We start from the raw sequence: 142,269 nt of genomic DNA, 5'->3' as shown, positions 1-142,269 counted from the left end.
GGGGCCAAACAAAAATCTCTATGGGCTGTGTGTGTCTGCAGGTTTCTGGTTTGCAACTTCTGATGTATATATTTATATATAAATAGTACGTAGACAGACTTGAGTTTCTACTGGCTGTGTGATCTTGGATAATCAAGTTATTTCCCCCTCTAACACGTAAAAGGGAGACAATAATCCATACCTTCAGAGTTGGGTCCATGAATTAATGCAAAGTGTTCAAGAGCTTTCAGTTAAAGATGGTGGATTGAATGCATACATAAAATTTTACTCCTTCCTGAAAGCTCATTAAAACCACAGTAAAATGATTTAAAGAAGCAGGGATTCACCAGGATAGGGGAGAAAGGAGAGGAGACAGGAGCAATAAAATTTTGGAGTCTGGAAAGCAGATGGACAAGTAACTGACTTGGCAGATCTAAGAAACTAAATCTTACACATGAAGAGGGAGAAGCAGAGATCCAACCTGATCTATACTATGGAATCATCGAAAACGCTCAGGAACTGAGGACAAAGGAGATGGAAATGAAATTTAGGAAAATTTAGTGAACACTGTTTAAGAAACAGATTCTTACAGTCCTCCACATTTTGTTCCCTTGGGTGACTACCCTTTCTCTATTCCACCAGAAGACTGAAGGATTATTCCCAAGAAAGAATAAACAAGAGAGGGGTTCCTGGGTGGCTCAGTTGATTAGGTGTCTGACTCTTGATATTAGCTCAGGTCTGGATCTCAGAGTTGTGAGTTTAAGCCCTGCATTGGACTCTACACAGTGGAGGCTACTTTTTTAAAAAATTAAAAATTAAAAAATTAGAAAAAGAGAGACTCCCTTTATTAAGGGATGCGTGGCCCAAGTGTGGGCTAATAAATATATGTCTACTGAAGGCTGAACACTGGGACCTCCCAGCCCTCTTCTCCTTCCTGGATTCTAGAACACAAGCAGCCAGGCATCTATACTCCAGACATGATTAAAACAATTTCTGGAGGATCTAATTAACCAAACAGGAAATACATAGAATGTACTGACATCAGGGGGTTATTTAACAAATGGCCAGAGATCATTCCACAGTGGAATTCCAAACCAACAAACTCCGCCCATGTGCTCAATGCGCCTAATCAATGTTTAGTGTCCCTTTTCAACAAGAGCAAAGATTAACAGGCATCTCCGTAAAACTTGTAACCAGAAAGAAAAGACCAAACAAACAAGCAGATAAAAGTAATTTGGAGGAAAGAAAGATAATGCACGAAAAGGAAAATTTTTAAATCACTATCATTAATATACTCAAAAAGAAAAGAGAAGATCTTTCCTTGCTATTTTTTAAATAAAGGAACATGCAGAGTCAAAACAGAGCCTATAGAATATGAAAACCATAATAGAGAAATGAAAAATTCAGTAAGAAGATTGGAAGTTAAAGTTGACGAAATCTCCCAGAAACTAAGGGGAAAACCCAAAGAGATGCAAGGTGGGTCGTGTTTCTGCTTTCTTCTGTCTTCTTAAACATATGAAATATATTTATATTTTATTTTATATTATATTTTAATGTATTTTATATTTATAGTCTCTGTTTTATTTTTCTTATCTTCTAATTCTAGTGTCAGTGGTATTAGGAGTCTGTTTCTATGGACTGATTTTTCTTCCCATTATGGATCTTCCTGCTTCTTTGCATGTCTGATAAGTTTGATTTGATGCCAGACATTGTGAACTTTACATGGTTGAGCGGTGGACTTTTTTATTTCTTAATTATTCTAAACTTTGTTCTAGGATTCAGTCAACTTACTTGGAAAGAATTTGATCCTTTTGAGGTTGCTTTGAGAGCAGAGTCTAGTTGAGTGGTACTTTGGTTCCATTACGAGGCCATATCCTTTTGGATATGGTACCCGCCCCATGCCCAACAAACACATTATGAGGTTCCTTCACTCTAGTTGTTAGGAATAGAAACTATTTCCAACCTTGTGTGAGCTCCAAGAATTGTTCCACCTGCTTCTTTCAAGTGCTCTTGCCCCAACCTTAAGCAGTTTCTTCAAATGCATACAATTATCAGGACTCGGTTGAAGACTCCAAGAGAACTTTCTGTGGATCTCCAGAGTTCTCTCTGTGCAACTCTGTCCTGTCTGGTACTATGCCCTGTGAATTCTAGCCATCTTGATCTCCCTGAACAACAGTTTCCTCTGTCTGTTCAACACAGAGAATCTGCCAGTTCTGCCGAGGTTGCCCCTTTACGCACTGCAGCCTGGAAACTCTCTCCAGGCAGTAATGTGGTAAGAACTTGGACCCATCTTATTTTTTCTCCCACTTTTCTGGGATCTGTGCCCTGCACTGCCTCTTGCCCAAGGTCTGCAAACAATTATTTCATATATTTTGTGTGGTTTTATAAATTGCTTTAGACAGAAGGTTAAATCTCGTGTCTGCTACTCCATCTTGGCTGGAAGTAGAAGTCCCCTCTTCCAATCACTCCCACAGTTTCCCCAGGTATTCTCTCTCATTGTTCAAATTTAGAACACACGTTGGATTGGTCCGGGAATATTTAGATGAAAACTAGAAAAAGGAGTATTAAAAACTTCCGTAATTCCCTAGGGTAGTAACTCTGGTTAGTGTTTTATGTGCTTCATTTCTCCTTCCAGTCTTCTATCTTCCGGTTCTGCGAGCGTTTTATATCCGTCTTTAACTTACTTCACTTTTTCTAGCCTTTGACACTAATAACCACTCCCTTATTTAAAAAATTTTGTTTGCTGTTAGTTTCTAGGAAATGTCTCTTTCCTGATGTCATTTCTTTTTTTTTAAATTAAGCTTTTAATTTTAAGTCCCTTATAGTTAACATACTGTGTTCTAGTCGTTTTAGGTGTACAGTATAATGATTCAACACCTCCGCACAACCCCCAGTGCTCATCACAGGAAGTGTCCTCCTTAATCCCCATCACCTGTGTCACCCATCCCCTTGCCCATCTTCCTCTGTCAACCGTCAGTTTGTTCTCTATAGTTAAGGACTTGTTTCTTGGTTTGTCTGTCTCTCTTTTCTTCCCTTTGTTCATTTGTTTCTTAACTTCTATGAATGAATAAGATCATAAGGTATTAGTCTTTCTCTGAATTATTTTGCTTAGCATTATACTCTCTAGCTCCATCCGTGTTGTTGCAAATGGCAAGATTTCATTCTTTTTTATGGCTGAATAATATTCCATTATATATATAATGGAATTTTTTTTTAAGATTTTATTTATTTATTTGACAGACAGAGATCACAAGTAGGCAGAGAGGCAGGCAGAGAGAGAGGAGGAAGCAGGCTCCCCGCTGAGCAGAGAGCCCAATGCGGGGCTCGATCCCAGGACTCTGGGATCATGACCTGAGCGGAAGGCAGAGGCTTTAACCCACTGAGCCACCCAGGCGCCCCTAAAATGGACTATTATTATAATATATATAACATAATGGAATATTACATCTATTCCAGGATGGCATATGTATATGTATATTTCCAGCCTTCCAAAGCCTATAAATCCTCCCCATGTCTCCTTCACTAATTCCTCTCCCTTCCTGCACCCTTAAATGTTCACTGCTTTCTTGCTTCTATTTTCACTCTATATCTACATTCTCCCCGTAGGATCTCATTTATTCCCCATGGCTTGAGCTGTCATTCACCTGCTTACAACTCACAAACTTCTATTTCCAAATCTGTCTCCCCAGTACTCCGGACCTAAAGAGTCAATTGCCTGATGCACGTCTCCAGTTGGATGTCTCACACTGTGTCCCAAACAGAACTCATTATCTTCCCCAACAGCCTGATCTCTATGTTTGTTCCACCACAGTGAAGGGCGCTGACATCTACCTTTCTTCTCAAGCTAGAAATACAGAAGCCATGCTCAACTATTCCTTTTTTCCCCTTCTTACCCCCATACGTGTAGTGCAGCTAATTCTTGACTAGTTCCTCTCCTAAATACCTCTTTTCTTCAAACCCATGCCCTAGTTTTCCCACATTCCTGTTGTTCACACCTTAGTTATCTCTCACCCAAACAATTGCAGCAGCCTCTTTATCTGGTCTCTGGGTAAGAGTTGGGTGCACTGTGGTCTTTACGAAACACCAAGGAGGTCATGTCACTCTCTTGCTTAAAAAGTTCTAATTGTTCTCTGTCGCTTACAGGCTAAAATCCAAAACCTTTAGCCTGACATGTACAAGGCTCTCAGAGTCTGCCCGCAGATGCCCTCTTCAGCCCTACCCCCTGCTTCTACCAGCTGTATTCCCCCCAAATGCTGCTTTCCCCTGACTTCTTATGACCTCTTATTTCTACCTACAAGGTCCTGCCTCATTTTCTCTCTTTGACAAGTGGCTTCTCATATTTCAAGTTATGCCTTTAACTGTCTCCTTCTTCGGGACCCTTTCCATGGAAGCTCTCAAGAATGGGGTCCCCTCATTCCGCCCAGGCCCTACCAGTTCCTTCACTCGGTCAGGACTGCACCTGTCACGGTGGCCTGTGGTTATGCATTTACCTTCATTTCTCCTACTAGACTGCCCACTCTTCACAAACAGTGGCCGCCTTATTCCTTATGTATTTATCTCTCTAACAAAGGCTCATGACGCTAGAACTCGGTAAGTGCTCAGTAAGTGTTTGTATAAGATTTGATTTCCTGGGGCACCTGGGTGGCTCAGTGAGTTAAAGCCTCTGCCTTCTGCTCAGGTCATGATACCAGGGTCCTAGGATCGAGCCCCACGTCGGGCTCTCTGCTCTGCAGGGAGCCTGCTTCCTCCTCTCTTCTCTCTGCCTGCCTCTCTGCCTACTTGTGATCTCTGTCAAATAAATAAATAAAATCTTTAAAAAAAAAAAAAAAGATTTGATTTCCTAACTGAGGTCTCTAGTAAGCTTTACAGGGCCCCTGGACTTCTGTGCTGTTGTATGGAAAGTTGTGTGTTTTGAGGGTATTTTCTTGGAAAAAAGATTCATTCTTGTCACCAGATTTTCAGAGAGGGCCTGGATTCACAAAAGTTAAGTACTGCTATTTAGGGAGAAGGTAGGACTAGAAAGTTGTTTTAGGAACTGACTGAAACTCAGTCAGAGCCTTCACTTTGCCCTGGGACTGGGGTGCCTGCTGCTGCTGCTGCTGCTGCTGTTACTTTGTCCTGGGATGAAGACAGAGATGGAGGGAGGGTGTGCAGCAGCTCCGGACCGCAGCGGGGAACAGTCAGAATTCTCAGAGCCTAGGACCTTCCTCTCCCCGCCGCCCTGTCTTTCTCACTCTCCTTTTAAAGATTTATTTATTTTAGAGAAAGCACAAGAGCAGGAGAGGCAGAGAGAGAAACTCAAGCAGGCTCCACGCTGAGTGCAGAGCATGATGTGGGGCTCGATCTTATGACCCTGAGATCACAACCTGAGCCGAAACCAAGAGTTGGATGCTCAACTGACTGCGCCACCCAGGTGTACCGCGTCTTTCTCCTTCATGCTCATGATTTTGCTACCAGGATGAAGGCAAACTTAAAATTCAAACACACACACACATACACACACACACACACACACACACACCCCTCTGCATGCACAGAAATATGTACACACACACCCCCAACACACAACCAGGTATACACAAACACACATGTTCACACGCACACAGATAAAGCTGCACGCACAAACCAGCCACATACAAATGTGTACGCCGGGGTCACATGCAGCCTCCCCCATGCAAGCTAGCCACACACACAGAGACAGCCCCACATGTGAGAATCACCCGACCTTGGCTCCCGCCCTCCCTCCTGCAGAGAGCGAACGCTGCCCCTGGCGTCTGGCCCAGGGAGACAGCCGAGTGGAGCCATCTGTCAGGCTGAGGTCCCTGCGCCGCCCATCCTGCCTGAGCTCAGCCAGTCGGCACGCGGGGCACGCAGCCTCGCTATTCTCTCTGGCTGAATCATGCTGAGTGAGCTGGCCCGGCCAGAGTTTATCAAATCGGAACAGAATTTTGGCAAAACAGATGACTTGTGAGCTTGGCATTTGTGGGCCTGGGAGGTGGAGACCTGTAGGGGGAGGAGGGAGGAGTGGAAGGAGGTAAGGAGAGAGGGAAATCGCTTCCGGATACACTGAGAGACAATGGATAATGCTAGCGAGGCTGTGTGGCAATGGGACTTGGGTGCTGGAGGCGAAGTCAAGAAAAGTGATTCATGCTTCAGCTTTGACGTTAATAGCCATGGAGTTTTGAATATGTTCATTTACCTCTTTGAGCCTTTGTTTCTCCTATAAAGTTGACCTAATGAAATCATCAAGCGCACAGGGTTGATAACAGAATCTTACAAGACATCAGTGAAGTGAGCACAGTGCCCTGGCACGTACTGGAACTCAACAAAGAGGGGCTGTTACAGTCAGAGAACATGCGAGTTTAAAGAGAGCATGTAGGGGCGCCTGGATGGTTCAGTGGGTTAAAGCCTCTGCCTTCGGTTGAGCCCCATGTTGGGCTCTCTGCTCCGCAGGGAGCCTGCTTCCTCCCCTTTCTCTCTGCCTGCCTCTCTGCCTACTTGTGATTTCTCTCTCTCTCTGTCAAATAAATAAAATCTTAAAAATAATAATAATAATAAAGAGAGCATGTAGACCAGCAAGCCCAGGCTGATCAGTCCTTGTAACTACCTCCGCCCCTTCCCCACTGGGCGGCCAGAGTGACTACCTGACATGGTCTCCCTTATCTGCAAACCAAATGCCTTGATCCACCTTGCCTTCCAGAAGTCTCTTGTGAGGCTTCCTACTATTCCTCACACCCCCTGCTTGAATCGGTGAATCAACATTGCCCTGGTGAAGATACCAGTCTTCACCCCTGCACATCTCCAGCTGTTCAGCCCATGCAGCTCCCGCCACCCCCATTATCTGATTTGGGTAACAATCATAAAAAGGAATAGCGGTCCTGGGGCACCTGGGTGGTGCTGTCGGTCGAGCGTGCGACTCTTGGTTTTCGCTCAGGTCAAGAGCTAATGGACGTGAGATGGAGCCCAGAGTCTGCATCAGATTCTCTCTTTCCTTTTGCCCCTCCCACTCATGCTTTCTCTCTCTGAGATAAATAAGTAAATCTTTAAAAAACAAACAAACAAACAAACAATAACAGTCCACAGAACCTTTTTAGGTCTAACTGAGCTAAAAATTTGCAAAGCAAATCTCATCTGACCCTCACAACAACCTTGTAAAGTGAATACTATTATTATCCCCATTTTACAGCCAAAGAAACAGAGGTGCCAAAAGATTAGGTAATCTGCCCCATGTAAGACATGGACTATATGTCACACTGTTATCTCACATACTGCTAAGAGACACTGGCAATTAAACCATGTGACGATGCTGAGATGCTCTGATGCAGAGACGCTTAAAATATGGGAGTGAGGTGTAAGGAAAGTACATTACAGAATCAGTGAACTATAGCAGTCATAGCTTAGCTGAGATGTGACCTCTGAAAGCCTGACTGCCCCCAGGGCCTGTCCTGTCCTCAAGTCCGCATTCATGGAGCAGACATTGTTCTAAGCGCTTTTTTTTTTTTTAAGATGTTATTTATTTATTTGACAGACAGAAATCACAAGTAGGCAGAGAGGCAGGCAGAGAGAAGAGAGGAGGAAGCAGGTTCCCTGCAGAGCAGAGAGCTCGATGATGCGGGGCTTGATCTCAGGACCCTGAGGTCATGACCTGAGCCAAAGGCAGAGGCTTAACCCACTGAGCCACCCAGGCACCCCTGTGCAAAACTCTTTTTAAAAAACTTATTACTGGGTGGCTCAGTTAAACATTTGTCTTTGGCTCAGGTCATGATTCCAGGGTCCTGGGATGGAGTCCTGCATCCGGCTCCTTGCTCAGCAGGGAGCCTGCTTCACCCTCTCCCTGCTGCTCCCCCTGTTTGTGCTCTTTCTCTTTCTGACAAATAAATAAATAAAATCTTCTAAAAAAATCCCTTATTATTGAAGTCTAGCTGACATGCAATGTTATAGAGTTTTAGGCCTATAACACAGTGAACTGACACTGTTCCTTAGTGCTCACCATGATACGTGTAGTCACTGTCTGTCACCACAACATTTCTACAATATTATTGACCATAATCTCTTTGCTGTACATTTGCTCTTCATGTCAGGCAGTATATTATCTCATTCAGACCTCACCTCATTAACTATCCTATGAGGGAAGCACTGTTCTCCACTTTGTTTCTAGATCAGGAAACTAACATTCTGACAAGTTATGTAATTTTTTCAAGGTATCATCGTAACTCATGAACCTGAGATTCAAAACCGGGCTGTCTGACTCCCGAGATCTTGCTCTTAACCATCGTGTGCAAATCAGAGAACTCTCAGCCTCCACGGCTCATCCCAGAGTTTCCTCCCAAGGTCTCCTCAGGTTGGCTCTGGGGCTGAACCACAGCTCTTGTTCTGGTGATTCCCATGCCTAGAATTGGTCTTGCTGGGATGGGTGGCAAGTGGGTAGGTGAGAGCAGTGTCCTGGACTCTAGAGGGCTTCCTGGGCCATCTTTCTCTGGGTGGGAAAGGGGAGCACTTCTTAGATTGGGCCTCAGTTACGCCATTGGTAACATGGAGAAAATAATCCTACCCCTGGTATTGCTGAAGTTAGTACATGCTTCTTTGAGATAATAAATGGAAGAAATATGAAGAGTCAGTGTAGTAGTTGACTGTCTATGGGATCTAACTCCCAACCAAAGTTCTAGCCTCAGTTCCCAAACATTTCCACCAAACTAGGAAAATCTCCAAAGGATCTTCACCTCCCTGTCTTGGTTCACACCTTTCCATGTATCTGAAAGGTCTTCTCATCTTCACCTATCTCAGTCCTATCTATCCATCACGGCCCAGTTCATAGGCTTTTCTAGGAAATGTTCCTGGACAGCTGTACTTGAAGTGACCCATTTCTCCTACCTGACCTCTGACTATAACTTAAGACAGGCCCCATTCATAGCCTTGCCACGTAATTATTAATGTATCGGAAATCTCCTCTATAGAGGACTTGTGTTGGTTTTTGTCTGCCCAACATCCTATCCTTCTTTTGATAAAAGAAACTTGATGTTCCTCTGGTGAACCACCTTCCCTCCCTCATAGTCCGGTGATTTGGTGGTATTGACCCCACTTCCCAAATCCAGAGATAGGAATGTGCCTTAGTTCTCTTCAATCAGAGTCACCGGGCATTGATTCAGAGGGGGACAGGTGATTCAATAAAACCATTGAGAATTATCCCCAGAGCCTTCCTGGAACCCTTGGAGTAAGAAACTCTATTTTTGCTAGGAAAGGATGTAAATTTGGAGTTGTGAGCACTTTTCACATGGAAGAATTCCTGAGTATGAAGTCCCCCAAGAGCAGATTATGGCGGGAGATCTAATCTTTGTTAGGAGAACTTTCGTCTAGATTCAGTTATTCCTAAAGCAAGAAGTAATCTGACGAAGACAAATAAATTCTACCCCAGGCACACTTTTTTTTTTTTTTTCTCTTAAGCTAGTTTGAGTCAGGTTTCTGTAATGTAGAATCAAAACACACTAACACATCCCTGACTTGTTTATGGACTTCAAGAGGACAAGGCCCAATCTTTTTAGCTTGATATCTCTTTGGGGCCCAGCCTACTCCCTACAAGAAAGGGTGTTGATGATTGATGGATGGATCTTCAATTCATTCAATCTTCTTGAGTATCTACAATGAGCTAAGCACCAAGATCACAAGGATTCATTAGACATCATCCTCTTCAAGAAGTTTGGAGCTTAGTGAGAGAAGAGCTATGAAATCAAACACATTATACTGTAACTTAAGCTATAATAAAAATATGAACAAGCTTTTGTGGGATCCCAGAAGGTGGGAGGTTTGGAGAGATAGGATCTGGGATGGCTTCTCAGAGTCAAAGTCTTAGAGACCAAACAGGAGTTCCTAAACAGAGACATGGGAGTGGGAAGAAGGTGTTCTGGGCATAGGGTATTTCAGACAGAGAAAAAGATCATATGTATTTACAAAATTCATAAGTGTGACCCCATCTCCTCCTCCTCTGGCTTCTCCTCCACACTCTTCTCTCTATTTCTCTGCCTCCCATATTGGTAGAAAAATCATAGAGATTAAGAGCATAGTCTATGAGCTCTGAAAGATTTTGGTTCTCTCACTTATTACTCATTTAACCTTGGGCAAAGTCATTCACATCCATCTTATAAATAAGGACAGTAATTTTGTTTGGCTCATAAGACTGTTAAGAACTTTAAGTGAAATTACAGATTTAAGGAGTGGGCCTGGCACAAGGTCATGCTCAAGAAATGCTAGCTGCTGGTATTTTTATTGTCCCAGTCAAGAACCTTAAAGCCCCAAGAAACAGAAAACCTATCTCACACTGGCACAAACAGTGAGGAGATTCATCTCCTATAATGGGAGTCTTAAAGTGGAGTGGGCTCCAAGCATGGAATAATCAGGGCTCTGACTCCCTTTCTCTGCAGTTCTCCAAGCTCTGCCCTCTTCTTTGTATTGGCTGTGTCTGCAGGCTGGCTTTCCTCATTGTCTAGAGCTGGCTGAGCCCCACGTCCCCAGCAACTGTGACAACATGCCTCCTTGTTCCCATCCATCATGACAGAAAACAAACCAACCAATCCTCGCCTGGACAGAAATATAAATCCCTTCTTTAAATCTGTTTAGGCCAGCTTAGGTTACATGCCTGCTCCTGGACTAGCGACAGGGACTGGGGAATTCACCGCATTAGGTGGTTTAAGCCTGGATTTCTGAACCAGTCCCTCACTGGAAAGTGAGATTGGCTTGCAAGGAGTGCTTCGACAAATCAGGATCTATCTCTGAAGTCAGAGGTGGAGTCCAACTTTCTCTTGGTCACATGGCTGTTTCATAGCCAGAGCAGAACGGTCCTGTTAGGGACAGGGAGAGGACTATGTGGATGTTGGCTGGACAACCAGTAGCATCCCCCATGATTAATTTTTTTTAGGCTGGTTCACATGGCTCTCTTCAGGTCTTGGCTCAAGTGGCCCCTTACTACGGAGGTTGTCCTTGACCATGAGACCAGTTTCAAAAAATAACGCACACACCCCCTCCCTCTCCTGCACTCCTCTCCTCTGCATTCCCTGCCTCCCTCACTCTGCATTAGTTCGACCTAAAGCACTTATCCCCACCTGGTACATCATGTGCTTTTTGGTTTGATGCGTTTATTGTGTGTGTGTCTCTCTCTAGAAGACAAATTCTAGGAGGGTTTGGTTTGTCCAGTGCTGTACTTCTACTACCTAGAGGGGTCCTGGCTCAGAGTAGACACACAGTAACCGTTTGTTGAATGAATAAATGAATGATCTGGCCAGACCAGACTCCTCTTTATCTTCCTCAGAAGTTGTCTCCTATTATGGGGCCTGGGAATGGTCACAGCTTCTGAAGATCCCCTTTTTGTCTCCCCCGATCTTTCTCCATCTATACCCAACCCCCTTCTCTCTCCCTATCTCCCTGTCCCCCTAACATCCAATGGCAAAGCAGGCTGGTATTTGTCGTTTTGCTTTCTTTCTACATAGCATTGATTCCACAGCTTTTCCTTTTCCTTCTTCATGTTAAAGATTCCCTCTTCTTCCTTACAGACATGATATTGAAAATATTGTGTCCAAATAAAATTAGAAGACGTGAGTGGCTCTTCCATTTTGCAAAAATTAAAGACATGGTATCTCATTTTTTTTTTTGAGACCTACATTTATGCTTTTAGACGTTTGTGAGAAATGCATACGGAGTTCCTATAGGTTCTTCGAAGTCTACCATTCTATGGCTTCCTAAATTTTTACCCTCCTTGAAGTCTCCTTTGGTGTGAATATTTTCAAATAGTAGAGGGAGAAGAAATCTTTGTTTTCTCCCATACCTTCCCCACCCTAACACCTGTCTGCCTCTAATGAGGGACACGTAATAGGACATTCTTTTCCTGGGGGATATTTTCTGATTCCAGGGCTGGACAAAAGAATAATGATAAAAGTAACAGCAAATAACTATGTGTTTGCTCAGAAATACACAATGAACCATGCCAATTGTTCTTGATTATGAAATTCATGTATGCTCATAAAATATTACTTGTTTAAAATAAAAAGTGAAAATCTCTCCCTCTTTTCTAATCTAATCTAACTCCCTAAAGTAACTACTGGTGATGAATTAGGATATATTCTCCAGAATTTCTTCTTCACATGCATGGCTTGTCCCCCAGAGTTTCAGTTCCCCCTCTGATACAAGCTGCTGTCGGGAAGCTGTCCGGGAAGACATTCCATTTTCTAGCCATCCTTATATCTAGGTGTGGCCCTAGGTAGAGTTTTTGCCAGTGGAATACGAGCAGAAATGCACTATCATTTCTGGGCTGTAGCTCTCCGGAAGTGAGTGTGAGTTTTCCACACCCTGTTCTCTGCCTGTTGAAGCCTGAGGAGAACTGGCAGAACCACCAAGTGAAAGGACTCCAGGTCTTTGAATCACTGAGGGGAAAAGGGCCACCTGTCCAACAACCTTGAACTTCTGGGAGTGGGAACTCAATCAGCTTCTGTTTGAGTCTTTGCACCTGAGGGGGTTTATTTGTTGCAGCAGCTGCCAGTCTGAACACAGGCTATTTAGTGTTACATTATATTCACCTGCACAAGTTGAAAGAAAGAAAGAAAGAAAGAAAGAAAGAAAGAAAGAAAGAAAGAAAGAAAGAAAGAAAGAAAGAAAACCTGAAACAACAGTGGGATCCCATGGTGCACCATGATGCTCTTTGACTTTCACAGCTGAAAGAGGTCATCTAAGAGATATGGCTAGGAGGTAGAAAAACCAAAACTAGAATCTGAGTGTCGTGGCCCCAAGTCTGAATTCTTTTCAGTACCCTCATGCCAGCTGTAAACTGGTCTGAGCCTCCCTCTTTGACGACACTAACATGGAAGACGGTGTTATTTGTGAAGCTTTTTTGATGACTCAGAACAGCTGCATTCCCCTCCGAGGTGGCCGGTGGGTAACCCAGGTAAGCTCTGCCCACCCGGGAGCTTGTGGCTTCCTGCCTGCCTCAGTTCAAGGGTTTCTCAGAGAAAGAGCCTTCAGAATGATCCTAGTTCTCAGAAGACGTAGTTTGATGCGACAAGCCCAGGCTACAAAGACTGCCCAGGGGACTGGGGTCTGAGGGTGTGGTGAACTGCCATGGAGGTTAGAAGAACTAGAGCTGAAAGCCTTCTGCTCTGGTCCAGCAGGAACAACGCCCCCAACCTCCCCCCCAACCCCCGCCAGGCACTCAGAGCTTACAAGTAGCTAGCTTATGTCCTCAGAGGTGGCTCCTTCCTCCAGGTCACAAACACCCCCAGAAAGTGACTGCAGAAAGCCAGATGGCCTCAGCTCGCATAGGCTTCCAGGAAATTCAACAGTTCTAAGAAGCCCCTATTTCCTGCTTCACATCCACAGCCTGGGTGAAGAAAGTCAGGGAGGCTCTCGCTTTCTGCAACCCCCAACCCCTGCACCTTACCCTGGGGAAGACCTCTGTGCACAGCTGCTTACGGAAGCAACAGGAGCGGTGGGGAGGGAGGCCCCTTTGCCTCTCCCACTCTGGGATCCCCCACTCCTCTGGGGCACCATCCACTCCCATTGCTCCTGGCTTAGCAGACATCTGTTACTTCCTGAGCTAAAGATGGGTCCAGAGGTGCACCAACACAACTGATAACTCAAAGATATTTTCATGGTCACTGTGAACTTTAATAACTCAGTGTGTCCTGATGTGGGAGCCACATAGACTTGGTGGTACACAAAATGGGTTTAAGCTCTCCATATAAATACAGGCACTAAATAATATTTAATTATTCCCCTTTTTACTCCTTTTGATTACATCAAAAATGTCTTTGTGAGGTGCGATCAATCCTCAACACTTCTCTAATACCAGTGAAACTTAGCAGGAAAAAAGAGAGAGAGAGAGACAGAGAGAGGGAGAAAGCACAAATAATGTTAGAAATAAAAACAGGGTCATGACAAAGGGTACAACAGATATAAAAAACACCAGCAATTAATTAATGTTTTCTAACATAATGTAACTGTTTTCAAAAAGATATCCTTTACAAAAGTAACACCATTTTATGCATCTAAAACAGATCTATCAAAAAGTATGTGCCTGGTCTTTATCAAGAAAATTGAGGGGCACCTGGGTGGCTCAGTGGGTTAAGCCTCTGCCTTGGGCTCAGGTCATGATCTCAGGGTCCTGGAATCAAGCCCTGCATTGGGCTCTGTGCTCAGCAGGGAGCCTGCTTCCCCCTCTCTCTCTGCCTGCCTCTCCGCCTATTTGTGATCTCTCTCTGTCAAATAAATAAATAAAATCTTTAAAAAGAAAAAAAGAGAAAAAATTGTAGAACTTTGGGCGCCTGGGTGGGTCAGCCGGTTGAGCGTCTGCCATCGAGTCGGGTCATGATCCCAGAGTCCTGGGATGCTGTCCTACACTGGGCTCCCTGCTCACCTCTCCCTTTGCCCCTCGCCACACCCATGCTCTCTCTCTCTCACTCTCTCTCGCAAAAATGGATAAATAAAATCTTAAAAAAATATAAATACCATATATGCTAAAAGTTTTCACATTAAAAATTGTAAAACTTTAATAAAAGTATAAAATAAAACCTCAAGAGATGAAGAGATAAAGCATAGACAGGAAGAAGTCTCCATATTATAAAGGTGTCAGTTCTTCCAAATTATCCTAGAAATTTATGTAATCCCAATCAATATGCTGACAGCGTGCGTGTGTGAAATTTTTCTAGCTAATTCTTCAGTGTTGTTGGAAGAGCAAAAGGGACTGCCTTATACATAAGGTGCTCAAGAAAGGTCTTTTTCTTTTTTTTTTTTAAAGATTTTATTTATTTATTTGACACTCAGAGAGAGACAGCGAGAGAGGAAACACAAGAAGTTTCTGAGAGACCATTGTGAGGAGTGAAAGGTTGTGGGCAGGCGGAGCCAAGGCTCTGAGGCAACAGGTGGCTTGGAATATTTGAAGAATATGAGGGGGTCAGTGTGTCCTAGCTGACTGTGACTGTGGCTTGAGCGGACTAGCTGAGTGGCAGGAATGAGGCCAGAGAGGTATCCAGGGGCTAGGTTGTGTGGGCCTTGCAGGCTGAGGTTAAGAGTTTTGGAATTAACTGTGAGATGGGAAGCTGGGAGTTTTGGGGGGCAAGGGATGATCCAATCTGATTAAACATTTTTAAAAATTTGAAAGGGTTGGGACGCCTGGGTGGCTCAGTTGGTTAAGCAGCTGCCTTCGGCTCAGGTCATGATCTCAGGGTCCTGGGATCAAGTCCCACATCGGGCTCCTTGCTCAGCAGGGAGCCTGCTTCTCCCTCTGCCTCTGCCTGCCACTCTATCTGCCTGTACTCACTCTCTCTGTCAAATAAATAAGTAAAATCTTTAAAAAAATTTTTGAAAGGGTTGGAAATATGAAGCAGACATGTTTTCAGATGGTGTGGAAGTACAGCAAACACCGTGAAGGGGGCACAGGAATGGGATTTTCGAAATTCTGTTTTAGTTATTCCTTAGGTCACATATTGGTCTTTCTAATTTCAATCTAAACGGAATAGGGAAAAAAAAAATCTAAGTTCTTAGAGCCAACGCTGACAAACAGGCTGTAGGGCTGGGCCAGGCCCAAGTCTTGTTCTTGCTCCTTGGGCTGGGGGCTGATGCCTCCTCAGTGGCTGTCCCCTGTGGCTGGGCCTCCAACAACAGCCTCCCAGGGACCAAGTCCAAAAAGCAGTAATTCTGTCCTCTTGAAAAACATCACTGACGTCCATGCTAATGAGGCTTAAAGAAGGCTAAAGGTGACAGGGACTCCAGAGAGAGAAATAAAAATAATAAATTACAATACAAGTATCATGTCCCTAAGGGAACTCATTATCTTCTTAAAAAAAAAAAAAAAAGTGTCCTTCTCTGGCCTTCCCTAGTCCAGTAAATGGCAGCACCATTATTTATTCAGTCAGTCAACAAATATTAATTCAGCACATGTGGTCAGTGCTGGTTCACTGTGATAAGCAAAACGGCATAGTCTCTGCCCTCATGGAGTTTAGAGTCTAATAAAAAGTTATTACAAAATGTTCAGGTTTATGAAGGAAACAAACAGGATAACGTGGGAGAGGAAAGGTCCTAGAGGCAGCAGGTGGGCCAAGTGTGGCCCACTGCCTTTTCTTTGCAGATAAAGTTTTGTTGCATCACTGCCAAGGTCATTTGATTACAAGTTGGCCATGCTTGCTTTCACGCTATGATGGTGGGCTTGAGGAGCTACAAGGAAGACCACGTGGCTTTCAAACCCTAAACTGTTTACTACCTGGCCCTTTACAGAAAAATTTCCCCCACGTCTGTGATAGAGGATAATGGAGGAGCCTCTCTCCTACTAATATCAGGTAGAACCTTCTCCAGTGATAGAAATGGTGCGTGTCTGTGCTGTCCAATATGGTAGCCACTACCCACTGAGCACTTGAAATGTGGCTAGTAACTGAACAACTTACATTTTACCTCGCTCCATCTATCTGTTAAGGAGGCTCTACGCTCGACTTGGGGCTTGACCTTACAACCCTGAGATGAAGAGTCACATGCTCTACCCGCCGAGCCAGCCGGGTGACCCCCCTTTTCTCTTCAACTTTTATTCTTGAAAATCTATTTATTTATTTATTTTTTAAGTTTGAGGAACATATCCTTTTTTTCCCCCCGGAAGATTTTATTTATTTATTTGACAGAGGGAGAGACATCACAAGTAGGCAGAGAGAGAGCGGGGGTGGGGGGGGGGGGAAGCAGGCTCCCTGCTGAGCAGAGAGCCCAATGCAGGGCTCAATCCCAGGACCCTGGGATCATGACCTGAGCCGAAGGCAGAGGCTTTAACCCACTGAGGCACCCAGGCGCCCATATTATTGGAAATTTAAACAACCACAGGTGGGTAGCAGCTACGATGTTGGACAGCACAGTTCTATACAGTGACTAGAGTCAGAAATGTAAAGTTCTTCCTTGCCCCCTTATCTCTTCCTCACACTTATCCTAACTATCTCTTCAAGCCCCAATAAAGCAACAAAACCCCAAATCAAAAGGTACGTTCACCGTAATTGCAGTAATATACACATGCGTACGAGGATACACAGAAGTCTATTTTTAATACTTGAAAGCTACTCCTGTTGTTGTTACTTGATGAAACGGGGAAGCATGGTGGGTGGTTTTATTTTGCTCTTTCAACATTGTCACTCATACTGTTGAATCATTACATTTCTTAAAACTCAGAGATGAGTCTGTGCTTGGCTTCTTGGGTTGTCAGGAACGAAGAATCATTCAATGTATTTCAAGTAATGTGTCCAATGTGTGTGCGTGAGAGAGAAATGAAAAGGGAGACAAGCTTCTCACTGAATCTAAGGAGAGGACCCCTAAGGTAGTGTGGCTGGGCCCTAAAGTCTGGAAGGTTGCTCTAGATGGAGACAGGTACAAGGGACCTTAACTACAGGGTCTCCTTAGACCTTCACGGCCTGGGCTATGATGCGACTGTTCCTCAGCTCGTCTGCACATCTGCTCCATCTTCTCGGTACTGTCTCCACTCATGGTTTCTGGTTCCTCATAATTCCTGTTTCCTTATGACTTTTGTCTGATCTTCACGCTTGCCCTCGAACATCTGTCCCTGCTCCTAAATGTCTCGTTCCTCTCAGCATGGTTCAGTTTACATTTCCAGATGAAGAAATACATGTTATCCCGCTCCGTCTTTTTTGTGCCATTCAGGGCTGTAGGTCGCTGGCCAGCCTGTGGATTTGTTTCCCCTCTGTTCAAGCTTTCTGCTTCCACCTGTCCAGTCAGCCGTACCCAAGGGGGGAACCCAAGGGAGGTAGGATCACATGGTCAAACAGGGCTACCCTGGGCTGCGAGGACTATGGGTATAACAGCTGAGTTAACATGACAAGCAGCACCTCTGAGGCCTGCACTAGCTGGGACCATCTCTATGGCCTGAATCTGGGACACTGTGATTCTTCCAGGAGGCTTTAACTCCCAAGGGGCTGTGTCTGTAACCTGAACTGGCTCTCTTTACACCCAGAAGTTCCCAGGTGGTTGCTTGGTTGGCACAGAGCCACAACACCCCCCCCATCCCCCCCACCCCCCCCAACTCAGACTTCTCCTCTATCCCTTCCCCCCAGTTAGAAATGCTTCAGCAAGGGAGGGAAGGCCAGTGCTTCCCACTTGTGGGTCTTAGAGCCGCAGAGCAACACTGCTATCCCCTGGGAGGAACCCCGCTGCAGAGGCTGCTGGAGACTTTTGGATTTTCTGCTTTTGGCCTTAGTAATTCAGGGATGATGCGTTCAGAGCCTGGAGGGATAAGTTAGCAATTTCACCCCTAGCAGCCTTGGCTTGGGCTCGGAAGCTTAGGCCACCTCTGACTCAGAGCTGAGTTGAGGAATAAATCTGCTGCCTCTCCAGTTTGGCAAGGACGGCGATGGGCGGAGGCGGCGCACGCCCTGGGAATCTCCTAGGCAGACAGAGTGGGCTTCATCTGGTCTTACGGGGGCGGGGGTGGGGGGTTGGGGGTCCGGAAAGTTTTCCATTCCCAGCGCGCCTTCCCCAGCTGCTCTGAGCGCCTAAAATAAGCCAGCGGACACTTCCCTTTACCTTTGTAAGCTTTGGTCCCAATTAAGATGCAACTCTCTCCACCGCTCAAGGCTGCCCTCAAACTTAACCTCGGTCCCACCGGCTTTATCAAAGACTTGAGTTTCACTTCCTGTCCTCTTATCTGGTTTGGAGAGGGAGACGGCAGGAGCCTGAGGGTGTCTGTGTGTCTGTGTGTGCTGGAAGTAGCTGTGGGAGGTGGGGCTGTTAGAAGAATCAGGTTCACCCCACAGACGCAGATGGTGACAGAGCTGGAGCTCCAGTAGGGACCGGAGTCGAATCTGCGTGTACCACAAACTCTCTTTTAAAACACGTTGTTTAATCTCTCTGGGCCTCAGTTTCCTCATCTGTAAAACGAAGAGATTGGGTGAAGAAGTCTCTCAGGGCCTTTCTCGTTGGGAATTGCTGGACCTCGAACAAATGCCTTCTGGAGGAGAGCCAGTGAGAGAGGAAAGAGCCAGTGAGAGGAGGAAATTTCCACTGCACTCTCTCCTGTTGGGGCTTGAAATCTTAAGAGCAGCAGCCATGGCTCATGCTCAGAAAGTTGGAGAGCGGAGAAGGTCACACAGTGGCTCCAGCTTCCAACCCCGAGTTCCAGCTCTGGGCACTCTCACCTCCAGTCCCGTTGGAAAAATGTGTCCCTTCAAGACACTTCACTGCTGTCTTCCAGAAAATTGTCAAGAACTGTACAAATGTACGGTGTCTGCTCTGTGAAGGGCACTTCGGGGGGTGTGCAAAGCACACGCTGCCCATTTCTTGAGCAGTTCTTCCCATGCCTCCACATGCTCTGTGAGGGGTAGAGCGGAGGCTCGGGAGGCACAGGGTTCCCTAACGATAGCTCCGTAGAGCAGAGGTGTGCAAACCGCGGTGCCCCGTCCTGGTCGGGGGGATGACTCTGACTCAGTGGGTCTGCCTCTGGGGTATACCCTGACACATTTAGAACAAGCCCCCAGGTGATGCTGATGCCGCTTAGCTGGGGGACACACATGGGGAACCCCTGCGACAGAGTATTAGAGAAGAAAGGAGTCTCAGAGAGAACCCTGCTCCTGTGCCCCCAATTCCCTTTCTTACAGATTAGGAGACTGAAGGAAAGTTGGCTCGTCAATATGGCAGAGGGTGATTGTCCTCTTTCTGCTCCATCACCTCGCAGTTCCCTGGCTAGGGATGCTGACGGAAAACCCAGCACCCTCCTCGGCCTTCCTGGAGGTCTTTGAGGAGAGGGGAGGAGCAAGCACGTTCCCAAGACCAGAGAGGTTCCCTCATGCCTATCAGCTAATCAGGTGATTGATCAATATCTGTTCAACAAGTGCATTGGGATGGGGGTGGGTAGGCACTGATCCCACTGGCTGGAAGACCGGCTTTATCAGCAGCTCCTTATCAGTGTAGACCATTCATCCAACTCGGCCTTGCAGGGACTGGCTCTCACTACCTGCCCATCTCATCTCACACCACTTTCCCCAAAACTCTTTACTTTGGAGTTTTGTATTTATTTGTGTGACTATCTGAAGAGCACTGTCTCTTCCATCAGACTGGAAGGCCTATGAAGGCAGGAACAGCATCTGTTTTGTTCACCAATGTACCCTAGCAGTCAGCAATGTGCCTACTACATCGCATATGCTCAGTAAATATTGTGAAAAGAAGGGGGGGAAAGGATCGCCTACTCCGTGGCAGCCCTCGCTAAGCCCTCATAAATCCTTATCAGGTGAACCTTAGTGTCAAGGCTAAGGTCCTATCACAAAGGTCCCAAATAGACAATGATCAAAAGAAAATAGAAGTTCACCTCTCAGGGCTCCTGGGTGGCTCAGTCGGTTAAGTGTCAGACTCTTGGTTTCAGCTCAGGTAGTAATCTCAGAGTCGTGAGATCGAGTCCTGCCTTGGGCTCTGTGCTGAACACGGCCCCTGCTTAGGATTCTCTCTCTCCCTCTGCCCACCGCCCCCCGCCAACCGCCACTCGTGTGCTCTCTCTCTCTCTCAATAAATAAAATCTTAGTAAAAAGCGATAGGGGTGCTGGAGAGGGCAGCTGAGCGTCCGACTCCTGATTTGAGCTGGGGTCATAGGCTGGGGTCGTGGGATCAAGCCCTGTGTCGGGCTCCCTGCTTGTCTTGGAGTCTGCTTAATATTCTCTTGCTTGTGGGCGCCCTAAATAAATGAATAAACTCTTTAAAAAAAAAAAAAAAGAAAGGGGAAGAGGACAGAAAAGCAGAGCACAGAAGAGAGGAGGGCAGAGCAGAGGAAGGGGAAAAAGGCAGAAAGAAAGGGAAAAAGCAGGAAAAGAGGGGAAGGAAGAAGAGAGGTTGAATTCTTCCTGGGCTCTGGCCTTTTCTCCACGTAGCCGCACTGAGGCCTCTGCTGCCTGGTCCCTGAGGGGCTGCCCACCACCCCTGCAATCCCGGGTCCCCGCGGTCCTCTGTTGGCAACTACTGTTGACGGGTGTTTCGGTTTTCATACAAGGCACCTCTCTCCTCTTGGCTTTTCTGGCCCACGTGAGAGACGAGACCATCCCTTCCGTGCCTCAGATGCCAGCAGAGAGCAGCCCGTGAGGTTTATCTTTCTTTAAAAGACTTTTATTTATTTATTTGACAGAGAGAGACACAGCGAGAGAGGGAACATAAGTAGGGGGAGTGGGAGAGGGAGAAGCCAAGCTCCCTGCTGAGCAGGGAGCATGATGCAGGGCTCCATCCCAGGACCCTGGGATCATGACCTGACTGGAAAGCAGATGCTTCATGACTGAGCCACGGAGGCACCCCTGGCCTGTGGGGTTTAAAGAGAAGCAACTGATGATACCAGCAGAGTGAAAGGGAAGGCTACAACAAAGACGGTAACTTCCTATGATGGCACAGATTCAGACCCTTCCTCAGGATCCCCTGTGGTCCATCCTCATGCCACCGTGTTGCAGGTGTGGCCTCACTGTAAGGAGTCACTGTTCATCATCACCCAGAGCTCTCCAGGAATGTCCCTGTTTCAGAGACCAAGCCAAACTGGCCCAGGGCCCCAGAGAGAGAAGGAAGTTTTTCCCTTACCCCAGTCTGTGGATTGGCTCACCAGAAATTATTTCCAGCCAAAGGACTAAACTCTTGTCAGGATGATTAACAATGGTAATATCCATCCCCTTCTGGAAGTACCCCTGCAGACCCCCAAGGGGGTATTTGGGCTTTATGGTCCTCAAAAGACGATCACATTGAATGCATTTCCAGGGTCTCGTCAGTGGGCTTTAGAAATCAGATTCGTGTATGTAAGCTGCCGACCCAGGGGAAATGGGCCAAAGCTAAGTCCAGTTTCCACCGGTCTCTCTTCAAGGGCTCCGAAATCCTGGGGTCCAGCCTTTCCCAGAATCAGTTTATTACCTAAAGAACAGCGACAACCAGCACCAGATCTTAGATACAATATGAGAAATAGGAAAAACATAATGGCACTGAGGGCCTGGGATGAGACAGTTACAGCTGCTGCCCACTAGGATAGCTCTGAGCCTCACTGATGTGAGAAAGAATGATGATGGATTGGGTAATTGTCCTTGTTTGGCGATGGGACACTTGTCCGCAGATTCAATCTCGTAATTCTAGGAAAAGGCCGCCGCAGACTCTTCTAGAAAGGATAGGAAGCGAGAACATAACCAGTGTCTTCCATGGCATTGTAGCAAACGCGTCAAGGGAAACACAGGCTGTGCTCCAGGGCTTGATTCCAGAACTCACTGGGGAGGTGGGTCACGAGAAGGGGAGAAAACTCTTTGTGGGGAGGAGTCCACATCGGAAGCGGGTAGTGAGCGCAGCCTGACGTCAGAGACCGCTCTCTGGCACAGGCTAGCATATTGGAATTACAGTGTGCTATGCAGAGAGTCCTGGGCTGTGTGAACCCGCAGGGACACTTTGTTGCCTCCAGCTTCCGTTTTAAGAGCACTATGATTTTGTTCTCCTTCATGCAACCACATACATCAGAGAGAGTGGCCCGTGCTCCTGGCTTCAAGGGATAGGCCTGACTGGCTGCTCCAAAGGCGGTCTTTTCCCCTGGCCCATGTTCAGTCTAGGAGTATACACACATATGACCCAATTCTGGCCAGTGAGAGCTGAGAAGGGGGCTGGAAGCTTTTGGGACAAGTCTCTTTGTTTCAAAGAAAGAATCACAGAGAGATGTTCTCTCTTCTTCCTCTAGATTTTGTGTGATGCCTGGAACTCCTAATTCACCTTGCAGCCAGAGGGAGGAGGTAACATCAAAGACAACATACACAGGGACCTGGAAAAAAAAACAGGATTCTTACGACATTGTCGAGTTGCTGAATGAGAACATATCCTACCTCTCAACGTATTTCACTTTAGGTTTTTAAAAAGATTTATTTATTTATTTTAGGGGGGAGCACACGGAGGGAGGAGCAGAGGGAGATGAAGAGAAAAAATCTCAAGCGGACTCCCCACCAAGCAGAGCCCAACATGGGGCTCAATCCCATGACCCTGAGATCATGAAGGAGTCAGATGAAGCTGAAAGAGTGAGATGCTCCAACGACTGAGTCACCCAGGAGCTCCTCTAAACTTATGTTTTTAAGATTTATTTATTTATTTGTGAGAGAGAGACCATGCAGAGGAGAGGGAGAGAGGGTCTTAAGTAGACTCCATGCTGAACCTGGTGCCTTGTGCAGGGCTTGATCTCACAACCCTGAAATCAGGACTTGAGCTGAAACCAACAGTCAGCAGCTCAACGCCTCCCTCTAAACTTATTTTAGGCAAATGTCAGTTGGGAGTGCAGTCACTAACAACCAAAAGCATATACTCCACAAGTATATTTTGGAATCCAAGGATATATTAGGTGCGGGGCAAACAGTTTTAAATGATAACACATTTATCTCATCTCTGCTTCCGCAGGGCTTATCTTAGAGCAGAGGAGGGCTAGACAGCAGGCAACTGATTTCACAATGATTTAATCATAACTGTATAAATTGCTACAAAGGAGAATGTGCAAAGAGAAGATCTGGTCCTGTCCACACACTCATGTCTCAGTCTCTCTCTTAAGTGGGCCTTTTTTTTTTTTTTTTTTTAACTTCACTGTGCTTCCTGTAAGAAGGTAGTCTGCACTCAGTTCTCAGTTTTGCTTCTTTGTAAGGGTTTGTAGCACTCATTTGATGGCCTAAGGGATTTCCATCAACTTTCCGTGTAAGACCAATGCTGACATGCTCCTGTGAAACTTGTGGAGGCTAAATTAGCATTCCCTCTTGGATGCAAGGAGTCCAACCTGTGGTTTGCCTAGGATGAGCAAGTCCCGCTTCACTAACCCGCCATCCTGGAAGACTGCCAAAGAAATCCTGGAAAATGAGATAACCAGGAGGGCTTGGGACTGGGCTTGGGGACCACGCACAGTGGTGCAAGTATTGAGTAAATTACAAGTAAGTGTTACTTTAGTCATCAACTAACGGACTTTTGGTTATAAGATAGCAACATCAAGGTCTTTCTCTTCTTTACTCAGAGATCAGCCCACATGAACAATGAGACCAGGGCACCTGGGTGGCTCAGTGGGTTAAGCCGCTGCCTTCGGCTCAGGTCATGATCTCAGGGTCCTGGGATCGAGTCCCACATCGGGCTCTCTGCTCAGCGGGGAGCCTGCTTCCTCCTCTCTCTCTCTGCCTGCCTCTCTGCCTACTTGTGATCTCTCTCTGTCAAATAAATAAATAAATTCTTTAAAAAAAACAAAACAAAAAACAATGAGACCAATAAAAACAGAAAGTCCAAAAAAAAAAAAAGCCCCAAAACAAAACAAACAACCAAACAACCAAACAAACAAAAAAGGAGCCTCTGGGTGGCTCAGGAGGCTAAACATCCAACTCTTGGTTTTGGCTCAGGTCATGATCCACACTGGGCTTGGAGCCTGCTTAAGACTCTGTCTCCCTCTCTCTGTATTCCTACCACCCCCACTTCCCTCTCTAAAACAGACAAACAAAAAAGAAAGCCCATCTTTGTTGACACAATGCGAGCTAGAGAGAAAGCAGCCAAGGAAATGGTCTTAAGGAAGTGGAGGAAGGTAAAGCGGCTACGGTAGGTCCCCCCCCCCGGGCTGCCTCGCTCACATTTCCTCAGCCCACCTCTGACCACAGCCACAGCTCAGCCTCGCCTAGGCTGAGAGCATCACCCGTTAGCATGTGACTTGCATCTTTTCTCTTTTTGCTCTGGAGCCTCTCTGATATGGTGATGGCTGCCTGGGTCCTGTACCCATGGAGGAGTATTGCGGGGTGCGGGCAGTACGCCACCGAAAGGGACGCAGAGTAGAAAAGAGCTGCCCAGGCAGTGTCCAGACAGACGATTCCAGGAGGCAGGCTGGACCCTTCTCCGGCCTGCATGGTCCACAGTGACACTCTCCATCATGCACCCTTCTAGGGCTTTTCCTTCTTCTCTTGACTTGTTTTTCTTGGCGGAGGGAGCCTCTGCCTGGAATTGTCTCCTAGATGAACTGCCTGCACCCTCGTTCTTGCCTCAGGCTCTACTTTTGGGAGAAACTAAACTAAGGCAAAAGGTATTTGTTGAGGAGGACACTGACGAGAAGCAAATCAGTTTTCCTTGCAGTACCTGAGAAAGGCCCTCAGGAATGCTCTGGAAGGCAGGGAGGAGATGCGCCAAGGAACTCCGCTTAAAGGAGAAGCTACAGGGAAGCCTTCTATCAACAGTGCCTACCTGCAGACAGATTCTAATCAGCATTTAAAGGCCCCACCCTCCTCTGCTGCCAGAAGAATATAATTTTTTTAAAATATCGATTGATTGATTTTAGAGAGAGGGAGAGAGACAGAGAGAGAGCACACATGCGTGAGTGCATGTGTGCGTGTGCAGGGGAAGGTGCAGAGGGAGAGGGAGAAGGAAAGAATTAAGCAGCCCCCTTGGAGCACAGAGCCCAATGAGGGGCTTGATCCCATAAACCTGAAATCATGACCTGAGCCAAAACCAAGAGTCAGATGGCAACCAACTGAGTTACCCAGGTACCCCAGAATATTAAGTTGTTGGGTTTTTTTTTTTTTTAAAGATTTTATTTATTTATTTGACACAGAGCAAGCATAAGCAGGGGGAACAGCAGGCAGGGGAGAAGCTGGGCTTGATCCCAGGGCCACGGGATCATGACCTGAGCTGAAGGCAGATGCTTAACCAAGTGAACCATCCAAGCACCCCCAAGAATATTACATTTTAAAACAATCTCAAGGGGTGCCTGGGTGGCTCAGTGGGTTAAAGCCTCTGCCTTCGGCTCAGGTCATGATCTCAGGGTCCTGGGATCAAGCCCCACATCGGGCTCTCTGCTTGGCAGGGAGCCTGCTTCCCCTTCTCTTTCTGCCTGCCTCTCTGTCTACTTGTGATCTCTCTCTTTGTCAAATAAATAAATAAAATCTTAAAAAAAAAAAACAAAACTCAAACCTACAGAAATGTTGCAAGTCTAATACCTACAGAGGTATTTTGAACCCTGGTGAGTTTTAACAGATGTGGAATCACCTCTAAGCCCTGAATGACTTGAGAGTCAGGTACTGTACAGGATGGTCCATCACTACCAAGCCCTTTAGTGTGTATTTCCGAAAAACAAAGATATTCTCCTACTTAACCACAGGATGGCCATCAAAATCAGGAATTCAGCACTGACACATGACAATCACGCAATCTTCAGACCCTTTCTAAGTTTCAGGAATTATGCCAGTGAGATCTTGAACAGAAAAGCAGCTCAGTTCAGAATCACCGCTTGCATTTGGTTGTCGGGTCTCTTCATGCTCCTTTCATCCGACCCAGTTCTTCAGTCTTTCCTGGACATTCATGACCTTGACACATCTGAAGATTATCATCTGGTTATTTTGCCATTGGTCCTTCGGTTTAGGTTTGCCCGAGATGCAGGTTATGCCTCTTTGGAAGATACATGGCAGGACTGAGGCTGTGTTCTCGCTGCTTTCCATCAGGTCCGTGGTTTTGATGTGTCCTGCCACAAATGATGTTCACTGTGATCCCTTGCATAAGGTGCTATCTTCTAGGCTTCCCCACTGAAAAATCGCTCTTTCCTTTTGTAACTAGTAAGTATTTTTTTTCCTGTGGTAAAAAAAAAAAAAAAAAAAAAAAAAAAAAAAAAAAAAAAAAGGCGTCTAACATAAAATTTAATATCTTAACCATTTTTAAAAAGATTTTATTTATTTGAGATAGAGAGCACATGAGAGCAAGAGCACAAGCGGGGGTGGGAGGTAGGCATGGGGAGAGGAGGGTGAGGGAGAAGCCATCCAACCCAGGACTCCATCCTGGGACGCAGGGATCACACCTGAGCTGAAGGCAGACAATTAACCAACTGAGCCACCCAGGTGCCCTTGTCTTAACCACTTTTAAGGGTACAATCCAGTAATGTTAACTTGTTGCAAACTGTTGTGCAGTAGATTTCTAGAACTCTTTCATCTTGCAAAACTGAAACTTTATTCATTGAGCAACAACTCCCCTTTTGGTAGCGAATGGGTATTTTGTGGAGATGGGTTTTGAAACCACACAAATATACTGTTCTTCATCAAGCTTTCTATTTATTCATTTGTTTATGTCACTGTGCACTCATTGTTTCCTGCTTAACATAGTGGATTGTCCTCCATCATTATCGTCTATTTTGACGTGCAGGGTATTCTAGATGTGGCCAGTGGGGGTCCTCTCAAGCTTGTTTCTATGTCCTTTTGAAGTGTCCCCATTGTTTTTTGGCCACTTTTTTACTTTCTGATACAAAAAGATATTTCAGATTCATCTTTGTACTTTCCCTGACTGAGCCCTGAAATCAACCATTTCTGCAAGAAGCTCTGGTTCCTTTGGTGGAAACTGGTTTTTAGAAACCCAGCACTGAGTGCTAGGTATGCTCATTGTGTTTGGTATATCACTGCTTCCAGACCCTAAGAATGGACAGCTGGGGAATATATCTGTGTATACCCATGTGTGAGTGTATGTGCTGTGTGCTGTGTGTGTGTGTGTGTGTGTGTATGTGTGTGTGTGTGATGCTCACATACAGACATTTGTATATTTCTCCTTCTATGTATATATATAGAAATTTATCAGTTTCTATCAATACCTCAAGTTCTAATTGAACACTACATTCTGTTTCTCTCCCTTTCGTTATATTTAACTCTACATTCTGACAGTGAGAAACCTTATGAATGTGTAGGCAATATAGTCAACCAAAATAAGAAAAAATTGAAGTTACAAAATCATATGGACATTATGATATCCCCTTTTTTAAAGTTAATAAAGTTAATCTGCATTGCAAAAAAGTCTGGGAGAATATGGATCAAACTGTTAGCACTGTTTTTTGTTTTTTTTTGTTTGTTTGTTTGTTTGGTTTTTTAGAGAAGTGGGCTTATAGCAGCTTTACACTTCCTTTCTTTTTCTTTTTCTTTTTTTAAAGATTTTATTTATTTATTTGACAGAGAGAGACACAGCGAGAGAGGGAACACAAGCAGAGGGGGGAGAGGGAGAAGCAGGTGTCCTGTGGAGCAGGGAGCCCAATGCAGGGCTCAATGTGGGGCTCCATCCCAGGACCCTGGGATCATGACCTGAGCCGAAGGCAGACACCTAACGACTGAGCCTCCCAGGCACCCCAGGAGCTTTATACTTTCTGCAGTACATCTTTATTTATGATGTGAAAAATTAGTTTTGCCCAGAGCAAGAATTTTTTTTTAGCAAGATATCGGCAGCTCTTTTCCTACTCCCCTCCAGTCACACTAAAGCTCATGGACAAAGAAAACAAGGCAAAAGTACCTACCTCACCTTCTAAAGAGAATAGTCTGCATTTGAGGGTGTTCCCTGCCCCCCACCCCGTTCCCTTCAATCTTCTCCTGGGCTTACTAATAAGTACAGAATCTGTTCTGTGGCTATCACCTACCACCCCTCCACTGCTATGCCTGCCTCTCCAAAATATATCAAAATACAGGATAGGGAAGAAAGAGGAGATTTCTGTAGGGTGGCTGGCCCTGGAGACCACAGAATTTAGTCCTGAGCCCTGGGTTTTTTCTTCTATCTGAAGGCTCGTTGTGGGGCATCTATGGGGAAGTCCCAAAGAATCATTTGTAGAACTTAGAGATGCAAGAAGAAGAGACCAGAATTCTACTCCTCAGTTGGACTTCTGCTTGGGCAGCAGGTTAATGAACTACCTCCAGTGTCTAACTGAGGGGAGAGAAGAAAACTGGAGGAGGGTGTAGGGCATGGGGTGGGGTGGGGGGGATGGTGGGACTGTACGTCCACTGCTCAGAGCTGAGTTTCTGTGAGTTCCCTGAAGGTCAAGTAAACATCACAGACAGTAGGGTGGTTTGAGGTCTTCCTGTTGTTATAGTCTCTAAGAGGGCTACCTGCCAGGCAGATGAAACCACCCTGAAGAAGCTATGAAGTATGCTCAGGGTTCATATTCCAAGGAAATATTTAGCAGCTGAATGGCATGGATGCTGTTTCATGAGAATGCGCACCAGACATAAACACCTGCTGCTGGACATGGCACTGATGAGGTTCACTGACAGACTGTGGAAGGGCAGAGCTCCCTCACCCAGGTCAGGTGTGCTGGGTTTTACCCACCTGCCCCTCCAGCCACATTCTCCATCCTTCCCACCCTGTTCTGTGCCACAGGTTTTCTTGGTGGACCTCATCATCACGTTCCCTTGCCCTCTGGCTTCCAAGTGGGTTCTGGGTGATAGGAGACACATGCAAGAGATCAGAGGCTGCAAGGAAAGAAAGATATGTGTTACCGTCCATGCTGGGCCATGGTTTCACAATAGCCTCGTGTATCTTCCTATGGCTGTAACCTTAGGTGACCCCTCTCTCAGGGTGAACATTTCCTTCCTCATCCCCCTTCCGGTCTGGTAGAGGGAAAGGCTTCCCATGAACTATCCCTGGGTACTTCAGCAGTCCTGGTTGGTTCCCTCAACCTGTCCGCTCTTCTGCCAACAGTCCCTGCAATAGAGTGTCCCCAGTGACTCTTTTCAATGTGACATCTGTTTCCTGCCTGGATTCTGACAGATCTGTCACACTGTTCTGTAGTGGGGAGGCTTCTGTAATTCCTTTCCAGAGAATTCCCACATGTCCTCCACAAGAGAGCCTAGTTTTAAAAATCTACCTCACATAGGTCATCAGGGGCCAGTCACCATCAGCCAGAGAAGCAATAGCAATCGACAGAGGGAGGACTATTACCAGAGACAGCCAAATTAAGCTACTTGTCCCTTTTCTTCTTGCCCAACCCCAAATACTAGATGATTAGCGAAGGAAAGGGATTATTAGAATCTTTGATATGCCCCGATCAGAGTACCCCTCTCACTGCCTGGATTCTAAACAAATTGAGAAATCAGACATAGAATAAGGCAGATAGATGATAGCCAAAATATCAGCCCTTTGATGATTAAGGCTAAGTTGGAGCCTACAGCTTACAGTAAGGACCAAACAAGTCAGCTATCTCAACTCCAAAATTATGCAGACTCAACACCCTGAGGAGGTTGTGCTGGACCCCAGCAACCCTGCAGACATAGGATCCTGCCCAGGTAAGACTTCCAACAAGGAGGAAAAGTGAGAACTCTTGCTCCCTGCTGCCTTGCTTCCACCCAAGAAAAATAAGGGGAGAAAAACAAATCCCTGAATCAAACATATACAGCCTATTTCTAAATGGATGAGTCAGGTAAGTTTCTCTACTTTCTGCAGACAGAGTAAAAAAAGAGAAAATGTCATATGAGTTGGGCCCTCTCATTTTAAGAGAAGACATCTTTAGGGGAGAAGCCTATTTAGGGAGAAGCCCCTTGCTTCCACTCTCAACAACCAAGGTCCTAACCTAAGCCTGGCATAGAGAGGTAGAAGAGATGACATTTTAAAAAAGACTTATTTATTTATTTGACAGATGAAGATCACAAGTAGGCAGAGAAGCAGGCAGAGAGAGAGGAGGAAGCAGACTCCCTGCTGAGCGGAGAGCCCGACTCGGGGCTTGAACCCAGGACCCTGGGATCAAGACCTGAGCCGAAGGCAGAGGCTTTAACTCACTGAGCCACCCACGCGCTCCGAGGAGATGACATTTATACTTAATTTAAGATTAAATCTTTTCAATCCAAATGGATGATAGACCCAAATATAGGAGCTAACACTACAAAACTCCTAGGAATAAATTATGATCTTGGGTAAGGTAAAGCCTTCTCAGATACAACACCAAAACACAAGAAAACAAAGAAAAATATATAGGACTTCATCAAAATTTAAAACTTCTGTGCTTCAAAAGACACCATCAAGAGAGTGAAAAGGCACCCCAGAGAATGCGAGAGAATATATACAAATCATAAGAACTCTTAGAGTTCAACAATTGAAAGACAATCCAATTAAAAAATGGGCAATGAACTTGAACAAGCATTTCACCAAAGAAGATATACAAATGGTCCTTTAGCACGTGAAAAAACATGTTTCATACCACTAATCATTAGAGAAATATGGTTGACCTTTGAACAACATAGTTTTGAACTGTGCAGATCCAGTTAGATAAGGATTTGGGGGGGATAAATACAGTATGGTACTATAAATGTATTTTCTATTCCTTATGATTTTCTTAATAGCGTCTTCTTTTCTCTAGCTTACTTTATGGTAAGAATACAGTATATAATCACATAACACACAAATTATGTGTTAATTGACATATTATCAGTAAGGCTTTCAGCTGATAGTAGGCTATAAGTAGCTAAATTTTTGGAGAGTCAGAAGTCATATACAGGGACGCCTGGGTGGCTCAGTTGGTTAAGCATCTGTCTTCGGCTCAGGTCATGATCTCAGTGTCCTGGGATTGAGCCCTACATTGGGCTCCTTGCTCAGCAGGGAGGCTACTCACGTGCACATGCTCTCTCTCTCTCTCTCAAATGAATAAATAAAATCTTAAACAAAAAAGTCATATACAGATTTTTGACTGGATGGGAGGTTGGCGCCCCAGCCTGAGTTGTTCAAGGGCTAACTATACAAATCAAAACTACAATAAGATACCACTTCATATCCACTAGGATGGCTATAATGAAAAAGATAATAACAAATGTTATTGAGAATACGGAGAACCTAGAACCCTTCTACACCGCTGGTAGGGATATAACATGGTATCACTACTTTGGAAAGCAGTCTAGCAGTTCCTACACAGAGTTACCAGATGACCCAGCAGTTCCAAGAGAAATGAAAATGTATATCCACACAAAAACTTGTACATGGCTGTTCACAGCAGCATTATTCACAATAGCCAAAAAGTGGAAACAAAACTGAATGTCTATCAATTGAAAAGTGGATAAATAAAATGTGGTATATTATTTGGCAATAAAAAGGAATGAGGTACTGATACATCCAATAGCATGGATATATCTCAAATTAGGATCTCTCTCTCTCTCTCTATTTATCTAACAAAAGAAGTGAATGTAACAGATGAACAAGAAAATATTTGCAATACAGAATGCAAAGTTCTATCTCAGATATAAGCTCTGAATATTCCAGAACAGACTGAAGCTTCAGAGAATTAGTGAAGGTTTCATGAGTTTGATGAGGTTTTGGGTGGGCTTGGAAGGATTAGTAAGCATTAGCTAATCAATGAAGTTGGAGAAAGAGCCTTCCTGGTAAAGCAAACAGCATGTGGTGACTGCAAACATAAACAATGAATTCAAGGGGCACCTGGGTGGCTCAGTCAGTTACGCATCTGACTCTTGATTTTGGCTCACGTCATGTTCTCAGGGTTGTGAAATTGAGCCCCACATTGGGCTCTCCATTGGGCTCCACACTCAGCATGGTCTCTGCCTCTCCCTCTATCCTTTCTCCCACTCTTAAAAAAAAGAACTCAAGAAATATTTACTAAGTGCTAATTATTATGTGCTAGACAGAGTGGTGGATACTGGGATTCTGCTGTGAAAAAGATTATGGGTAAAGCTCTTGGGCCCGATGTCCACTGTGGACTAATTAGCCGATGACAGGGACGAGAAATCAGGTGAGGCAGCAGTAACATGGTTTTTGGGAGTCACCTTCTGGGATGAGGCAAATAGTTTCCCTAGAGAAGTCAATACCCACTGTGGCTGTAAAGGTAACAGTTTTGTCCTGGGCTCTGATAGGATCTGTGTAGCGTTGACAGTTTCTTCTGGGTCTCCTCCAGGTTACACACCCCTCACCCTTCCAACCTTTGTCCCATTCTCTTTGTTGCTAGTTCAAGTTGTGCCACTAAGGGATGGACAGTGAGTGACTGGCCAGGACAAACACACTGTCTGAAGGAAGTAGGGAGGCCGAGGGTGCAGCCCTCTGGGAGTCTGACTGAGGACAGTTGGGCTGGCCCCAAAAGAAGCAGAGAGGATATGGCAGACAGATGCCTAGTGTAAAAGGCTCCCTGCTAGGCAGCTCAACTCTGCCTTTGAGTTATTTCCATGAAATTACCACCCTGAGGCACTAATAAGGTGATCTGAGAGGCAGCTAGTATTTTGCATAATTCCCAGGAGGCCAGGACTAAGGGAGCACCCCTGTATCTTCCAAGAACAATAGGGGCATGTGGATGAGCGTCACTGAAGGAGCAGACACGGAGGGACACCTGGCAGCCTCCTGTTGCGGAGACAACCCGAGGGACCTCTGGAATGGCCCTGGGGGAGGAGAGAACTGTAGCTGTTGGAGTTTTGCTGCAAAATTGTCCTCTCTTTGGGTCAGGCAGGATAAGCGTAGCATCTCCTTGACTCTAGGCTCCTCCTTTCAGCCTTTAAACATGCTCAAGTCTCATTCCACATTCACAAAAGCCTCCCTTTCCCACCTCAGTCGGCACATTATCTCCAAAGTTACACTTCTGGCAAGAGTTCCTGTCGGCGGCAATCGCATCTCACCTCAATTGTTCTCATCAAAGTTGTTCAAGTGGAAACCAATCCCTTATATTCCTCGCTCCTCTGGAGGATTTAATACTCTTGGGATCCTCTTCCTTTGGCTTCTGCAGCACCACCCTCTCTGGTTCTCTTTGTACCTCTCTGTTTTTTCAGAATCCATCTTGGTCACTGAGTTCTCCTCTCTGGCCCATTTCTTAAATGCTGCTCACCCAAGGTTTACCCTTGAGAGTTCTTCCTTTTTGCTCTGGGGGATGTCACCCATGTGTCTCGTTCACCCAGCCCTCATATGCTGACAACTCCCAGCTCCCTATGTCTTTTCTGAGCTTCCAGCTCTTCATTGTCTGGCTCCCCCAACTCAACAGTGACACGATTGAGCTAACCATCGGTTCCCTCAGATTTGCTCCTGTGATGTTCCTGAGCTCAGTCAGTGGCAAGACTCTCACTCAGATACAAAAACAAGAAATCTAAGGAGTATTCTATCCAACCTGTCCTCATGTCTAATGTCATTGACAATTTAACATCTCCAATGCCTTCCATCTACCTTCCCAACTCCCACCCCGAGTTCTAACCTCACTTAGTTTAGACTTCAGCATCTCTTACATGGACTTCGCAACAGTTTGCTAACAGGTTTCTTGGCTTCTCATCTTTCTCTCCCTATATTCCATCCTCCCTCTTACTCTCCAAGTGATCTATTGAGACAGAAATCGATGCCTCCATCAACTGGTTGAAAATCCTTGAATGGGTCCCCATTTCCCTCAGGATAAAATCCAAATCCTTGATCCTGAATCCATGATAAAGGGGGACCTGATAGGAAGTCTGCAGAGGGAGAGGGTTGGGAGAGGTTCTCCCCACAACTAAAAGGGAGGCACAGGAACAAATACTCCTCTTCTGTTTTGGAGATGAAATGTCTGCTGTGACATCTGGAAGTTCTTTGCTCATCTCTTAACCACAGGGACAGACATCACAGACACGTTAAGGAAAGACTGGAAGAAAGACAGAAAGCACTTGGATCCTGCTGAGCTCCCTGAAATACTGAATTAACCAGCCATCCAATGGCATACTTCTAGATTTCCTGGAGCATGGGATAACAAATGTCCCAGTTATATAAGCTACTTGAGGTAGGTTTCTAGCAACTTGTAGTTGAAAGCATCCTATCACATTTATAATATGTTTCCCTTTTTTAAGATAGAGAAAATACCAAAGACTGTGTTAAAATGAAGTCTTCTAAGAAGGAGGAGGAGAAGAAGGAGGACTTGGTGGTGGTGATCAAGGTCTTCTGTGACCCTCTTAGGAAGCATTAGGTTTGGTCTATGGCCGTACCACCCTGAACACGCCCGCTCTTGTCTGATCTTGGAAGCTAAGCAGGGTCAGGCCTGGTTAGTACTTGGATGGGAGGAAGTTTTAGGTCTGCGTCTTTGTTTTGTTCACATAGTAATAGGTACCTTCCTCTGTTGTGGCATTTAGAACAGGAATTTTCAGATTTCTTTAAACATATTACAGCCAAAGCAGTTACTGCTGCCGTGGACAGCCAAATGCATTTCCAAATTCAGTCTCTTACTTATGCAAACAAAAACTTCCCCACCCCTCAGAGCCATATCTTGCCTGCTTTAGCCCTTAGGTCAGTGTAAGGAATGTAATAAGAGCTAGTCAGCTACATTCTGCGGAGAGCTGGGTGTCACAGCTCATCTCTGCTGAAACGTCTAGTTATGCTGGGCTGGTCGTCATGGAAACACAGCTGATGATGTGAGCATATGGCCTAGAGCCTCTGTCTCTTACTCTCCCAGTGAGGGAGGGGAGCTGGTACTTGAGAACAACGCAACAATGTCCTATATTATCTGCTGTGCTTGTCGAAAGAAGGGGAAGAATAGGTTGCTGTGGAGAGAGCTGAATTGCGGGTGCTATGAGGAACTCGAACCTAGGAAGCTCTGGTCCCTCTGAGTACAGACACTGAGTAAAGACTGTGTACATAAAATGTGTGCAGATGGACCTGTGCAGGGTGGAGGCGTGGAGGGGAGGGTGAGGGCAACAAACGTAACGAATACTTACTGTGTGCCAGACTCTGAATTACAAATAATAACAGTAATAGGCATTTTCAGAACACATAGTAAGGGCAAGGGGCTTTATGTCATTATTTCGTGTAATCCATACAACAACCCCCCCGAAGTGGATTCTATTACTTGCCCACTTTTTCAGAGAAGGAAACTCAGTGAATAATTGCCCGAAGTCAACACCACTAGGAAGAGATTGAGCCTAGGCTTGAACCCAGGGCTGTCTAGTTCCAAAATATCTGCACAAACCTATGCTACTCTGTCTCTCTACTGTGATTAGTACTCTGGATATCTTATTTTGTTCAAAAAAAGATGTAATGGTATTAGACATCACGCCAATCTTAAAAGATCGAGTACAAGGTGCTTGTCTGAAATGTCACATAAGTGAGAATCTTTTGGACTCTTAACTGTATTGTAGCATAACTCTCACGATGATTCGGTGAGGTTGCTAAAATCATTTCCATTTTACAAATGATGGGTCTTATGCTCAGCTAGACCAAGGTCACATGGCTGGTGGTTCAGAGGGAAGAGAAACCAACGGGTGTCATTCAAAGCCTGTGCTCCGTCCATTCCCTCCTCTGCTTTAGGGACAGGCAGGCTCCCTCTCCCTGTGCACCGTGGCCACTGTTGCCATACTAGGTTCACTCCAAAGCCCACTCCTCTCTAACCAAGAGGCTCAGGCATTTAACTGCTTTTGCAATTTCATCGTCAAACTTAGGCTGCCCCGACCAAAGCAATCAAGACAACCACCATCATGACTAGAAAGCCCAACATGGATGACGTTTACCTAAAGATCTTCTGTAAAACCCGCTCCTCCTCTCATACTCCAGTCTTAGCAGGTGGCACCATCGATTACTCGTTTGTTCATTCCTGTGACGTAAGGGTTATCCTTGACATTGCCCTCTCTTTCCCCCTTTTCATACTGAATCCATCACTGAGTCCTGATGGCTTTACTGACTCAGCCTAGTCTCCCCACTCTGCTAACCCACACCATATCCATCTTTTATCTGATGACAGCAAGAGCCTCTTAGAAGGCCTCCCTGCCTCTAGTTTTGCATCTTTCCAGTCCTGTCTCCACTGCAGTAACCTCTTCCCATTATTCTCGGGATTAGATGATTCCCATGACTCTTTGAAGAATCTTTCATATGACTTTTGTCGTGTTATCCTGTTTTCCATCCTCATAGTATCCTCTACTTTTCCTTCACAGCCCCTGTCACATTTATGATTGATCATTGCGGTAATGATTTGTTGATGTGTCTCTGCATTCGGGTCCAGGCCTTGCATTCTTGTCCTTACTCTGCCACTCACCGCCTGTGCTGCCTCGACAAAGAAACAAGGCTTTTGCTTTTGCACTAGTCTCTATGGTATATCTTTGTGTGTCTGTGACCTCCATGGAATTCTGCGTTCCTTTAGGAGAAATTTGACTAGAAACCAAGTCAGCCTGACCTCAGACCCCCAATTTTTTTTTTTATTTAATTTAATTTTTCAGTGTTCCATGATTCATTGTTTAGGTACCACACCCAGTGCTCCATGCAATACGTGCCCTCCTTAATGCCCACCACCAGGCTCACCTAACCCCTCACCCCAGTTTTTTTCTCCCTTCCAAAACCCTCAGTTTGTTTCTCAGAGTCCACAATCTCTCATGATTCGTCTCCCCCTCCAATTTCCCCCAACTCCTTTCTCCTCTCCTTCTCCCCATGTCCTCTGTGTTATTCCTTATGCTCCACAAATAAGCGAAGCCATATGATAATTGACTCTCTCTGCTTGACTCATTTCACTCATCATAATCTCCTCCAGTCCTGTCCATGTTGATACAAAAGTTGGGTATTCATCCTTTCTGATGGAGTCATAATACTCCATTGTATATACGGACCATATCTTCTTTATCCATTTGTCCGTTGAAGGGCATCTCAGTTCTTCCCACAGTTTGGCGACTGTGGCCACTGCTGCTATGAACATTGGGGTACAGATGGCCCTTCTTTTCACTACATCTGTATCTTTGGGGTAAATACCCAGTAGAGCAACTGCAAGGTCATAGGGTAGCTCTATTTTTAATTTCTTAAGGAATCTCCACACTGTTTTCCAAAGTGGCTGCACCAACTTGCATTCCCACCAACAGTGTAAGAGGAGAACCCAAATTTCTAACTCTTATAGCAGAACAAGAATTAGGAAAATGAGTGAGCAGATGAGGAAACAGAAGCCCAGAATGGTAAAGTGATTTACCCCGTGTCACACGGAGCCAGAGTGGGACCTCAAGACTCCTGGCTCCCATCTAGGGCTTGTTCCCACAGCAATACCTGACAGAGGCTCAGGAGAGCCAAAAGGCATTTCCCATGTCTGTTCTGAGTGTTGGGCATTACGACTACTAGACTTTGTAGGGTCTCTGTACCCCTCTTCTCTTCCCAGTTCTGCATCAGAGCTTAGCTTCGGATGAGCTCTGCGGTTGTTCTCACTGGTCCAAGGCAGCACTGCTCATCTGTTTTGCAGGGGCCCTGGGAGGTCTCTGGGTGAAGGGGTCATTGCCCTTTCTGGCCCAAGAGGAGCTGCCTGGGTTTCAGGTTACCTTCCTTCCATCGTTGATACAAGTTTCCTTGGGACCGACCTGGGGCTGTGCTAGCTCATGAGCCCCTTCGGGGGCATAACAAGCAGCCATCATCTCTGGTGGACCCACTGGGGAAGGGAGCTGCTCTGGGAGCCCACGTGAACAGCTTCCCTTCCTCAGGCTGGCTCATTGTCCCTCGGGGACCCTGGGCAGGGTACCTTTCTTCAGGGCACAAAGGGCCCCCCAGGAGCTGCAGCCTGTCAGGAGTTCAGAGCCCTGGAAATCTTTTCTCTCCTCTGGCCATTTCCCATGATCCTTAGCAATCTGCTTCACCACCTACTGGTTAAGATAAGGTCTCGAGAACTCCACATCCGCACCTACTGCTCTCCACCAACCTCCTAAATCATGGCTCTTCCTCTCCTGGAGTTCATAATCTTGGAAAAGAATCCAAGGTTGTCCTGAAGAGTCACCCAAATTGCATCCATTCATCCTCCCCCCAGAATCGGACGTGGGCGCATTCGTGGGACCTTGTGAGGAGGTGCTGATTGAGGGGTCAACCAGGATGGTGGGGGAAGGGACAAGGGGTGAGGCAGTGGGTAATTGGGAGCAAAGGGCACTGGGCTGGAGGTGGGGAAGCCTCAGCCCATCTGTTTCTTGATGTGTGATCTTGGAAAAGTGATCCCTTTGCTGGGCCTCATCTCCTCAGTGTGGTCCAAGGAGCTGGCCCTCCTGATGACTAGGATCTGTCAGTGGGGAGATGCCATGATGGGCTCTGTAAGGGGGTCATCAAACCCCAGAGCAGGGGCTCCCCTAGTGAGTGAGGTACACATAGCTCTCACACATTATGTTCACACGCATATGCATCATATAGGATGATCTCAGGTGGTTAGAGGATGAGCATTTTCTATTTTCATCGTTGTGTATTTTTTTTAATTTTTTTTTATAAACATATATTTTTATCCCCAGGGGTACAGGTCTGTGAATCGCCAGGTTTACACACTTCACAGCGTTGTGTATTTTTTAATTAAGTACTATATTAGGGAAAATATACATCAAGCACTTAAAGAAGGGGTATATTTTTTTCTTGGGAAATGATTTTTGTTAGATTCTTAAAGTATTAACTAAAAGCAGGTGTGCCATACAGGTACAGCAAAACAAGTGAAGGTGCTATATAGAGGACCAATACCTAAGCAATGTGGATTTAGAGAACATTCCATTTTTCGTAGAAGACATGTAATCTTTGCCTCTGTACTAATCTTCATCTCCAATAATGAGAACAATGTAACTGATTTTTTTTTTTTTTTAAACATACCTTCTCCATTGTGAAACTCAGGACTGAATTGAAACCCCAATCTCAGAAACTTGATCGATCTTTCCATTGGTAACTATGCGTTTGCTCTGGATTTGCTTTCCTTCCCCTCTCCACATTATCATTTTTCTGTGACGGCTCCCACTGTAAAGTGTGGAAAGTGGTAGGTGCATTTAGACAAGTAACATTTCAAAGGAAGGAACTAAACAGCGTCCATCTGATGAGCAGGGACTGACATTAGCTTAGCCTTACCTAATCTACGGGGCAGTTTTCACCTGTCCTTCCCTGTATCATTTTTGCCTTCGTTAGAAAGACTCCTGGCTCCCTGTTGGGGTAAATATTAGCCTTAGCCGCATGTCACAGATGGAGAGCGGGGCCTTAAGGCAGCAAGAGGACCTGCTCCTGGTCATGAGTTGGGAACCAAATCTATGTCCTCCCACTCCCATATTTCTTCTGTCTCCATGCAGTCTTTGTCTGTTTAAAACAAGCCGGACAGGCCCCCGGCGGCGGGCGGACAGGCGGGGCGGACGCGAGCGGGGGAAGCTGGCCCGGCGGCCGCGGGGCGGGAGGCACGTGACCCCCGCGCGCCGGCCCCGGGGGTGACCCTCCCTGGCCTGGCCTCCCACGACCTCAAGCCCCGGCGCCCTCTCCGGCTCCCGAGCAGCGGCGCGCGGTCTCGGAGCACAGCGCGGGCTTCCGCGGCCCCGGTGAGGCCGGAGTCTCCCTCACGGCCGCTTCCGCCTAGTCCACTTGGCTTTTCAGGAGCGTGAAGCCCCGTCTGTCTGACAGCACAGCCTGTTGGAACCGCGGTGGCCGCGCCGGCCCCCCAGCGCACTAGAGTCACGCCTCCAAGCGCATCGCCGGCGGCCTGCGCGGAGGAGGGGGCCGAGAGGTCCGCCGCTCGGGGCTGGCTCCTGTCGCGTCCTCCCACCGGCGTGCGCGGCTTCACGGCTGCGCAGCCCCTGTGCCCGCGCTGCGGTCCGCTCTCCTGACTAGTACTGCACGCTTTGCGCTGAGAGCAAGTCTGATGTTGGTGCTCCGGCTTTCCCGGAGCTGGGGGCCTGTGGGATGTGGTGGGAATTGTGGCAGTGGTGGGAATTGTGGCAGTGATGAGGGAGCAGGAGGCTGGCTGAGGACAAAGCAAAAGCTGGCGCCTTGCACCCCCTCTTCACCCTTTCCCCTTCATAAGTGTAGCACCCCTCAGGCAGCCCTGACTGCCATGAATAAGCAAATAGTTAACTTGCAGAGCTCACAATCCTGCTAGACAGGAGTCTCCCTTGGCTTACAAATATCCTAAATCTCACTAACAAAGACGATTGATAGCAGGATTGTGACACCCCACCAAAAAGTCTCCCAACTATCTTAATGTTAATGGCTGGTCTAAAGACAACATTGATCCAGCAGCAAGGGCAAGGCCTCCGGCAGGCCTGGAACATCCTGGCGGCTTGTAGGCCCTCTTTAGCATATGAAAACTCCACTGAAACCTCCCTTCCCCTCACCTTCCCCCAACAGCAGGGTATATAACATGCCTACCCTCACAACCCGGGGCGGCCGCATCTCTGCCTGCCCACGGGCCCTGTCCCCGTGCTTTAATAAATCACCTTTTTGCACCAGAGACGTCTTAAGAATTCTTTCTTTAGCCGTCGGCTCCGAACCTCACCCCACCGAACCTGACTTAGGTTCTGGGACTTCATCAGCAGGGGTTCCCTAGGCACACAGGCAGTCAGCAGGTTTTTCTTTAAAAACGGGGTAGGGAGGACCACCTCCCATCCTCCCTTCCATAATTACATAAATAAGATCCTCAAGGTGGAAAAACACGGAAAAAAGCAGAATATCAAACATTTCTTCTAATCATCCCTTCGTCCCAACCTAAGGACAACCACGCTTACTTGTTAAGTGTCTGTCCTTCCGTGTTACTATTTTCTGTGCCTGTAAAAACATACATTGTTTTCTCTCCCACCCCGCCAAAATAAAGGCACCCAAACGGTCAGTCTTTTGAAGGGCTTTTTATTGGTTTGTTCCTTTGCTTTTTCTTCCTAGCAGCAATTCACGAACTTTTCTGTACCGACCTATGTACTTCTACAATGTGATTTTTAATGCTTGTCCAGGATCCCATTATGTGGATATATCATAATTTATTTAATCAATACTCTGGGGCACCTGGGTGGCTCAGTGGGTTAAGCCTCGGCATGGGTCATGATCTTGAGGGTCCTGGGATCCAGGCCTGCTTTGGGCTTTCTGCTCAGCAGGGAGCCTTTTTCTCTCTGTCTCTGCCTGCCTATCTGCCTTCTTGTGATCTCTCTGTCAAATAAATAAACAAAATCTTAAAAAGAAAAAAAAAAACAATACTCTGCTGTTTGGCATTTAAGTGGTTTCCATTTTTTCCCACTACAACAATGCTGTGATGAATACTCAAGTATGTACATTTTCATGCATTACTTTTGATTATATTCGTACGTTCTTGGAAGTAGTGTTCAGGGTCAAACAGTATGCAAGGATTTAAGGCTTTACTCCGTCAGTACTACAGTGGTTTTAAAACATTATTTAATGTAAAAACAACATTAGAGCAACAATAATGAATTCCTCAAAAGAAATATCCACAAACTTCTTTCTCTGACAAATAAATAGCTTTTATTTGTTTATGTTCCTGGCCATATGCAGAGAGTATTTTTATAGGATTCTATTTCTACCTGTGCCAGGCTATTATATCTCCAGGAATGAATAACTCACACAGGTTACAGGATCTAGCTGAAACCATTTAGCTGAAAGGGAGGAGAAACAGTCCCACTGAAATTCAGCAAAAGGCGCTGGGGTCCAGCTAGGCCTGTTGGACTGGAGCTGGAAAGGTGTTCAGGATCTAAAGCAGCTTTCCAGAACTCAGAAGGACTTCTTGATCTTTGCTCTAGCTCTGTTATTTACCAAAGTTAGCTACTTCTTGTGGTTTCCCTTCTTTCTGTCTACCTCTTTCTTTCCATTCATCTGGCCAACTTCCTTAAACTTTGTATCTTTTCTCAGCTTACTATTTTCTAGTTCTTAAAATCTTTTTTTTTTTTTTAAGATTTTATTTATTTATTTGACAGAGGGAGATCACAAGTAGGCAGAGAGGCAGGCAGAGAGAGAGAGAGGAGGAAGCAGGCTCCCTGCTGAGCAGAGAGCCCGATGCGGGACTCGATCCCAGGACCCTGAGATCATGACCTGAGCCGAAGGCAATGGCCCAACCCACTGAGCCACCCAGGCGCCCCTATTTTCTAGTTCTTTATAACACATATATTCACAGTCTCTCTTTGCCATACTTGACCTCATGATCTATATATCCTTTTTTTTTTCTTTTAAGATTTTATGTATTTGCCAGAGAGAGTGAGAACCAGCACAAGCAGGTGGAGCAGCAGGTAGAGGGAGAAGCAGGCTCCCCACCAAGCAAGGATTTGTGGACTCATGCGGGGACCCTGGGATCATGACCTGAGCTGAAGGCCGACACTTAACCTACTGAGCCACCCAGGAGTCCCTGGTCTTTAAGCTTCAGCTACTGATGTGATTTACCCGATTCGGTATTCCCCAAGTAGGACTCCAAAGGATGAGAAAGTTCACCAGTTCACCCCTGTTTGAGTGGAGTTTTACAACAAAGCATTTCAGAGGATGCTGGCTTCTTGGATCTGTTGTCCATTCCTGACCGAGTCAGCCGTGTGGAGAAGAGGGGACATAGAGCCACATGGCAAGGACATGGTTATTTAGGGCTACTCGCCAAGCAGGTACTTATAGGTGATGCAGTTCCTTAAAAGGAGATAGTGGCTACTGTAGGTAACTGGGCTTTTTTTTCTCTCTCTTTTTTTTTTTTTTAGATTTTATTTATTTATTTGACAGAGAGAGAGAGATCACAAGTAGGCAGAGAGGCAGTCAGAGAGAGAGGGAAGAGCAGGCTCCCTGCTGAGCAGAGAGCCCGACGAGGGGCTCGATCCTAGGACCCTGAGATCATGACCCAAGCTGAAGGCAGAGGCTCAACCCACTGAGCCACCCAGGTGCCCCAGTAGCTGGGTTTTTATGTATAGTGCAGTAATATGGATAAAAGTATGTAGTGTGTTTTAATTATTGTTTTATCATAAACATATAATGACTTCATACGTTTCCAGTTTAAATGGGCATAATAGTTCAGTCAGTGGATTGACTGTAATTTAAGCAATCTCCTACAATTAGAAATTTAAATTCAGTTCTTTTTTTTTTTTTTAAAGCATGTTAACCAATTTGGAAAATTCTATAATGAACAACTTATCAGTATATATTTTTACTTGCTCTTGGATTTTTATCTTATGGGTATATCAATTAGCAATGTGTTTCTTTTTTTAAAGATTTACTTATTCATTTTGAGAGAGAGAGTGAGAGCTGGGGCGGGGGGGATTGTGCAGGGAGGAGCAGAGGGATCAGGAGAGAGAATCTTGAGCAGACTCTGCACTGAGCCTGAGACAGGGCTTGATCCCACAATCCCAAGATCCTGAGATCATGACCTGAGCCAAAACCAAGAGTCGGATGTTTAACCAACCATGCCACCCAGGCGCAAAGAACAGAAAGCTTCTCTAAAGTACTTTAAATGAAGAGATTTTTTTTTTTCATGTAACAAGTCACTCAAGGGTAGATTTGGTTCTTCGGGCCTTTTTCTTATGTTCATATTCTCAAACTGAGTGCTGAAGCTCTCGTTATAGTATCCGTATTCAAGGGAGGAAAGAGGAAGAAAAAAATGCCACTCAGGTCTTCCTTTGCACTGTTGTCATCCGCAGTCACCCCCAGTAGACGTAGACTTCTGTCTCTTTGGCCAGAACTGCGTTACAGGGCACCCCTACCAGTATGGGAGGCTACAAAAGCCAGCATCTTCCCAACCTCCTTATTTGGTAGCAGCAGAGAAGAGAGGAGTTGGGAATGTGCACTAAACCAGGCTTTCTGGTGCTGTCACAGGGGCTTCTCAGAAGTGTTGAAGCTGTGAAAACCTTCCTTCAAATAAAATCTTGCCTGGACGCGTATTTGGAAAAGCTGATAAAAGTGCAGTTGCTTTGGCTGAAGTGACAATGAGGGCTTAGAGCTTTGTGTGGTCAGCAACCCCGCTCCCCGGTACAAGGTGTTTCCTGCTTTCTAGTTGTTCGCACCCCTATCACCTTGCAATTAGTACTTAGTGTTCCATCTGGGAGAAACCCTCCATGGGCTTATGCTCAGGAGATAGTTCCCATCTCCCCTGAGGAAGCTGAGGACCCGAGCTCTGCACCCTTCCCTCCTGCGTCCTTGGCAAACCTGAAGCATGGGATTTAGGTTCAGTCAATCAGACATTCTTTCCTGTCTTTGAATGACCAGCATGTGACAGTGTTGGGGGGTGATTGGAGGTCATCTTCCTCTCAGCAGCAATGCCGCATGCACTTGACTGTTCTTGCTCTGTGACCTGTGGTTCCAGCTGCCTAGTCCTCTGGAATTCTTCGTTCCTGCCTGTTTTCAAAATCTGGTTGTAGAGTTTCTCAGAGATTCTGTGAGCCTCTGAGTTTGTTTCAGTGCATTGACTTTTGGATTAAGATAGGCAGGGTTAACTTCTTTTGCTTATAGCCCCGGGACATGGCCAATATATACCCTCCCTAGCAGTGGCACGGACAGCTCTGTAGAATGTCTGAGGTTGCAAGGGGCATAGTTTAAAATGTGCTGCCTTAGGATAAATCCCTTGGACTGGAATTAAGGGACAAAGGTACAAATGGTTTAAAGTTTCTTGATAATTATTGCCAAAGAGTGTTCCAAAAGTATTGTGAAAATTTACTTAACCACAAACATTGGGTATTATCGCTGTAACTTTTGCTAGTATAATGGCAGGGAAATGGTTCCTATTAGTGTTTTAATTTGCATTTATTTCAGAATATGAAGCTCAACACTTTTCCTTATGTTGACTTATGGTTATATTTCTATTTATGGAAGATGTCTGTTTATTCAGGCTTTATTTTTTCTGTTTACGACATGAACTTCATATAATTCAGATATTCATTCTTTGAACGCTTACTGCAAACATTTTTCTTGGTCTATTTTTATCTGCCTCTTGTTACTTTTCTTCGTACAGAAGCTTTGCATTTTTATGTAGTAAAATCTGTTCATCTTTTCCTTTGTCATTTCTTCTTTTGCTTCAGTGCTTTAAAAGTTACTATTCCTCCAAAGATCTGATAAGTAGTGAATTCAATTTCCTGCCAGTTTTTCCTGTGATTTGGCTTTTATATATTTTATTCTTTAATCTGAGATTTTTTTTTTTTTTAGTATTGTATGAATCTAAATAATTACATTGGGTTTTAGATTGATAGGCTTTTGTGAACAAACCAAGCCTCTGGGTTTTTGTTTTGCTTTGTTTGGGGTTTTAGTAAATGCAAACAGAATTGTCCAGGGAGCAGGGGCTTGTTATGGAGAGAAGTGTGAGCGAAATGGAGAGAGAACTTTAGACAACTGAGCTAGAAACAAAGAGACAGGGAAGCGCTGCATCAGAGATAGAAAAGCTGAAACAGAGAGTGAAACAGAAACAATGAGAAGTGAGGAATCAAAGGTCAAGAAACCAAGAGAGGGAAACCAAGATCTAGTGTAGGAGAGGGCTTTGGACGTCTCTGGGCCTGGAGCTTGGATGGGTGACCACGGAGTGACCGGCAGAGGCTGGGATGACACCACGGGCAGCAATGGAAGGTCTCCCTCTGCCACACTACCCCATCCAGCCTGGGCCTGGGGGGGCCTCACATTCCATCTGGGGCTCCCAATTTCCTCTTCATTCTCCAGTCGGCTCCAGGTCTGGGGATCTCAGCACGTAGAGGAAAATATCTTTCCTCTTCTCCTGCCTGTGGTCTTCCTTCTCTCTGGTCTCCTTTCTGGTCTGCCTTCAGGCAAGCATTCAAGGAAGATCTTGAAGACCAATCATCTACAATGGCCACCCGTGGGGGCTATATAATCCAGATATCTCAGCCTGGCTCGGAAGCCCAGTTATTATCCTGTCTGAGGGGGTAAGTAACTGTGTCCAACAATAAAGGGTAGATCTGGATTCAGACCCTGGTCCCTTCTAATTCCAAAGCTTGCAGTTCTTTACCGTGCATCAAGATATTGGGCTTATCTTACATCTCCACTAGAAATTATCTTCCCCAACATGCTTTCCTCTTCATCTCTGTTTATCCAGATGTCATTTTCCCATCACTGCCATCTTCCATGTCCTTTAGCTCAAGCTTCATTGAGCTGTAGGCTGAGGCCTTTCTTATAGTCCCATCTTCTACTCTTCCCTAAATAGTATGGTATTTTTGTCTTGTTTCCCCATTATAACCTGGGATGGTGTGTTTTACTTCTTTGGACGTCCTGCCTTACTCGATACTATGCTGCCCAGTTGTTGGGCCATTTACTCGATTGCTCCAAGGAAGAGAAGGCAACCATTAAAGAGATGTGTCATGAAGCCAGCTAAGCTACTCCATGGTGACTGGAGCTTGTTCCCACTGAGAAATTATGAGACGTGATCTGGATCTTCCTAAACAAAGGTGAGGGAACTGCATCCCCCCAGATTGGCTGACGGCTGCTCTGGGAGCAGGGGGTGTGAGATGGGAGTCGTTGAGGGGAGGTGGGTGCTAATTCTCTGAGCTGGCCTGCTGGTAGCAAGAATGGACTTGCACCGTTCAGAAAAATCCAGCAGGCAAAGAGATGAAATTCTTGAGGCACTGGGTCCCTGAGTACATTGCAAAGTCCCAGGATATGGGCTGGACTCAATTAACAATGAATGAAAATATCTGCTTCCCCTGACTTTCACACCAGAGTCTTATAAATATTTGACCTTTGTAGTTGTATAAGTGAAAAATAATACTGATGAAGCAAAAATAGTAACTCTGTCATTTTAATTTTTGTGTATAATTCACATTGACTTTTAAAATAATTTCAAACTCAACATCAATACTTCTTTTTTTTTTTTAACATCAATACTTCTTTAATTATAAAGGACACTGACACGTTCCAGTAAATGATCACACCCTCATCTCACCCTATAAGTAGGTGTTACTGTTATTTTCGTTTTAAAGCTCCAGAGAAAGAGCAAAGACATTTAGTGACCTGCCCTAAACCATTCAGGCTTTCCTGGTGGGGATAGGATTTGACATTAGATTTTCTTACTTCAAACCCGAGCTCTTCTAATTGTACCCAGGTGTCCTTTGGACAAACTTTTGTCTTTCGAACGGGAGAAAACCAATGAGCCCCCTTACCTCTCAGTTTTTCGATCTATAAAACAAAGAGTAGTGAACATTTGTTGTTTGTGTCTCTCCAGCATCCTCTCTCCATTCTTCTGAGAGCATCGCAATGATCAGCTGGGAATTTGTTAGAATTGCCAATTCTTGGGCTTTCCCCCATGGTCTACTGAATCAGAAACTCCTGGGCTGGGCCCCCAGCATCTGTGTTTTAACAAGTCCTCCAGGTGATTCTGATTCATGCTGAAGTTTGAGAAACACTGGCTTAGGGGAAAGAACTTAAATGGTGCCATCTTGCCAACCCCAGGGGAAACCCTGCTTAAGACAAGAGCCATGTAGAGGAAGCACAGCTGAGAGATACAGAGAGTGAAAGGGTCCTAAAGTTACCATTGGAGTCTCCGAGTCTGGTCCAGCTTGAGGTTAGTGTGACAGCTGTATCATGTAGTTATGTGAACCGATAAGTTCTTTTTATTTCTGTCTGAGTTGGGTTTCTCTCACTGGCAACCAAACAGTGAGAGAAACATCCTGATTGTTGAAGGGAACATTTATTCCTCCTTAAGTCCAAATGGAGAGATTTTTGTTAAGCCTTGGTTCTCAAAGTATGGTACCAGGAGAGGCAGCATCACCATCACCAGGGAACATTTTAAAAACACAGTTTAGGGACACCTGGGTGACTCAGTCTGTTAGGCGTCTGCCTTCAGCTCAGGTCATTGTCCTAGGGTCCTGGGATCGAGTCCTGCATCGGGCTCCTTGCTCGGCAACGAGCCTGCTTCTCCCTCTGCCTACTGCTAGCCCTGCTTGTGCACATGCTCTCTCATTCTTGCAAATAAGTAAAATAAAATATTTTAAAAAACCAAACAAACAGTTTATCATGCCCTATCCCATACCCACCAAATCAGGGTCCTGGGGATGGAGCCTGGCAATCTGTGTGGGAGTAAGTCTTCTTGGTGATTCTGATGCCCATTAAAATTTGTAAATCACTAGAGTGAGACTCCCAGACTCACTCCCCACCCTCTTATTCATCCTTTTCCATGAAGAAGGTATGCATTATCTAATTAATGGGTTCAGCAGCATGATCTGGGCATGCTCAGTTTAACTCTTCCCTTTGTTTTCCTTGACAGCTTGTCGGACTAAAGGGGAAGGTTCTTCTCTGTTCCCCTAGGTGCCACAAGCTGTACAGAGGCAGCTCCTGTAGAGGAGGCCTGCGATTTTTCCAGCCATGACTGTAACTCAGTGGTAAGTTTATTCTGGGAACCATGTAGACACACTCATGTGGCCTCACATCTAAGCCATGTCCTCCAAGGTAGCTCTTATCAGTAATAAAGCTGACATTTTTATTTTTAATCTGTTGGTTTTCTGTGTCCTGTTTCTCACTTGGTTCAGAACTTGGGTGAGGAAGAGGGCTGTTATTTATTGGGTTCCCCTAATGCCCAACACTGACTAAAATGGCAAGGGATGGAGTAGAGGATCTCTCAGGTATATTCCCTTCTTACACTTAGGGCATTGTGTCTCACGCTCTCTCTCCAACACTCCTGAGCGCCCCATGAAGAAAACCTTATTTGTTCTCACTAGACCACTGGTATCGCACCTGTGGGAGAAAGAAGTATCCTGTGGCTCATGGGGCACAGGAGGGAAGATTGCAATCACAAAGCATTTCCTTTCAGTTCTCTCCTGGAACAGTGTAGTTCTCTGGGGCAGGAATGGGGCCTTGAAACCAATGCATTTTAAAAAGCCTCCTAGGAGCTGCTGTCTGCCTTGGCCTTATTGTCAGGTTCTACCAGCCATCCAACCTAAATCCATGTGGCTGCACTTGAAGTTGTGTCCTATTCTGGAAGCTAGAGATGTTTTAGCTTATCATTTCAAAGCAAAGACTTCCCATTTTTTCTATTCTACGCTCTCGGTCTTTCACAAGTTCTTCGCAAATCTTTAAGACAGTCATAGTCACGGTCCTGGTAAGGGATGTGGATTAAAGAGGGCTCTGTCTGGGGTTCCATAAACCAGACCTGGGTGCTACAAGAAACTTGATTTTCAGGGTTCAGTCCCCTTACAGCAGCAGGCATGACTCTTTTTGGAAATCTGGGGCAGGAAAGGAAGTGACAAAGCAGCCATCACAGTCCACCTGAGTGATAACAGGACGACAGAGGGATTTTCTATATATTGACCCTAATTCTTGTTCTTTCTGGAAGAGTTAATTCCCAGATTATCTAACGAACACTACATTTTACACAGTTAGATTATATATGTACAACCTTGACTCCTGCTTTGCCTATATCATTAAAATTTGTTCATAAAGAGGGGTGTCTGGATGGCTCAGTTGGTTGAGCCCCGACTCTTGGTTTCAGCTCCGGTCATGATCTTGGAGTCATGGGATCAAGTTCCACTTTGGGCTCTGTGTTAGGTGCAGAGTCTGCTTGGGATTCTGTCTCTTTCTCTCCCTCTGTTCCTCCCCATTCTCTCTCTCTCTCTCTCTCTCTCTCAAATAAATAAATAAATAAGAAAGAAAGAAAAGAAGGAAGGAAGGAAGGAAGAAGAGAGAAAGAATGAAATATGGGAAAACTCAAAGTAGGAAATAAAACTCTCTTGTGATCTCACTACCTAGGATAACTGAATATCCTATTGGCCTTTCTTTCTTTTCATCTGTTCATAATGATTAAGTAGAAAAGCTTTGAGCCACTCATAGGTTCAAATACACACTCTGCCTTGTACTAGCTATATGACATCTCTGTGCTTCAACTTTTTTTTTTTTTTTTAAATACAAACAGTAATAGAACCCACCTCATATGGTTGCTTTGTGGATTAAACTGGTTAATAGGTTTTAAGTAATCCGCACAATGCCAGGCTCCTGGTAAGTGCTCAGTAAATGGTTGTTATGAAGTATGTGTTTCATATTTTTGTATATACGGATCTGTATCCTATTCTCATTTTCCCATACAGATAAACATTATTTTTAATGCCAGGTAGTATTCATAATCATATTGTAGCATCATGTATCTAACCGAGTCTCTGTAGTTGAATATTTAAGTAGTTTTGATTTTTCATTATTTAAAAAAGATGCAGCGGTGGACACTCTTGCTTGATTGTTCCCGGCAGCCACTGCCTGAAAGGGGCAGTGTGACTTTGACCCTGCTCTGTCTCCTAGGCTCTGGGGATCCCAAGGCAATGCACTACGTTGAGTCAGGCCCCAAGCTGGGAGACAGAATCCGAGTTCCAGTTGTCCTTCTGCTCTATCTCTGGGGACCACGCTTTTCTATCTGGGCCTCTGCTTCCCCATCTTTAAATGAGAACTTTAGTGGGAATGATCTCAGAGTACTTTTTCTGCTCTATCCAGGACTCTATGATTCTATAACCATCCTCCGCTAAGCTATGGATTCCTCTGGCTCTGTTGTGGCCTTCCTCAGGGCTGTGTGTGCCCACGCTACAGCGTGTGTTTCAGTTTCTATTCTTAGCAGTGTGATCTTTAAACAAGGAATAGATTTGTGCATCTGTCTCATCTCAGATGCACACGGCTCCTGCTGGGCTGTTTCATTCTCCACCAGCCATTCATTCACATTAGGAGCAGAGGCCCATTAAGGAAGTTAGTGGATGGTGTGTTTCCATCCACCATGGTAAGAGCAGAACGCTTCCTGATCTGGGGTTTGGCCCTTTTTGGTTATCAGGCCTGGGCTCTGCCTGACTCAGCTATAGATGAGGTCAGGGGGATCTTCATTTCAGCAGTACCTCCTTCCTCACTCCACCCTTAGATCCTTTCTCTGGGATGGGCCAGGGATGGTATTCGGGCAATGGTGGTTTTTAGAGATGGTGAGTCACCAACATTCCAGATGAGAAGGTCATTGTTTGTTCTGAAATAGAGTGGACACGGATGCGTCTACTCTCCTCCAAGAGTTCTCAGCTATGGAGGTGTCTCAGGGTTGCTTTGGGTATTTAAATACACAACTTCTGAGTCTTGGTTATCAAGATGGCAGGTAGGGGAGCCCAGGTTCTTCATTATAAGATGATCACAGGTGATTCAGATGTGCGTCCCGGCTGAAGAGCACTGGCGGATCATTGTAAGATTGGCAAACACTTAAAGCCCACAAAGACCAGGCAGGTAGCATCCACTGCGATGGGATGTAATAAGACTGCTCGTGACTTTAAAGGACAGAGGCATCCTAGACCTTTTCTCAAGGGCAGCCTGTACTTACCTGGACCCAGTTGTCATATGATAATGTTGACCTGATGTTGCTAGATATTCCATTTAATTTTATTGGAAAGAGTTAGAAATCCAGATTTGTTTGTGAAATGTCCTATGTTAAAATATTGATAACTCAGTTACATGTTGGAAATCCGATTTTAAAAATTGAATTATGCACCAAAACACATCTGCTGGCCAAATCAGGTCTTGAATCTGCCTGTTGAAGTTTCTTGACAGTCCTTTAGCCAGACAGTCCCTCAGCTTAAGCCAAAATGATGCATTCAACAGGTCTCCTGATCGGTAGCATTACACCATCTCTGCGCTGTGAGGCTCTGTGGGATTCTGGATAACACCCGGCTTGGCATGAGGTAAAGTGCTCTAAGCAGGGGAGTCAGAAGACCTGTGTCCTGCTAACAACTTGCTAGGTGACATTGGGAAAGATTCTTTCAGGATTTCTTTCGGTAGGGGAAGGGGAATGATCTCTACCATTCTTTCCAAGTTTGTAGGTCATTCTTTTTGTAAAGATTTACATACTTCCCTATTTTATTCCAGCTACTTGAGAAGGAAACTTTCCAGATTAAGATGAAAATTCATCTTTATTTGGCTCGAATGACAATTAGTTCTTTCTTTCCCATATTCTCCTATGTCATCAGTGATTTCTTTTTGTAGAGGTTTCTTTTTGTGTAGGCTTTTGGGGTATTTTCTAAGGGCAAGAAAACATTTTGGAATGGAAGTCTCAGTGGAGTTGAGCCTGTAAGCTTCTTGCTTGCTGCTCACTCAACTTTGAATCAAATAATAGTAATAATAAAAAAGGGAATAGAGATGACACAGGGGACACCTTGGCGTAAAAAAAAAAAAAAATTTCCTTGATAGGTCAGATAAAATCCTGGAACTGAATCTTTTCTTTCCATGGTTTTATTAAAGTTAAATTCATATACCATAACATTCACTTTAAAAAGTGTATAATTCAATGGTTTTTAGTATATTTACAGAGTTGTGCCACCATCATCACTATCTAATCTCAGAATATGTTCCTATCTCCAGAAAGAAACCCCATACCCATTATCAGTCACTCAGCATTTTCCCCTCAGTCTTGGAGATTGTTAATCTACTTTCTGCCTTTATGGATTTTCTTCCTTGGAAACCTTCCATATAAATGGAATTACATAATATGTGCCCTTTTGTAACTGGCTTCTTCCAGTTAGCATGATGGTTTTAATGTTCATCCATCTTGTAGCGGGTATCAGTATCTCATCCTTTTTTATTGCCAAATAAAATTCTGTTGTATGAATATAGCACATTTTATTTAACCACTCATCAGTTGATGCACAGTCAGGTTCTTTCTACTTTTTGGCTAGTATGAATATGCTGCTATGAACTTGCATATACAAGTTTTTTTTTTTAATTTTATTTATTTATTTGAGAGAGAGACAGTGAGAGAGAACATGAGCGAGGAGAAGGTCAGAGAGAGAAGCACACTCCCGGTGGAGTTGGGAGCCCGATGCGGGACTTGATCCTGGGACTCCGGGATCATGACCTGAGCTAAAGGCAGTCGTCCAACCAACTGAGCCACCCAGGCGTCCCACATATACAAGTTTTTGTATGGGCATATGATTTAATTTATCTTGGATCTGTACTGAGGGATTATATAGTTAAGGCCATGTTTAGCCTTTTGAGGAAATGTCAGACTGTTTTCCCAAAGCTGCAGCACCCTGTTATATTCTTACTGGCAGTGTGTGAGGGTTCTAGTTTCACCACTTTCTTGTCAACAATTGTTATTATCTGGCTTTTTTATCATGGTGATCCTAGGGAGTGTGAAGTAGTATCTCATTGTAGTTTTGATGCCACAGTTGAATCAGTTCCGGATTGTCCTGACCTAGGCTATCCACCCACCCTCCAGCTAATTACTGTGGCTAGTGGAGGTTGATAATCTTAAGAGAATTAGAGTGTACCCTTGCAGCTGGGCGTGGGTGCCATTCATAAACCAGAGGGGAAATTTGGAGATATTATTTGGCAGGAGGGAGAAATGGATGGCTGGGAGGCAACCGGCACATATTTCCTATAGGATGGGTTTGCTTGCTTGGTTTCAGGAAATTGTCCTATACACAGGGATCGTAGTGGTGCAGAGTAGGAAGGAAAGAGAATCTTGGTCAGGACTCAGGCATAGAGGTAGCTCACAAAGAGGTGGACTGAAATAGATTCTACCTAAAATAGGCTGGAACTTCAGAAGGCAAGAAGCATAAGCAGGATACTTTGGTCATCTTCTTGGTCCTGAAGGATTATGGGAAATTTTAGGGCTAGGCAGAAATTGAGAGACATTTGTGGGAAGATTAACTGGCACTTTCTCAGCACTTCTTTGAGTCTCCTCTTTCTTTTCTCTCTCCTTTTCCTTCTTCTTTTCACATTGATGATAATATCTGTCATTGAGGTCTTTCTGGCTATGACTGCTGTGTAACAAATATTTTGCTTCCCCTCCTGCAAAAAAATAGGTGTTTAAAACAACCATTTTATACCTGTTTGACCCTGGGCTGGACCCATGCTGGGGGGAGCGGGGAGGGAAATTCTCTAAAGCACATTACTGAGTCAACTGGCAAAATTGGAATATCAATTTAGATTAGATGAAAATATTCATATCGGTATTAAATTTACTAAAGTTGATAACTGTACTGTAGTTATATGAGATCCTATCCCTATTCCTAGGAAATATACACTGAGGTACTTAGGGACAAAGGGCCATAATGCCAGTAACTTACCCTTAAATGGTTCAAAAAATTCATTTCTATATATGGATTGTATATAATCAGACATATAACCATAAATTTATATATATATATGAAAGAGAGAAATAGGGGGTATACTTTATACTTTACACATGGAAGTAATTTCCAATTGAAAAAGTGAGAGAAGGACAACCAGTTTACTACTTTATTTTGCTCATGATTTTGTGCATCAGGAAGGGCTGGTCTGGGGTCTCTCCTGCAGGTGTCTCAGAGGTCAGGAGTGACTGCCTGCAGGGGAAGGTTCAGCAATGTTGGGTATCCAAGATATCTCCCGAGGCTGGAAGTTGATGCTGGAGGTCTACTGGAGCTCAGTTGGACCTTTGACTTGCATGCTTACATGTGGCCTTGCTAGCATGGGCGTCTTAGGGTAGCCAAACTTCTTACTTTGTTTCTCCCAGAGTGAGAATCCCAAGAGAACAGGTGGAAGCTGAATGGCCTCTTCTGACCTAGCCTTTGAAGTTATATAGCATCTTTTCTGCTGTATTCTACCAGTTCCAAGGAAGTCACTAGGTAGTGTCCAAGAACTTGCCCTCATGTTCCAAAATTGCGATAGAAGCTTACTGCATGCTAGGCACTGTTTTATGTGCCTTATAGGTATTAACTCATTTGATTCTTGCTGAAAAACAACAACAGCAGCAACAAAACAACCCTTATGGTAAGTAGCCTTACTGTCCTTAGGAAAGACAAAACTTGGGATACAGAGTTTCAGTTCCCAACATTAGTGGAAGAGCTAGGATTTGAATCCAGACGGTTTGGCCCCAGACCCTATGGCCTTATCTACTACCTGATACTACCTCTACATAGAGCTGTGATTCCTGCTACATTTGGTTAAACTGCCATACACATAGATAACCACTTAAAAAAAAGATTTCTTTATTTGAGAGAAAGAGAGAGAGAGAGAGAACTAGTGGGAGGGTTAGAGCAAAGAGAAGAGAAAATGACAAGCTGACTCCCCACTAAGCAGGGAGCCCAAGGTGGGGCTTGATCCCATGACCCTGAGATGAGGGCCTGAGCAGAAACCAAGAGTTGGAGGCTTAACCAATGACACCACCCAAATGCCCCTATAATCCCTTTCGGCTCAGGATCACTGGCACGCAAACTTCCCCAATACATTCCAAATCACATGACATAATTCTTATCTTCTGAGCTCTGACTTTTGCACATGCACTCTCCTTTCTCTGGAATACCTTTCTTCTTCTTCTTTTTTTTTTTTTAAAGATTTTATTTATTTATTTGACAGAGAGAGGTCACAGTAGACAGAGAGGCAGGCAGAGAGAGAGAGAGGGAAGCAGGCTCCCTGCTGAGCAGAGATCCTGATGTGGGACTCGATCCCAGGACCCTGAGATCATGACCTGAGCCGAAGGCAGCGGCTTAACCCACTGAGCCACCCAGGCGCCCCTGGAATACCTTTCTTCTAATTATTCACCTGTCTCTATTACTTATTCTTCAGATCTTTTAGGAAGCCTTCCTTGACCACTCAACTCTCGGCGGAATGCTTCTGTTATGGGCACACATGCTGCATGGTTCTTAATAGTTACAGTGCTTATCATTATGCCTGATAATTTTGTGGTTGTCCTGGCTGTCTCCCCCACTGGACTATAAGTTCTCTGAGGGCAGGGACGCGGCTTTGTTCAGGAGAGGATCTCTAGGACTGGGTAAGTGCCTGGTATGTACTGTGTCCATAATTACAAACTAACCTCTCACTTACACTCCTCTAGACAATGACCACATATTTCTCACACATAAATGCAGCCACTAGGATGCTCTCCTGACACATACGAAACCTGTCCCATTTACTCTCGTCCATGCACCCTCAATCACTGTGACATCCCCCATGCTCACTCAGTCACTGTCACGTTCCTCCCCTACGCTCTGGCTGCAACCCATCACACACACAACTACTGTGACACAGTTCTGATCCTCAATCACTGTCACACACTATTTTTCACACAATCACGGTCACCATCTGTATTCTTAAAACAGGATATTTACTCTCCTACAAAAACTGAGTTAAGATGACAACAGCTCTATTTTTCACAACGCCTTCACATACTGTATTTTTTCATCCATGGAATCCCTGACAATCCCTGACATTGCACAGTTATGGTCACACTCCGTCTACTGTCTTCCTCTCGCTCCCCCTTGACACCCACTCCTCCTACACGCGCACGCGCGCGTGTACACGCGCGCACAGACACACAGACACACACAGACACATACAGACACACATACACACACTCACTGTCAAGGGATCGGAGGGGTCCGGTCGCGGGGGTCTGAGTCGCCCTCTGTCAGCGCTTGAATCTCACTCCCACACCTTCCACCCTCACAGTCACTCCCGCGCTCCCTCAACTCACTCTCACTGTCGAGGGACGCCAGGGGCGGGTCCGCGGGGGTCTGAGCCGCCAGGGGTCAGCGCCGGAGTCTCAGCCCAGGCCAGCGCGGCCCCGCCCCGCCCCGCCCCCTCATGCATATGCAGCACCTCAGCCTCGCAGCCCGGCCCCCAGACGGCCATTTGTAGCGGCGCTGGAGGCAGTGTTCGGCAGGCGCTGCGGAGACGTGTGGAGGAGCGCGCGCCCCCCGGCCGCTGCCGCCCCTGGCCCCTGCGGTCCTCCGGCTCCTCCGCGCCTCGGGCGGGACCCGGCCAGCCCGGGCGCCGCGTTGCCGCCCGGAGCGGCCCTCCCGGCAGCTCCCGGCGCCCGGGACCCCCGCCCGCCGCTCGCCCGCAGCCCGCCGGCCGCACACGTCTCCGGAGCCGGGCCTAGGGCGGGCGGCGGCTCGGCGTGGCCGGGCGGGCTCGGCGGCGTCCCCATGGCCGCGGCCGGCTGGCGGGACGGCTCCGGCCAGGAGAAGTACCGGCTCGTGGTGGTCGGCGGAGGCGGCGTGGGCAAGTCGGCGCTCACCATCCAGTTCATCCAGGTGCCTGGAGCGGGCCTGCCGGGGGCGCCGGGGCGGCGGCGGGCGGGGGCTCGCGCTACCTGTGGCGGGGCGGCTGCCGCGACCCCGCCCCAGAGGCGCGGCGCGGGCCGGGGGCGAGTTGGGGGGGGCGGTGGTGCGGGCCGGGCTCTGCCCTCCTGCCCTGCGGCCGTGGCGCCGCGCTCCTGCCTGCCCGGCGCCCTGTTCGGCGTCCGGGGAGTCGGGCTTCTCAGGAATGTGTCCGGGAGGGCGGAGCTGGCAGGGTGGGAAGCGCCGATCCACCTTATCGCTCCGGTGGGGGCCGAGCCTCCCGGGAGGCTGCGCCGCCGTGCCGTGCTTCCTGCCCCGCGGCTGGGTCTCGGGGCGTCGGGTGCGGGGCTGCAGCCCCTCGCGCTGGGCTTTCAGCCGCTGCGGCCGCCTCCTGCACCGTCGGTGCGATCGCGGTAGCAACTTGGCCGCGGCTCCGCGTGGTCTGCGGGTTTCTCCGCGCACGCTGAGCCCGAGCTGCCGGCTTCGAGCTGTATGTTTCTCTTTGTGTGTGTTTGTGCTTTTCTTTTAAGTAATCTCTTAGGTACTATGTCCGGGTGGGAGTGTGTGATCATGCCCGAGGGAAATGGTGGCTTCGAGGAAGTTAAGAATGTTCTCCGATAGGGGTGAGACCATTTCCTAGGAATTCCTGGTGCCTTCCTGCTTCTCGCTTTGCCAAGGTGAAGTTTGGGATGGGCCAGGCTAGGAGATGACCGACCCGGGCGTGCCTTCCCTATCTGTTCCAACTACCCACTCCTCCACTCCCAGCTCTCTCTGGTTGGTAGAGGCGAAAGTCAGAGCTTGTGGTAAAGAAGAGGGCGGTGGAATTCTTCATTCTTAGGATTTGCTCTTGTTAAGAGGTTTGAGTGATCTTTTCGGGGGATTTTGAAAATGAGAAACCCAGATGTCTCTCTGCTTTTGTCAACCTAAAAGGTGTGGCATATGCTGGGAGAGAACGAAGGTACCCCTTTATAACAGTAACAAAGATATTCTTACTATATTAAGAATACTGTTAAGATGCCTCGGTGAAGAATTGATTTCTGGTTTCCGTTTCATCCATCTGTTATCAGCTGGGATACATGAATGGCTTGTTTCAATTTCACTTAACGTTTAGAGTGACATTAAAATACAGAGTACTGTTAACATAAATGTGATTGTTACCTTTCACGTTGACTAAATGAGCAATAATTGCTGTTAAAATATTTCAAGGGGTTAAAAACTACTGCTACAACCTTTTTGTCCAGGAAGAGATGTTTACGTAATGAGCATTTACAGTATGCTCATTAAGTGGGTTTAAAAAAAAAATCACACCGAGTAAGAGGTGAGATTGGTTTAAGTTTAGCAGGCTGCAGAATCAGGGATATTGTCTTGTTGCTATTTCGCTAGGGCCAAGAGAGATTTTAACTGATGGCAAAGCAAAACAGTTTATACCTTAACCTTTCTTTGGAGACTGTACTTGGGGGGCTGGCAGTGGTGGTGAGGAGTGAGAAAAGAATCCTGGGTTCCAGTATTAGTAAAGTGTCACCTGAAAGGTTAAACTACACATACGTAGGTCCTTTGTGGAGGAGGGACTGTCTGAATATACTTAAATATGTAAGTTATTTAATTAAGGTATTGGAACCTTTTATTTTTGGGAAATAGTTTCAGAAACTGCTAAGATAACAGTAATTGCTGTTTTAAAAAATGATTCTCTAGAATTCTTTTGTTAAAGAAACATCTCCTTTATGAGTAGTACTGTCCTAGATGGTATGAAAGAAGTAAGTGAGCCGTGTATGGATGAGAAACACACACATATGTATATATGGAGAAAAAGTGAGCTTTGAGTCAACGTAAGTGTTTATCTTGCTCTGTCATTTATTGGTTGTGAGAACACTGCCAGAATATTCAGCTTCCCTGAGTCTCCACTTAATCATCAGCAAAAGGGATAGGATCACACATTGTTTATTATCTTTTGAATTATGGGAGTGTCCTTAGCACTGTTGTGGGTCACATAGTGTGTGCTCAGTTAATGATGGCTATTAGTGTAAGTGTCTATGTATATAATTTTGTATCACATTTAAATGCAAAGGGAATTCAGAATTGGGGAAAAGTCAGTTTGGGAAGAATTGATAACAGTACTGTATAGGCTTGGTGTTAGGGAGAGAGTATGTATGGGGGAGGTTATATGCTAGTTGGGAGAGAGAGAAGGCAGGCAAGGAGGGGAGTGTGAGAGGCACGTGATCTGGAGCCAGTGAAAGGGAGCAGTAGGCTCCGACTCTGAGGGGACTTTTGCAGAGGTAGAAGCCAGTCCACCTGGGTGGAGTCTCAACTCTACCACTTGCTGCAGTATAATCTTAGATAAATTTCTTAATCTCTCAGTATCTCAATTTTCCCCATCTGTAATCTGGGGAAATACACAGTACCACATACTCTTGTGGTGAAAATTAAATGAGTTGATCTATGTCAAGGACTTAAAACAATGCCTATTGTATAAAAAGTCTACAGACATTATTGTTGTTATATTAATCTTATACTATGGAGCTAAAGTGACTATTTATCATCTACACTTAATAGAACCACTATTTATTGTCTGACTCTTGGGAAATTAAAATTCATTCTGCTGTGATTGTCTAGCAGTGGTAATTGGAGAGGAGATGGCAGGAGGATAATAATCTTAACAAGTGGAAGTCAGTTCTTGTTGTAGGAGATCAGGATGACACAAATTGGTTTTATTTACTTTTAAGTCTTCTGAAATGACACTTTTTAGGGTTCAGTATATATTTTTCTCTTATATAATCTTGAGCAGAAAAAATACAGTAAATTGGGGAATGGAGAATTTAAAAATGACTTTGTCTTTAGTCTTGACTTTCTTTAACCTTAGATGTACTGGGACCTATGCATATGAAGAGCTGCAAAATAGGAAATTAAGGCAATAATTGCTTAATTGAGGTGCCTTTTCCTCTTTAAAAATGAATTCAGCAAATCATAAAGTGTATAAAAATGTAAATTATGTGGAGTTAATGTTTCTGTTCATAGTTTTTTGAAAAATGTTTTAAGTCTTGTTGGTAAATAGAATACCTAAATGATGAGTAAATTGTAGTTAGGAAATGATCTTAACATTGTACCAAGTGAAATGGAGAGAGTTTGGCGTATCTGGATTCTAGGTCTCTCTACTCACGTGATGCCGGGGAATCTCTTAATCTCTCAGTCTTTTCAAGGCTTTAGTTTTATTTTTCTCCATAAAATGTTGAGTTTGGGTGAACAAATCTCTGTGCTTTTGAAATTCTGGGTTCTTATTTAGTTAACTAGCTATGTGTCTTTAGTCAAATATCTTGGGTTCTCTGAGTCTCCTCTGTAAAGGGAGACTAATAATAGTATCTTTAGGGTTTTTGGAATAAATACAATAGCATGGCAAATCATTCAGCACAGTGCCATCTATAGAGTAAGTTAATAATAATTGTTACCTGGTATTATTTGCTGCTATTATTATCTTGTTCTTCCAAAACAAAGTTTGTGATTTCTTCATTTTTGCTTGACACATAATCTGGTCTCTTAAGGCTTCAGCACTCCCTACCTCCCACCCCAACCTCAGATTCCCCTCTTCACATTGTGTGGTCTTTAGGTGATAAATGTTGATCCTGTTTTGAGTTGGGGAAACTTCTTTTTATCAGTTGCAAGTTGATTTTTGGGAAATTTGGAGTATTATTGGGGTTTTGGGTTAATGCTTTACCTGCTAACTCTCAGAAGAGAACACATGTGTTTTACAGAATTAGAGGAATTTCCCAGCTTCTAGGCTTTGTTTAGCATCCTGACTTTATTGAGCAGTGTGTCAGATTTTGAGGTGTGTGGGGGATAGTTGATTGCTCACGTGTTGAGTTTTAGTCAGTTTTACAATCTGTTAGTCTGGACCTCACTCAGACCTTGCTTTTTACTCAGAGTTTGTCTTTCTCTGAATGCTTTTTCATGGACTTTTCCTGGGGCAGAGATCCTAGAAGAGATTTCAGGACTCATTATGTTATAGTTAACTGGTCCACGTGTGAAGGGCGTAAGTTTAGGTTCCAGAATTGGTGCTCTACTGCAACATCTTGAAGACACTCTGCAGTTGTAAGTCATATAAAATAACTCATGTCTGTGAATCTGAAACTATAGGTTTATCTTTTTGTGTGCATCTATTGCTTTACATTTTCAGAGTGATTTACAAATGAATTCTTGGTATTGAAAAATAAGGCACCTCTCCTGATGGTGGTATTTATTGGAGATTATTTTGGTAACACCAGAAGTGGATCTGCTGATAGCTCCTGCATAGAAGTGGTAGGCATGCAAGGAAGAGGATGGCCACTTTTGTTAGAGCAGAAGCAGAGAAAGTCTAACCTGAGGTCCCTTAAAACTCATTCTTACTCATTCTAACATGTGTGCGTCTCTGATGGGATGGGGAAAGTTGCAGCAGTGTAGTGGGGACATTTCTGTTGAATGGGTCAAGAATCCTGTTTTTCCCCTTGATATAATACCATTAGAAGGCAAAGTGATGATGATAGGCAGCTGCCTACTGGGATGAGATTTTTAATTCACTTGTGAGGCTGAAATGTGGGTCTTTGCAAACTTTGAAGTGAAAGTAGTTGTTAATTTGGTTGGGAATTAAACTGGTAACTTTAAAACGGGGGACTGGGTGGGAAGAGAGACTTTTTTTCAAAGATTTTATTTATTTGATAGAGAGCACAAGCAGGGGCAGTGGCAGAGGGAGAGGGAGAAGCAGGCTCCCCACTGAGCAAGGGAGCCCCGAGTCGGGCTCCCTCCCAGGACCTCGGGATCATGACCTGAGGTGAAGGCAGAACTCAATCAACTGAGCCACACTGGTGCCCTGAAAGGAGATTTTTTAAAAAGCAGTATTGCTTTTTTAATTTTAAAAGTTCCTTTTAATTTTTCCTTTTTTTTTTTTGGCATGGGGAGGGATAGAGGGAGAGAGAGAGAATCTGAAGCAGACTCCCTCCTGAGCCTAGAGCCCATCCCAGGGCTTGATCTCACAACCTTGAGATCATGACCTAAGTCAAAATTAGAAATTGGACTCTTAACCAACTGAGCCACCTAGGAGCCTCTGAAAATTCCATTTTCAAAGTAATAGATCATAAAATTGAAACAGATTTTCTGATGCTGTACAAAGATTTCTTCTTCCTTTCTTTCCCTCCCTTCTGTTTCCCTCCCTTCCTTCCTTCCTTCCTTCCTTCCATCCTGCCATCCTTCCTTCCTTCGGAGGAAAAATAGAAGTGTCTTTAGAGTATTAGTTCTGTATGCCCTCCTTACTGAAAAGTGATAGTGAATAAAACACTTTCACACTGTCAGTAGACATTGTGGAGTTAATAGTGAATCTTCTGGCAAGGCCTTGATCTTGAATTACTTTGGGCAGAGTTGCTGAGTCTGTGTTTGGGATTGAAACTTAGTTTAAAGTAATGTCCTTGGTAGACCTTTGATTTATTTTTACTTTGTAAAGAGAAACAGCTCTCAGGCTTTTATGAAAAAGACAAAGATTTTATGTGTGGCTCTAAGAAACAAAGAAATTTAAGTTGTCTAAAATTAGGCTATTGGAGACATAGAATGAGTTCCTTGTCACCTTATAAATTATATTTTGTTTTTAGTGTTTTATAAAAGCAGTGTGATTGTTTATTGGCTACATAGCATTAAATTGTAGTTTAATTAAATATATTACAGTCACAGAAATTGTTGTTTGTATATATTAGTAGTTTAATATTGCCCGCCAACTTATCTTGTCACCTCATTTGGTGATTATTTTCTTCTAGGAGAAAGAGCTTTGTATACAAGTAAGTACATGTTTAGTAGTTGAAGTATGGATATAAAAGTCAAAGTAACATCTAATGTTGCTTTAAAAAAAAAAACTTTACTCAGATTTTCCAGATGCTAACATATTTTATAAAATAACATGTTTTACCATATTTGTTTTTTATCTTCCCAATCTATGCTGTTTTATTTAAAATCATTTGAGTGTAAATTGAAGACAGTGACCCCTTATTTTTAAGTCTCTCCATGTATATTTCCTAAATACAAGGTCATTTGCTTACATAAACATAGTGTACAACCAAAATCAGATATTAACATTGATATATTATTAAGCTAACATGCAGAGCTTTTTCAGATTTTGTCTGTTGTCCCAATAATGCCCTTTATAGCATAAGAAAATCTCTGATTATGCACCGCATTCCGTTTCCATGTCTTTAATTTGGAGCAGTTTTTTAGTCTTTGTGTTTTAGGACATTGACATTTTTGAAGAGTGTAAGTTATTTGTAGAGTTCCCTCAATATGAGTTTGTTTCCTCATGGGTAAATTTGGCTTATGCATTTTTGGGGGTCAGGAATGACACAGAAATAATGAGTTGTTCTTAGTGCACTGTATCAGGAGACATATAACAGATGTAGATTTGACTGTATATGTTTACCTTTTGACTTAGTAATCCCAGATCTAGGAATTTACCCTGAAAATACACTTCCACGAGTATGAAAATACACATGTATAAGCTTACAGCATTGTTTGAAATTTAAAAAATTAACAATTTACAGAATAGGAGAGGAATTGAATAAAATGTACATTTACCCAGTGGAGCATTATGTACCTATTAAAAAAATAAGAAAGTTCTCTATGAACTGATAGGAAGTGCTTTCCAGGATAAATTGTTCAGTGAAAAAAAGTGCAAAAGTATCTACAGTATAATGTGCAGTGTAAGAAAGAAGGGGAAATAAGAAGGTAGGTATTTTCAGCACTGAGTGGGTAAAGAAGAGATTAATGAGATTGGTTAGCCATAGGGAGTGGGTAGGAATGAGGGGGAAAGGGTAGAGAGAATGGAGTTGGTGACCTTTCCAAGGATACTTTGTGACTTTTGGAACCATGTTTAATGTTTCACATACTCAGGCCATAAACAGCAGACACCAGTACAATCAAGTGATGAAGAAAAAGGCCACCCTAAGGTGGAATACAAACAAATAAATGAACTGAACCTAATTTCAGATGAGTAACATAACCACACCAAAGGGAGGAAAAACCCTAACTTTTGAACTTGGTGTTTGGACTATGTCCTCAGGATAAAGACAGACAGTACTTGAAACAAACATTGAACTCTAGTTAATAGGCTGTGTGTGTGTGTGTGTGGCAGAGGTATGGGTTTTCAATTCTGAAATGATTTTTTTTTAAAGATTTTATTTATTTATTTGACAGAGAGAAAGATCACAAGTAAGCAGAGAGGCAGGCGGAGAGAGATGGGGGAGCAGGCTCCCTGCTGATACGAGGCTCGATCCCAGAACCCTGAGATCATGACCTGAGCCAAAGGCAGAGGCTTAACCCACTGAGCCACCCAGGTGCTGCGAAATGATTTTCTTTTCTTTTCTCTTCTTCTTCTTCTTCTTCTTTTTTTTTTTTTTTTAAAGATTTTATTTATTTATTTGACAGAGAGAGATCACAAGTAGGCAGAGAGGCAGGGAGAGAGAGAGAGAGAGAGGAGGAAGCAGACTCCCCACTGAGCAGAGAGCCTGATGCGGGACTCCATCCCAGGACCCTGAGATCATGACCTGAGCCGAAGGCAGTGGCTTAACCCACTGAGCCACCCAGGCACCGGCGAAATGATTTTCTATACTAAGATTAAGCAAATAAGTAAATACATTTTGGAAAATGGGAGCTAACTTTCTCACTGTTTGTTCTCACTGTGGAAAGGGGGAAGGTTAGCATCAACTCTGATTCTTGTTTAGAATTGAAGATATTGGCATAAATTCATGGTTTAAAAATTATAGATGCAGAACTAGATGCATATGAATACATATACATTCATCTGTGCATCTTTTTTCCAGTGCTCTCTGCTAAGAGTGCCTAGAAACAGTGACTGGGGCACCTGGGTGGCTCAGTGGGTTAAGCCTCTGCCTTTGGCTCAGGTCATGATCTCCATCCAGCGCCACACTGGGTTCCCTGCTCGGTGGGGAGTCTGCTTCTCCTCTCTCTGCCTGCCTCTCTGCTTACTTGTGATCTCTCTGTCAAATAAATAAATAAAATCTAAAACTAAAATCTAAAAAAAAGAAACAGTGACTCCCCATTAGCAGTGAAAATACCTAGTACCACATCTTGGTTTCTCAATACCATTCTTTACTAACAGGAACCTTAAGAGTTAGGGTTAGGCCAGGGAAAAATAGAAGATGAACTTGAAGTATCATGTAGAGTCAGAAAGTAGGGAAGTGCTAAAAAAACAAAATGATGGTGACATGTTAAAGAGACAGCCAACCCAGAAGGACTCCCGTTGGCTAATTTGGGGACAATATAACAATTATAGTAATTGGTTACTATCCATAAAGTAGGAGTCTGTGAATCCTTAGGGATAAATAAAAAAATGAAGGAGGAAAGGAAGTTCTTCCTTAAGAAATCTGATAAGCTCAGAGGCAATAGTGAATTAGGAAATCACTATTTGGCCATCATAACAATTGATTTGAGTCAGAATCATAAATAGATGTTAGAGCTAGTGGATTTTAGGGTAGCTGGATATTAATATAGTTTTAAAGTACCTGTCCATGAGATATTATTATCAAGAGAAAATAGTAACCACAGTGGGGAAGCCTGGCTTACATCACCTTGACCAAGTGACTGAAACCAACGCTTCTGATGTTGCTTTAGGTAATGATATTAAGCAGTTTGTTTACTCAGTTATTTAACAAAATCTGGTTTTCATTATCAGTGTAGCTAGGTGCTGAATGAAATTAAACTCAAAGAAACCAAGTTGAGACAAAAAGGGGACCAACTTTCTGTTTAAGGAGATAATTTCTGCCTAATTTTCTAGCCAGGTATCTTTTGAGAGAAAGGTTGAAAAATTTATGTTGGATGACTACTGATTTTGGCCATGATCTTTAGCATAATGACCTCCCTTTGCACTAATCTTGTATTCATAAAATTTTTCCCCCTGTGCTCTGTGGTAGATTTGAATGGTAGATTCTCTTGCTTGCTTGCTCTCTTTTTTATGACTCAGATTTACCTTAAAGTCATTCATAATCTTGGGACACCTGGGTGGCTCAGTTGGTTAAGTGTCTGCCTTCGGTTCAGGTCATGATCTCAGGGTCCTGGGATCAAGTTCTGCATTGGGCTCCTTGCTCAGCAGGAAACCTGCTTTTCCCTTTACCTGCTGATCCCCTTCCTTGTGTGCTCTCTCTGACAAATAAATAAAAATCTTTAAAAAATTATTCATAATCTTAAACATATTTAATTAGAAAAAAACAGAATAGTAGTGTTTTATTCCCAGTTATGGGAAATGAGGAATTTAGCACTGTTTGCACCTATTCCTGTCCCAAATTTCGTGTCCTTATTATTTAAAGATGCCAATAGTGTGTGTTGCAGTGTTTTTAAAAGATTGGGTTTTTTTGTTTTGTTTTTTTGCATTCTAATTTGCTATTATAATAGTAAATAATAATGGTATTAATCCCTTTCTTATGAAGGTTTATTGCTTTTATTTGCCATTTGTATCATTCTAACTGGTTTCAGTGCTTATAATAGACTTTATCAACAGTTAGGTTTTTTTTGCCTTTTTTTTTTTTTAAGACTTTATATATTTTTTTGACAGAGAGAGATCACAAGTAGGCAGAGAGGCAGGCAGAGAGAGGGGGAAGCAGGCTTCTACTGAGCAGAGAGCCCGATGGGGGGCTCGATCCCAGAACCCTGAGTTCATGACCTGAGCCGAAGGCAGAGGCTTTAATCCACTGAGCCACCCAGGCGCCCTGTCAACAGTTTTTATTTTGAATTGGGATTTAGAGAATACTTTCGAGTGCTTTTTACTGAAACGATACCCAAGATATTTACTTTTGTATGATAAGTGATGATTTGGCCGGATGTAAAAGTATTGGGCCCCAGCATTTTGTATTAAAATAATAGAGGCATATCTTTGTTTTCCATTTCTTTACCTTTATTTGGCTGACTGACCTCCAGTTTCCATTCTGCAGGAATAACTTATTTTTTACTTGCATACTTGTAACCTTCTTTCATCATTCAGAATGATTATGATTATTATGAGAAGAACTTTCTCTCTGTTCACTAGTTTTCCCTGGAAAATGATGAAACACTCTCAGGTCTGGGAAGGTTTTCTTTTCCATTTTTATTCATTTTCTCAGTTATCTTATGAAATACTTACTATTTATGCATTGATTCTCTGAAATCATACCATATTGTGTTAAGTTAATCAGCAAAAAGAATAAGATAGTCTCCATGTAGGAGAATTTGTTAAATTTGCGTTCTGTATCACTGATGAAATTTTCTGGATGTGAAATGTAATTACTGTCTCAAACCAATTTAATGCCCTTGATATCTCAGTCTGATACTAACCAGTGGTAATATCTCTTGTTTTTTGTTTTTTTTTTCTTAAGGGCACAAAACTATTTTCTAAAGTTTGTTACTGTGTAAGGAAATAACTTTTTCCAGGGGAGGAATTTGTCCTTGTGTGGTAGAATATGTTTTTAAAAATGTATTAAAAATGTAACTGTTCTGGTGTTGGTGGTGAAAAACTGACTATTTTTCAGAATTGCCTTGGGAGACTTTGATTCCCAATCTTTTTTGATGCGAAAGGCAGGGAGGTTGATATGAGGGAGTGATAATTTTTTGGAGTATCAGCAGGATTTCAACAGATGTGAAATTCTGTTAAGCCCACTATGACATGCAGTTAATTTTGGGGTTTTCCTGAGAGGTATAATTTTGGAGAATTAGAGATGGTTAAAAGGGATAGTTTTCAAATTTATTTACCCTTCAAGGCTAAGCTTTCTGCTTTGAGCCACTGAAGAGGCTGGGGAGATTCTGAGTGTATGTGTGCGTGCTGTAAAATGAAGATCAAGGCAGAGGTTTTTCTTGCTGTAGGTATAGAAATTGCAATGGCTTAGAAGAAAAAGAATCCTTTCTTTAACGTTAGCGTGTGCTTGTGTGTGTGTGTCTAGTCTGAAGTATGCTTATTTTGTATTGTGTTGTGTATAGATGTCTTTTTATGATTTCATACCTAAACTTTTTGTTTTTGTTTTTTAAATTAAAAAAATTTTTTCTCTTATTTTTTAAATTTAAATTCAATTAATATATAATGTATTATTAGTTTTAGAGGTAGAGGTCAGTGATTTCTCAGTCTTATGTAATACCCAGTGCTCATTATATCATGTGCCCTCCTTAATGTCCAGCACCCAGCTACCCCATCCCCCCCCCAAGCAACCCTCAGTATTGTGCTTTTTTAAAAAAATGAGATTGATTGCCATCTGTTTTTCACAATAGTACTTTAGATAATTTATATGTTACAATGTGTATTTTTAATGGTATTGTAAAGAATTTTAGTGAGAGATTTTCCAAAATATTTGCAGTATCCTTAATGATTTGTGGAAAGGCATTACAGGACTGATTTTGCATGGTGTCCTTTGATATGAAATTTTATACTTTTCATTTTTAGATAATTTTAATTTCAGTTTGGATATCTCCTTAATTTTTAAAGTAAATATTTGACGAAGGATTGAGTAGATCCTTTTGTGGATTTCTAGCTTTTTGGGGCTGTGGTCAAAGTACATGACCTGTAAATTCTGTTTTGGAATATTAAGGATTTTTAATGGCCAAACATACCATTAATTTTTGTAAATATTCCAAGAACATGAGAGAACAGTATTCATTTGTAGCTCGTAAGGTGCAAAGTTTTATTCAAATCTATTAAAATGGAATTTATTACATTATTCAAATCTTCTGTATCTTCCCTTTTTTCTTATCTAACCTGTGAAACTCTGAAATACATTTATTATAACATAATATCCCATAAAAACTGCATTTTATTTTTTCTCATATTTCTTACCTTGCTTTATTTTGATACTATGTCATTTGTATATAAAATGTTATTATTGAATCTTTCTTTTAAAATTAAATATTAAGGGGCGCCTGGGTGACTCAGTGGGTTAAAGCCTCTGCCTTGGGCTCAGGTCATGATCCCAGGGTCCTGGGATCGAGCCCCGCATCGGGCTCCCCCTTCCCAGGAGGGAGCCTGCTTCCCTCTCTCTCTCTCTCTCTGCCTGCCTCTCTGCCTACTTGTGATCTCTGTCTGTCAAATAAATAAATAAAATCTTTAAATATTAAAAATATTGAATTTAATATTTTTAAATATTAAAATTCAGTAGCATCTTGTGTGGAGTTTAACCTTGATTTTGATTCTGTGAAATTATGTTGCCATTTCGCTTTTCTGGTTGTATACATTTACTTCATTTATATTTTACATTTCTTTTTTGATCGTTTTCTGGTAAGCTTTTGAGAACAGTACTTAATATGATCTTTAAAGGTCAGATTTGAGAGTCTTTGTCTTTTAGTAGGGAATTCAGCCCATTTACATTTATTGTATAATTTGATTATGTATTTATGAAATAATCTAGACAAATTTGTTTTTATCCTTTTCATATTTTCTTTCTTAAAATTTTTTATGTAGGCGTAATTAAATTTGTTTTTATTCTTTTATTTCCCCTGCATTGAGAATATAAATGTAGAGATTATTTTAAAACTAGAGGTTGTTTCTGTGAAACTTACTCCTTGTGATTGTTTTTGTCATAGTTGTATTCAGTCTATGAAATGAAACACCACAGCTGCCATGTTTTTGTTTTTTAAAAGGATTTCCTAGACCTGGAAAAATTCATGCTGCTTATTTGAGAAAAGACAGCTTGAGGTAGTGCAGAGAATCCTTTCTGTGAGTCAGGATTTATTTAGATCTTGGTTTAGCCACTATATGACTATGGTTTTGGACATGTTAACCATTCTGTGTCTGATTCACTTATGCATCATTGTTTTCAACTCTGTAAAAACTAGAATGTTTAAAATAAGTATTTTAGTAGAGGATTTTATTTATTTATCTATTTTTAATTTAAAAATTTTATTTTTTTGAGAGAGAGACTAAGCGAGCGAGCGAGAAAGAGAGGGAGAGAGAGAAAGAGCGTGAGATCACACACAAGCTTGGAGAGAAGCAGAGTCCCTGCTGAGCAGGGAGCCTGATTCAGGGCTCAATCCCAGGGCCCAGAGATCATGACCTGATCCGAAAGCAGATGCATAATGACTGAGCCACACACCCCAGTAGAGTATTTTAAAGATTTGGAATATTTTGCCTGAACGTTTGCCGCTTAGTTGTATTTGTTTGTACATTTTATATTTTATATTTTGAAAGTCATAGACCAGGAATACTTTTGTTACATAGAAGTAATCATATAGCAAAATATTAGTTAGTATTTATTGTTAGTATTAGGTCTTAAACAAGGTATAATAAATAGTTGGGGGAAAAAAGGGGTCTTAAGAAAGATGAGTTGTATCTATTATGGTTACATAGTCGCTAATTACTGAAGAGGACAAAATACCGAACTATTTTTCATTTTGGATTTCAGAGTGTCTCTGTAATTAAAAGATTATATATAGCCTATGTACATTTTAATTGAATCTTGAGTTTTAGAAATTTTAGTAGTTGATCCATAGCATTCAGTTTTATTGAAAATAGTCTTTGGAGAAGATAGTCCTATTTTAATTTCTTTGCAGAAATTCTGACTCAGGAAATGTAAAACAGCCTGAGAGTAAGGTCTTATGATTTATTACTTTTGTCTTATTTCCTGGTGGGTTTTCTTTTAATGCCTTGTTTTTGGTTAAATGATGACATGTGGTTGAGATTACAACAGTCAGCAATTTGTTAGCTAAAAGGAAAAGAACAGTAAGCAAGTAGTTGAGTCAAACTGCAAAAGAAGTTTTGTGATAGATACAACATTTTAGAAATCTTGTAGAAACGATACATGACCAGGAAATTTGTAATTTTTGTCCCTTTTGTCTCTGAAATTAAGGTGTGTCAGTAACGTAGGGAAATTCTCCTTATGTGTGTGTATGCATGTGTGCAAGCATACACAGGCGTGTATCTTACTCACTAAGAAAAGAGTGAGTTTAAGTTTAGAGAAGGGTTCATGGGTTTTTGGAATGAAAAAATGGAGATGAAATATAGAACAATGGACTAGGTCTGTGATAATATAATGACTTACAGATGCTTAAATGAATGGTTATAGTAGCTTAATTGAGTACTATGTGAATTTATTGCTTTCATATACTGGCATAGAATTTCCCTGCCAAACTTGTTTTGAATTAGCTGCTTTTAACTATCAAATAACTTAATCTTAACAATTTCTATAATTGCTGCAGTGTTATATGGTCAGACACATCATTTGGTTGAAACTTAAGAATAGAGTAGAAATTGGTGAGATTATATATCAGTAATACAAATTTCATCAAACGTTGGGTTTTGGGATTATTTTCTTACCATTATAAAGTCTGATAGGTTCTGCGATCATAATTTTAGCGGGTGTTAAAATAGTATGGAAAATTTTGTTATAATGTTAAATTGTGAGTCTCAGTTAATTTTACATTTAAAGACACTGATGTTTTGTATATTTTTTCTCCTTCCTTAGTTGCAAATTATGTATTTACTTAGATTTCTGTGTAGCAGTTTCAGGAAGGAGCCATTGGCTGAGCTGATTAGTCAAATGAAGTTGTCTGACATGGGTTACTTTAGTTTGTGGTTTAAGATGAACAGTACATGGTGCACAGCTGTCGCTCCAACAGCTTTGTTCCAGCTGTCTTACTGGCCTGTCACAAAATACCCCACATTCCTTTTTTTTTTTTTTAAATGGGACCCCTTGTAATATTCTATACTTTATTGCTTAAAATGGGTCCTACTAATTACTTTAAGGACTTACTCATTTTTATGCCTATCCATACTGTTTATTTAGAATGGTGCTAAAATGGATTATGAATAATAGATTTAAGCCTTGTCATATTTATGATTTTTGGTTAAAGTTGCAGTTGTGAAATATTTGTACAAGTAGTTAACATTGAAAAAAGCACCAAACGTAAATAATGTCCTCAAATACATAGTTGAGTATTTAAATAATGAAACTGCTCTCATTTCTTATTTTAACGTTGACTTTATATTAATAAGTTTCAGCAGAATTGTAAGGTGAAAAACCATAATATGGTTTATAAAACTTGTATAGTACTTACATAGGTGGAGTTTAGTTTGTGGGTTTTTTTTTTTTTAACTATTTTATTTTTACCTAATCTCTACATCAACATGGGGTTCAAACTTAAAACCCTGAGAACAGCAGTTGCACGCTCTTCCGACTGAGCCAGCCAGGTGCCCCTAGTTTGTGTTTTTGAGAAAGTGGGTTGGTCTTGATTCAATTCATTTTACTATCTTATACTGTAACCAAATTATAATATGGTTTCAAGTTTTGTTTTATTTTGTTTTGTTTTTAATAAGGAACAGGGACCTATGCAGAATATTTTATATCGATAATGTCTGATGTATACTGAATATATTCTGTGTGTTAGATGTCATGCTGTAAACTTTACCAACATTGCCTCATATAGTCTTTATAGCTTATTGTTTCTTTTTTTTATAGCTTTGGAAACTGAGGCTCAGAAGTTAAATATGTTGCTCAGGATCCCACAATATGGCAGAGATGTGACTTGAAGCTATATTTTCTGAGTGCGAAGCACCTATGGTTCATAAGGGCTACATTATACTACCTTGTCCAAATAAAATACTTTTATTTGATTAGTTACCTTAATAAGTCTTTGAGGTCCCCCCTCCATTTTTAAAAAAAGGTTAGGTTTCTGAAGCACTCTCCATTTAATTGAAATTAGAAGAGCTGGGATTGAATAGGGAATAAAATTTGGTTTAACGTATTGCCTTGCTGCCCTTTCTGCTCCCCTGCCTCTTTGTGATCCATGTCCCATTACTCCTGTGCATGCTGCCTTGACTGCTGCTCTCTCCAGACCTGGCAACCCCCAGGCACCTGTGCATACTTATTTGAAACTCCTGCTCTTAGACCGCATATTATGTCTGGAGAAACACAGTCTCATCACACTTAGTCACAATCTGTGTGAAGTGCACAGCCACAACTCTTCGGAACCTCTGTCCTTTACCAAGTATGCCCTTTTATCTGACTCATTCTTAGTCATCATTCTAGATGTGACTCAGGGTTCATCTCCAGCAAGCCTTTCCCCAGGGAATATCCAGAGTGGAATAGGTGCCCTTCCCGTAGTATCCTGTACATTTTACTTCTGAGAGTAAGTTGTGGAAGTAATGTCCCTTTAGTGTTTTTCCTGAAAAACAAAAAAAAAGAGTCTTTAATACAGCCTTAGTACAGTTACCAAAATCAGGAACTTATAATACCATTATCTAACATCTATTATTTAAGCTTAGTTCTTCCAGTAATATCCTTCCAACAAAAGAAAAATTTTTGGGGTCTAGGATCCAATCCAGGATTGCACATTGCACTTATTTTTCATGGTTTTTTAGTCTTAAAGTTATTTGTAAAATATTCGACAATTTGGGTTGTCTGATATTTTCTTATCATTAGAATCAAATTGTGTAGCTTTGACAGAGATATAAAGGAAAAGTTTTCCTCTGGTACCTCATATTGGGGGGCATATGTTGTCTGTTTTGCCAATACTAGTGTGGAATCTGATTGCTTAGTTAATCACTGAAAAGTGATGGCTGTTCCCTTTGTGATTAATAAATATCTTGTTGGTAGAGATACCAAGGCCAGGTTAATAATTAGGTATTTTTGAGCCTTTGAGGTTGTGTCTCTTTCTCATTGTTCACCTCTTGCCCTTTCTTCCTTCATCATTTCCTAACTTTCTTCTTCATCTTTCTTCTTATACTTGCTGTCTCCATTTTACATTTTGTGACAAGGATTTTTTTTAATCCCCTTAAAGAGTGCTTGATTTATAGTCATGTTTGCTTTAGGGGCACAAGCCCCCAGTTAAACTACATTTTCTTTATTCATTGAAAGGATCTATATTCTATTTTGTTGGCTTTAGTTTCTTCATCTGTGAAATGGAGGTTCTGAAATAGGTTAGATTCTATCTAGGGTCCTTTGAGATTCTACAGGCCTTTGACACATGACTTTATAAGTTTTTAAAAAAATTAATTAGGTGGGGGGCGCCTGGGTGGCTCAGTGGGTTAAAGCCTCTGCCTTCGGCTCAGGTCATGGTCCCGGGGTCCTGGGATCCAGCCCCACATCGGGTTCTCTGCTCAGCAGGGAACCTGCTTCCTCCCCTCTCTCTCTCTCTCTCTCTCTGCCTACCTGTGATCTCTATCTGTCAAACAAATAAATAAAAAAATCTTTAAAAAATTAATTAGGTGGTTTTTTCTTGTTTCCCTAAGAATTTTAAGAAGTTGTCTTCATACTTTTTTTTTTTTTAAGATTGTATTTATTTATTTGTCAGCGGGGGAGACAGAGCAAGCGAGTGCACAAGCAGGGGGAGTGGCAGGCAGAAGGAGAAGTGGGTTCCCTACTGAGCAAGGGGCCTGATGGGGACTTGATCCCAGGACTCTGGGATCATGACCTGAGTGGAAAACAGACACTTAACCGATTGAGCCACCCAGGTGTCCCCATACATCTTTCTATACAATATATAAATGTCTCATTGCTTTGGTTATAATAGAACTGCCCTTACTTTGATGGGGGTCATGATATTCTTCATACCTGCACTGATAATGTCTCTTTCCAAGCTGGAAGACAAGAGTGTGATATTCTTTTTTCATGGGGTAGGGAACTCATTCCCACAATAGATAATAAATAAATCCTGTCATTCCATGGAGTTTTCTAAATTGCTTAAAAAATAAGAAAAAACCCGTTTGGTCCAATACTGTTCATTACATTTAAAAACCTGATTTATGTGTAATTTTTTGGGGAGGGTTTTATAGAGTTTCTAATTATTATATCATAATTTCTAAGGAAGTGAGAATCTTGATTCATTGTGGAATTTAGAACAAATTACTTAGTTGTAGAGGTTCATTTCATTATAAATAGACTGAAGGAGTCGTGTTATTTCAGCATTGTTAATACTTAAGTTCTGTAGTAAAAGCATTTAATGAATTATAAAAAGTTACTTGGCCACATTTTTAACCTTTTAAAATTATTCTGAAGAATTTTTATATTACCTAGTAATACTTACATTTTATGATGTTTTGCATTTGTGTAATACTTCCGTTTTCAGAGACTTTTTGTGTACATGGTTTTCTTTTAATACCAGCAATGACCCTTTATGATGGCAAGGTGGTGATCATGGTCATTGTTATTTCCATCCTATAGAAGAGGAGATGGAGGTTTGGAAGGGAGCAATTTACCCAAGGTTCTCTAACCAAGTAAGCAGTGAAGCTGAGATTGTTTTTCCCAACTCCTAAGACACACCAGTCTTCTTACTATAGACTACGAATTGGAGCAAGAATCCCAACACCTACTAGAGGGGAACTGAAAGGAGTGATACATTCTCATTTAGTGGATGAAATTCTATTGCCTGACAGTATGAATGGGGAGGGGCACTGAATTTGGGGAGAGGGAGAGGGAAAGAGTAAATGAGGTTTCATCAGACGCACACTTGATGACTTGATGGGTTTCTACTAAAACTGTTGATGAAGACGCTGTTGAAAGCTGGTGTGGGGATGGAGATTTGTAGTGCATCCTCTCTGTAAACACAGCTTCGGAAGGTCGAGGTGTTTATTCCCTTTATGGATATATCACTGTTGAAATGTATGAGCATGACAAACCACAGATTTAGGTTCTGTATTGATTACCTCTTGGGGTAGGGACGGGGAGGAGGGGGAAATATGATTGTCAAGGGACAGATAAAGTTCTAGACTTGTTGCTAATATTTAATTTCCTAACTTGGGAGGTAGGTATTCATATTCTTAATATTTTTTCTTCGTAAAACTTTCTGAGTTATTTTATAGTTAATGAAGGACAATAATGTACTCTGAATTGACTTAAATATGTAGTCAAATGGAAACTTAGCTTTTCATTTGATGTTCAAGGTCTCATGACTTGGTTGACAAGACAGTGTGTTCTTTAGGGGTTTTCCTTCAGGGTGGGAAACAATTTTTTCCCCCTGGCCATTCAAACAGCAAATAAAAGTTGAGTACAATTCTTATTACAATAAAATGTTCATATTTGATTTTGTGAACAAAACTGTTTTGTGTGGATATGTTTGTATAAAAGTGTTGTGATTTGCTTCTAAAAGTATTCTACACCATTTTTGAACATTTTCCAAAGCACTGCCTCTCATTGCATATTGGTTACAGGAACTGGTGATTAATTTTGCCTTACATTTCTTGTATGAAGAAGTGATACTTTAACTTTTCCCGTCAGAAATTCTTAATACTATTTGTAGATACACAGAATGATTGCTCACATAATGTGGTTTTAGGTAGGTGTGACTAAGGATTAAAAGACGATCTAGAGTTTATATATACTAGACCTGTTCTCTGTGATATACTGATGACGTTTTTGGCTCATTTATAAAATGGGTGACTTTTGGTCTGAGAACATGTTTCTTCAGGAGTTGATAATTTTAGGTGGGGTAGGATTATTTATTTTAAAAAATGTTTAACCCTTTTGGTGGCCTTGTGAAAGAAAGGAATTTTATTTCTAAGTTTGGATGATCATGGGATTAGAAAAAATGCTCTTGGTGGTTATTCATCTAAAAAGCTTTGCCTTTATTTGGGTACTTGGGCTTTTTGGAGAGGTAAAATGGGAGTGAGAAAAGACACTGTGTTTTCCAATGTGAAAGTATGTATTCTGAGATGTTGCTAATTCTCTTAAAGAAATTGATTGAAAACATGTCGTTTAAGGGCACCTTTAGATTTATAGATTATAATGTGTGCTTAAGAGGAAGTGGGTGGGATGGGGTGGGTAAGAGGTGGAAGGCTGGGGAAGGTGGAATTAATGTTCTTGTTTCTGAGTTTAGAGGTTTGAATTATCTTTTTCTTTTTTGGAGAGTACCTACAAATGAATTCATGGTGTATGTTGGGGGTTTCATGGTGTGGTTTTTTTGTAGATTCTGAGTGTCATCTAAGGGCTAGACTCTTAAGTGGTATTGATTTTTGAGAACTTGAGAAAGTGTTTTTTCTTTTTTAAGATTTTATGTATTTATATATTTGAGAGAGGGAGCGCAAACAGGGGGAGCAGCAGAGGCAGGCTCTCCACCAAGCAGAGAGCCCAATGTGGGGCTCAATCCCAGAACCCTGGGATCATGACCAGAGACAAAGGCAGACGCTTAATGACTAAGCCACCCAGGCACCCCTGAGAAAGTGTTTTTCTTTTGGCATAGTTTAATTTTATAGGTTTTCTTTCTCTGGTGTCTCCTCAAAAATAGAGCCATTCTTCCATTCCAGTGGCCAGTGGAAGTTGTGGTCCATTAGGACTTTCGAAGTAAAATTTGGAAAATTTTCTACATGCAGGGTTTCCTTAAACTTTTTTTGTACAAAGGACTCTTTTTGGCAGTCTGGTAAAACATATGGACTCCTCAGAATACAGTTTTTTAAATATATAAAGTATGTAGGTTTATAAAGGAAAGCGATTACATTTAAATCCAGTTATTGAAATACTAAAAACGAAAGTCTTCCTTTTTAACTCATGTTGAGTGTAAATGCCATTCTGATTTGTCTGTTGTATGAGATATCTCTGATTTCTGTTGGTGACCACCACAGGTACTGCTATGGTGGTTGATTGAAGGAAATGCTGTATTTCAGTTAGAGGTTAGTGCAAAAAAATTTTTTTTCCTCCATTCATGCTTTTGAATGAAGATTTAAACCCTGGAACCCTTTTTTAATGTAGTGAAAAAGTGTCAGGACTTAGAGCCAGCTAACTATGAAATTGAGTCTCATATTCACTACTTAGCTACTGTGTATTACTTTCCCAGTCCTGAGCTTTAATTTCCTCATCAGTGTAATGGAAATGATAATAGTACTTGTGGGATTTTAAGCCTGCTGTACTTAGAACACCCACAAAAATACTAAAATCCCACAAGTACTATTACTATCTCCATCTGCTATCATAGTGAACTGCTGTTGTCATTTTACCAGTTTGAGCTAAGTATTAAAACCTTTCTTTCCTTTATGTGTCTTTACTCTCCCTAGCTTATAATTATTTTTTGGTGCTTTATCTACATACATATAGAACCACATTGAACAGTATTATAATTTTGCTTCAACCGTCGAGCATACTTTAGAAAATTAAAGAGAAGGAAAGTCTGTCATACTTGTCCATATTTTTGCTGTGTCCATTCTTCCTTCCTTCTTTCCTGAGGTTCCTTCTTTTTTTGTTTCCTTCCTGTTCAGAGAACCTCTTTGGCCATTCTTTTAGAGTAAGTCTTCTGGTGATAGAGTCTCTGTATTTGATTTATCTTTATTCCTGAAGGCTATTTTTTTTTTTTTTCCTGGATATAGGATTCTGGGTTGATAATTCTTTTTGTTTAGCACCCAAAAATTGCATCATATCTGGTTTCTATGGTTTCTGATGAGAAATCTGTAGTCATTCTAATTGTTTTTATCCTTTTAGGTAATATATTTTTATGTCATTGTCTTTTTTCCCCCCTGTCATTGTCTTTTTAAGACTTTCTTTTTAGTTTTTAGAAGTTTAATTATGTTGTATCTAGGTGTGGATTTCTTTGGGTTTTTTCCTTTTTAGGATTTGCTTAGCTGCTTGACTGCAGGTTTTTGTGTTGCCAAATTTGGGAAGTTTTCAGCTACTATTTCTTCAAGTATTTTCTCAGTTGCTCTCCTCTCCTGGTATTCTGATAATGTGAATTTTAGATCTTTTGTTATAGTTCCTCTGGGCCTTAAGGTCCTATTCATTTTCTTGTATTCCAGTTTATTTCACTCAGTTTTTCAGATTGGGTAGTTTCTATTGTTTTATCTTTCACTGCATTGAATATTTCTTCTTTCCTTCCATTTTGCTATTAGGCCATCCTTTGGACTTTTTATTTTGGTTATTCTATTTTCCAGCTTAAGTTCGCATTTTGTTCTTTAAAATATATTTGTTTGCTGAGACTTTGATTTCTTTTCTGAGACTTTTTTTTCATTTATTTCAAACATGTTTGAATATTCTATTAAGATAACTTTAATGTCTTTGTCGGATGATTCTAACATCTCTCATTGTGTTGTTGGTGTCTTTTGATTATTTTTGTCTTTCTGTTTGAGATCTTCCTGGTTTTGGATTTTCTAATTGAAACCTTGCACATTTGCATACTTTGTTCTGAGGCTTTGTGTCGTACTCAAACCATTTATTCTAGTTGACTTTTTTAATACTGCTCTGCCAGGAGAAGGAAGGTGGAGGTGCTGCCTCATTACTGCCAGGTAGAGATAGATGTCTACATTCTCCACTGAACCTCCACTGAAACCTGATGTTGGAGGACACTGTTTATTACTCCTGGCTGGGGTGGAAGGGCGGGCTTCCCTACATAATCTTCCTTTGATACTATTAGGGAAGAGTTCATTACATTGTTAGGCAAGAGTTCATTACTGGCTGCATGGGTGAAACCCCTGGCCCCCTGCTTGGCCTTCTCTGACATCATCCCATTGGGATGTTTATAGCCTTGAGAGTATAGTTCTGGATTCCCCACAGGGACTTTGCAGGTGGGGGTGTGAGTGGGACTCCAGTGGCTTTTTTTTGTTTGTTTGTTTAAGAGAAAGAGAGCATGCATATGCAAAGGGCAGGGACGGGGAGAGGAGAGATAAGCAGGCTCCATCTATGGAGCCTGACATGGGATTCAATGTGGGGTTTCGTCTAGGGTGGTGAGCCAAAATCACCTGAACCAAAATCAAGAGTCTGACGATTAATGGACTGAGCCACCCAGGTGCCCCACACAGTGGTTGGGTTTTTTGGTTGTGTGTGTGTGTGTGTGTGTGTGTGTGTGTGTGTGGTGTTTGACTGGTTATTGTCTAAAAGTTTTCCATCTTTTGGGTTGCCCTTTTCATAGTCCCTTGGTCAGGAAAAGCATGCTTTTGTTGGGATTCTTTTTGTTTGCTCCTGTTGGAGCAAAAAAGCATGCTTTTGTTGGGATTCTTTTTGTTTGCTTCCAGGTTGGAGGCTTTTTCAAGTCAATTTCTGGCATTTTCAAGGTTAAAGAAAATAAAAAACCCCACAAGGGACTCACCACAGTTTTGTTCCTTGATTTGCAAAGGATTAGCACTGCCTCCTCTTTAACTTTTGAGTCTTCTTAATGTTTGTTTTTTGTGTATAGTGTCAAGTTTTACTTTTGCTTATCAGGAGGAATGGAGAAAGTTTGTATACTCCATCTTCCCAGAAGGAAAAGTCCTTTTAAGTTTTTTTTTGTTATGTTAAATAATGCTGTAACTAATATTTTCCTCCTGTGTTTTTATTCTGTTTTTAAAATTTCTCTTGACTTTCAGCTTAACAATGGATTAATATTACATTTATATCTCTTGATTCACATTGCAAGTCATTATGCCATTCAGCTTGATTTTGTAATTAGTTCAGCTCTGTACCTATCATGTTTGAGATGCTTCAGGGGAGGCTGTGTGAAGGCATGTATTATCCATATTTATGACTGGAGGAGTAGTTTAGTAAAGAGATCTAGGTAGAGAGAGATGTGGGAATATAAAGTAATAGACGATTGTTGTGGGTAACTTCTGTAGATGAGGCTTACCCATGTGGAGGAGAGGTTATCATAGCTCAAGATGGAACTCTGGAAAAGAGGACAGGAGGTGGAAGAGGAACAGAATGACGGGAGAATGCACTGGAGAACTAGAGACAAAAGCCATGTTAAGTATTGCAGAAAGAGAGCTTCAAGAAATGGTTTTTTTTTTTTTTTTTTTAAATATTTTTTTATTTATTTACTTGACAGAGAGAGATCACAAGTAGGCAGAGAGAGAGAGGAGGAAGCAGGCTCCCTGCAGAGCAGAGAGCCCGATGCGGGACTCGATCCCAGGACCCTGAGATCATGACCTGAGCCGAAGGCAGCGGCTTAACCCACTGAGCCACCCAGGCGCCCCTCAAGAAATGTTTTGAGTGCTGAGTAGGTCCCATCTTAGATTGGTTAAGTAATCTAAGCATGAAAATTCTAAGATTGGCAATGAATAAGTCACAGAGGGCAGTATTAGTGGAATGATGGAAATAGAAGCCAGACTACAGTGAATGGGAGGTTAAGAAAAATGTTGATGGAGGAGAAAGAAGGAAGGTAAAAGGGGCACCTGGGTGGCTCAGACGTTAAGTGTCTGCCTTCGGCTCAGGTCATGATCCCAGGGTCCTGGGATCAAGCATTCCATCAGGCTCCCTGCTCAGCAGGAAGCCTGCTTCTCACTCTCCCTCTCCTACTCTTCCTGCTTGTTTGTGTTCCCTCTCTCGCTGTCTCTCTCTGTCACATAAATAAATCATTTTTTAAAGAAGGAAGGTAAAAACCTGGGGTGCATGTGTTTTAAAATTAAAAATAAAAAAATTCTTATTTACATGCCAAAGAGGAAGATAGGAAAATACACCAGAGAAAGGGCTGTTGATGGCAAGGACCTTTGAGAAAGTGGAAGATTGACTCTAGAGCACATACTGAAGCATCAGAAGTTGAGGAGGATAGTGATACTTTTTTTCTCCTAGAAAGGTGGAAAAGAGATATACTTATATGATATACTTATATATGTAGTGTGATTTTGGATGAAGGAGACATTTTAGAAACAAGGGAAAGCTTGATGGGAGTCTCCACTAGAAATAGGCAAAATAATCTAGATAATAATCTAGATACATAAATGCTTTGCAGAAAATTTTTACCCAAATTGGTAATTTCATAGGTTACATTACAGGCATATCAGAATTGAATGTATTTTTTAAAAAATTGCTGATACAGCAGTTCTGATATCTTAAAAATATCAATAGGTTGAGCAGTTCAAAAACAAGATACTGTGAATTTTTTTTTAAAGATTTTATTTATTTATTTGACAGAGATCACAAGTAGGCAGAGAGGCAGGCAGAGACAGAGAGAGATGTGGAAGCAGGCTTCCCACCGAGCAGAGAGCCTGATGTGGGACCTGACCCCAGGACCCTGAGATCATGACCTGAGCTAAAGACAGAGGCTTAACCCACTCAGCCACCCAGGCACCCTACTGTGAATGTTTTAAATTACCTCTCACTGAGTAGCAAAAAGGTCTAAATAAAATAAGGCATTTTTATTTTTTTTATTTTTTATTTTTTATTTTTTTAAAGATTTTATTTATTTATTTGACAGAGAGAGATCACAAGTAGGTAGAGAGGCAGGTAGAGAGAGAGGAGGGGGGGAAGCAGGCTCCCTGCTGAGCAGAGAGCCCGACGCGGGGCTCGATCCCAGGACCCTGAGATCATGACCTGAGCCGAAGGCAGAGGCCTTAACCCACTGAGCCACCCAGGCACCCCAGTAAGGCATTTTTAAATGATCAAGTGATAAAGGTCAATAAAAGGTTACCTATTACAGGTAAAGGTATGGGGATGCAGATACTCTCTTACACTGTTACTGAAGTTACAAATCCAAAAGCTGAATTAAGCATTCAATATCATAAACTTTGACCTAGTAGTTATTTTTCAAGGAATTTTTCCTGATATAATAATTCCTGATATAAAGCCACTATATGGTCCAAAGATTTAAATACAAAACTTATGACAATGTAACTTAATGCTAAAGTCTTAGAAATGGTTTATGTGATCAGTAGTCAAGATGGATTAAATTACGGCCCATGTTATTAAAATGAATTTTGAGACACTTTGGTAAGGAAGAAATGCTCATTAAATAGGGGAGGAGAGTAGATTATAAAAGCATATACAGTACAACACACAAGTTTAATTATGTATGCATATGGAAAAAAGGACTCAAGAGTAAACATTCCTGGATGATTTTAATTATTTTTGGTGTTTTTCTTTTCTGTGTCTGGGTTTTCTTCACTGCACTTAAAATATATCCTATAATGGGGAAAAACAACTTTAAAACTTCAGTGCTGCTGAATGCACTCTTAAGGGAGTACAGTTGGTCTAGCCGTCTGGAGTAGAGTTTGTACTTTATCAATAGCCTAGCCTTCTTCTTTGACTTGATAAGTATACCTCCAGGGATTTTTACTAAGGAAATGCGTAAGAACCATAAAGATCATTTTACAAAGATTTATTATGACATGATTTATAATAGTGACATACTATAATTGTCCTAAATAGGCCAATGGTTAAAAGATAGTTCGTTCTTCTAGTAGATGTAAAGCAGATCAATGCAGCCTATGAAAAATGATTTTAAAAATCTATATGATGAAACAGGAAGTTGCTTATATTATAATTTACACAAAGAAAAAATATAAATTGGTATGTTTTGTCCTGATTTTTCATCCTTAAAATAATAGAACAAACAATGGGAAGAAAGAGACCCAAATAATGAGTTATTTTCTTCTTTATATGGTTATAAGTTTTCTGCAGTGGTCATTTTATAATTAGAAAGTTGTAAATAAATTTGCTAATTGGTAGAAAAAACCTCTGTATGTCTTTTACTTTAGTTAGTTTCTCTGTTATATGGTAAACACAGAATAGACTAAAATCAGGATTTTTTTTTTATCACTTAAAAGCTTAGAAAAACATCTCTCAATGTGGCACACTTCTTTTTCTATGATCAGATTTTCTTGTATTGTTACATCTTTTATAGGGTATCTATGTCTTGGTTTCTGTTTTACTCCAGTGATAATGTATGTGTGATTTTTTTTTTAAATTAAAAAACTTAGTGAAATATTAGTGATAATTTCATTAAAAATATATTTTTTTACCTTATTGTATGCAAAGATGTAAGTAATAAAAGGTATGTAAAACAAAAAGTAAAAGCTTCCTGCTAGACCCATTCATTCCACTCCTGCTTGCCTTCTCATTCTCTGCTTGTAACCATGTATGATAAAATGCAACCGTATTCAGTGTATTAAGTGGGTTTTGATAAATCTGTATGTCAAAACTATGTAACCATTATCACAAGCAAGATATAGACTATTTTGTCACCCCAAGAAAGTCCCTTGTGTCCTTTCCCAATTAATAATCTCCAGAAGTAACCTCCTTATTGACTTGAGTCACTATAGTTTAATTTCGCCTGTTTTGGACTTTATATTATAGAATTATACAGCATGCACTCCTTTGTACCTTGGGATTTTTTGGGATTCATCCATGATATTGCTTGTTTTGGTAGTTTGTTCCTATTTGTTGCTTGGTAGTGTTCTATATTATGATATACTGCATTTTATGTGCCTGTTTCCTTGTTGATGGAACATTTGGGTTGTTACCAGTTTTTAGGAACTATGAATAAAGCTGCACTGAACATTCATATATATATTGGTGTATGGATTCATATTTTCATTTCTCTTGGATTATAAACCATGTTGTGGATTATTAGGTCATGTGTTTAACTTTGGCAGTTTCTTGTGAAATGGTTGGACCATTTTTTATTCCCACCAAAGATGTATGGAAGTCCTAGTTATTTTGAGTCCTTGGTATTTTAGCCAGCACTTGGTATTTTAGCCAATCTGATGGATGTATAGTGGTATCTCACTGTAGTTTTAATTTGCTTTTCTTTGAGTGATGACATCGAACATCTTATTAGGTGCACGTTGGCTATGTGTCTGTTCAAATCCTTTGTCTTTTTAAAAAAATTGGGTTGCTTGTGTTACTGAGTTGTAGACTTACTACATTTGGAATACAAGTCCCTTGTCAGCTGTGTGTATTGTAAATATTTTTTCCTTGCGTTTTTGTTTCTTCCTATTTATTATTTACTTTTGTTGAGATATAATTGAGATATAACATTATGTTAGTTTCAAGGGTACAGCATAATTCAGTATTTGCATATGTTGTGAAATGATCACTATAGTAAATCCAGTTAACATCTGTCTCCATACAGATTTCTTCCCTTTTACGTATTTACATCCTGTTTCTCTAGTTGTATTGCTTGGGCCAGAATTTTTAAACTTTTTTTTTGTTTTTTTTTAAAGATTTTATTTATTTATTTGACAGAGAGAGATCACAGGTAGGTAGAGAGACTGGCAGAGAGAGAGAGAGAGAGAGAGAGAGCGGGAAGCAGGCTCCCTGCTGAGCAGAGAGCCCGATGTGGGACTCGATCCCAGGACCCTGAGATCATGACCCGAGCCGAAGGCAGCGGCTTAACCCACTGAGCCACCCAGGCGCCCCTAAACTTTTAAAATAACAAAATAGTGAAGATCAAAATGAATGCAGTAGACGTCCTTGTTTGCTACTGCTTTTTTCCCCCCTGACATCATATGAAATATAAATTTTTCGTAATGTTAAGTATTCTTAATTAACATATCCTATTAGTGTTTTTATTGAATGTTATTATTAGCAATGTAATTTTATCAGATGCTCCTTTTGCATCTGTAGAAAAGGATCCTATTTGTTTTTGCTAATATCATTATTAGTGATATCCCTTGATGTTGAAGTGGTAAGATATACCTAGGATATGCATCGCTTCAGTAGGATGTATTAGTACACTGAGGAATTTTATATACTGTTGTTTCACTTGGTAAGCTTCTGGTTTATTTTATTAAATTGTATGGGTATTGTTTTATTTCCATTTTCTGGATACATAAAACCTGTGATCAAGGTCATATTTGTCTTGTAGCATGAATGGGATGGTGTGTTCATCTTCACGTTCTTCGAGTGTTTTAAATTTTGCATTTAAAAAATCTGAACTTAACCACTGTTGTCATTAATCCAGATACTCATTTTGTTCATAGTTCTTACTTAGACAGTGTTGTCCATTTTATCTTCTGTTAATTTAGGTTTTTATTTCTTGAGATAACATCTTTGTGTGTAATTATGTGTTTTTCTTTTTTTTTTTTTTTAAATTCTGTGTAAAAATATTACCATAGTGAAGCTTCTCAGTTTTATTATATGGCTGTACATAGAGTATCTTATTTTTGGTACAGCCTCTTTCCCTTGAATATATATATTATCTGAACTTTTTTTTGAGGACTACCACTTGCCAATATACTGCCTCTTTTTCAGGGAATCTAAGATGATGAAGCCATTCCTGCCCAGTGCTCCTCATTTATATTTTCTAGAATGGTCCCCACCCTTGTCCCAAAGTGCCAGCTCTTAAACTGTCAGTGCTATCAATTGATAGATCTTTGTATTTGTCCTTAATTATTATGTTCTATTTTCTTTTGGGTTTAATAGTTTTCTAAAATCTTGTATTTTGTTACTTTGTTTTTCTCTTTTGATGAACACATTCAGAATTATGATTTCACCTCTGAATACTGCATTAGTCATTTAGTATTTGTAGAAATCCCGTTTTAATTTTGTGAATTAAAATTTTTTCTCATTTGAATTGTTTATTATAGTATATAGTTGAAATTTAAGTTTTGGTTGATTTCTGCCTTTTTGTTCTGTTTTTAGCATTGTGGCTAGGGATCTGGAATTTCTGGACATCGGAGAAGGTATATTTCTTTTCTTTGGTGCAGGGAGAGATCCAAGTGTTGAGGGGCCCAAAGCTTGTGTAGTTTTGGTGTCCCTCTTTAAGAGGGAACACAGAATTGTGTACACAGATGAATATTTGTTTAGAATGAGAAAAGAAGTCATTTGTATAACCGAAGGGCCTCAGGGCCCAATCTTCATTCATTTTGTGGCACATCTGCCTATGCTTTAAAGTATAAAATTTGGTTTAGGTCCATTGAAACTTCATTAATCTTATGTGCTTTGTGTCCTGCACTTTTGACTACATGCTGTAGATAATATTTTTTTCCAGCTTTTGGTGCCTCTAATAGTTTTTGTGTTGATACTTTCTGTTGCCTAAATAATACCGTTTACATTGTTGCGTATTGGCATTTAAAAATCTCTCTATAGCTGTTGTCCAATAAATTTTACCATGTTTGATATTGATGTTTTCATACTTGCATTCCTCTGTTGACTAAATTTGATGCATTTTTTTCCTCACTCTTTTGTTGTTTTATAAGCACTGCATTGTTACATTTTATTTAAAAAGAAATCCTGTAATTCTTTTGTAATAAAGCCACTTAAGGGGATCATGATTAGTAGTTTGGCTTCTTTGTATTTTTCCTTACTTGCTTTCTCATGTTTGACTTGTGTTTTAGTCCCTTCATTTCATGGTGACTTTTAAGGAGTGGCATTTATTTTCATTACCTGTAGTGTGGGTGGGGAGTAAGTCAAGCTTTCGCCTTGAGGTTTTTTTTTTTTTCAACTCGCATGAGTTGTGGTTGTGGGCAAGAAGTATGTATGAATCTATGAAGAGCTAGTTGGAAGACATTGAAAGTATGTAATGCACATTTTCTTTTTCCCTAAAGCATTTAGAGATTTGTTAAGTAGGGGAGAATTTATGTTGTCTAGGTTTTATTGTATGACTTCGTATTGTCACAGTTCTGTAGCAGTTTCACTGATGACTTCAGAATGAAATCAACTGAGAATTGATAAGATAATCAGTATTTTCCCAGAGTAAAATTTTAATCCTCATAGCCTTCTGGGTTTTTTTAGAGTGTGTGTGTGTGCGTTTGTGTGCGCGTTTGTGTGCGCACACGCTACTGCAGACTTAGTTTCCTTCGTTTGTTAGTGCAAATTAAAAGGCAGTTTTGGTAGTATTGATAAAAATGCTTCTGATGTGAACATAATACTTCTTGCCTCTTGTAATGTTAGTAATGGCAAGTTGTATTTATTTTTTAAGCACGTGGGAGGGGCATGAAACTAGTTTGCCTCCGTGGGACTCTCTTTCCCATTGGAATGAAAGCTAGATAGAATGATAATTTTTTCACTCTTAAACTCTGAAGAAGACAACTTCCTCTATTTTGCATTTTTGGGTGGTGGTTATAGCACTTGTTTTGAGGTTTGACCACCCTTTGTTCAGATATTTTTATTTTTACATATCACTTTGCGTTACACTTAGTGGTGTTTTAACTATTATAACAGCTTGTATAATGAAATTCATACATGCATATTATATCTTAAAACTACTGTTGTTTTGACTTAATCTGTATTGACTGGTTTATTCTGTTTATGCTTCATCTGAGTTTTTTTTCTTAAGCCAAGTGAATGCCTAGTTTTCCACATCTGAACAAAAAAGCCAAATCGTACTCTTAATAGATTTGCAATGTTTGTTTTCTCTGTTCAACATGTAAATTATTTAAGATACGACATGAGTTTCAACTGCTTGATTGCTCTGTGTCCCTACCCTCCCTCCCCCAAACACCCCATCAGAGGGATGGTCTTTTTTCTTTCTTTCTTTTTTTAAAATGAAATTTATATTTGCAGTTTGCTTTCATTGCTCCACTGCTGTACACTAAACATAAGTCTGGGTGGCACATGTTACAATGTCCTTTCAAATGCTCAGGATCCCATAGTAGTATAATATTTAGTCTCTGTAGGTAGATAGGACTGGTTGTTGGCCAAAAGCATCCAGTTAGCACTGTTGTGCCAAGAGTGAAGAGAAGGGAACAGCAAAGACTGATGGAGAGAGCCCCACATTCAAGAGCAATAATGACTGCCTACTTTTTATGGAGCAACATGACAGAAGTTTGAAGTCACATACTAAAAATGTAAGGGTTTGAGTGTTCAGAGGGTCTCAAACTGAAATTCAGGGCTCATTTGGAATCTGAAGTTAGGTGAGGGCAGCTGTGGGAAATAAGAAACAAGGTAGAGAAGGGGCAGTTTTGGGGGCTGCCAGTGTGCTCTAAACACAGGAGAGAACAGACATTTTGCCCTTGCTGGAAACTATATCCTAAATTGAACTGGAGCTCTGATTTTGTTACATGAGCGGGAATAAAGGTTTAGAGAACTTTTACCATTTCTTTCTATTTATTTATTTATCACCACTGTCAGAGGTCTAAATTGCTGAACAAATTTCAGGATCAGTGAAACTTGATAATTAAGAATTAAGCAACATGTAAAATAGTTAACAACTATATATTTCCTGGCACAGAAATTCAGCATGCAAAATGCTAGAAATTATGTAATGACAGCAACATTTTATTTTATTTATTTTTAGAAAAAGATTTTATTTGTTTGACAGAGAGAGCACAGTGACACAGAGAGAGTGTGCGTGCATACAAGCAGGGCGAGTGGCAGAGGGAGAAGCAGACTCCCTGCTGAGCAGAGAGCCCAATGCGGGGCTCAATCCCAGGACCCTGGGATCATGACCTGAGCCGGAGGCAGATGCTCAATGACTGAGCCAGCCAGGCACCCCTAACAGCAACATTTTAGAAGCTATATAACCTAATAGTTACTTGTAGATTTAAGCTGTTGCTCTTTCTTGTTTTGTGAGAAATAAATAAAGCATCAGGCATATACGCTGAGATTTTCAGATTTGTACATATTCTGTCGAAGCCTTCGCTACTATTTTTGGGTTGTATGCCATGAGGTAATAAGGTCATTTTTAGTGCTATTTAAGGAGAGAAAACCAAATTATGTTGGAGAGGATCTTATATGTTAATGTTTCGCTGGATGCTTTTCTTTAATATTCCCAGACAGAAAGTCTTAAATTTGAGGAATTAGACTGAGAGAAGCCTAATGAAATTCTAAATTCCATCCTCTCTCAAAATGGGATCAGTTGCTGTTCTTTCTCTAACCCCTACTCCATTCCATATTGCACAGTAGTATTTCATGCAAAAAATTATTTTACAAACCAAATCGAAGATACAGTGGAGGAAGAGACCATTGTACATATGGTCTCTTGTATGACAGCAAACAAAAATTTCTTTTATACACTAAAAACATGTGTTAACATTTCTATCAGAAAACCTAAAAATGTTATTCTGGTTCATATAGAAGACTTAAAGGAATAGAAAAGAACATGTATTCTTGGATTTGAAATTGCAAGCTCTTAACTATGTCAATTCTAAAAGTTCATCTATAAACTTAATGGCATTCTAAAATTTAAAAAAAGCTAAAAGGACTAAAAAATACTCCAGCGGTTACTCTGTTGTCAAGTATTAGTGTAAGTCATTTTGTAGATGATTTAGATGAAGCTGAGAGAAATCAATAACCTCTCTAAGGTCACAAAGCTAGAAGTGATGGAAGCAAGGCTTCATGACAAGATGAGTTTGAGGGCTCAGACCTAAGAATAATATTTGGTAAGCACTTATATCATTAAACATTACTATTCGAAACAAAGCACTGTTTTTTTTCTGGTAGGATAACATCTAAATATGTTTAGAAAATAAGACTGTGAGACTTTTCTAGAGAGTTTCTAGAGATAGTACATGCTGTATTTACAGATTTATAGGTCCTTTATAATTCCCTCTGCCCATTTTCATTTTTCTTGTCTACATAAGCAGTTGTTCCATCACCTTTTATTGATTAGTCCATCTTTCCCCCATGATCTGCTCTTCTTTATATGTTGGATTTTTTTTGGCCATCTATTCAGTTCCGTTAGTCTTTTTGCCTATTCCTGTGTCAGTTCCATTCTGTCTTCATTTTGTAAATGGCTAGGATAAGCCTCACTGCTGTGTTCATTCAATAAAAATACCATTGAACAAATATTTGTGGCCAGGACTATGTACTAGGAACTGTGTAACTTCTGGCAGAACAGCACTGAACAAAACAATTCTTATGGAGCTTACTCTTGTAAAGAATTTCTTGGGTATTTTTCCTGTTCATAAATTTTATAACTATCAGGTTTTTCTGGTTCTGTTGAGTTCAGTGACAAATCCAAAAGCTTTTTAATTTTATTTTTATTTATTTTAGAGATAGAGAGTAGGGGAAGGAGAGGGATAAGCAGACTCTGTGCTGAGTGTAGAGCCCAGTGTGGGGCTGGATCCCAGGACCCTGAGATCACAAACCAAGAGTCAGATGCTCAGCCAACTGAGGCACCCAGGCATCCCAACTTTTTTATTTTAAATTGTATCATAATAAGGAAATTGACCTTTTTGACAATTCTGTCCATGAACATACATATGTCAGGTCATACGTCTTTGGCCTTTATTTAAAGCTTTATAGTTTCTTTCCATAAAGGTCTAGAATATATTTTATTAGATTTACTCCTAGTTACCATATATTTGCTGCAAATGGTATCGTCTGTTTGACTTAAGTTTTATAATAGCTTATATGCAGAAATGGCCTTTTTTGGGAGGGAAGTCTAGGAGTTCTATAGATTTTGGTATCCAAACACCTTGTAGAACTCTGTTTCCAGAATATTATGTGTATTTTGTAGGATTTTCTGTATTAATAAATATATCATCAAATAATTTTTCAACTCTTACTTACTGTGTTGGTTAGGACTTTCAAATTTAATGTATAAACATGGTAATGGTGGACATTCTTTTTTTGTTCTTGATTTTAGAGTTTCACTGTTAAAAAAATGATGTCTGCAGGTTTTTAGTTCCCTTCTAGTCCCACTTGCTATGAATTTTTAAGATGTGACATTTTCTCATGCTTTTCCTGTTATCTCTTATGATGATGTTATTTTTCCTTTAATCTGCTCATACGGTGAATTATAATTTCAAAAAAAAAAGTCTGTGTATCCTTGTATTCCTGGATTCCTGAAATACATTGGTCATAATGTATATTTTTGTTTATATACTCTTGGGTTTTGTTTGCTAATGTTTTATTTATGGGCTTTTGGTTTTTTTGCATCTATATTTTAGTGAAGTTGGCCTGTAATTTTCATTTTTTCTAATGTCCTTGTCTGATTTTGATACCAAGGTTATACTGGCCTCATGAGTTGGGGAGTGTTCCCTCCTTTCCTGTTCTCTGGAAGAATCTGTAATACTGGAATTACCTGCTCCTTGAAAGCTAGGCAGAACTGGCTCTTACCACTTCTGGGCCTGGTAGTATTTGTGTAGCAAGGTTCTTTTGTTTCCTAGTTTTTTCTTTCATACTGGTCCTGGGGCTATTCAGGCATTCTATTTATGCTGTCTCCAAACATGGGTGAACTTAAATAGGAGTAGGGAGGAGTTATTGATAAGAAAACACAGGAAAGGCAGAACTTTAGGAATGAGTCAGAGTTTCAATTGGGGACTACACTTTGGGCCAGAAACAAGTTGGGGGTGGGTGGATGGGGAAGAATTTAAATCTGAGATTTTTGCTCATTAAGAAGAATCCCTTCAACCAGGCTGATGTGGGCATAGGTGAGCTAATGTGGTCTTAGGAAGTTGACAGCACCCCCCACTCTCCCTACTCCCACTTATGCCTGAGTGATGGAGCAAATGTGCACTAACAGAACACAAGACACGGTAGAAGTAAGAAACAGATTTAGGTTCCATCCCTGCACCATGTGGGGACTTGAGAGATTTTGGCATTTTTGGATCATTCTTCAGAATGTAATTGTGGAGAATAAGGGACTTCATTGCCATCCTTGTAGAGTTTCCTACCCCATTCCACCACCTTCCCATGAAGGAAAGTGTATTGAGACAGTATGGAATTTGCTTCCAGTTAGTCATACTAGCAGAAGAGGTGAGATGGTGTGGACATTCCCCAGAGGTTTATAAGTAGTGACCTGCCTTTAGTTCTTTTCAGTTTCTCTTTTATCGTTCTGTTACTATGAAGATTAACTTGTATTTTCACCATTTTCCCATTATTTTATATCTGTTTCTTTTCATAGCTGCTTTTAGGGTCTTGAAAAATAGATTTTGAAGTAAGACTTAAATTATTTAATATTTTTACTTTTGTCAATCCATGTTATTTTATATAAACACAGTATATTTAGTGCCTTTCAGAAAAATTCCTTTTCTCTGCTTTTTATCTTCAGCTATTCTTAGCTAATGTTTTTTACATGAGTTTTTCTGTAAGCAACAAAAAATTGATAAAGGCAAATCTCTGGGCCAACCTGAGGTTTAACTTTGGAGACTAAGTATTAATGAGTTTTTACAGAAAAAAATTTTTCTTCACCTTTGTTTATAGATTGAAATTAGTGACATGAGTAAGTCAGTGAGAGTTGCTTGATGAAGTCCATTTAAAATTTTTGACTTAATTTCCAGTGTTAGAGTCCTATGACCTGACTTTAAGTAGACAGCTTGTGACTCTAGACAAGCATGCAGTCATTCTAGGTATATTGCTGCTTAAGAAAACGACTTTACAAAATGTGTTAGAACATGGGAAAATAAGATCTTGCTCTCTTGTGGTTTTACAGGGTGCCAGAGGTTTGGTTGCTTCTATGTTTCACTCAGTTGCTTTCTGTTCAATGAGTAGGATCACCACCATGCCTCACAACTTTGCAGACTCACTGCAGAGGAAATAGCAAGAGGTAAAATGACCTCAAATGAATGTGGCTTTTTTGTGGGATGGAGTGAGTAGACAGTGCTACAACTAAATAAACAAATTATGCAGGAAGACCTTAACTCATCTTTATATTCATTTTTCACTGTGACTCCCTGCCCCCATCATTCCTTGTTCTTTAAACATTTGTACAGTGTTAGTTTGTTGTAAATATGTAATGTGATTACAGTTGAGTTGTTTAGTATTTTTACAATATTTCCCTAGTAAGCTCTTTCTTTTCCTCATTTGTGCTGACAGCTTCCTTATTGTGAGTGCCTTAAGGTAAGAGATCTTAAGACTCAGTGTTGGTTCATCTTGTCATGTTGGATTCTCTTTATCCTGCAAGTTTTCATTACACAATCATTTTGTACTTGGAAAAATAAAACTGGTATTTGTAGCTCTCTACCATAAGTCTTGGGTAGCATCATGATCTTTTATCAGTTCAGTATTGGGTGCTAGAGATTTTGATAACAGTTTAAAGGGGAAGGAGAAATCATTATGTATGGTAAACTTGGAGTTATCTGTGCTCTTAGACGGCAGAAGGGAATCTGGGTAGTTTTGTATCTGTGTTTATTGCAATGCCCATCATACATCCCCAGGAAACGCTTTGCCTACTGGCCAGCTTATTATCAGTGTCAGGATTGACAGAGATGTATGGAGATGGGTTGAGGTCTGGACCTTTAACTCCATAAATACAGAGAAAATAGAAGCGATACATTTATTTTGTTTTCTGAAGGTAGCTCTCAGTGTAGTGTAGTGGTTTTGGGCACAGAATTGAGCCAGACTGCATGGAATCAGTCTCTACCGCTTATTGCCTGTGGTTTTGGGCAAGTTACTTAATCTCTTCTGTCTCCTTTTCCTCACCTGTAAGATGGAGACAATAACAAGAGTGCTTACCTCCTTCATGGGCTTTTTGTGAGGTTTCAGTAACTAATGTGTGTAAAGTACTTAGTGCCTGGCACATGGTAAATATAAATTCTGTAGAGGTATTGTTGCCAAGTCAAATACATGTGACTAAACATCTACCTGATGTACGTGTCCCTGAGGAGTTCAGTGTGTAAAACTCAATTTTTCTGCAAGTCTGATTTGTAGTTAAATTTGAATAGCTTCAGAAGTGGGGACTGAGAGAATCAATAAGGTATCTGTGTTTGGGTTATCTTTACTGTACACTGTCTGCCTTCCTCAGGAACTATTTCTTTTGTCTAACCTGTTCCATGGCGCGGCTGAGTTGAGCTCTTTTGCAGTGACCACAGCAGGGAAACTTGTCTTGGGAGATTGGGTGAGGGGCACACATTCCCCCCCCCCCCCCCGCCCCCCCGCCCCCCGCCTCCGCTAGGTACATAGGTCCTGCTGTGAAACAAGGGTTTTGCTTCTCTTTTAAGAGCACCTAACTGAACAGATGCCATCTCATCCCTGGGCACTGTAGTGTTACAAGAAGTGAACATCCAAAATAGGATTTATTAAGATAGTGATTTATTCACTCAACAAATATTTCTATAGGCTAGACTTCCTGCACAAAGCCTCTGGTTTAGAAGCATCTTCTTCTGAATTACTATTTTTTTGTTATTTTATTGGTTTAAAATTGTCTGTCTTATTTATAAATAGTTCTGTGATTATGAGACTCTTGTGTTTTCACACCCTTCACAATAAATCCAATGTTTATTTGAAAGGTAGAGTTGGCCTAAATGCCCTTTATCTTGCCCTTAAGTACTTGAATTATCAGTCTTGCAAAATCCAGATGGAATCGTAGTGCTAGAAGAAACATTATTGAGTGGCTCTGGTTGTTTTCCTTGAGTTAAGTAAGCTTTTACAGGTGGGTGATTAGAAAAGTCTTATCTGGGATCATAATTAGTATTTTTCTGGAAATGACTGCCATGTACATTTTTAATATAGACTTTATTTAAGAAAAGTTTTAAATTTATGGAAAAATTGAGAAGATAAAAACAAAGTCCCATGGAGTACCTGGGGTGGCTCAGTTGGTTAAGCACCTGCTCAGGTCATGATCCCAGGATCCTGAGGCTGAGATTTGCTTCTCCCTCTGCCTCTCCCCTCTGGCTTTTGCTTGTGCTGGTGTGTCCTCTCTCTCAAAAATAAATAAAAAAAACAACAACAAAGTTTCCATATGTCCAGCATCGAGTTTCCCTGTTACTAACCTCTGATATTTTATGGTACACTTGTTATAATTAATGAACCAATATTGACACTTTTTTATTAGCTAAAGTTCATACTTTATTCAAGTTTCTGTGGTACCTAGTACCTCTTTTCTGTTCTGGGATTCCATCCGGATACCACATTACATTTAGTTGTCACATTTCCTTAGGCTCCTCTTTGCTGACTTTCTTTGTTTTTGGTGGCCCTGACCGTTTTGAGGAGAATTTATGAAGCATTTTGTAGAATGTCCCTTTATCAGAATTTGATGCGTTTCTTATGACTAGACTGGAGGTAAAGGTTTTTGGGAGGAAGACAGAGAGGTACAGTGCCATGCTCATCGCATCACATCACATCACATCAAGGGTGTACATTGTCAGCACGATTCTTACTGTTGATGTTGAGCATGGTCATCTGGCTGAGGTGGTGTGTGTGGTTTCCCTACTATAAAGCTCCTACCTCTTTTCCTGCCATGTTCCATACTGTATTCTTTGGAAGGAAGTCATTGTCTGCAGCCCACATGGAAAGAGTGGGGATGCCGTGTAATTTTGAGTAAACATATCTAAATGGCGGAACCGTTTAAAAATGTCCCTAGAGGTAGTGAAATTTTTGTTTTCAACAAAAACATCACTGCTTAACCTGCATTTGAGAGATTTGGTTTGGCAAAAATTTTCATTATCAGTGTTTTAATCTTCACTGTTGTGTGGCAGCTATTGGATATTCCTCTTTGCCTGCTTTTTGTGCCATCTATTTGATTACTTATTTTTGAAAAATAAAATGAAAGTGAAATGGGGGAGATTATTCAAAAACTCTTGAATAAAATCTGTTAGTATTTCGATCTCTACCTATTGCTTTTTCTTCCTTAAAAATATTATTTCTAAAATTGAGGGCTTGCTTGATATGTAAATTATGATTAGAGACCAGAACAGTTTAGGACCCAAAATGATCAAGGGAAAGCACCTTGTCGGAAACCCCCATGACAATAGCCTCTCCTTGTAGTTCCCATTTGTGTGTTTCAATTATAAGGCTTATGTTAAAATTAGATCAGAATTTCCATTGTAAACTCTCAATTTCATAGTTGTGTAACTGCCATACAAACTTGATTGTAAACAAAGGCCTGTAATGATGGGCCTTATTTGAGCAATTAAGGTGAGAAATTGTGAGGACTAAATTTGATTCTAAAGGTGAGTATAAAGATTTTTTTCTTACGATTTCCCAAAATTTCTATAATGGGGACATAGTTATTTTATAATTAAAAGACTAAACTAAAAATAATATGACTAATTTGTTATAGTCTTGAGAGTTTATTATTATATGAATTTATATATATTTCTCTTTGGTAATTTTGATAATTTCTTTTTGACTACTTTCCTCAAACTTTAGAAACTTGGAACCATTAAAATCCATTTACCGGGCGCCTGGGTGACTCAGTGGGTTAAAGCCTCTGCCTTCGGCTCAGGTCATGATCCCAGGGTCCTGGGATCAAGGCGTGCATTGGGCTTTCTGCTCAGCTGGGAGCCTGCTTCCTCCTCTCTGTCTGCCTGCTTCTCTGCCTACTTCTGATCTCCGTCTGTCAAATAAATAAATAAAGTCTTAAAAAAAATTCATTTATCTTCTGTGACTATGTGTGTATGGGTTTTTTTTTTTTTTAAACTAACAACAGAAGCTGTTACTTTGTGATCTATGTATATCTCCTTGTAATAAATTGTAATGCTGGTACTGTGAAGGCAGCTCAGTTTTTGAGTTCTAATAGTTTGTGAATAGAAAAAGATCTGTTTTATCCTCCATTTTTCTTGGGCTGTAAACTACATACAAAAAATTATTTGCAAGAAGGGAGAGTTCAAATTTTATAGGTGAATGTATTAGATTCCTAGGTCTTCAATAACAAATTACCACAAATGTTGTAGCTTTAAACAACAGAAATATATTCTCTCACAGTTCAGGGGGCCAAAACCTTAAAGTCAGGCTAGTGATAGAGTTGGTTTCTTCCGGAGGCTCGGAGGGAGAATCCCCTTCCATGCTTATCTCCCAGCTTCTGGTGATTATTGGTAGCCCTTGGTCTTCCTTGGCTTGTGGACCCATCGCTCTGATCGGTCTTTGCCTTCATGTGGTTTGCTCTCTGGGTCTTGTCTGTGTTTGTGTGTCTCAAATCTTCTACTTTTTTTTCTTATGAAGATAGAACCATTTGACTTAAGTCTAGCATGATCTATCTGGAGATCCTTAACTTAATTGTACCTGCAAAGACCTTATTTCCAAATAAGGTCACATCACAACTACCAGGGTGTTAGAAGTTAGGCATCTTTCTGGGTGCCACAGTTCACAACCTATGGCAGTGAGTAAAACCTTTTCTTGAATTTGCTAATGAGCACTGTAAAAGTATTCTTACTGAAGGGAAGAATAGTATCTGACCTATGTACATAGAAATGTGATTCAAAATTTAGTTACATGTTTGTTTTTTCTTCCTGTGGTTTGCAATTGATGTGGCGTATGTACTGTGAAATTAGGCTGTGCGCATATAGACAAGCTATAATTTGGGACTTTAAATGGCGTGAGCAGAGTCTTAAATTCTATGAACACATGTCTTTTAGCTCTTGTCTTTTAAAATCTACATATTTGGGATTTTTGTAAGATGGTTGTTTATATGCTTCCTTTTGATATGAGCCATGTTTATCTCCACTTAAAGGAGTTTAAACTTATCCACTGATCTAGTCTGATTTGAAGGAAGGATTTCATAGAAAGAATTGCTGGGTGGATAAATGAGGTTAAACAATCAGAAGAAGAGTAGTCTTGGGTGAGAGGAGACAGAGTCACTTTCTGAAAAGTGCTGGCCCATCCTTCTGGCATGTGGTTTGGAGAGAACTTCTGGTGAGAGCATTCTCCTCCCACCTTGAGATGAAAGCCGTGAGAAATTTAGTTCTTATTATTAGGATAAGAGGGTCAGTAAGCTCCCCGCCCCCCCGCCCCGCCCCGCAAGTTCAGTCATGCTGTAGACCCATGGCTACAGTATTTGGTAATGTAATTTTAAAAAAACAAGCCCCTTCTTCTAGTCATTCACTATCCACAGGAGTCTGTTTTGTTTTATAGTACTTATTTCAAAAATTGTCATCTTGGGACCTCCGGGGTGGCTCAGTCGGTTGAGCGTCTGACTCTTGATTTCAGTCATGATCTCAGGATTGTAAGTTCAGGCCTGCTCGGGATTCTCTCTCTCCCTCTGCCTCTCACCTCCCTCTCTCTCAAAAAATAAACTGTCATCTTTATTCTGCTTGCTCTGTATTGTCTCCGCTACTGAGTTGTAAGCTCCACAAGCTCCAGGAGCACATCAGTTTTATTCTCACTTAGGACTGTACCAACTCTATGCAGTAAATACTCAACACATATTTGTTGAATGAATGAACTTAATAGACCATGGGTACTCTTCAGATCCATATTACAGTGTTAATATTCTTCATTTATATCTTCCTATGAAATGATAAAGCACATTAAAAAATATATTGCTGAAATAACTTTCAAGTATAATTGACCTACATTTTCCTAAATATGTTTGAAGTGCTTTCACTTTTTTTTTCCTCCTTGAATCAATAGAAATCTTTTGCCACAACATCTTAAAGGGGGTCGTAAGCAAAGTGTACATACACCCTGCTTTGATTGCCACTGTGGGGTGGTTCTTGGCTAATCCCAGTGAAAGGAAGTATCAGAAAGAAGACGTCTTCCCTTGCATAGCAAGACTGGGAAAGGAAGGCAATAGCCAGTATAGAATAAGATCAGAGCATCAAACTCTGCCGTGCTTTTTATTTTATTTAGAATAAAATCCAAGTCCTTAACCATGGCCTACAAGGCTTTGACTGCCTCTGTTAACTTTCTGAACTCATGTGCTGTTTTCCCTGTCATTCATTCTGTTGTAGGCACACTCGCCTCCTTGCTGTTCCTCAGACATGTCACCCACTTTCCCATCTTACTACCTTTAACGGAATTCTCTCTGCCTGCGGTGATCTTCCCCCATGTAACAGCATGGCTGACTTCCTTCCACCGATCTAGGATTTTATTCTGAAATGTCACATTGCCAGCGAAGCCCTTCATGGCTCTCTTATGCAATATCACATTCTCCTTGCTGGTTCCTGCTGCTGTCAGCCCCCTTCATTTTCCTTTAGAGTTCACATACCCTTTCCTATATCTGTTTTGCTTATTTATATGTTGATGGTCAACCTTCACAAAACTGCCAGCCCCATGAGAGCTGAGATCTCATCCTCTGCTCTTGACACATCATAGTTGCTTGGTTAGCGTTTGTACATTGAGTGTGTCACTGAATGACCCTAAGCAGGATTCATGTGGAATTTTTTTTTTTTTTTTTTTTTTTTTTTTGAGATTTTGTCTTTTTGGCAGAGAGAGAAAGAGAGAGAGCGAGAGCAGTCACAAGCAGAAGGAATGGCTGGGAGAGGGAGAGGCAGGCTTCTAGCCGAGCCGGGAGCCTGATGTGGGGCTTGATTCTAGGACCCTGGGATCATGACCTGAGTCACTCAGGCACCCATCATGTGGAATTTTTTTTTTAAAGTTTAGTAAAATATGGACTGTGAAAATTACCAACCCCTTTACTTCCAGTTTTGCTCTAGCAGACCATTCATTCTCCGTTCTGTGAGATAAGGAACGAAGACAAGTTTTAGGATATTTGTAGGTAGCAGTGGATAGAAGGGAAATGAAATGAAAAGAGAAAGTAACCAGCCAGGCCCTGGGGAGCAAAAGTTACAGCTGGAAGCAAGTTGGTCAGCTACCTGCTTTATGGGGCAGCCTTTGTTTCTAAGTTTGGAAAGGAAGAAAAACAGGTCTTATTGATTGATTGATTAAAAAATATTTTCTTTATTTATTTGAGAGCAAGTGAGAGGGAGAGAGCACAAGCTGGGAGAGTGGCAGAGGGAGAGGGAGAAGCCTACTCCTCGCTGAGCAGGGAGCCAGATCCAAGGCTCGATCCCAGGACTCTGGAAGAATGACCTGAGCTGAAGGCAGACGCTTAACTGACTGAGCTACCCAGGTGCTCCAAGAGAACCAAACTTTTTTTTTTAAGAGAACTAAATTTTATTTTTTATTTTATTTATTTTTAAAGATTTTATTCATTTATTTGACAGAGATCACAAGTAGGCAGAGAGGCAGGCAGTGGGGGTGGGGCAGGCTCCCTGCTTAGCAGAGAGCCCGATGCGGGGCTTGATCCCAGGACCCTGAGATCATGATCTGAGCCGAAGGCAGTGGCTTAACCCACTGAGCCACCCAGGCGCCCGAGAACCAAATTTTAAATGCCTGTTTTGGGCTAAGCTGTGTACTGGGTACTCCAGTGTCATTTAATCTTTTTTTTTTTTTTTAAGTGTTATTTAATCTCCACAATAGCCCTTTCAAATGAGAATCACTGTGGCCATCTGATAGGTCAGGAAATTGAGATTTAAGATTTATTTAAGTAACCTTCCCAAGATTACATATCAGTTAAGTGAGATATCCAGGCCTGACAGATTCCAAAACCCATGTTTTTTCTTTTACTTCATTTATAATACGTGAAGGGGGATTCATTCTCTCTCTCTCTGTCTCTCTCTACACACACACACACACACACACACACACACACACACACACACATTTTACATTTCACATAGTACTGTAAAAACCTCACAAAATTTTTGGGTGTCTGATTTGACTCCTTGTAACAGACTTGTGAAGATAGCTAGAACCTCAGCTTCCCAGGTAATAGTACTTAGTGGTATGATTTGCTGCAAATTCTATAGCTAGAAACTAGTGGTAGCTAGAGCTGTAAGGATACCTTCCTGATTTTAAACCGTGATATTCTTTCTGTTATACCACACACATAAAACAAAGGAATTCTTTTCTTTCTTTTTTTTTTTTTTAAGATTTTTATTTATTTATTTGACAGAGATCACAAGTAGGCAGAAAGGCAGGCAGAGAGAGAGGAAGGGAAGCAGGCTCCCTGCCAAGCAGAGAGCCTGATGCGGGGCTCGATCCCAGGACCCTGGGATCATGAACTGAGCTGAAGGCAGAGGCTTTAACCCACTGAGCCACCCAGGTGCCCCAAAACAAAGGAATTTGTGATAGAACCTACAAATTCTGTTTGTTATAGAATAGGAGCTAAATATGTCCTAATGAAATTAGAAAGCTGGAGTCTTAAAAGATCAGACAGAGCAAATTCCTCATTTACCCTAGGAGCCAAGAAGGAGGTTGACTCCTCCAGGGGCACTTACCTGGTTGTTGCAGAGCTGGGACTAGACTCCAGGCTTCTTCAGACTCACATGCTCAGCTTTTATTACTAAAGAGTTTGTGTTGAATCCACCTAGTATTTCCCCTTGATTCACATGTTTCAGGTTTCAAAACCAACAAAAAATTTCCCTCCTACTCCTGTCTCACAACTTCCAGGTTGGATTCTTCCCATAGGTAATGATACCTTCCAGAGATACTTTATGCGCAATAAAGCAAATAGGTAAAGTGTGTTTATTTAACAACATATCTTGCAGATTCCTCTATATTATCAGTACATGAAGTCATTCTTTTCTTTAATAGCAGCATTCATATTGAATGAGTGCTTCATAATTTAAGCAGTCATTTACTGAAGGACGTTTAAGTTGTTTCCAGTCTTTTAGATTAAAAAAAAATTCAATAATCAATGACCTTGCACATGTCATTTCTTATATGTACAGATGTGTTGGTAGGATACATTTCTAGAAGTGAAATTGCTAGATCAAAGAGCATATGTTTCTTATATTACCATCCTTAGACCTTTATTCTTTTATATATGTGTATATAAAATGTATATATATATATATTTTAGGCCTTTATTCTTAATGTAGAAATGGAGTGTTTTCATATTGAATGAAAGACCTTTTAATTGCTTTTTCTGTTTGGCAATAGCAGTTTATAATTTTAAAAATAAGTTACTTTAAGAGTGACAGAATTTATTTTTTAAACTGGTGCATGTTGTATGCTTTGATGTTAATATGACAGATTAAAGAAAGTGTAATGGGAGCAGTATTGCTTTGGAGTCAGACCTGAATTTGGATCTGTGTTCTACCAGTCTACTGACTTTGTGACATTTGGCAAGTAATGGAACCGCTAAGCCTCAGTGATCTCATCTAGAGCAACAATACCAGCCTTATGGAATTGTTGTCTAAAGCTACTGTATTTCATTAATTCTAAGAAAACATTTTTCCTCTACATTCTAGTATCTTTGACATTGAGAGGCTCATAGTCAAAGACATGCTGTAGTTGTTTTGGTGGTGGTGGTGTTGTTTTTCCCTTCCTTTCTTGGCATATGAGATAATGTTGGTCTTAAAATCAATGGCATCTTATTGGATTTGATGAAGTAGGGTGATGCCACAAACTGGCACAGGGGAACTGTGCTAGGGCATGGTACAGGCAGAGGAAGTTCAGTGTGATGAGGAAAGTTCAGGCTTGTGGTGGGCTGGTTGGGTGTTAGTGGAGTGGGTATAATGGAAGTTTTGTTCTAGGCAGCAGTCAGCGCAGCAGAACCATCACAAAGTAAAAGGATAGTGTAGTTGGTGATGGAGCACAAGGGCAGATATTACCCACAAATCTGGGTATATAGAAGTTGGAATTAAGGCAGATTGTTGGTGGGTAACAGGACTTTGGCCCAGGGTAGAGGTTAAGGAACTGTGTGCTAATTCATAGCGGGAAGACTTTGAAGTAGTGGGGCTATGGGAAAAAATTTTGCAAATAATGCATGTACATCATACATATATATACATATACATCTCATATATATATATATATATATATATATATATATATATATACACACATAAAAGATTATATTTTTCAGAGAGAGAGAGTGTGTGCACACGCATGCGTGAGCAGGGGAAGCAGCAGGCAGAGGGAGAGGCAGGCTCCCCACTGAGCAAGGAGCCCTATGTAGAATACGATCCCAGAACCCTGGGATCCTGACCAGAGCTGAAGGCAGGCAGACACTTAACTGACTGAGCCACCCAGGTGTCCCTTTATCTAGAATATATAAAGAACTCTTAAACTGAACAGTAAAAAGACAATGCAGTTTAAAAGGGGGCAAAGATTTGGACAGACATTTCTCCCAAGAAGGTCCACAAATGGCCAGTAAGTATGTGAAAATATACTCAACATCCCATTACGGAAATTTCAGTCAGAACTGCAAGGAGGGGCACCTGGGTGGCTCATTTGATAGAGCATATGAATCTTGATCTCAGGATTATAAATTTGAGCCCCAGATTGGGTGTAGAGGTTACAAAAAAATTATTAAAAAAATTTTTAAGGAGATATTACTGTACATCCACTAGGATGACTAGAATCAAAAAGACACATGTTCTGTGACAAGTATTGGTGAAGATACTAAGAAGTTAGACCCCTCAGACACTGCTGATGGGAATGTAAAATGGCATACCTACTTCGGAAGAGAGTTTGGCAGTACTTCAAGTTAACGGTATGACCCAGCAATTCCAGTTCTAGAAATGTACCCGAGAAAAGTGAAAAGATATGTTCACCCAAAAGATTGTACATGAATGTTCATGGCAGCATCATTTATAATAGTCAAAATGTAAAAAAATTCCAATGTCCATTATCCAATGGATGGGTAAATATGGTATGATCTATTCATATGGCGATGCACCACAGCAGAAGAATGAGAAGTGAAGTACTGATGTGTGCTGTGACGTGGATGGATGTTTAAAACATATGCTAATAAGTAAAAGAGGCCAGACACAAAAAGACCAGATATTACATGATTGGATTTATATGAAATGTCCTGAGCAGGCATGTTGATAGAGACAGAAAGTAGATTGATTGTTGGTTTAGTGGCCCTAAGGTTGGGAGGGGATGGAGGGAAGGGAAATGCCTGCTGAGGGTTGTGGATTCCTTTTGGGGTTGATGAAAATGTTCCAGAATTAGAGCTTGATGACCGTTTCACGACCTTGTGAATTACTAAAAACTGTTGACCAGTGTACTTTAAATGGGTGAATTTTCTGGTATGTGAATTATATTCCAGTAATGCTCTTAAAAACAAAAAGTGGCCCTAGTTCTAGGAATGGCCTGGATTACGTATGTAGCAGATTATCTGTATAAGAAAAGAGTTAAGGGTAGAAGCAGCCCGTTATAAGAGCAGGAATGCATGTTGATTGGGAAAGTCCTGAGAAGAGGGAGGAAAGATGGTGATGTCTGGGTTGGGAATAAAACAGTAGCAGTTATCAGCTACTGTTACTGTCCTGCCAAGGTTAGATGAGTAAGAACTAACAATGCTGAAACTCTTGACTGTGGATCTTGTAATGCTTGAAAATGCTTCCTGCCTAAATCCGTATTGGCCCTGAGGTCTTTCTGGTGGGGACCCCCATCACCGGGAGGACCCTGATATAAAGAGGAAAGGATACAGAAATAGGATCCAGGGGAGGCCTGAACAGTTGCATGTTCCAGAGGTCAAGGACTATCGTCTTCATCGGAAATGTTCCACAGAGGCCAGTGTTAACGTTGTTTAGGCAGGTTTGGTTCACATAAGGGTGGAGGTAAGGAAGGCTAACTTAGAACTAAGTTAATAGCTGTCAGGATGGAGAGGATAGGGTGGATCTGGAAATTCCCTAGGAGACAGGTCCAGTCAAGGCAAGAACCCAAAGACTCAATCAAGACCTGGTGTGTGTTAAAAGGAATGTCATGGGATTTATTCAGATTTCCCATGGGGATAGTATGAGCTATTAATGTGTACATACCATTCACAGGCTTATATGGCCTTCTGTTTATTACTTCTGTCTGTGCCAATTGTCACTGTGCTTTAAGAAAATTAAGTCTTGTCCTTAAAACTTCATTTAGGCTTTGTACATTATTTTTCAGAATTAGATTGCAGTTACTGGAGGATGAAAGCAAATGAATACTAAGTTCAGACAAGGAAAATAAGCTCTGTTATGCTGCATGATAAAGGCCACTGGCTTACTGTTGCCAGCTGGTTTCTAAATACCATGGCAGTTCTGAGGGAGGAGTGTGTTGTTGTGTAAGCAGTACCTGAGTTAGGCTTGTACCTACCGATGGTCTGTGTATATATGAACAGTGGCTGTTGCCATGGCAGGGCCCTCAGTTCCCGTTATCAAAAATCACCTCACTGGTACTGTGAACTAAACATTTTTGTCCATCCAGTAGGTTAGTTTTACAAATTCTGATAGGGTTGGTGGAGGGAAGTGAAAGAAGAAAGAGGAAAACCTCTCTCTTCCCTTCTTTCCTTTTGAGCCTTGGGTTTGGAAGGATAAAGCTTCGAACAGTAAGCTGACACTCCCTTTGGGGAGCTGACATCATGAAATGGTGGTTTACCTCCCTGAATAATTTTCCTTTCACAGAGTTTGAAGCTTTTCTTTTTCTTTTTGACCTGTGCTGAAAATGTTACTAAAGATTCATTTTGGTTTAGAATTTTGCTTTTTAAAAGAACAAGCATCAGTGGAAGGGTTGGGGTGAGCTCCTGCTGCAGCACGCTCTAATTTGGACTGATCATTTCCCACCTCGTGTCTCTGGGTGAGCTCTGTCTCTCCTGAGGGGACTGTTAGGGTCAATTTGAGAGTGGAAAGTGGAAGGAACAGTGGGCAGATAGGTAAGTGGTTTTGTACCTAGAATGTTATCAGAGGGAAGCAAATGCTAGGATAAGAATGAGGTAGCGGAGAGTTAGGGCAGGATGGCGTAGCTGGGGTGTCTAAGGGGTGCCCCAAAGACAGGCTTTCCCTTCTTCTTGGTGTCGCTTTGGCCTGGCTCTCTACATTGGGAAAGGAAAGGAAATTCCCTCTCTGTCTCTTGGGCCAAATGCCTCTTCTATAGAGATTACAATAGAACTCAGGGTTAATATGGCTCAGGACTGTATTTCACTGGTAGCTTTTGTGGTCTGGCCTTACAGACCTAAACACAGATGAGAATAGTTTTTCCCTGGGGAAATGAGCACCAACTAACTGACATAGAAACAAACTTTTGAAATAGAAGCAGTTTATAAGTTGACTGTACTGTAATTTTTCTTGTTGCATACCAGGCCCACTGATTTGCAACCAGGTACTTCACAGGAGGTGTGCACCCCTGAGACTGCACAGAAGTCACATGAAAGGCACAGGGTGGCTTTGGATAATCTGAGACAATTAGCCACATTGACTGAAGGCTGAAGTTTTGTTAAAAAGAGACTAAAAGGATTATTGGACTTAGGGTGCCTTTTATTCTGTGTTAGGAGCCCTGGAGGATCCATTATGGGGATCTCCATAATTATACTTGTTAGATGAAATGAAATACTAATTTCAGTCAGGAAGAACTGTCCTTGCCTGAAGGAATATCAGGCATATTGGAAACGTTGGACATAACAATAAGGGAGGGTGTTGCAGGGAACAAAGGTTCTCTGTGACTTGACAGCTGCTATTAAAAAGTGACACCAGGAAGAGCCTGACTCTGGCCTCAGCTGCCTGAAGTTGCTACAGCCTTCTCTAGTGTTACCAGAGGAATTTGCACTGCTCTTGTGTTAGCAGATAGAGGCTACTGATGGATGGCTAACCAGGTCCTCATTGTGCTCTGGGAAATCAATTTCTGACCTCTCAGTACAATCTTCTGAATGATTGGCTTTCCTAATGGCCAGTATTTTAAGGTTCTAACTATGTACAGGGTACCTTGCTTACCTCAAAGAAGTTCTAAGAAGCATGAACTATGCTGTGGATATATCAGATCTAGTTGGAAGTATGTATTGGGCTTTAACTGGAACTCTAACCTATTTTACTTTCTCCTTGAAGCTCGGAGGCTGAGAATAAAGCGATAGTTACCAAGTTATCCTCCTATTTCAAGGACTTGCATGGAGGGGGGCCTTAAATTGGTTTTGCACGTTTCGCCCATACCTTATCTCCAGGAAGTAAAAGTGTGGAGAGTTAAGGGTTCTAAGACAAGGATGTTTTTGGAGAGAACTGTTAGTATGTGGTGTGTTCCGTGTATTTCCCCATCTCCACACACAGCTTCTGGAGAGGAGGATACTTCTCTTAAGTCCCTTTCAGTGAAGACAAATGAGGGGGTATAGCTCAGTGGTACAGCATTTGACTGCAGTGAAGACAAATGATAGGGGAGGCTTTAGTCGAATCATTCTGAGAACTTGACATGTATCCCCTGGTGTTCGGTATAGCATGAGCAATAGTATGTGAATCTGTGGGTCCCTAGCAGAGCAGAAAAGAACAGGACTACATAGTTAGGAATCTGCACTTCAGAAGACAGTAGTGTTTCCTTGAGCTTCTGGATGGAACCAGGTTAAAACCTTCTAAAGAGGGACACTGTGCATGACTACCTGGAAGATGAGATGCTCTAATTTGCCACAGGTAGTAAAAGTAGAGCGCTGTACTCTGGTCTGACTTTCATCTCAGGCTCTTTCCACTCCACCACACTGCCTCCCCAGAGGCCCTGCATGCTAGGACATGGTGGTGGGATGAAGCTGCATGAGCTCAGCAGACACTCCTAGCCCGCCGAGAACCTGGCATCCACGGCGCTCACTGGCAACCCCAGCTCTTCCGTCCCTCTGATCTGCTTTCTCATGCCACCCCGCTAAATTCACTCTGGAAGGTTTCTTTTTTTCCCATGGTCCTCCAGAGCCCCATCTAAAGTGGGCACTGGGATATGCCCTCCTTAAATTATCCCTGTGCTTATACTTTCTGTTGAGAAATGGGCTTTAGAGATGTTAAATCAGTTGCCCCAAGGACTCAAAACAGGTAGAAAGTGGAAATGGCATCTGGGTTTGATTTTCAGGTTTCTCAGACTCTGGTGCCCATACACATCTTCTTTTCCTTGTGCTGCCTCCAGCAAAGGCTTTATAAGAAAATGAGCCCTTATGAAACCTCCTATTTCAGTTTATTTTATCATGATTTTAAAAAATTATACAAGTTTTGTGGATAGAATTAAGAATAGGAAAATACTGACTTGAAATGGAAGGGAGCAGAGAACCACAGAATTCTGTATCTAGAATATTTCATGATGTGGATTCTGTATATAATGTGCGGGAAGAAGGTTGAGCTGAACTAGATGTTAAAAGAAAATCTCCCTTTCCTTTCTGTACCCCATGTTTTTAGAGGACTTTTGAGACTCTCCTGAGAATGGCACTATGCTTAGAAATGCCCTTTCATTTGTTTACAACTCCCCAGTAGCACCTTAGATCTAGCCTCCCGTTCTTTTTATATGCAAGGGCAGTAAACTTAACCAGTGTGCTAGATTTACAGAGTTTTCACAAATCTCCTGTAAATTACCCATCCCATTGTGTAGACCAGGCACCGCTCTGTGGCAGTGCTTGGGAACTACACTTTCACCGGTAGCAGGGGGTCAGGAGAAAGTGAGCTTTCACTCCTGCCTCCTAAATGCAGAAGTGGCCTCAGTTCATTCTCTTTCCTGTCCTTCCCCCTTCTTTTCTTCCTTAAGGCAGCTTCTTTGAATGGGAAGATAGTGAGCTGGCAGTTCTCTTAGGCCGAGGAGAATTCCTCTTGTGCAGTCTAGTGGCGTATAATCAGGAATACTATTCCTGCCATCACAGCATAATGCTCTTGACATTAGTAAGGGCTTTTGACAACCTTACCCAGACCAGATTGTATCAACGGGAAATTGACTCCTGTCTGAATGGAGGTAGCTTCCCTAATCCTAAGCTTTTCTCCATAAATCTTAACAACCTTAAGGAGACTTATGTCCATTTGCCCTTCGTACTACCTGGAAGGCATCCTCCCTTTGAAAGCAGGCATTCCCTTTGTTTCTGGCCAGGGTCCTCCTCCATGCATCCTGTCCTGTGATACCAAGAAAGCAAAGTACTTTCTCTCTACTCTTCTTCCCCTTTCAGTGTGTTCTCTACTGCCTTCTATTATGCGATACTGTGCCTACTATTTTTTTTTTCTTGCTTTCTGCTATAGAATATCCTTTCTGGACTATGGTTGGCAACTTCTTCAGTTTCAGGATGGAGACTGTTTTCTGGCAAATTGCTGGACTGTGTTCATAAGTGAATGTGCACATAGTTCCTGTACATGACTGCATTCTTTAAGCCCCCTAAATTTTGTTGCCCTTTGAACTAGCATGATATAGACATTTCTTGCTGTTGCAGTTTCTTGGCCAGTGTATTTCCACTCCCTGCTCCCCAAACCCCTAATCGCAGCACTGGATGTAGTGTAACAAGCAGTAGGGCTCTGTGAACGTTGGGCCTTGTCCCCATGATGCTCTGTAAATACTTGTCAACCAAACTAATGAAATCAGGAGAGCAAGAGCAATTGGCTGAGGATTTCAAGTGGTGAAAAATAAGGCTTCTTTTGGTGAACAGTATGGATCAAACTAGAGGCTTTGCATGCTGTGTAAAGAAAGCACTGAATCCTGTAAACAGCAGGGAACCATTAAATTTATGTATCTTATAGAGGTCTAATTTGTATATATTACAAAAAATGTACACATCCTGTGTACAGCTTGATGAATTTTTACTTACATGATTATCTGTGTAATTACTGCTCAGATTCCAGGAAAAATCTCTAAAACCCCAGATAAGGAGATTTTATCTTGATTCACATTTGGATGCCAAGTGCCATGGTTGGTCTGTAGTATAACCAGGATTGGAATTATTACAGCTGTTCTCAGGATTAAGAAGTCTTTATACTTGAATGAAAACACTAACTCATACCATCTAATTGTGTGACAAAAATGATACAATGTGGTTAACGTTTTTCAGTCATCAGCATGTCTTGGCACTTTATAGACACTACTTGAAATTATCTGGCCCAGGAGGGTTTGTTACTGTCCTGTTTTACAGATGTTAAAGGTTAGTAAGGTAAAGTAATTTGTCTCAGGTTCTACAACTAGAAAGTAGCAAATCTAGGACTGTCCATCACCAGAGACTGATTTCTTTTTTTTTTTTTTTTTTTGTTTTTTTGGCGACCGCGGCAGGACACGAACAGAGACTGATTTCTTGTTGGTAATTTGCTGCCTTAAATATCTGGTACCTAGGTTTAAGTAACAGAAACGTTATGTCTTTGCGGCGGGAGCTGATGATTATATTTGCTAACTGCAATGAAGAATGCTCTTTTTAGGCACATTCTGATCTGTGGCTTACAGGCGTTATGAGAGAAGGGGGTCTTGGATTCTTTGTCAGTCAGGCCCTGGAGCATTGTTATTTGGATGGATTTTTTGAGGGAGGAAGATGCTTTCTGGCTTCCTAAAATCAATATATAGCAACAAAATGATGGTCTCTACAGACACATTTTGAAAGCAGGACACAATGAAGATGATATATGGACCTAAATATCCAGAAATTCCAGCAATTAGTTTGTCTTAAAAATGTCAGTGGAATAAGTGTGTGCCCGTGTTAGCAAAATGGCAAAATTCTTACAACATTAAGATTGTGTTGGGGTAGTAGGGCACCGGGGTGGCTCAGTGGGTTAAGCCTCTGCTTTCAGCTCAGGTCATGATCTCAGGGTCCTGGGATTGAGCCCCACGTCAGACTCTCTGCTCAGCGGGGAGCCCGCTTCCTCCTCTCTTCTCTCTGTCTGCCTCTCTGCCTACTTGTGATCTCTCTCTGTCAAATAAATAAATAAGATCTTAAAAAAAAAAAAAGATCATGTTTCAAGAGCTAAAGGGACAAAGAAAATGTGAAACTTCCATAGCCTCTAAAAGGAAAAATAATTTATTTTAATGGCCCTCAAAGTTGCTTAAACCCAATAATCATCTATATATGTTAATGTCTTAGTTCTGTCTCACAGTACAAAAAAAAAGTCACATCAAACAAATTTGTTATCATGCATAACTATAATATATTTAATATTTGTTCAGTTTTTTCAGATAAAGTGAGAGGGTCAGTGCAGGACATTTTAGCACATTTAGGTATAAACTGGGAGTAGTCAATGAATTTCAGGTTTTACAAGATGAAAGCATGCCAGGAAGTATCTGATTTCTGCTGAGAAACATGCTTCAGGAAACTAATCTTAAAAAGATATAAACAGGGCGCCTGGGTGGCTCAGTGGGTTAAGCCGCTGCCTTCGGCTCAGGTCATGATCTCGCGTCCCGGGATCGAGTCCCACATCGGGCTCTCTGCTCAGCAGGGAGCCTGCTTCCTCCTCTCTCTCCCTCTGCCTGCTTCTCTGCCTACTTGTGATCTCTGTCTGTCAAATAAATAAATAAAATCTTTAAAAAAAAAAAAAGATATAAACAATATGGTTATCTGACTTGCTTGGGGGAAAGACTACAGTTTTAAGTTTTTTAGAATACTCTGTACAAACATAATATTGCCAGTTGTACCACTTTTTGAAGAGATGTGGGTGCCAAAAAAGAAGTTCAGTATTGCTTTGGTATCTGTTAATTTTTAAGGATGGGGTGGTGATGGAGATGGTTTTCTACTCAAAAAGCTGCTCCTGTTGTAAATACTTCTTTTATAGACTTTGTTTAAAAAATCGCGCATTTCAGTGAAACCATCCAAAAGGAAATAGGATTATGGATACTGAATTCTGTGATTAAAGTTAATCCTAAAATATAAATAAAATGTGGAAAGTGGCCTTCAAACATAAAATTTATCAAGTCATAGTAGCAAGGAGATCAGTATCCTCTCCCCAGTTCCCCATCCAGGGGTTTCTTTACTGTCTTGTTCAGAGTGCCTACTTCTGAGTAGCTTTATGGTGTTTGTGATACATGCTGGGGGAGGAGGGAGGGTTGTCACTTAAGAATGCTGTGTCCCTGGAGCCAGCAGGTCCAGTTGCTAGGAAGCCTTGCCTGAAGAATGGTTGAATCCTTTTGGCTCTGGTTCTCAGCATCAAGCTGCCTTCCTCTAAGTCATTCCCTTGCATTTGGTAATGAGCCAGTGGGAAAGTAGGCTTTGAGGAAGGCAGTCAAGAGGGGAGAGCATAGGAGATGCTCAGAACAAAAGAAGGATGATGTCAGTGTCCCAGTTAGTGCCCTTCTGTCAGAAGCGGGAATAAGTTCTCTCAGATTCTTATTTTTGCCATTGTTTTCTTTTTAAAACCTTTAAAGAAATTGTGAAGTGTAATACACAAACATTTTTAACTGGCTCACTGAGATTCTTCCCATCTTACTCTGATGCCTTAACTGTCCTCTGGTGATGATTGCAGAAGATAACAGTTTGGAGGCTTTGCTAACCAAAGAAGACAGAGATAGAAGTTGAGATGAAAAAACCCACAAAAATATCAGTGAAAGAATAAGTTTGAGATCCCTACCAAAAAAAATTTCTGAAATCCCATTTCCTTATAATACCCAAGGCAGCTGAATGGGAAAAAGACAGGATATGAGGAAAAAGGGGAGAAATGAACATGAGGCATGGAATCTTCCAGATCCCTATTTGTTGTTCTGTTTATTTCAGACTGCTTTGTTCTCAAGACTGATGCTTACAACTGGGTTGCAAATAGACCTGGGTAATAACTGACTTATTTTTCTAGTTTTGGAAGAACATGAGATCTAGATATATATTATCTTGGGTATATATAATTATGAAAAAATTATTGTATATAATTATGAAAAAACTGTAGTAGGTCTTTGGCAGTATTTTTGCATATATCAGATAGGAAAATTCAGAGATATTTAGTACCTTTTCTCTACTTGGAAGCTGCTCTGAATAGATTTCATTGGGTGGGAAGCCAACATAGTAGGATAAACCTTAATACAATGCAGATTTCATTGTTAACTCTGGATAAGTGGGATTTGATAAAGTTACACTGGTACTTGGATAGGCAAGTAAACATAAATTTAAAACAAAGATTATTTTTCTTACAGTCCTATTTTGTAACGGATTATGACCCAACCATTGAAGATTCCTACACAAAGCAGTGTGTGATAGACGACAGAGCAGCCCGGCTAGATAGTAAGTGATCTGCCTTTATTTGATAGTTTGATAGCCTGTTTTTAAAAAGTAAGCTTGGGCATTTTGCCAGTTGCACACTACAATGGAAATATCGTAGGTGGTGTTGAACACAAGCCCACCTCCTTCATTGGTTTTGATTGATGCATCAGCATTTTAGGATATTTAAATATTTCTCAGTAAATGTAATATAAAACAGTAATTGTGTTGACCTTGTGCTGGTGAAATTAATCTTGTCATTGTAGCTTGTTGAAGTTGTATTTTGGGGGATATTCGGGAAAACATGAAGTTTCAGCTCTTCCTGCTTTCCTGCAAATGTTAAAATGGGTGAAGTAAATATAGAAAAGATTGAATATTTGTTAACTTGCTTAGAATTTTTAGCACAGAGGCAGCAGCAAATAGGGTTTTGTGCTTGGTCACGCACTCCAAGTCTGCACAAAAGATAGCCCTGTTCTTTTAATTGACACGATTCTTTCATTCCCAGAGATCAAGAGGTACATTAGCACCTGCACTTTAAGTGTGGTGTTTGTGGGGAGTAGACCAAGATTTCTTTCGTGAATTTACAGGTATCTTTTTCAGTTCTTTCCGTGGAGGAGATTAAAACATTCAAGTGACTTCAGAGGTGATCTGATTCCATCTGCCTAGATGTATTTGGTATTTTTAACCTTGTAATTGGTATGCTAATGTATTCTAGCTATAAAATCAACCCGTACTGATGAAGATGACTCTGAAGCTCTCTGCTGTGAGATGTGTTTGTTTCTAGTTTCAGGAATAGAGCGCTTTGAGGAGTCTTTATTACACTATGTATGATGTGCTCTGAAGGACCCACATTAATTGGGCCTGCTCTTGTGGGGAAGCGATGTATGAGATGAGAACATGAACACGGTTACATGTATTGTTTTCTCTTTAGTTCTGGATACAGCAGGACAAGAAGAGTTTGGAGCTATGAGAGAACAGTATATGAGAACTGGCGAGGGTTTCCTGTTGGTCTTTTCAGTCACAGATCGAGGCAGGTTTGTACCAGTATTAATATACAGATCTTCTGTTCATGCCTAGATCACTATTTTATTGAATTTGGACTCCTTGTTTTTAGAGAAAAAGATAAAGTAATGAGATACTAAATGGGGTGTGAGACTAGCCACGTTCTGATATTTGAGCAAATTGATTTGTCTGTTTCTATTTTAGTTTCGAAGAAATCTATAAGTTTCAAAGACAGATTCTCAGAGTGAAGGATCGTGATGAGTTTCCAATGATTTTAATTGGTAATAAAGCAGATCTGGATCATCAAAGACAGGTGAGAAGGAATGTTGCTGCTGGGAATCCCATTGTTGATAATCACAAAAAGATGAATTGGTGAATAGATGTGTTTCATGAAACTACTGAAAGTGCCATGATCAGAAAACCTGCTGACCGTGGCACACTAGATCTGGGGATATCGAATTCTCAGACACATTTACACAGAACTTCAGTGGACCCTGTAAACCTGTGAGTATTTGTACTAGCTCCATTCACATGTTATAATTTCTTGGATAATCTCCAAAACTCTAATTCAGTTAGGTCATCTTAAAGCTACCCTTATTACAGACCAAGTTTTTTCAGTGTTAATGCTAAATTACTTTCATTTAGAGAATAGCTTTGGCCTGAATGACAATATTTGGGTTTTCCCTGAGTTCCATCAGTGACGGAATATTCTGTTCATTCTTTGCACTGGCAGAATCTAACACCAGTAACCTCTAAGGGAAGAAGATTTTTAGTATTTAGTTGTAGGCTAGATTATACTCACTTGTTTCTTTACCCACTTACTTCACATTTAATTTTTAAAATTTGGAGTATATATTATCCACTCATATTTTTGTGGGTGAGCAGAACAAGGTCAGATGTAAATTAGTGCAGGTTCTTCCGTCACTTGGGGTTTCTTTTTGTATCATTTTATTTCATTTCAGGGTTTAGCCTCTAAACAATTACATCTGGAAATGTAATTGTTTAAGTTGTTTCTTAATTTTTGCTGGTATTTAAATTGTCTTCTGTTTTTATATAGCTTTGTGTTACTTTTTAAGATTTTGTTTGAAAAGTGCAAACATCAGGAAAAATGGGTTGAGAACACCTCTGAGGGCAGCCTTTCATTTTGTACTTAACTGTAATTTAATACAAATCTTTGTGTGCTCTATTTGTAAAATTTTGTTGAAGGTATACCAGGTTTAAAATGTGGGCTTAAGAGAATATTATTGTTCCAATGCTAAAATTTAGAAATGTTTTCTGGTGATATTTGATGTAGAATAAATTTTACTAGTAGGTCTTTTTAAAATCTGAATTATTATGAGGTTAAGGTGAAAAAAAATTTTTTTTAAAGATTTTATTTATTTATTTGACATAGATCATGAGTATACAGAGAGGGAGGCAGAGAGAGAGTGGGGGAAGCAGGCTCACCACTGAGCAGAGAACCCGATGCGGGGCTCGATCCCAGGACCCTGGGATCATGACCTGAGCAGAAGGCAGAGGCCTTAACCCACTGAGCCACCCAGGCACCCCTAAGGTGAAAAAATTTGATCTTCACTTCAAACCAGTATAAACTTTTTGAAATAATTTAGAATATGGCATTGTTCACATCTTAAACCTTAAGAGTAGATAGGCCGTCTATTTTTGAATTTTTTTATTTTTAGGGTCATTTCCTTCAGGGTTTCTGAACCTAACTGTATTTATTAAAAGTTGCCAGTAGAATCTGTCTGCTGATCTTCTCAGTCCTTTCTAGTACTAGAAACACTTTTATATGTCACTGGATCTGGGAGTAATTGGGAAGTAGCTCTGCCGTGAGCAGGAGGCTCCCCTCCCTCCCTCTTCTACCCGACCCCTGAGTGCTTTCTGCCCTGATGATGGGAAAGGTTTTTCTCACCTTTCGGTGGTTGTACGTAGTTCCAGTAACAGAATAGGTGGGAGGACTGGGGTGAGTTGGAGGTCTCCTGTAGTGTAGGTGGTGATAGGCCAGGAAGTGTGGGGAAGCCCATGTCCCCCAGAGCAAACAGGCCCTGCCGTGATGGTCCTAGGGCAGAGTTACTTCTAAGTCATCTCTATACTGAAGATGGCATGTTTGTGCCACAGTTTCCTATGTCTGCAGATCATCAACATATTATGGCACTTCGACTTTGTTTCACACAGTGGGCTTATAAAATTTTTCATCTAAGGTTTTTTCCTTTTAATAAGAGAAAAGATTCTCAGAGTAAAATAAAAAACAAAGGTGGTGAGAAGGAACAATGTAGGGAATGGTAAGTTTCATATTTCCATCACCCTGAAGATAGCAGTTGGCCTGGAGTAAGTTCTTCTATATTCATTTCTCTGCTTTAAACTGTATACATGATAAATTATGTATACATTGAAAGCTCAAACATGTGTATCCAAGGGAGAAGAGCAAGTAGCTGAGATCTGACTGCTTAATTTTCACTCATTCCTATAGATTCTGCTCTCTGAAGGATAGGCACTGAGAAAAACTGGATTCCTGGCTTCTGCTTCATCTCCTCTTCACCCTTGCACTCAGGCACAGCTCCTGCACTTATGGGAGCCTTGGGTGCTGGCTGGCTGCAAATCCTACCGCCTTTCCCTCATCCCATTCATTTCCCACTTGTTGGCATGATTCTTACTCACTTTCTCATTCTTAAACTGACAGCACTTTCTTCCCTTTCCTCACTCACAGCTGATGATGAGTAATATTTTCCTATTTCACTGAGACATTTCTGCACATTTCTACCTCCACATGTACTAACCTAAGTACACATGTACCCCATCAATTCTGCCTTCCCCCATTTAGGTGGATAAACTGTTCACCTGTCTGTGCCCATCCTCTCTAGTAGGCACTGGGTCCCCTTCCAGTTTTTCCCATTTCTTTGCCGCATGATCGTTCCCACCAGTTTGGCTCTCCTCTTTAAAACAATCTGTAACTATAGCAAAAGCTTGTTCTTAATCTCACATTCTTCTCTGTGTACCTCTCTGCTGCTCCTTGTCACACAGAACTCCTTGAAAGTGTTATCTACACTTGCTCTCTCTCCTCTTTCCTGCCATTCTTGCTTGCCCTGACCCCAAGGCATGCAGTGCCCGAGTCAAGGTCACAATTTACGCAGATGTCAGTAACATTTGACACAGTTACTCACACGCTCATTTTTGAAACACTGTGTTTACTTAGCTCTGGGACAGTGGAACCTTTGCCTCTCCCTTCTCCCTTTGCTTATCTTCCCTTCTCTCTCTCTGGTGTCTTAGGGCTCAGGTACACCCTCTTCTAAGGCTCTGGGTGTATAAAGACCATCATGCTTCACTTTCCAGCCTTTGAGGGCCGTGCACAGCACATTTGAAATTAAGGTGCTATGCTAAAGGTTTTTTTTACCTTTGTAAAGTCTTTTCAGAAGTAAAGGTGTTGTCCAGAATGTCTTGGCACCTTGCCTTGCTTTACCAACAGCCTGGACAGACCACAGGGATCCCATAAAGATTTCTTTCCCCTGTTCAGAAATGCTTACTTTTTGGTCATCACCCCTAAAACATTTTTACTCAGGAACCAGTCTGACTTGCTAAGTTATTGACCCAGTTCATTGTTTTCTGCCTTTGTCTTAGACACAGTCATTTGTGGACTTTTTCTAGTTTCTAGCTAGGTAACAAATGCCAGTTCTCCATGTTTTTGGAATCTGTGGGTCAGCCCTGGGCATTCTTCTTTACTGGTTCCTGAGATTCTGAACCCATCTGGGAAGGGAGATCAGCCAGAAGAGATTTTGGTTACTTTCTTCTGGCTTCTGTATCTCTAGATTTGGCTTCTTCCTTCCATCCATCCATCCACCCCTCCATCCATCCAATATTTATTGAACCCTTTTTCTAGACACTAATGACAGAGCAACAGAAAGAACAAAGTCACTGACATTTACATTAAATAAAAAGAGTTTGGTTAACGTTACCACGCACCTAGCCCCTTAGAGATACTTTGATCATTTTGTTTATCCTTTCAGAGATGTAGGAAGAAAACATAAGTAAATGACTTGTTTGTGCTTACTAAAATGTTAAAGTGGGTAAATATGATAGCACACTGAATCTGAAATTTAATACAGCAGTATGTGGGCTTGGATTGTTGACTTGGTGCTATCTCTAGTTTCAGGTTCCTTGTCCTGACTCAGCCCTGTGTAGAAACAGACTCTTTTGTTTTTTTGTTGTTGTTGTTTTGTTTGTTTTGTTTGCTTTTCCTCTGTCTTCTCTCCCAGCTTACCTTAGCTTCCCCATCTCCTTTCCCCCTTGTTAGGTGCTAGTGGCTTTCTGTTAATGTGAGAAGGGAACCCATTATACTTATAATAATATCTAAGTGTTCTAACCCCCACTCTGTTTGTTAGTACCTTGACCATAGTATGCCCCTGTAAGCCTCCTAGGAAGAAGACATCCCCGGAACCCCCAGTGGTATTAAGGGTCTCTTCTTGCCTTATCTGTTTGTACCTTGTCTGCATCTAAAAGATTTGTAAACCATTGAGTGTAAGTGGCCTGAGGGCTTCTCAGTTTTCACCATTTAGTTTTGTTCATGCTTTGTCCTTAGCACATACAACAAAGGTAAGTACTCAATAGATATTTGGTGAATGAATGATTCAAGGCATCAGTGAATCAAACCATGTATTAATTTGATGATTCTTTCTATACAATTGATATTTTTGAAAATAAAACAAAAACACATTTTGCTTCTGCAAACTTAGGTTATTTATTAACTAGACACATCTATGTGAGCATTGCACATGTTTTGGTCTATTCCTACTAAACCCAGCTTAATAAAATTGCTCTCATCATTCTTATCTTGTTCTTCTCTATTTGGAAATACATAGTACTAGATAAACTCATTGTGGTGGTTGTCTTCTAATACCTATTTGTGCCTTTGAAGTGAAACCACTGGAGGTTCCCAAATGCAGATCTGTGAATTTTTTCAATCAGATTCACCTTTTTTGTTTAAAACAAAACACTTTTGGGTAGTGCTGACCTACCAAGTTAAAATATCCAGGAGATAAACTTTAGTATTTGGTACCTTTATAAAATTCTCCGGGTTGGGGAACCTCTAGGAAATCCTTATTTGTGTAGTTCTCTATCTACACACGCGGCATTCTTTGTTCCCTGCAATATTCTTTTTGTGCTTTTTTGTTTGCTTTGATGGCAGCAATGCTATTTCTGTTTCTTAGTTAAAATAATGCTACACCAGTGAGCTCAAGAGCAGCTTTATATGTGGTTAGAGATTCCTTGACCAGAAATTCGTGTATAAACTCTACTGACCTCGATTCCTAGGAGACAGTGATGGGAGACCATGCTTTAAAAATAAATGAATGAAGCACGTAAATAATCTTAGCAGTGGGATTATTTTATCATCTCTGTCATTAATTACTTCTTTTTACTATGTATAGATAGGTCATTTGCCATTCTCTGTAGCTGAATTACATTATGAAGGAGGGATGGGGCAAGGTACCTTTTGGAAGAATAAATGAGCAGAAAGACAAATAGCAGAATTCTTTTTTTTTTTTTCTTCCAAATAGCAGAATTCTTAAGGACATGTATTTCCCTTTCTCAATCAAAATCATATTAATAAAGTAATTCTTGATTGACTTGTCTCAAATACTAATTTTTATTTTTATTTTTTTCCTGTATGTTTTCATTTACTTACTTGATTGGTCATACTCTATCTACCTAACGTATATCTTTATTAGTTAATGACTATACACTCTTTGGGGCTCTGAGCGTACAAAGACAAATAATGCCTTACTCCCTAGCCACAAGGGATGTGATGTAGGGATAGTGGGAGAACAAACCTGAGAATTGGAGTATAGTATGTTTAGGGTTTTGTTACTGGTCACTGTAGGGCATGGTGGGAACTCCAGGACGTTGTTCCAAAACCTCATGGACACTAAGGGGGAAGTTATTGATTGCTTAAGTCTTGAAGTGTTATTAAGGAACAAACTAAGAGTATAGAGTTTGGAGAGAAGGGGTGGCATCCCAGGAAGAAGGAAGAGAATTTGTGACAACACAGAGGTATTTTTGTAGGAAGGCATTTCCCATGTCAATTTAATAAAGGAATTTGCTTTTTAAATGGGCTTCTGTGAAGCTTTCTTTTCTTACTTGTCTTCCTTACTTGTTAATTGCTTGCTTGATTTGATTGATTTATATTTCAAAACCATAGGCCTAATGGTATATAAGCTGTTTTGAAGAGAGGCAGGAAAGTGTAAAAGCTAGAAAAACTTGGGTATACCAGTGCTGTGCAGAATCTGCTGCCCTTTTGGAGCACAACAAGGTTATCCACTATTATGAAGTAATCATTAGATGTACGTATTAATATAATAAACTAATGATACTGCATTGAGGTTGCCGAATTTTGGAAATAGAATATTACACTGGAAGAACGAACTACCTTAAAAAGACTAAAGGGAACAACTCAAGCTCAATCAAGCTCAGATAGGGCTAGGAATAATTCCTATTCTAGTTAGCCAGAGTGAGAAACCTTGTAATTCTGGGGTTATTGGGTAGTGTACTCAGATGGATTTTGTTGCAATAGTAGGGCAGAATTAGCCCTGGATGAAATCTGTTTTGTAGGTACTATGTAACAAAAAAGAGCACACTTTCCAAATAAGTGCATCCCAGAAGAAATCTCAAGGACATTTATAGGAATATAAACTTTTTAGAACTCAACAGATAAAAGTTAAATACCCAACCATCACTTAAAAATAACCAAGCAAGAAGCAAGAAAATATGATTCACAATAAGGAGGAAAAGCAAAGAATAGAAACAGACCCAGAAATGACACAGATAGAATTCGTGTACAGACACCTTAAACATTTCTTTCTTTCTTTTTTTTTTTTTTTAAGATTTTTATTTATTTGACGGACAGACCACAAGTAGGCAGAGAGGCAGGCAGAAAGAGAGAGAGGAGGAGGCAGGCTCCCTGCCGAGCAGAGAGCCCAATGTGAGGCTCCATCTCAGGACCCTGGGATCATGACCTGAGCCGAAGGCAGAGGCTTTAATTCTAACTTGAAAAAAACTGTGAAACACATGAATCTAAGAAGCTCAGCAAACCCTGAGCATAAGAAATATGAGGAAAATTACAACAGGACACACACATTTTAATGACATTGTTTAAAACCACCGATAAAGAGAAAATCTGAAAGATAACCAGAGGAAAAGAAAACTATTAACACAGGAACAGAGCTAAAGATGGCAGCAGTCATCATGGTTTCTCATGGGCAGTGATACAAGGGAGAGGAAGATAGTGGCACAACATCTTTCAGGTATTGAAAGAAGAAAATCATCTAAAATTAAATGGCCAATAAAAATGTTTTTAAGAAATGAAGGTGAAATAAAAACTTTGCCCAGATCTACAAAAGGGAGAGGATTCATTACCAGCAGACCTGCATTACAAGAAATGAAAAGAAGGAAAATTATACCAAACAGCAATCTGAATCTATACAAAAAAAAAATGAAGAGCACCAGAAATGATAGTCATGTGGGCAAATATAAATTACTTTTATTGTTATTTAAATCTCTTTAAAATATAATTGGATGTTTAAAGCAAAAATAGTAACTGCCTATTATGAGGTAAAAGGTAATAATAAAATGCAGAAGGAAGAAACATACTATTGTAGTAAGATTGTTACATGATACTTGCATTGGTGTAAAGCATTTGAATTAGACTGTGATGAGTGAAAAATGTGTATCATAAACTCTAAAGCAGTCCTTAAAACCACTTAATACATAGTTCATTAGCGAACAAAGGAGAGAAAATGGAATCCTAAGAGCAATACAGTTAATCCAGAAAAAGGGTTAGATCAAAGAACAAATAGGGTGAATAGGAAAGAAAATTCAAGATGACTCCATGGTATCCGTAATCACATTAGCAGTAAGCAATATGAGAACCTAAATTAAAAGGCAGATTATCCAGTCATCAAATTGGATAAAAAAGTGAGATGCTACAAGAAATCTACTTTTAGTGTAAAGGTGTGAATAGGTTAGAAGTGAAGGGTGGGGTAAGATATACCATGCTGATCCTAATGGAAAGCATGTTGAAATGTAACGTAAGTATCAGCCTAAGGCCATTTCAGAGCAAAGAAGATGTAATGAGGATTGTTTCATAATGAAAAAGAGATTACTATTCATTAAGAGAACATGACGATCCTAAACATTCATATACTGAATAACAACTTCAAAATTCTTTTTTTAAAAGATTTTATTTATTTATTTATTTATTTATTTGAGAAAGTGAGAGAGCGCCCACAAGCAAGGGGAGCACCAGGTGGAAGGGGAGGGAGAGGCTGGCTCTTCGCTGAGCAGGGAGCAGGATGCAGGCCTTGATCCTGAGCCCCAGGACGCTGGGATCATGACCTGAGCCGAAGGCAGAAACTTAACAACCGACTGAGCCACCCAGGTGTCCAACAACTTCGAAATTCCTCAAGCAAACATTGAAAGAACTGCAACAAGTAATTGACATACTCATAGTCAGAATTTTCACCACTGCTCTGAGTAGTTAAGTAGAAAGTCAGTAAGGATCTTGGCGGCTTGAATAACATTATCGAATAACTTACTCTAACTGACATTTAGTGAATGCTCCACCCAACTACAGTGGAATACACATTATTTTGAAATGAGAACAAGTCTCAGTAAGTTTTAAAAGGACTCTAGTCGGACCAGGTATGTTCCTTGTTCATGGTGGAATTAACTTGGAAATCAGTAACAGAAACCTATCTAGGAAACCTCTAAATATGGAGAAACCAACAAACTTTTAACTCACCCTTGGTACGAAGAAGTGATCAAAAGGAAAATTATTTAATAAAGTATTATGAACCAAGTTATAATTAAAACAACATATCAAAATTTGGGATTCTACCAAAGAAGAAAATAGAAATTTATAGTATTAAGTAGTTATTATTAGAAAAGAAAAAGACTCCATTCAAAGGCTAATTTCTACCTTAAACTAGAAGAAAAAAGCAAATTAAAACCATAGTAATTAAGGAAGGGAAATAAAAAAGAATGGAAATCAATGAAATTGAAAATAAAAAATTCATAGAAAGATAAATCTGGTTTTTAGAAGATTAGTCAAAGTGACAAATCTAGCCAGAAAGACCAGGTGAAAAAGGAGCAAAGCACAGATTACCAGTGTTAGTAATGGAAGAGATTCCTTCACTTCAGATCTTACAGATACTGAAAATGAAATAAATACTATATAAAGAAATACTGTGCTATAAAGAAATACCATACTGTAAAGAAACTTTATATCAATAAATTCAGCAAGTTAGATGATATAGTCATATTTCTTAAAATACTACCAAAATTCAAGAAAAAAAAAAAACCTACCAAAATTCAAGAAAAAAAAATAGATAACCCAAATAGTGCTGTATCTATAAAATAAATTCAACTGGTTATAAAAACCTTCCCTCAGAGAAAATTCCAGGCCCAGGTGGATTTGCTGGTGAATTACGTCAAACTGATTTTGCTGAAAGTGTTCCAGAAATTGATGATGAGAGGATTCTTTCCAACTCCTCATGCAAAGCTAGCAGTACTCTGATACCAAAGCCAGACCAAGATGTAAGAGTACTATAGTCCAATAATACTTGCGAACGCAGATGTAAGAAATTCTTAAAATTCTAGCAAATAGAATCTATGAAGAGGACAGTGCACCATTACTTGAGTGGGGTTTACTCCAGAAGTGCAGTGTTGACTTAGCAGGAAAAAATGAATCAACACAGTTCACCATGTTAATAGACTAATGTGGAAAGATCATGATCTCAGTAGGTGAAGAAAAAAAAAATTTGAGAAATGTAACATCCTGTTGAAAACTCTTTACAGATGGAATAGCAGGAACTTTGTTCACATGATAAAGGGCATGTGCAATGAGGCCCTACACTATTCAGTGTGCTTCCTGGGGAAGGACTGTATGCTGCTGGCGTGGCTCTGAATGTGCTAGCTGGGAGGTCCGGCCAGAAAAAGAAATGAAAGGCACCCACAGTAGAGAAGAGGCAATAAAACCGACTTTCGTCGCAAACAACATGATCCTGTAGAAAAGCCTATGGAATTTATGACAGAGCACCCAGATAATTGAGTTTAACATAGTTCCAGGGTGTAACATAAATATACAAGTCATGATCCTATTTTTGTAGAGATAAAGGTACCTTACTGAAAAAAGACCAGAAAAATGTGGTTCTCTGTGGAAGATAACGTTCTCGAGTCCACCCCAGTCTGCAGTTTCTAATGTCTCTGTGAGTGTTGACTTCTGTGGTGATGACAGCAATAAAAGTCACTGTTTTGGAAAAATAGTTTTCAGCCACACTATATAAATGTGATGAAGTTTAGCAGTTTTTGGTAAATGTCATGACTTTCAGCCTTTTACGCTGAAAACATATAGGGCATTACAGTCATTTTATGTTTCTTACTCTGCCCTACCATTTTAGGATGTTCGTTCTGCCACCCTTCACATCCTAGTATGTGGAAAATGTTTTGATCGTAATCATTGCTCATTTTTCTCGTGTATTTACTGAGCATGTCCTGTGTACCGGCTACTGGGGAATGCAGAGATGAGGAAGACCCGCGGCCTCTCGAGGCTTCCGTCCTCTCCGTCCTCACCTCTTTATTATTTTCTCTCTTGGCTTCTCGTATTTAAGCTTTTCTAGACTTCGTGTTGTACCTGGAACTTGGAAAGGGCAGCCCCCCCATGGCTCTTACACCTGCCCTTTCTTTTGTCAGGGATACTTTCTTACCCCACCCCACTGCACTCCCTACTCTTTATTTAGTTCTTAGTTTAAATGTCATTCCTCAGGGAAGCTTTCCGTGATCTGCCCAGCAGGGTTATAGAGTCTGCCAGCACCTTGTACGTTTCCTTCCCAGAACTTATCACCATTGTATTTAATACTTGCTGAGTGACCACCAGACTGAGATCTTGTTGTCTGGTAATATTTTCATCAGTGAGTTGTTTTTCAGAGCTGGGCTCTGGTTCTTATTGAGCTTGTGAGTCTCTGTTTATCTTACGAAAAAGCAGCTCGGCTTGCTGGTTGGATTAGCAACGCAGTGCATGGCCAAGAATTAGATGGAGCAGATCTGATTTTTAATTCTGGACCTCAAATACAACCCTTGGGATTTCAGGTAACACAGGAGGAAGGACAGCAGTTGGCACGACAGCTGAAGGTAACGTACATGGAGGCGTCAGCCAAGATGAGGATGAATGTAGATCAAGCTTTCCACGAACTTGTCCGGGTTATAAGGTACGCGAGACCCATCTTTGAAGTTTGTTTTAATTTATGGAATTTAACAGGTAATCACACTGTGCTTTTGAAAACCATAAGCTGAGAAAGAAATTGCCACTCAGTGTTTAAGAAGGGAAGCTGTATGTAGAAGCACTTCTGTGCTAGGCGTTGACACCCAAGGCACGTTATAGATTTTCATTAAGGACATACTGTATACTAGGTACTTCCTACATATAAAACCAAATTTAATTATATTGAAGGAGAGAGTACACATAGAGATTTTGGGAAGAATCTGTGCCGTTTCCAGAGGTGTCCATAGCATGAAGATAGGGAGGACAGTAGCTCCATTTGAGTGGAAATCTCTGCCAGACACTGTGCCTCATACTTCACGGGTATCACTACATTGAATGCTCACCACAACCCGGTAAACTAAATACTTTGATCTGTCCTCACTTTCGGATGGGAAAGCAGGTACATCGAGGTGAGTTAACTTGCTCAAAGTTTTGGCGGTAAACGGCAGGGCTGGGACTCAAATCCGTTTCTCTGATTCCAGAGCCTGTGCTCTTCAGCCTTGCTCTGTCCCCACGTCTTCCCAGGCGGACAGTGAGCTAGGTGCTGGAGAGTCAGGCCTCCCCTTCGTGGGGTGAAGTGTGACATCTCAGATAACCAAGGGGTTTTCTGTCTGCTGGCCTAGAGGGCCCCTGTGGTTCAAAAAGTGTTAATGGTTCCAGGAAGCTTGAGGTGATGGGTGAGGTCACCTGGAGTTGGTTTCTGTGTGAGAAAGATTGAGTTGCTTTATAGTAGGAGGGGTTTAATTTGATTATTTTTAGCCTTGGTGGCTTGGCCTCTACTTCACCCTGGGCTCTCTAGGTCTGCTAGTCTCTGTCTGACAGCTATGTGGAGTGAGCTGGGGTTAATGGTGAGTCTGAGGGGAATCAGCATCTGTGCTATGGGCTTCCTGGGCTTTTTTAGCCCTTTGCATGGGCATTCTCTTTGTAGGGAAAGAGAACTAAGGTTTATAGTTTTTTAGTTCTTAGTAGTTTGTTAAAAGTACAAGTTCCATTTTTAAATGAGTACAGAGTTTGTTTTGTAAGATAGAAGAGTTCTGGAGGTGGATGGTGGTGATGGTTGTACCACATTGTGAATATATTTAATATTGTTGAACCGAATGCTTAAAAATGGGTAAGGTGTTAAATTTTGTTATGTGTATTTTAACATGGTTTTGTGTGCACACAAATGCAGTGCCTTCTTAATGTCACTTTTACTGCCTTTTGAAATATTTGGCCCTGGGTTTTGATCCTTAGAATCTATATCCATATCCATTAGTCAGTCTGGAGTGAGGAGTGAGTGGGTAGAGGAAGCTTTTAAAAAAAATGTTTAATTTTATTTTTACTTTTAGTAGGCTCCCTGTCCAGCATGGGGCTTGAACTACAACCCCGAGATCAAGAGTCTCTACCTACTGAGCCAGCCAGGTGCCCCTAGAGGAGGATTTTTTATGCCATGCACTGATAGGCCTTTAAACCTAACAGGAGCTTCTTAGATCCTCATAGCAACTGTGGAAAGTAGAGTTTAGTATTGCCTTCTAAAAAACCGAGGCTCCGTTGACGTTAGCTGATTTGTCTAGTGCTGACTGGTGGCTAGTAAGTGGCAGAATAGGCATAGGAACTGCGTACCTCATAACTTTATATTCTACTCTAGCAGTGGATGCTTATTCTTTCTTTATTTTTAAGAATATTTTGTTTATTTGAGAGAGAGAGAGAGAGAGTGAGCAGGACAGAGAGGGAGAGAGAGTCTGAAGCTGGCTTCATGCTGCACTCAGAGCCAGACTCAGGGCTTGACCCATGACCTGGAGATCACGAGCTAAGCTGGAAACCAAGAGTCGGATGCTTAACTGACTAAGCCACCCAGGCGCCCCAGTGGACTCTTATTCTTAAGTATACCTTATAGTCATGAAATTTCAAATTGGGAAGGGAACTTAGAGGTCACTGAGTTCAGTATCTCAGTCTGATTCAGGACTCACCTATCAGTGAAACTCAGCTCTGCTTACGCTGGTATTGAAATATTTGTGCCCTTTTTCCCCTCAAAGATTTGCTTTGATTCCCTAGTTGAAATTCAACATTGAGAAGCATAAGCACATAAGCTAGCTTTGTCCAAAAATAATATATTTGTAGTATTACCAGCAAGAAAATTATATGTAAATTTTTCTGTCTTACAGGAAATTTCAAGAGCAGGAATGTCCTCCTTCACCAGAACCAACACGGAAAGAAAAAGACAAGAAAGGCTGCCATTGTGTCATTTTCTAAGAATCCCTTGAATTGTAGCTACCAACTGCCAGGAAAAGCCCTCACCTTCTCCTTTTCTCTTTATGGTTTACATCACATCATGTTGGTACCTTTCTAGCCTTAGACAAATGATCACCATGGTAGCCTTAGACCAAAAAGCTGGCTAATTCTTTCTTGTGAAGCTAATCCTATGGTCATTTCAAGACAGATTTAAAGGAAACACTAAGGCTGCTTCAAAGATTATCTGATTCCTTAAAAATACTGATCTATATACACAGACACATTCTTTTTTAAGGGCTTACATTTTAATAGGGATGAATCAGTTTTGGAACCTATGCTGTTTGCCAAGCTGAAGTCATAGGTTGCGAAATAACTTTTAACTTCTGGAATCATATTTCCTATTATTACTCTAAATAGAAAAGTGAGGAGTTTTTTTAAAATGTGAATTTTTGCCTATCTCTAAAAATTTTAATGTCAACTTTAGTTAACCTTAAATACACTGAATTGAATCCACAAAAGTGAGACATCTCAGACCTTTACCGATGCTACAGCCTTTGTTTTCCCATGGCCAAAATACCAAAACGCCTATTGTATTTATACATTGGAAACTGCGTATGAGGACTTTTTAAGTGTTCCGCTCCTAAAGATGATAATAATGTTCTGTGTGGCCAAATATTTGGACTTATTCTGGACTTAGGCATTTCAATGTTCTTGGTTTTTTAAGTTAACTCTTTTCACAGCCATGTCGAGAGTAAAAATAAATAATTTCTGTCTGTCTTCCTTTTCAAGTATTTGTGGATAAGGGATTCAAAAAAACTAAAACTGTTTTTTGTTTGTAATATAAAATATGGAATTGATCTTTCCGAGGTCAGAGATGATTAATGTTTTTGCTATATACTTTTATACATTATTTTCTTATCAAACTAGTTAACAAGTATTTTTATATGTTTGTAAGCAAATATGCTTTCACAGCATACCTTGTGTATATGTAAAGATAAGTATTTAATTCTCACTGTTCACTTTTAACTGACAAAGAAAAAAAGAGAAAACTACGGAAACTGTGGTAGAACTTGACTTGCCCTTCTGGTCCTGGTCCTGGTGGCGCCCACCTCTGGCCAGTCACGTATCTGCTCGAGAAAACTTCTCCATAGATGACAACAGGATGAGACTCCAGTCACCTTTGAGACACCGTACTAGGTATTGGCTGTTGTATCAAGTAGTAAGTGTAAAACTTTTAATTGACAATTAGTATAACTGTGGATGGCTTCTGATTTTGTTTTTAATTCTGTGGATTGTGTTTAAACAATTCAAAAGTATGTTCCTGATTGTGAGATACTAAGTGGTATTGCACAGTTGTCACTTTATTAAATGTGTACAACAGTCCCATGAAGTTGATAAAGCATACCCTTGTATAGCTTCAGGTGCTAGAATTAAAATTGACCTGTTATCACAAGATAAGGTTTGATGACTTGTTATTTGGGTGGTTTCTTGGAGGAATGGGAGTATTGGAAAAAACACTTTAGTAGCTAGTTCTGTGCCTTTTTCTAACAGTGCCTTAGGGTTTGCATCTAAAGATCAGGATTGGTTATTTAGTAGGTGAATTTGAAGTGAAATGGCTTGGTGTTCATAGGGATTTCCCGAATATTTTCTGGAGTTGGCATTTCTTAAACTTTTTCTGTGAAGTGCCCCTGACAGAAACCCCATTTCTGAAGGAGAGAGGAGGTTGAATACATACACATATACTCCTCTGAAGAAGAAGCCTAGAACAGCGGAAGCACAGTGCACACATTTATTTGAATGCTCGTTAAAACCACTGCCCAGGAAGGTACTGGAGTTACCCTGTGGGTTTTGACACTCCAGTGCTATCACATATCCTTGTTAGGACTTTCAGTTGGGAACGTTTTTTACCATAGGTAACTTCAAATAACAAGAGATTGTCCATGTAATAGGTAGATTGAATGGGAAACCTTTAATTTTATTCTGAATAGATGATTTATAGCAAAGCAGTTTGAAGGTTAAATTTTGTTTTATCAGTTTACTTTTCTTTTCTCTCTGGGCTTCACTTTGGATACTTTTTATTGCTGCATCTTCAACTTCCCTAACCTTTTCTTCTCTCCTTGTTTCATCTGCTGTTAATAACATTGAATGAATTTTTCATTTGAGACTTTGTGTTCTTTTTTCTTCCGTAGAAGCTCTGTTTTGCCTTTTTTTTTTTTTTTTTTTTTTTTTTTTTAATATCTTCCCTCTCTCTCACTGTGCTCAGGTGTTTCTCTTACCCAGTCCCTTCCAACAGAGTTCCCAGGGAATTGAGTCTAATGTCTTATCTGTCTGTGGTTCTTATCTGTCTGTGGTGTGCAGTGAATTAACTTCTCTTCAGTGCATCTGGGTTGGTTCTTGCTGTGTATCATCCTTGGGAGAATTGAGAAAGGCTGCTTTGAATATTTGAACATGGTTATAATGGCCATTTTAAAGTCCTTATCTTTATAATTTTTGGATCTATTTTTTTTGACTGGTTTTTCTCTAGTTATGGGTCACATGCTTCTGGGGTTTTTGTTGTTGTTTTGTTTTGTTTTTTGTTTTTGCGTGTCTAGTAAGTTTTAATTGGATGCTGGACGTTGTATATTATTTGTTGTTGGTTGCCTAGATTTTGTTGTCTTCATCTAAAGTTGTTGTCCCCTCCGACCCCTGCCCCGTAGTTGATTTACTTGTAGTTCAGTTTAATTCTTTCAAGGCTTGCTTTTAAACTTCACACAGTTTCAAGTTTCTTTCCTCACAGCAGGATGGTTTAGCTTTCCTACTAAGGTGTGGCCTTCTTAGTGTCTCTACTGAATGCCCTTTGTAATCAGTGAGGACTCTCCAGTTTGGTTAATGGGAACCAAACAATTCCCAGGCCATGTGAGCCCTGGGGGACCATTCTATCCATAGCTCTTGGATCATCCTTGGATCATCATGCCCAGCCTCTGGAGTTTCATCTTATATATGGATATCTTAATATCTAGGAAAGACTTGAGACCCTGTGCATATTTTTGGAGTTCTTTTTTTCTGTGTAGCTCTCTCCCCTCCACAACTTTGCCCTGCAACTTTCTGCTGCCTCAAACTCCCAATGTCTGGGACAGATCTCCAGTATCTGTCTTTTCAGCTTAGGGAAACATTTATGCTCTGCTTGGAATCCCTTATCCACTCTGCAGTCAGGGCAATCTTAAGGCTTACCTTTTTGTTTCTCTCCCATCAGAGATGGTAATCCTGTGCTGTCTGATGTATATAATGGTGAAAATAGGTGTTTCACATACTAATTCCAGTTTTGTGGTTGTCTGTGGTAGGAAGGTAAATCTGCTTCCTGCTACTTTTCTCTTGGAAACTGAAGTCTCTCCCATTTGATATCTGTCGTACAATCAGAGGTGCCTTGTAGCCCTCTTATTTTATGATTTGAAATCTTATTTGTTTTTAACAAAGAATGGCCAGTCTTGGAGCATGAATAATCCTTGTCTGTGTGACCCATTTTTTTTCTCTATAGCTACAGGATTGGGGAAAACAAACCTTTTTTTTTTTTTTTTTTTAAAGGACCGTACAGTAAATATAAATGTCATCTTGGGTTTTTTGGGTTATATGGTCTACGTCCCAGCTACCCGGCTCTGCCACTGTATCACCAAAGCCACCATAAACAGTGTATAAATGAACGAATGTGGCTGTGTTCCAATAAAACTTTATGTTTTATGTTTGTTGAGGAATAATAACAAAAATCATAGTCACTGTGTACCCTTTTAACAGCTCTTCGTTTGAAGAATTAATATTTTAATTGAAATTTTATGTTCATTTTTAAAAGCTGTCTCTTACCTAGATGCCTTTTTAATTTAAACTGTGTATTTTTTAGACATTAAAATATTCAGAAGCTAGACTGTTGTACACTTTAGCACTCATGGTTTTGAAATGCTCTTGTCCTGTTTTGATAGACCAACCCAAATCTTCGGCCTTACCTGCTTTCCTTGTTTGTATTTAATACATATTTTTAAATGGGAATCCGTCCCTCAGGCGGGTAGTATATCAAATTAGCTTTTTCGTCACCAGCGCAAGTGGGAGCTCTCATGGTGAAGTCCAGGATTAAGCAGGCCTTGTTCCGTTCCCACTGATGATTAGCACTTTATGACATAGGCTAACTAAATTTCCGCAGCGTTCGTGCGTCATTGTGCATTCAGGCTGCTAAAGCCCTGTGTGTGGTGAGGTTTGAGTCTCAAGACTGTGTAAGCACATACCGTGTAGACACTTTAAAAGCTTTAAGAGGAATAGGAAAGGTGCATAAAACCTTGTAGAGTTGTATAAGAATCATTCTCCTGGATTTTTTCATTTTCAATAAAAATTGAAATACATGTAACTGTTGGACCACAAAAAAAAAAATTTTGGTCTATCAAAATTTGATTTCATATCGTTTTCATGTCATAAAATGTTAATCTTCTTTTGAATTTTTAAAAAATTCATTTAAAATTGTAAAAACCGTTCTGTACAAAAACAGATGGCAGATTGGATTTGATCTGTGGGCCATGGTTTGCCAATCTTGCTCTAGAGCACATGTAGCATTTGAGATCACAGTCCCAACTTTAGAATCTCTTCTCTTTATAGATGTGAAAATTCTTTCAAACAGTATTTCCTGAATTGAGAGTCACGAATTCTGTCCTAGGAATTTTGTCTCTATGTTATTTGTTTAGGGATTTACAGTATTTCAGGGTTGGACGTTATGCCTTACATCTTACACTGATGATTCCTCTAAATTTGGGGCTTCAAAATTTTAACATATAAATTGGTCCCTTTATCATTTGACTTTTAGAATTTGGTGTAATAAGGTTCTATATACATCAGGTCTACGTTGTTCCTCTCCTGACTTTTCATCACTACCAGTTTTATTTCTTTTCCCTTTCCTGTACGGAAATGACCTCATTTGATAGCCAGCTGGCAGATAAATAGGATAGGTGATAATAAAGTGGTTAATCACTTGACCACTTAAGAGTATTTAACCAGTAACTGCATATAAAGCGTCAAGGAGCTTTATAGAAAAAAGGCATTTTAATTTGAACGGATGTCTTTGTGCAGGACTTCGTTAGGTGTTCTGGGAAATGGGTAAACGTGGAACGTTTCCTTCCTATAAACTTTGGTATCTCGCGGAGGACGACTGCGAGTGAGAAGACAAGTGCCAGGGCAATAGTTAAAGGAGAGTGAGAAGCATGCACAAGGCTGTCCGGTCCTGCAGATGGTAATATCCCCTCTAGAAGAGCTGAGGGAGCTTCTTAGAAGCGGTGCTTTAGCCAGAGCATTATGGATTGGTGGGGTCTCAGATGGGGAGCAGAGGAGAAGAGAGGGGATGGGAAGGAAGGCTGGGGAAAAGCCTAGGTAAAGACATAGAGTTGTCAGAATGCAGGGAGTATTCTGGGATTGGAGCCTTAATCTAAAATGACTCTAAGTGCAATGGGAAAAAATAATGATAAAGTAGACCAGGCTTGGGGTGTGGAGAGCTTTAAATAGGATGGCCCTTCTGTACGTAATGGGGAACTGCCAAGGATTCTGAACAGGGAGTGCCTGGATCTAATCTAGCGGTATGGATGACAGACAGCTCTGAGGAAGGGTGGTCAGGTAGGAGGTTGTTAGAGTCATGGACTGTCTCTTTCCAATTTGTTCTGCCACCCACATTATTGCAGTGGCCTTTGAAGTAGTCTTTGTTTGCATTTTGCCCCCACAAAGCTGTTCTGTAAATACAGCTAAAGGGATCTTTTTTAAGGCCATAAATTAAATGTTACAGTACTGCTTAAAATCTGTCATCACCTCATTGCACTTGGACTAATACCCAGATTCCTTCCCATAGTGTACAAAGCAAGCTCCTTGCAGGATCTGTCCTTTCCTTGCTTCTCACACTCAGGCTGATGTGCTCTCTTAAACCCTGTAGTGTGCCAGAGTTTCCCAGACCATTGATTGACTTGACTGTTCCAATTTATCTTTTCGCTTTTAATTTAGACCAGCCCCCTGTAACACCACATTGCCCTGTATTTACTTAGGGACACATCACAGATGAGGATTTTATCTGTCTTGTCTGATCTGTACTTGAGTGTCAGAGTCTCTGTGAGTGCAGGAGCACATCTGTGTTTATTGCTTTACCCACACTGCCTGGCATGTGCAGAAAAACCATTTGATGAATGGTTAAGGCACACAGGAAACTCTCTAGTGGCAGAAATACATGGTGATTGTGGCAGGTACATGCAGGGTGAGTCCAGGAGGCATTCGGGAATGCGGATTGGAGCTCCAAAGAGGAGGCTAGGACTGCAAGTGCAGGTTGGGAATTTATCTATTTTGATCTGGTGATTACAGAGGTGGGAGTTGCTTGAAGTTGAGTTTATTTGAGGGAAGATTCAAGGGTAAAGCTTTTGGGGAAGACAAACATTTGGGGATAAAACAGTAAAAGGCAGCACAAAGAAAAGAGAAGCAACCGGAAACTGGAGACCCAGGAGATTATTGTCAAAGAAGCCAAGGGGGTGGTCAGAAGGTGTGAGTACTGTACGGATTATTGGGGTGGGGCGTGGTGGGGAGTAAGAGGCAGCAGTGATTGTGTAGCTGTTGCTGAAGACTGAAAGTTTTGTGTCATCTCATTGTGGGAACCAGATGATAGTGGGTTGTGGTGTGATTGGAGGACAAGGAAGTGGAGGAAGTGTGGGCTACTGTTCTGAGAAATTCTGTGGCAAAATCAGAGGGCGATGGGGCAATTATCCTGCTTGCATATGGTTGGATGTTAGAGGAGTAAGAAGAGCCAGGGCCTGGTCCTTAATCCTAGATAAGTAGGTTTAAGGTCTGCAGGTAGGTATTGCTGGTAGACACAGATGCTCTGGAGACATCCAGAGGCTGACAGTTTGTGGGGCGGGGTGGGGTGGGGGGGTCCCTTTCTGAATGGGGGTTGTGAGCGGCGTGCAGTTCTGCACTTCTGAGACTGTCTCGGGAACAGCCCGTTTGAAAACTTGTTCCTTCCCACTGCGGGGGAATGATACTTTTGCTAAATGTTAATTTAAAAAAATCCAACTCTCGGAAAAATTAATCATACTCTTGGATATTGTGGCAATGTCAAATGAATGACTATAAAAGTTTCTGAACACTCGTTTTCAATTTTTGTATCTCACTGTAGGCTGGTGACGGTTGGTGGAGGTTCGCAGGCTGCACGTCTCTGCATAGTACCAATGTAGTGGGTAAGGGAGCAGGAGATTGAGGTATTTTTCACAGGTGCTCCTTCTGGCTTCCTTGGGCTCGTGAATTCCAGGGGAAGATCGCAGTAGGAAATGCTTGCCTCCTAAAAACACAGACTCAACTTTTTTTTAAACAGGAAAAATACAAATTCTACTTTTATAAACATCAGGTCTTGTAAAGGAGTCAGTAATCTTGAATAAGATGTGTGCCCTCTTCCCTTCTGCTAATACTTGGAATCATTGGAAGTAAAAGAAAACCATTCAAAGACATAATAGTTAAAATGTGAGAACCGTTAACTGACATATGAGACATCCTCGAATATGAGAACTATTACCAGTCAGTTCTAAGGGCAGGAAGTGGTTAAGAACATGTTCTGAATTTCATGAGAATTTAGAGCAATATGAGAAAATGTTAATGAATGCTATCTTATGTTCAACATTGTAAATGTTAAATGAAAAATCTGAAATTGCATTTTGGTCTGATGAGAGCCGGGTTGAAAGTATTGCATGTATACTTTGTCAGGACATTTTCAGTTAGAGGTGACAGATGCAAGTCAGGCCAGCTTCAACACAAAGTGGGCATTTACTGGTTTCTGAGAGGTGGGGGGCTGGTGGGGTGAAACTGGCATCCAGGGATTCCTCCATCGGCGTGCTGTCACGACTCGTTCTCAGGATGAGAACTGGCTTAACCGGGGAGACGAGGTGGAGAAGTCCTCTAGTATGAGCCAGTCTGTGTCAGAGCCCGAGCCAGAAAACGGGAATTACCTGGCTTCCGCTCTCATGGCTCGTCAGGACCACAGCAGTGGTTTGAATGTGGGTTCCCTGTGCTCAGCCATGGCAGGACTCCGTGCCTCTCTTCCCCATTGAGTGTATAAAACTTTCCAAACCCACAGGGATCTAAAGCAGGGATGCTGTTATTTAAATCTGACGTTTTTGTACAGATCTTTTGCTCACAGATTTCAGAGGATTCAAATTGAAGAATTATCTTCATGCTCATTAGCATTCAGTTGCTATTTATAGTTTTACAGCATCTCCTTTTCAAAAGAGACTAATTTATTTCACTCTTTCTCCCTACTTTGGGCGATATGAAGAATGACATCAATCACTGTATTGTTAAAATTAATAGCACCAAATAACCAAAGAGTGGGATGAATGTGTCTTCCTTGATTCTGTGTTGTAATTAGGGATTAAACATGTATGTTTACTCTTACTTGGACAGTAGTGTCTATTTCTTAAGGGTGTATTTAACTCGGGGTGGGGGGGAAAGGGACCTACTGTCCTGGTACACTGTAATATTTAGCTCCTTTAATCTCTTGCCTGAAACATGTGGGCTGTTGTTAGGTCACAGAGATGATTTGATATAGAGAATTATTGTGTATTGACATTTTAGCCACAGATTTGGCCTGGACTAAGTTTCTGGAGAATTGTAGTCTTGTGAGCATATGTAAGAAGTATACAGACTTCTGAGTATGCCTAAGACATGTTTAATACACAAAGTTTAAATTGTAAGCATAGCACGATATCTTTAATTTTTTTTCAGTTCTGGGTCTGAAGAAGCCCAGGCTTTATTCTCTTTTGTTACAACAGATTTCCTTCAATTAATGCAGTGGCAAGGAAGGTGGCAGGTGAGTGACCCATTGTCTGCTTGGGGAATAGATCTCTAAACTTACTGTCCTTTTAAAATGTGAATGTAAATTGGGTTACAGCTGGTTTGTCATTGATGATATATACAACTGTAGCTCCCCTTTATGTGGCGGTTCTCACTGGGTGTCTTATGAGCAGTTTATTATCTCTTGTAACATTTCATTGTTGTAGTAAAAAAAAGTCTTTATTTCCAAAAGGATTGGTTAGCCAGGAAAACTATAAACTACCTAACCCAAGACTTTGGTAAGAAAGAGATTTGATGCTTCTTATAAATTCCCCCTTGCAAAAGAAATAACACTTACGTAACAAGAAACAGGTTACCCATTATCAGCCATTAAACAGTTACCTGGTTTTAAGTCTCCACAATTAGGATTTAAAATGTATCCTAGAGAGACCTGATAAGAACACTAGATACTAGGGTGGCTTGTCCTTAGACTTACATAAGAATCACTGATATGCAGAACTTTGATTTTTGTGAGTTAAAAATAAGTATGCCAGGCATAATGTTGCACAAGTGAGCAGATTCTGTATCGAGACTTTCTGTCCAAATTAAATCTCTTATTTCTTTATATTATGCTCCTTTGTGGGGCAAGATAATTCATTTAAAGATTACGAAGTTAATACTGGAAACAACTCAAAGTTCCAGAAGACTCTGGGATGTGGTAATAATGGTCCCTCTCCAACGAGGGAGCAAAAATCATGCTGAATATGAATCAGTGGGCTAACTGAAAAAGGCCCAACCTTCTGTATCGTTCCAATTTTAGTATATGTGCTGCCGAAGCAAGCACAGGCCCAACCTTCTGAACACTTAATAGTTTAAAAACACGAAGACAGACCCAAATGAGTTTTTTATTGAAGATTCAGGGCTATATCATATATATGTGGTGTTTGGAAATATCCTGATGTGTTTAATGCAAATTCTTAAAGTACTGTACTCGAGACACTGAAAGCATCTCATCCATGATACATATTTGGACTAAGCGTAATGATAAACCTGCAACAGAAATGAAAGTTTTAACAATAAACGAATGAGTAAAAACGGCTGCTGTACTCAGCTCAGTAAAAATGTCTTCTTACACGAATTGTTGATAGTGAGAATCCCTGAATTTGATGCTTATGCGTGCTCAGAAGGGGAAAACCATGGCCTTGGAGGACCAGAGCCCTGGTGTGGAAAGCCCAGGTAAAGTTTGGCTTTCCCCAGATTTTCCTACCCAGCCCAATTCTGTACTCTTCCTTTCTCCCTCGATTTCTGTCTTGCTTGGTCTCTGAAATACTTTTTCTTTCTACATCTAAAACTTTAGGCTTAAAACAAACTCTTCAAAGTATAGATAGTATTTCTGTTCAAACAGTGGCTTGGTGGGATGGGGGCAGACACTGTTAACTAAAAAAAAAAGCCAGGTGTGTGTCCGAAGATATTAAAAGCTCAGGCTGGGGACTGCTAGGGAGGCCAGTTTTGCTGCCTTGTTTCTAGTAAGGATGAGGTCAGAAGGTTTAGAAGGCTGGCTTTCTGGAGAATTGTAACACACAGAAGAAGAAAGCTAGGGAAAAATCCTTTCTAGACTTAGTACCTTTTACTTCAGGTGTAATTACTGGCGAGCTTACATTCCAGTAAAGCAGCCGTCATTTTCCTTTCTCGGGGATATCAGGAGCCAACATTAGAAGGGGAGATAAATGTATTCAGAACTTCAGAATTTCTGGAAGAAAAGCCACCCTCTATCAGTGCTCTTCATGTCTACCAGCTGTTTTCCCCACGAGGAGACTCAGCAAAGGACTTAACACTAAATGAAAGGACACGGGCAGACAAGAGGTTCCTACATGAGCAAGCAGGCTGAGGGAAAGGAGGAGAGGCATTTGTGCTCTCCGTCTCAGCAGGACAGCTTCCTCCCTGCTGTACCCCGAGACTGAGATCTGGGAGTCCCTTCCAGCCCCAGCTGCCTCCCTGTGGAGGAGGCCAGGCTTCTGTGTGCCCCCCAGGTGGGACACATTTCTGTCTAGGACAGGGGGGCTGGCACTTCTCACTTCTGTGCTGGAGGAGGGCCAGTTGGGGAGGAGGGTGCCCCACGCAGCCTGTGCCTACCAAGCTGTGGACAGAAAGGATGGCCCCGGCCTCCACAAGACTACTGGGCGAACCAGACTGCAGAAATGAACACTAGCAGATACAATTTAAATTGCCTTAAACAACAAGCAGACAGACACTCCAGCCGTTGGTGACTGTACGAATCCAGGGTGCGGCCCTGGACCACTGACACCCTGGCTAACAAGGGTGCACATTGCACGCTCTGATCTCCTTCTTGTCCTTGCAGCTGCTAAACTGGGAGCTTTTGAACCTCTTCTTGACGGTCATGTAGCGTTCCTGGATGCCGCCGCCACACAGTTTAGTGCATTCCGACCAGGCTGTCCACGGGCGCATCCTGCAGCCTGGAAGCACGGGAAAGCCCAGTTAGGGCAGCAGACATCTGGAGACCCCCCCCCTGCCCCCCGCCCAAATGCTGAACTCCAGTACACAGCTGTCAGGCTGAAGGGTCTAGGCTTCCCTGCTCTTGAATGAAATGATAGGTTGAGTTCAACAATGGCTCGAATCCTTATTAGGGAACTTCTGCCCCTCTGACAGCCAGCCAGAAATGACCGATCCTGCTTTGTAGCATTTCATCAAGGGCAGGAGTCCGCATCTCCACCTCCAGAATCTAGGCTGGGCTGTAGGATTTGTTTTGGCCAATGGGACAGGAGCAAACAGGGCTTGGAAAAAAGCTGCTGGGAACACTTCTACCACCATGTAAGCGAGCTGGCTAAACTACTGGAGAGGCCATGTGGAGAGGCTCCAGCCAGCCCTGTGGAGGCCCCAGAAGTGCAGGTGAGGCCGGTCTACACCTTCCAGCTCTATTGAGCCTCCAGCTGACTGGAGCTTCATGGGTCTCACCAAGACCACAGAAGATCGTCTGGCTAAGCCACCCCAAGTCCCTGGCCCAAGAATCACAGTAGTGATTATTTTGGGGCGGCTTGTGGCTGCAGTTAACCACTTTCTCCTAATGCTTTGCTCCCCATGTACTTGGCCTCCTATAAACTCAGGTATAATTTCTTATTGCCTCTACACAGGTAAATATGGCTGCCTTAAAGAAAACTTCCCTGGGGCACCTGGTCAGTTAAGTGTCTGACTCTTCATTTCAGCCTAGGTCATGATCTCCGGGTCATGAGACGGAGTCCTGTGTCGGGCTCTGGGCTCATGGGGCTTCGGCTTGAGCCGCTCTCTGTGCTGCACCCCCACCTTCCCACTTGCTCTTGCGTGTGCTCTTTCTCTCTCTCTCTCAAACAAAAACCCTCTTCCCTGACTCCCAGAGGTTATGTTAGATCTTTTGGAAAAAATGTTTCCATGGCCCTCTATGTTACTCTTGTATAACCAAGCACGGTTATGATTATCCATCCAATACTGTGCTAAGTTTCATGGAGAAGACCATGGCACAGCGCCTGCTTGACACATAGTTGGGCTTAATGAACGTCTGTTGAGTGACTGACTGACTATACTATCCAACAGACACCACTCGCATACATGCACGGCTCCTTAACAGAAAGGAAGGGAACTATCAGGGAGCGTTTCATGATCTGCATTTTTCTTTTTGTCCTAGCTGGAGGTAAAATGTCTTAAAGAGGAGAAAAAGTGTTAACTTGAGCTGTGCCTTTTGAAATAGAAACTCCATACCCATTAACCTTTAACTTTACATGGTACCTTCCTCACCCACTCCAGGGAATCTAAACACCATCAGTTGTCTGTACCCAGGACTGAACCATGAGTCTTTCCAACTCAGTATCTCATCTGATTGCTAATGATACTGCAGTCCTTGCCTGTGGACCAGCTTATTCAACAGTGAAGCCCCAGGCTGGCTTTTTTTTTCTTTTTCTTTTTTTCAAATGCTGGGGTAGGGGACACATTTTCCTGAGCTACAAATAGAACTAGCCTTTGTGCCTGTGTTTGCCACATCCAGACCACTCAACGCAGGTCTGTTAAAGTCCCTCTTGTGTAAAACTGCCTGCAGAATCAAGTCTTAAATCCTCAGCGGGCCACTGGACTTTTTATGATCTGGTCCCCCCCCCTTCCCTATCCCCCCCAGCCTGTTTTCCTGCCTCTTCCCTTGGGCTCTGCTCCACTGCCTCTGTTTCATCGACTGTTTCGTGCTCTTCGGCACTTCTCTGCCTTTGCAAGTACTCTTCCTGCTGCCTGGGATGCAAGCCCCTGTCAGTTTTTCAAGACCCACTCGCCATTTCCCCTGCTTCGACAGCGCCCTGAACTCCAGCCTCCTGTTCAGGAGCAATACCTGGGAACGGCTCGCCCTCGGACTCCTCCCGCAGCTGCTCACTCCTCCGGCTCTCTCGGGCCTCCCTCCAGCGCAGCTTCTGGATGGAAGGATTTTTCAGGCATTTCCGGACGCGGCACTTTTTTCGCTGTACAGTCTCTGGGCAGGGCGCACCTCCAAACTGAGGCTCCATGTGGATCATCCGGGTTCGAATCATGTGGCCTTTCCCACAGGACTTGTTACATTCTGACCATTGGGACCACTCGGTGAGCTCGCAGTCGATGGCTGGCAAGACACAGAGGGGCATGAGTGTAGCTCACTCCCGCCTAAAACACAAGGCCACTTAACACCTTACTTTGAACATCTCAATCCAAGCCTGTGAGAAATGCAAAGAAGGTGCTGATAAAACAGACTCCTAGAAGTGGACTGACTTCCTCCAGCCTGTGAGGTTGGTAAGCAGCAGAGGCAGGCTTGGTGCCCAGGTCTTAATCAACATGCTGTGCCGACAGGACAAAATGCTTTGGGGGGAACTTGGGAGATATGTTCAGAGCCTCTTGCCCTGCCCTATATCTGGAGTATTGTCAAATTAGCCTCTAGTGGCATAGAATGGCCTCTCATGGTCCCAGGGACTTGATTTTCTCAGGGAAAGCACAGCTCACTGGTGTGGTCTTGCACAGCTAGACCCCGAAGGACCAGAAACCAAGGCCATCGTGACTTTTGCTGTAGGACCGTATAGCTTGTCTTGTTAGACATCATCTGTGCAAAAAACATAGGAGCCAGAATTGGGGAATTCAGTAGAGAAGAGGAGTGAGAACAAGTGGTGTCTTGTGGTTTATCAGGGTTACAGGCTCTAGCAAATTTACTAAGGATCTCACAGATGTAGGGGGGAAAACCCAACAGTTGGATTCTCACAGAGGAGGCCTAGAATTCTGGACTTCTCACTGGCTTTGCAGAGGACAGATCCAGGCTGGATCTAGGAAGAACTCATTTCGGTCAGTAGTTTTGGGCCTTTATCCCTGGGAGCTCAGGCAGCTTTCTTATCTGTAAAATGTGGATAATGGTATTTTCCCCATTAGGTTGTGAGGATTAGGTGAAGTAATACTTCCAGCCCGGTTTCTGGGGCACAGTAAATGTTCGTCTTTCTTCTCCATTCAGTGAACCCTGTGACTATATGGTTACAGGGGTAGCTATCTTGGTCAGGAGTTCGGGAACCCCAGCTCTGGTGAGCTGGGTTGAATACAGGTCATTCTTAGTTGTTAAAAGCCACAGGCTCAGTTAGTTTAATGGTCTGGGTGTTCTCCACCCATGACCAAGTCTGGCTGGAACAGCACAGGACCTGTAAT

At 41.5% G+C, this 142,269-nt stretch overlaps 2 protein-coding genes across 4 annotated transcripts in view; one reads left to right on the top strand and one right to left on the bottom strand.

The window, feature by feature from the left end:
* The first annotated feature begins 56,863 nt into the window (after window positions 1–56,863).
* Window positions 56,864–129,240, top strand: RRAS2 (RAS related 2). 3 transcript variants are annotated; one of them, XM_032359338.1, is made up of 6 exons: window positions 56,864–57,281; window positions 113,207–113,294; window positions 114,202–114,304; window positions 114,477–114,585; window positions 125,403–125,521; window positions 127,719–129,240. In XM_032359338.1, the coding sequence occupies exons 1-6, from the start codon at window positions 57,174–57,176 to the stop codon at window positions 127,804–127,806; spliced, it is 615 nt and encodes a 204-aa protein (XP_032215229.1). In that variant the 5' UTR covers window positions 56,864–57,173; the 3' UTR covers window positions 127,807–129,240. The 3 variants fall into 3 exon arrangements, with proteins under 3 accessions (XP_032215229.1, XP_032215230.1, XP_032215231.1); XM_032359339.1 differs by lacking the exon at window positions 56,864–57,281 and adding an exon at window positions 57,313–57,798; XM_032359340.1 differs by lacking the exon at window positions 56,864–57,281 and adding an exon at window positions 96,633–96,651.
* A 7,285-nt stretch (window positions 129,241–136,525) lies between these two features.
* Window positions 136,526–142,269, bottom strand: part of SPON1 (spondin 1) — a 256,283-nt gene continuing 250,539 nt past the window's right edge. Inside the window, exons 15-16 of the mRNA XM_032359337.1 lie at window positions 140,948–141,211; window positions 136,526–139,058 (exon numbers count right to left, since the gene is read on the bottom strand). Of these exons, the coding sequence (XP_032215228.1) occupies window positions 138,895–139,058; window positions 140,948–141,211 (428 nt within the window). The 3' untranslated portion in view covers window positions 136,526–138,894. The remainder of the gene's footprint in view (window positions 139,059–140,947; window positions 141,212–142,269) is intronic.

The sequence above is a fragment of the Mustela erminea genome, chromosome 9, assembly GCF_009829155.1.
Source record: "Mustela erminea isolate mMusErm1 chromosome 9, mMusErm1.Pri, whole genome shotgun sequence".
Classification (NCBI taxonomy): domain Eukaryota; kingdom Metazoa; phylum Chordata; class Mammalia; order Carnivora; family Mustelidae; genus Mustela; species Mustela erminea.
Note: the sequence above shows the minus strand (reverse complement) of the source record. Positions and strands in the feature narration are given on the sequence as shown.

What these genes read in the sequence shown, in the direction of transcription:
- RRAS2 (XM_032359339.1), top strand. Translation starts at nt 57,514, where the DNA reads ATGTGTCCGGGAGGGCGGAGCTGGCAGGGTGGGAAGCGCCGATCCACC. An exon ending in TCAGTCACAGATCGAGGCAG is followed by an intron (nt 114,305 to 114,476) that starts GTTTGTACCAGT and finishes TTTCTATTTTAG; the next exon opens with TTTCGAAGAAATCTATAAGT. An exon ending in ATCTGGATCATCAAAGACAG is followed by an intron (nt 114,586 to 125,402) that starts GTGAGAAGGAAT and finishes TTGGGATTTCAG; the next exon opens with GTAACACAGGAGGAAGGACA.